Raw genomic sequence first — 128,113 nt, 5'->3', positions numbered from 1 at the left:
TATCTGTTCATCATTCTCAGTGGGTAAATATCAGTCTTCATGTACTCTTTGCAATTGGAGGCTATTTCATGAGGGCTACATAACTGCAGATAACTACATAACTACATACACTGTGAATGTATGTGTGTGGGTAGCCAACTTCTTCAGATGACTGTTTGCATTTCACACATAGCAAGTAACCTTGTTTTGAAACCAAATACCTCAACAGAGACAATGCCTTTCAGTAAAATCATGGCAAAGGGAAAGGGTGTGTGCACTCTGCGATAATGTAACATAAAGCTACCCAGTGCTCACAGAACACCTGTTTCAGCATATCCACTGGCTGACGGCTGGTCAGAAACTAAATTATAACACAAGACACGGTTATTATAGCACATTAACAATTTCTTGACAGGACTCATATTCTGACTGTGGTAGTCAGGCTTAATAGTATAATAGTACTGGCTCGCCAGTCAAAGTTCACTGAATATTGTCAGCTAACCAAAGCAAACTGTGCGTGGTCAGCAAGGGAAAGTGAACTGTGCATAGTCAGCCAGGCAAGGTGAATCGTGCATGGTCAAGCAGTGAAAGTGAACTCCACATGGTCAGCCAGTCAAACTGAATGGCACATAGTTATTATGGCCTGCAAGTTGTGGTTAGATTTAAGACAAGACTGACACTTTTTGTAGTATCACATTCAGGGTCGGTTGTCACAAGCAGACCTTCTGAGAAGGACTACCAGTGAAAAATGACATTCAATTTACTCTGGCCTGTAGGCATGACGTTCCAGGCTGATTTGGGGTTTTTGGCTGTATTCCTCTCCTTCAGGCAGATGCCTGCGTCTCCTCCCCCTTCGGCTCTTTCTCCTCCTGGGACCGGAGCCAAGTTCCCTGTGGAGACAGCAGCCATTTCCTCGGAACAGCCTGGACACATTCCTTGCATTCCGATTGGCTCATTTAAACAACATTCTGGTCTGGGAACACCATGCTGCAAAGACATTCACTGAAACCATAGTCTTAACTGTCATTGCTCTCTCCCTCCCCCTTTCTGTGTCACATTAATGTGCCTTCAGATAAACTGAGAGTAATGGCTGGGATAATGTTTACAGTCATGCCTCGGACACAGTGGGGCTTATTGTTTTCTGGGACTGCAGCTCTGCTCTAAGTTTCAGCCTCTCACACACTCCAAACTTGGCCTATGGATCTTTTATGTCTTGAGCTTTGCAGAATCTCGCCTGGGACAGCCTTTTGGAGGCAAGGGGGCAAGTCAAAATGGTTGTTGTAGAGCCAGACCAGGATCAGACGTCAGCTCTGGGCTGATAACGGTATAGAAAACCTTGGCATTCCATTTTGCTCTAGTTATTCTTATCACTTGCTCTTTTCAGCCACCTTCTGGTCACAAAATGATCTTTTCCCTGACCCAAGAAAAAATAAATTGCTGGTAGCAAAAAATTGTAAAGGGAATTATCAAATTCTGAGCTGGGCCATTTTTTAGCAATGATATTCTTCTTGACTCCAGTAGCAGGCTTGGTTGAGAGGCTTATGGGAACACAACTCACAACACAACAAAAGTTAATAGTATAAGCAGCTCATCATTGGTTGTCAGAGGATTTCATGGTTCATATAATATAGCTGTACTCTTTGGTCCAGTGGCAACAACAACAACAACACACACATACACACACACACACAGAAATGGCCATCAGCTTCAGAAAGGCCAAACAGGAAGTAAACATCACAGCCTCAGCCTCAAGAGGGAATCAGTAAAAGGAAAATTAAGGTGGAGCTGGACAAAGATAGGTATCAGCTCTACACTCCACAGTCAAACACTCTTGTTCCTCACTTTACAAGGCTATCAGGGAGTCTTCACTCTGTACCATAGATGCACACTGATAACCTTGATTCTGAAAGAATGATTTTTTTATCAGAACATTTCTTCTCCAAAGTGACATTCAGCATGTCCTTGTGAGCCTTGCGTCTGTAGTCCTGACTGGCCTGGATGTAAACAGAACTGATCATGAAAGCACAAGTTGCCTGAGGCTTTCCTGATGAGGACTGAGAAACATTAGTGAGGAATGTGTGCAGTGCAAAACAAAGCACTGTTGTAATAAACACACACAGCTTTGAGAATCTGTACATCCAGGAAGAAAGCATGCTGTGACTCAGCACAAACTCTTGTGAAGTTCTTAAGGAAACATGCCATTTGTTAACGACAGTGCACGTCTCAAAGAACAATTGCACACACTTTCAAAGGCGCCCTCAGAATGTTGGTAGTGAGTAGTTAAGTAGTAGTAGTAAAGTAGTGTTTCACAATACAGAATCAATTCTAAGGAATTGATAATATAGAAGTATGAAAAATGCACAATTGAAAAACTGTTACATGATAAGAAATGAAGGGATTCACATTACAGATGCACCTTTAAAATGTTAAAAGTTGATTAAGGGACTTTCAATAACACCAGGAAATTAGTTGCTTTGGTCTGCTGTGCCTTTGTGCTCAGAGCTGGCTGTGGTGCCTGCAGTATGTCTGAGCAGATTTCCAGAAGAACTCTCTCTCAAAATAACTGAGCAGCTAGCCTGCATACCAGACCCTCTTTCCCTCGGGCTAATTCTAATTCAACAGAAAACTGTTCTGCCGCTGGCCAAAATTGGTGACGACAAGCCCCAGATCAAAGGCTGAAGAATGAGTACCTCTGCAGTTTCCTGTTTCTCAGACAGTTGTACCAGCCTGCTGTATTGTTATTGGACTGCACTGGCTCGTTTTTACATCAGGGGAACCCTCTGCACAGCCTATGTCTCCATGGTGATCATGTCCCACCAAAGACGAAGTGGAGGAAATCCAGATCCTCTGTGGACCTGGCTGCCTATCACTCTCTGCTAACAGCATTTACAACCGCAACAACATCAGCTAAGTCCTCTTTCTTCCAATCCAAAATCAATGCCAATATAACTAACCCACGAAAACTTTTCTCCACCTTCTCCACGCTCCTCACCCCCCCTCCTCCTCCCTCCCCCTCCCACCTCTCTGCCAATGATTTCAGGGTCTACTTCGAGGAAAAGGTGACCAGCATCCGGGACTCCTTCTCTCCCTCAACAACACTCTTGACCACCACGGGCAACTCCATCAACCAGCTGTCTTCCTTCACGCCGCTCAAAGACTTGGAAGTACTACAACTCATCACAGACCACCACGCCACAACCTGCCCTCTGGACCCCATCCCCTCTACCCTGCTCCAATCCATATCTGGTGAGATCGCCCCATTTCTTTCCTCATTTATCAACTCCTCACTAACCTCTGGCACTGTCCCCACAGACTTCAAGAAAGCTCTGGTCACACCGCTCCTCAAGAAACCATCTACCGACCCATCCGATGTTACAAACTACCGACCGGTATCTCTTCTCTCATTTCTATCTAAAACCTTGGAACGTGCAGTACTTAACCAACTCTCCCCTTTTCTTCTCAGGAACAACCTCTTAGACCCCCATCAGTCAGGATTCAGAGCTGGACACTCAACAGAAACTGCACTCCTGGCCGTGACAGAGGCTCTCCACACGGCTAGAGCCTCCGGCTCGTCATCTGTCCTCATCCTCCTCGACCTCTCTGCTGCTTTTGATACAGTCAACCACCAGACACTATTATCAAAGCTGTCTGAGATGGGCATCTCTGGAACTGCCCTCTCCTGGTTCACGTCCTACCTGACTGGTAGATCTTCCCAGATCTACCGGAAAGGCTCCACCTCTGCACCCACCCCCCTCACTACAGGAGTTCCACAGGGTTCAGTACTGGGACCCCTACTCTTCTCAATTTATATTAACTCTCTTGGCTCAGTTATCAAATTGCATGGCTTCTCCTATCACTGCTATGCTGACGACATCCAACTCTTTTTCTCTTTCCCTCCCTCTACCCCCCAGGTCAACGAAAGAATCTCTGCATGCCTGGCTGACATCTCCAAATGGATGACATCCCACCACCTGAAGCTGAACCTCAGTAAAACGGATCTCCTCTTCATCCCAGCCGGCCCTTCCCCCCTGCATGACCTTTCCATCACCGTCGATGGCACCACAATACCATCCTCTCAGACAGCAAAGAGCTTGGGCATCACCCTCGACAGTAACCTGGACTTCAAGGAGTACATTGCTCGCACGTCACGGACCTGCCGATTCCTCCTCCACAACATCAGGAGGATTCGCCCGTTCCTAACCACATACGCGACGCAGCTCCTTATCCAGGCCACGGTTCTCCCTCGACTGGACTACTGCAACGCTCTCCTTGCAGGCCTCCCAGCATGCACCACCCACCCTCTCCAGCTCATCCAGAATGCAGCTGCCCGACTGATCTTCAACCTCCCCAAATTCTCCCATGTTACTCCCCTGCTGAAATCCCTCCACTGGCTTCCTGTCGCTGCCAGGATCAGATTCAAGACCCTGACCCTCGCCTTCTCTGCAGTCAACAGGACAGCCCCTGCCTACCTCCAAGAACTCATCCAGCCCTACACACCAGCCCGACCCCTGCGCTCAGCAGCAACTGGACGCCTTGCTCCCTGCATGGTCAAGGCAGGAGGTGCTCGTTCTGCCAGACATCGGCGTTTCGCCTACATCGCTCCCCAGTGGTGGAACGAACTCCCTGTCTCGCTACGGACAGCTTCTTCACCCCAGTCCTTCAGACGGGGCCTGAAGACGCACCTCTTCAGACTCTACCTGGACTGACCCAGCACACAATTGCTGCCCCCCCACCCCCCCACCCCACGAACCCATCAGTGCTGTCGTAAATTGCTGTGCTTTTTAAATTGTGCTTTTAAATTTGTCTCTTGTTGCCGCCTTTACCCTGACGCTCATTGTGCCGTTTGAAGTTGTTGAAGTTTGCCGTTCGAAAGTGTATCGTACTAGTTGCCCTTTAGGCTGTAATTGTACAAATCTGATAGTACTGCATCCTCAAACAGACCTTGCTCTCAGCTGAGAACTGTCTCATTGTGGAACTGTACACATCCTGTCCCCGTACTGTCGCTGTACCTACTGTATGCACTTTTGTAAGTCGCTTTGGATAAAAGCGTCTGCTAAATAAATAAATGTAAATGTAAATGTAAATGCATGTGCTGGTCCTCCAAGGTACAATGCATGCCATTGATCACAATATTGGTACATGGAAACACTACATGTTTAAAAGCAGGCCTTCCAAACAAAAGCGCAATGCAAAACATGCAGGTCCCAGCACACAACTGCAACCCCTGTGTCAGCAAATAACCTGGAGATGGAGCTGGTTTCAAGAACATTATTAAATAAAAACACTATAGTGAAGCCATGGGTTTAAGGACCAAAAGAAGCTTCAATAGTTTGGGGTTGGGCAGACACCAAGGCGACCCTCTAAGAACAGATATTATGTTACATTATTATTGTTGAACTTCATAAAAACAAACAATGGGAAAATGTGTTTCATGTTAATTCCATGGTTGTGTTAAGAAAACAATGGCATCTTTTAACTTCTCATTTCTGATTTAAATACAGAATTTAAGTACAAAAACAGTCAAGTCTACAAACAGATCACCCAATTTCCCAGTCCAACACAGCTGGGAAATGCATATGGTGTGTCTGAAATCACTTAAATGATGAATTACACTAGGGTCCAAAATTATTGGGACACCTGGGCATTTTGTGGTTTTGTGGATGTGTCCATGTAGCTATTAGTTTTATCACTCGAACCTAATTTATGGTGTGGCGAAAACAGTTACATGTTTTGGCAACTATTAACATTTTCAAAACATCTCTTTATGTGGTTGGCACACGATTGCCTGATGACTACCCTTATTTCCAACATGTTAATAATATGTATGACATTAATTCTGCCAAACAAACTGACAATTCCATGACATTAACTTAATTTTAAAAGGTACCTACATACTTATTGAGTGCAGACAAGTGAACAAAAATGACCTTCACTTCAATTAGGCCTGAACGTTGCCCTGCCCCCTAATTGAACACTCATACTGAAGCCTATATAAACCTAACAAGGTTGGAACATGGTCACAGAAGATGAAGCTGAAATTGACATTGACATAAATATGACTTTCCCAATGTCTGATGGAATATGCAGCAAAAATATTGTGGGTGTTCAGAAAAAAAGTGAGTGTCCCAATACTTTTGGACCCCAGTGTATATTATCTTCAACCATCAATTACAAGTGACAACAAAAATAAAGAATAGGACAAAATAGGACATTGAAGCAAACACATCTCCTCAAAAATATATTGGCATGGGGCATTAACGGTTCTGCAAGGCAAAGGATGAATCCGGCAGTGGACAGCAGATTGACTCATCAGCAAATTTAGCTACTTTTAGCTGCTTCCTTAGGACAATCATTCACGTTTTCCTCTTAAATATTTTTTTTTTGCAAATTCTAAACCACAGGTCACTGTTGTACTTGTATCCAGCACTCCAGAAATATTTCACTGAAGTGAAAAATGAAGAGAGAAAATGGAGTTTGACTCCTCTGTGCTAAACCATTGAGGTTCTGAGCTGTTGACATAACGTTAGAACAAATGCAGCAGATGACTTCAGCAAGACCCATAGACTGTTTGATGGCTGTTTTTATTGATAAAGATTTATATTCACTTTTCTATTGTTTGATCAGCACCTTTCACAGCAGGTTAACGTCCACAAGAAGCATGACAAATGGCTCTACTTTGTAGCTGTTAATTTTGCACATGACTGTACAGTTTATGACCTGCAATTGCCAAAAGGCCTTAGTCCCAACAGTACACAGATGCTCTGCATCATACAGTACAGTAGTTAATTCAGCACTGACAATAACAAAATTCTGCTACGTTGTCAGAGGTATAAACATGTAAAACATTATTGTTTTGGGTGCAACTCAAAAACAGGTTTATTTTCATGCACAAATCAAATGTGCAGTTGCAGAGCAAATCCAAATGAGATCCCACTCTCAAATTCCACATCATTCCATGAATGAAGCAGAAGTGAACTGTGGGACACTGGAGGCACAGTCTGAATCGAAATGTCTCAGCTGACGGCATTTGCATGAGTGTGTGCACACAAGACCATGTGGCAGCTGTTTCCATCAGACCACTGCACAACAATGGCATATCAGTGTTACCTCTGCTTTCCGGCTTTCCTCCAGTCTGTCAAGCACCCACTGAAGGAGCCATTCTTTCACAGAAAAAACACAGAACTCTTGTGTGGTAGCGCACACTCCACCTCCTGCCATATGTTCCAGAAGCATCTGGTGGGCTCAATTGCAATAATCTCTTATGGCACAAGTGGACTCATTGGACTTGGCAGCAGTGTAGCATGGTGGTTAAGGAGCCAGACTTGTAACCGAAAGGTTGCCGCTTTGATTCCCCACGGGGCTATTGCTGCTGTACCCTTGGGCAAGGTACTTAACCCAGAACTGCCTCAGTAAATATCCAGCTGTATAAATGGACAACATTGTAAAAACCTGTAATCGATGTAAGTTGCTCTGACTAAGAACGTCTGCTAAATACCAATAATGTAATGTAATGGTCAGAGGAAGGAAATTTAAAAGTGTGACAAATGTGCAACAAATCTGCCATACAGAACTAGAGCTATACACAGGGAGAGGCAATTACTTTGTTCCTCAGTTAGCCCACCCTTCGCAAACGTAATCAGCTGTGTTGTTTGTAGATATTGGATTGCCAATTTATGCATTTTTTGTGCTTGTTCCACTATTAGCTGTCTTGTCATTTTAAAATAATCCACAGAATAGGCTGTCTTTGAAAGTGTTTGGCAGGAGCTCCTCACAAGAAACAAGATGCATTAACATATTCACCCTACAAATGTAAATGAAGATATGATTTTTGATTTTCTAAGTGGTTCTGGGATGGAGACTCTGCCAAATAATTAAAACTTGAAGAGGGGTGTATGATTTGAGCAGCTACAGACTGTGGAGCTGGTAAATAATAGAGAGGGAGAGAAGCAGGCCAACTTAGCTGCCCCACCAGTGAAGTGAAGTGAAGTGAAGTGATAGAGGCTCATGTTTGTGGTTGGACTGGTTCGTTGAATGATGGGGCCCTTTCTGGTCTGCTCTTTACAGATTAACTCCTTAATTAAAACACAGTTGGTTGAAGTGTTTTCTCTTGATGAAATTAAACCTGCGCACTTTGGGTTTAAAGACCTAGTCTTTCGCCACTACACCACAGTTGGCATTTTGTAATTAAAAAATGAGGTTTCTGGGAGATGTTTTTGAAACTCATTAAAAGATATTGTCTACTTACCACAATAGGTTGCACAGCTGGAAGGTATGATTTCCAGTACAGCTAGGTCACATGGTATAGATATCTGTGGCCTAATAATGAACATCACAGATGAGAAATCACACAACGTCTCCCAATAAATACATTTTCAGTTTGTGCTAAGTCAGCTCTAAACTGTGTGCAATATATCCTTCAGAGACAGGCCTCCCTGGTTGTTTCACTGTGTCAGAATGGTAAATGTGTTGCTGGGTGCTGCAGGTGATAATTACCATGGACTAGCTGTGGATTATTAAAACACAGACTTTTTACATATGGACTAAATAGTCAGCATGGCCTGTTCTACATTGAAAATTCTGTTGCTGCCATGTTGAAGCTCCAAGTGTTCTTATTTGAAGTCTTGTTGTGAACACTCCTTAAGAGCTGAGTCTATAACGGCATTGGAACACAGACAGCGCCAGAACCTCCTGTTACTAACTGCAATCCCATAGATGGAGGAAAGAGAATTCAGGGGCTGAATATGTGGTCTTAATATGCTATTACATGATTTTATAAAAATAAAAACCCTCAAATGTCATCAACTGATGTCATTCCATTTTAACTGCTACAAAACAAATTTGACAAGATTAATGACCATTCAACATCATGTTTATCTGGAGTATATTTGCCATTTCTGTATGGTCTAAGCATAAGAGTTGTACCTACATAATGGCTTTTTTTTAAATTATCATTATATGTCATTTTAAGTAAGCTCGTCTGTTTCTTGAAGGAGCAGAGGGACATTTGGTTCTGCATATTTTTGTTGTTAAACTATTTCACAGAACTGTTTCCTATATTTAACACAGCCATGTTGTTATAGAAAATTTGGAGCCTCAAACTGCAGTTAATTTGATATTCCCTTATGGTACCCTGCCTTACTTTATAACCCGTGTTTTAACTTTTCACATACATTTTTTTCCTTTGAAAATCATACCTTCTACAAAGCATTTCACTCAAATGAATTGTGCAATAAGAATTATATTAAAAGGCTTCAAGCCTTTAGTCTCCAACCAGAAGCCTTGCACTTATTTCAGACTATTCTTTTCAAAACTGGGAAAGGATTTCTCCTTTTTATTATCTGATTGCCCAGCAACTCCTTATCCAGCAATCAGCTGGTCTCTCACTTTGAGCCTGCACCTTTCAAAATAAAGGTTTTCACAATGTTTCCCCAGTAAAACTCTGGGGAAACTCTAAAAATCTGATCCATTCAGATTAAAAGTAACTCCAAAATGAAAGATGTTGGTATACATCCAAACACCATACACAAATATTTGCCAAACCCAGTTGGAAAGGTCAACAATGTAGAGTACAGTTTCTGTTGTGTCATTCAGCAACAAAATTAACACCCTGAAATGGATCTTTGGCATGCATCTAACTCAAAGGCAAGGAACTGCATTCACATTTGATCTGTCCATCTGTCTCTATTGTAGATTAATTTGACCTTCTACTTACTATATAGGGACTAGTCTATTCATTGAAAGCTTTTTCTGACGTTCAACAACTTTATTCATTCCAAATGCATATTAATGACAACATGCACTCACAAATAAAAATGTTAAAACAGGTTCTGCAGAATGCATTAGATTACAGTTTTATTTTTCCTCAAAATGATTCAAAGCCAGCCATATTTGGCACACCTGCACAAGTACAAAAAATGTCTTAAAGCTTTCCCTGTCCTATTTTTAGTGATGTTTGCAATGAAAGATGTCTGATAAATGAAGTCCTCTCAGTTGTTGAAAATGTTGAAAATTCATTGGATCTGATGCACCATGTTAATGTGGACAGCAAAGAAGCTCTGCAAATGAATGGAGGGCCTCTCTTAATAAGGACAGAAGGAGAAAGAAAGAAACTTCAGGCACAGGAAACACTGGAACATAGGAAAGAATGACTGCAGATGAGAGGCAAGTTAAATGCTGACGAATAACTTTACACATATCTGGTCTCTTGAAAGCCTAACTACTCCCTGGCACCACCTGCTGTTGAGACATGCTGTGTGGACAGCATTGATGGCTATCTAATCTTCAGAAGTAACTCTGACTGATTTATAGTAGGTGGTAAACAATGATTTAGGGGAGTAGACTTCTTAAGAAATAAAAACTAAATGCCAAAGGCTGTTGAATTAAATAAAGTTTGACATGGGCACAGGCCTGGCGATATGAGGGTGCTTATGGATGTATTGCACCCCTATAAGGACCTCAGTAGACACCCAGTGGTCTCCTTATACCCCAATGTGTACATAGTATTTATGACATTTTGTGCCCCCCCATGGATTGCAATTTGCAATTGCACCCCTTTGTATTTCCCCTGGCACCGGGCCTGCATAGGCAGCCATTTTTGCACTGTGCTTATGACACAGCACTTCTTACACAAATTACAGTCAGGGCACTGCTGAAATCCTCTTCAGCAATTTTCTCAACCTGAATCAATTCAGTAGATGTCCATCAATATTGATGGATAAAATGCACCATGTAAGCTGTAGATGTACATTGAGATGTCTGTTTTAGCAAACAAAGGAATGAAAGCAGAGATATGATCAGTGTAGAAGAGTTTGTTTACCACAACACCACAACAGAAAAGAAAGAAGAAAAGAAATTCACATGGTACCTTCATTTGGTAAATTTTATTTATTCTTCATTAAGTGGGCTTTTATTACATGGTTTGTTTCTTGAGATCCAGGTTCCAGTTAGTAATACTCTCACAAACAAATCTGTCCATTATTCTAACAAACCCATTAACCACATGTTCACTAATGACACAAAACAAAGAAATAATACAAGCCAATTCAAATATGGTTGGGTCAGGGTGCACTATGCATTCCGAAGCACTGCTCCTGGAATTTGAGAACTTCTGCAAAAACTGCAGCAAATATTATTTGCATGCTATAGGGGTAAAAGCATAGTTTTAAATCTTCAACAATGTTACCAATAAAAAATATTTTAAACCCCACAATAAGAACACTAGGGGTCATGAAAGGGAAGATTTACAGATGGAAGCAGCATATACAATATGTGAGCAAGGGCATGGCTTATTGTTTGTAGTATGACAGAGATTTGTAAAAACAAAAGCAAAGACGAACCAGGGCTGCATTACTTGGCAGGAAGCAACTAATCCAGAAACTTTCTAAAATATCTCAGAACTGTGATATATCTCAGCCTAACCAACATGTTATTTTTCCTGTGATATCTTAGTATGGTCATAGCCAAGGCATCTAAATATAAAGTCAAGAAATCCACAATAACTAGAGGAAAATATGCATAAATACTTATTCACAGGAAGAGAAATGTCCAACTGCCAATCATCTGTGATAACTCAGCACCAGGTCAGATCTATGTGAGGGCTCTTCTTTGCTCAAAAAAACAAACAAAAAAAAAACAAGTGTCATTTCTGTTATCTCTTCCTAATGAAGAGACAACCACGTGTTACTACATGCCTCTATCCTTTCAATATAATACTGTTACATATCACAACCAGCCAGCTTTATATTTCTTGTCCATTTCCTTTTATCTGTCCAATGTTAATATATGTCTTTTAAAGTAATGATTTTTTCAAGTGTATATGAATGCTTGATAAAGAAACAAAAAGCAATGAGATGTGTACATATTTTTAAATGGTTATAGTTTTTCCTCTTCATAGATATATTTGAAGTCCTTAGCTTTAATGAGATAGCGTCAGTTGGATGTGCAGCATGAGGATCAGGAAATCAACACGAACATTGCCACAACCTAAGCCAAGACCTGTAAAATGGAACATCACTCAAGTCTGTCAGCCAATGGGATGCATGTTACACAGTACCCCCCGGTGAGTCACTTCCTGTCTATGGTCACAAAAATGTATTATGTGTAAGATTTTTTCAGTGCCGTCGGTCAGTCCAGTGAATCTAACGAGCATTTCATCTGCAGAGTGCAGGGTTACGTCTGATTAAAAACTAATTGGCAGATCACCAAAGCAAATAAAAAATACATTTATAGAAAAATAAACACTCAAAAAGGCAGATTGTCAGTTCTTTGATATAGCATACTTGTACTCCAATAGGCACACGTGAATCAATTACTATGTACATATCCATCATATCCTTCATTCTCAAAAAGGCAAATATTCGAATCAAAACATAAAAACAGTCTACTTATGTACTTTACTGGAATAACATTGGCATTAAATGAAAGTAAAGTAATTGTAGATGACAGAGTAAAATTTATTTTCATCTTTCAACATCCATTTTGTTTCCATTGCCTTTTTTCAGTTCAATTTGTGTCCTTATTTGGGCTCTGTAGAAATCCTGTAGATCCAGCAACATTTGATATACAATAAATAGACACAATATCAAAGCTTTTCTCATTTAGGTTAATGTTTGCTTCTTTTTACTGCAACTAATAAAGATTTTCAGTGTTTGATAACCTGAGGACAGGTGGGCAGACTGGATTCTGGTAAGCCCTGAACAGAAATTAAATCAAATATGCACTGCTCAAATTCTAAACACAAAAATAGCAAAGAGGTTTGTAATACTGAATGGAATGATTCTGAGAAGCCTGGATAAAATGCTTCAAATCATAAAGGTCCTGTGTCTCTTGGCCTGGCCTCCCCTGCATTCCTCATACCCAGTACTGGTTCTTTTTCAAAGCTGGATTGGTTGTCCTACAGTGCTGCAGCAGCTCCGGATCAGGCTCTTTGGAGTCCACATTTGACATAGGGATGTTGTTGGTCGGGTCAGTTTTGCGGAAGGTCTCCTGCTTGACCTCCCCATTTTTGGGCTTTGGGGAAGCGGTTTGAACATTATGCTTCCCTGTCTTGTTCCGCCGCACCAGGTAGTAGGCCACAGCGGCTGCCAGGAAAAGGAGCAGAAGAATGGCCAGGATGGGGATGAGGATGGCCCACAGGTTCCTCTGCATGGAGACCACAGGTTTCCTGTGGGAGCCAAAATCTGTATGTGCAGTGGTTGGGTTAGCCCCCTCGGGCCAGCCCAGATTACCTCTCCATCTTGAGCCTGGTGGTGTAGTGCGAGGAGGACTCTGCCTGCCTGCAGCATCCTTCCTGTCCACCACAGAGCCACTGGAGGGAACTTTGAGGATTTTGGCTCTGTACGTCACGGAAGGGTCGTAGGGGACTGTCCTGAAGGACAGGGTCCCCTCTGCGGGCGGTACTCCGTGTGCCCTCAGGATGAACTTGACCTCTTCCTCCTCAACCTTGTCCCCTGCTCCAGTGTCCCCCGGCACCTGCAGGGCAACATGGCCCTCCTCCACATCTCTTTGGGTGAAGCTCATCACTGGTTGGCCATCTGCTGCTCCTCCTACCCTTACAAACTGGGCTGACCGTGGCTGTGAGACTATGTGGAATGTTGGCACTGCATTTGTCTTGTTAGCCAACAGTGAGGCATCCAGGAGCTTAGTGTCCACAAGGACAGTCGCACCTTGTGGTAGGAGAGGGTCATGTGGAAGGTTCACCAGGGGAGTTACGGTGATGTTCAGGATGGTGGAGATGTTAGCCGCCCTGCTACGGGCCACGATGGCCACAGTGTCCCTCGGGGAGGTAGACTTGACAAATCGGACACTCACCCTGCCCTCCCTGATCTGCTTCTGGGAAAAGGCAGATGTGGGCTGCCGATCCACCATGACAGCAGCATACTCAGGGATATTCGTAATCTTGTAGATGACCTCCTCCTCATTTGGCCCGCCTGTGGTGGCTTTCAGCATGGACTCAGTGATCAGGGTCTCGTCGTCCCCTTGCCTTACGTGGATCTCCTCTGCCTTGGCTAACAACAGGGCCCTGGCCAGTATGCCGATGTGCAGGGTGTGTGACTCTGTCCGGTGTCTGCCATCGGAGACACTGAACTCCATGAACCCGTCGGCCAAGCTCCCATCACTGATGAATGTCACTCGTCCAGCGTTGATGTCCTCTTGGGTGAACTTCTCGATTTGGTCGTTGGACTCTGTGTCCACCAGCAGACCGTTGGCAGGGCCCTTGGTCACAGTAAAGATGATCTCAGCAGGCGTGTTGTCCTGGTCGATAGTGTTGAGGTACTCTTGGGTAAGGACCACGGCAGAGCCCTGCAGGACCTCCAGCAGGAGGTCCACGCTCACCAGCTCTGGTGGGCTGTAGTCACGGCGCCTGATGGAGATGTTGAAGGTCTCCTCCAGGACTACAGCAGCTGGGGATGGGACCTGAGGGCCTCTTACATTGGGCTTGAGGTACACACGAAAGGTGAAACTGTCAGATGAGGCATCTGAATACCGCTGAAGGTATTCCAGGTCACCTTTGTCTAGGTCTTCCTGCAGGAAATAAGGAGATTCCTTGGGCAGGTCTAGGTCACCAAGTACAAGTCTTCCATGAGCTGGGAATTGCTTCACTTCAAACATGACATCCATGAAGGCTTGTTCTGACTCCGCGATGCTGGCCAGGAGGTTGGAGGCATCTAGCCTGGAGCTGTCAATCACCTTCCTCTGATCTCGCACAATGTCAAGACCTGTGGGGAAACACAAAGAACACAGATACACTCACCCTCTGTTTCACTGGACCATGAAGAGATGAGAATTTCAGAGCATGTAATATAATGAGGGCCCTGTATATGTGTTTCTTGAAATAGTTCTCAAGCTGAAATGACTTGTTTGCAAAAGAAATGCTTTTAAGCATTTTCATATGACAGTGACAAATAACTTCATTAAAAATGAACACGTTATCAATATGGTGATTTTCACTTGTGACATTGTATTATTTATACTAGATTTTTCCTCAGCTATTTCATTCAGCTCCTGTAGATAACAAAAGGTGAGGCAAATTCAATTAACTAACTGTGCATTTATCAAAAAGGCGTTTACAGGTCTGGATGTGGTCCTGATACTTGGGAATATAGGGTTTACAATGATCTCCACCCCCAGTTGGAGTCACTTCAAGTTTAAACATAGAGCATGTAGGACACTAATAACAAAGTGCCACTGGTCCATACAATACTGCAAATGGTCATTGTTGATGATTTTTATTCATTCCAGCATTTTCCAATGGGACAGTTTGTTGAGAAACTCAAACGTGCAACAAGCAATAAGCATTGATTGTAATCATCAGTTAACAAGTTGATATATTTTTCCTGTGTGTCAGGAGTACACCCCTGGTTTTTTGAAAATGACGCACCCTGGACCAAACAACAGGACTGAATTTTGTTTTCTCAGAATTATATATTGAATTAGAGTCTTGGTCAGTTTGGTGATCCTGGCAAATGCCTATAGTCTTTTTTGTTCAGTTTAATTCCATCATTGACTGAGCAGCTTCAATGTTTTGCAGTGAAATAAACACTGATGTGTTAGGATTAAAGGTCATTTGTTTTGGGTCACCAGGAGAGGGACACTGAGTTGGGAAGCCATGCAAAACAGCAGACAGGGTTGCTATAATGGGTGATAATACTCCTCAATTTTTTGAAAACCTGTGGCAGGGGCAGACAGGGATATGGGAGTCAATCAGGCAGATGAAGTAAAGGATAAGATGTGGGGAGTGGTAACATGTGGGGGAGGAAATTAAGGGACCTTTCAACTTTTTTAGTTGAACTTTACATTGTACATTGTAGACCTCCTTATATAAACTACACTCGTGTGATGGCATTACAGTCATTTATTTTTCCCATTACTCCCATTGCAATTTCTACTTCAAGCTTGAAAAAGGCTGAATATTGCTAGATGAAACAGGCTGAGTGTGGACAATATTAAGCCAATTAGGCAAAAGTCTGAACATGATGTAGGTGATGTGAATGAAAAGGGTGGTGTAGTATAAGTGGATAAATGTTGAGTGTAGTGTACATTACGTGGTACAGGTGGAAAAGGGTTGAATGTGATATACCGCTGGGCAACTTTAAATTTGAATGAATACACTTATTCTCTATTCTGTTGGAATTTGCTCTGAATAAGTGTCTGCTAAATGCATGTAATGTAATGATATAGATGACATGTTGACAATGAATGTGCACAGTATAGATGAAAGAGGTTGATAATGTTATAAAGTACTGTTTTTCCAGCGTACATCTTGATTTTTACAGAAGCTGTATGTCAGACACTATGAATAAATAAGAAGTGTTGTGTGTGTTCATCCAAAGGAGTGCTGTGTAGTGGTACCTGTGTTTTTCCAGAGCTGGGATGAGCCGTTGCGGTTTTCAGCTAAGAACGAAATGGTAACGGGGAGGGTGTGCTCCTTCGCCTGGGCTGGGCCAGAGGACAGCAGGAGCTCGACAGAGTCCATAACAACCCAAAAAGGCTCCTCAGGTATCTGGTGTTCGTAGAATATAGACCCAGAATCCAGCTGTTCCGACAGAGAAGAGACCAGAGCTTTATCATCTGTGAGGTATGGTGGAGACTGAATGGAATTTTGAAGGAAGGGCGGTTACATGAAAAACATTTGCCTAAATGTTTGTGGTCTTAAGCTGCCGCTCTAAGTCACATGCCCACACTGCTTTCTCTCAGGCTGCAGAGCCACGTCAGACACATGGGAAGGGGGAAAAAGAAGGCAGATGGCAACTCCAATACTGATATTAATCCTTTTCTTCAGGAAATGCACACAAATCTAGTATTATAATCAGAATTTCCTGCTCAAACATGCCATAGATGCTCTGGCTATGTCTGTCATTAGATTCTACCAGCACTTTCTGATTTGTCCATTTTTCCACTCTACTATGTGTTTGATGAGGTTTCTGGCCTGGTTTGTTTGGAGCAGAGGTGACACTTCATGTGGAAATAGCAGTGTACTGTCCATTGTCAGGAGCTTTAAAGCTTTTCTCCTTTTAAATGAGAATATTATGGTACTAAATATTCAATGGGGCCCCCTGGTGACAGGAGTTTGCATAATAGGAGGAGGCCTGTTTAGATCATAAGGAGGATCACTGCTGGTATAGCATATTGCTGGGCTCAGATCAGATGCCCGGTGGGACAGCTGGGAAGACAAATGTAGAGACAAAAAGGGTTGAGACCCTTCTCCCAGTGCATACTCCTCAACATGAGTTGAGGCTTATTCAGACAAACTAGTGCACTGAGCTGTTGCATTGGTATTGTATGTTATAGAATATATGTTCTGGTACAAGTATGATTTCTGCAGAGAGGCTGATCAGACAGACGCTTCATCTGGGAACAAACAGATCCTAAGAAATGTAGTTTTTACCAAAACACTGAAATGAGATTCATCTCAATGATTTTTGAGGGTGCTATGATAAGGTATTTGATTGTGACATTTCTGCCATTTTTCCTGTTAAATGACAGACATCAGAGTAATATGGCTACTAAATATATCATTTAGTATAAAACCTTTTTTTGGTGCCCCCTCCTAATATTCCCTGCAAACTTGACTTCAGACAGTGCCCCTTTGGATGGGCAAAAACAGGCATTTGCACAGCATTTGAGGAGGCTGTGCTTTTGGGCCTCATTGCAACAGCCACTGCTTTTCCAGGATCTCATCCTCAAAAGACAACTGGGATGGTGAACAAGTCTCAACACGCATTGCTTCATGCCTGGAGGAGGGGCAAGGGTAGTGCCTGCTCCCTGAGAACAAATTAGCAGGTACATTAGCTGCTACATTAGGTGTAGCAGTCTCTCAAAAATCATCTGGTTCTGTCACATGGTCCCAAATAACAGAAGCAACCCAGATACTGCAGGATTTTGCGTGCACTTCTTGCCCACTTTTCCTTTTTTGAATGTAGGTCATTAAGAATGGTAACTCTGAGAGATCGAGTGAAGGGGGCACTCTCGATTGTGTGCAAACTCCTGCCATGACAGGGATAAATCATCCTGTTCAGAAAAGGTTTTAGTTTCTAGTTGATGATGACAGCATCTTCACTTCCTCATACAAACACAATTAACTCCAGGAATACCAATACAAAATCCAAATAAAAGTTGACTGTATTTTCTTAAGCTGACTCACCTCTGATTGGCTAAACCTAGAGACTTCCTTAAACTGTTTTTTGTGGTTAAGCGAAATCAGCCTGCCGAAACGAGGAGCTCTCAGCACAGCATATGTTATCTCGTCCCCACCCTCACTGGTCACCGCCTTCAGGATGTCACCTGTGATTGGCCTCCTTGTACCTTTAAAGAAAAGAATATCAATGTCACTGCTTAACTTTCCTTTGCAGGATGCAAAACAAGCACACATTCCCTCGGCAACTACATGAAATGTGCACTCAGCTGACGGTCTTTAGCAGACAGGTCTTTATCTGCTCCTGTCTGTTAAGCTGTGGACACATACACAACTGTTGGGTATAGTGGGTCTATAGTGGGCATGTGTACAAAGTCACAGGAAGACATGCATGTAGTGTGGTTAACGTCCTTCAGAACAGGGGCATGTTCTACCTGCCACCCACACCTCCACAGGAAATGACATGCACCTGGAAACAGCATGAGCTCCTCCTCTGTCTCCATGGAGATGGTAATCCGCCTGGCCGTGACCAGGAAACGGTACAGGGGCGACGTGTGCTCTCCGTCTGTCACCGTGAAAGTGAAACCACCCAATTGGCTGCCTGGAAAGGGTTGCACAGAGATGGGCGTTACATTTTCAGCAAACTTCACTCATGCCTGCTTACATCACTCATGCCTCAGGTACTAACTCTCACATTACATACATGACCCTGTTTATATCCTCATGCACATACCTCACATCTGAGACATCATTCTGAAATGACTCAGATTAAATGCTTCCCTTAATTACATTACAGCATTGACCAATTGGATCTCAACCTGTAATCATGCCAAAACACTAAGCCACGTTGCCACCCAATATTAATAACAATACTACTACTATTATTGCTACCAATAATATTATGTATTCAGCCAAGTCTTGGTTACCATACAGATGCATAAGGCTGAAGCTGACTTGAACGAATGTTTCCATTAGCATGAGTCTGAAAATAAATTCTGATGGATATCTCTCTATAAATATGTGTGAAATTGACTGGTATATTTTAAGAGAGCCTGGTTTAGGACAGATTTCACATTTCACAAGGTCACAACCTTCCAGTTTTGTAGCTCAACATGTCTTTATGAATATTGTGGTCATTAAGCCTGCTTCCATAAGTTTAATGAAAAAAAAACAGTTCTAAATTGGCAGGGTTGTGAATGCTGTCCTACATATAAAATGGTTGCCAATTTAATCAAACATGCCTATTTTAGGCATGTTTAATTGACAGGAAATTTAGTTCAGAGAGCCATGCAGACATGTCCATCCCAAGAGTAAACATTTTTAAAAGTTTACCTTTGTGGGTAAAGACAACATCCCCGCTGTTAATTTGAGCCTGAGTGAAATTTTGAATGCTGTCTCCAGGCGACATTCTGAGGGCTACAATCCCATTGGAAGGCGTCTCTATGGAATAAACCAGCTCCTCGGGAGGGGTGTCGGCATCTTCGGTACTCAACATATGTCCAGTGATTTCAGCATCCTCCCCTGAGAGAACCTGGGGGAGTGGGATAACGGAGGCAAAAATAAGTAATAATGAAATAACAAGGTATCAACAGCAAATAGCAAGTGAAGACTTGAGGATGATGTTGACTTTAACAGTTTCTTTATAGCAGGCTAGCTTGACTTGACTTGACGAAGCACACTGCATTGGTCTCCTAGGACACCCCTTTAATGGACTTCTAATGGCCTCATTGCTGAAAAGGACACTAATTGAAAGAAATGGAGCAGCTCTCTTGAAACACATTCATAAATAGCTTAAATCAGTGGGGAGGAGGGCTCATTGACTATTCATACTAAAGAAAGCATATTCTGTGCATGGCATAAATTTAGGTGATTATTGTTATTTACTGCACATTGTTACATGTTATTATTTAATAATAATATATTGCATGTTATTATTTAATAATACAATACATAGAAAAATAAAGGATAATTTGAGGATGTTTAGAGTAAACTGGGAACCCAAGTTTCCAAAATGATAAATAATACAGGCAGAGAGGCTTGAGACACAGGTGTCTGCTTCCCTCTAGTGGCCACTAACATATAAACACTGTGGGGGGGCCTCTCGGTGTCACCACTAGATGGAGACATAAGCTCAGTGATCTCTAATGAATTTTCACCTGAGAGATATTGGTTGATCTATACTGTGCATAAAGAAAATAAATAAAGGTGTATCCAAACTTTTGACTGGTACTGTACATGTCACTTCTCAATAGCAGAATAGCATTAACTTCCATTAACAACCTGATTATACAGTTGTTGTTTAGTGTAGATAAGGAGACAGATAACCAATGCTAAATTGACTATACACAAATGGCTGGTTTTCTTGAATATACAGTATCAGTCAAAAGTCTGGACATGCGAAAACTATATACATTTTTTTAAGAAAGTGAAACAAATTTTAAGCATTTAAGCATAAGTCTTTAGATCAAAATGTCTTTGAATGCATATTTCCCCTTATCTTGATCAGGTGTATCCAAACATTTCACTGGTACTCTACACACACACACACACACAAACACACACACACACACACGCAGGATCACACATTTTTATCACACAGGATCTACCCAGTGCTGTCAGAGAGAAGCAGCATTCGTTTAATGACATCTGCCAAAAACTTTTGGATAAGAATGTTAAGTTCGTTAACTTCCCCGCCAAGCTCATACTCATGCGACGTGAAGGGACTGCACAGAGCAGAGGATGTACGACCTTTTCTGGACACATTGGGCTAACCCAGTGAGCTAACTAAGCAGACCGTCATCACTTTGGGATAAAAGACTTGTATGCCTTGTAATCTTTCAATGGCCTATTATGACTTGAGAATTGTAATCCGTGTACGCTATTCTGTGCAGTCTGTATGAGCATGCAAGGAAATAACTTAATTTGCGTTAAGGATCATATGTAGGCTATCTTCCGTGATGCCCAATTTCAGCTACTCCATGTGTTTTCTGTTGACATGTTAAGCTATTGTATGTTGCATAGAACTTAGCTTGCTATTTGCCCCTCTTTATTTCTTTGCAACTCCTGGCACTATGTTTAGTGGAACTGAGCCATAAGCATTTTTTTGTGTTAGATATGGGAGTGGGGGGGATGGGGAGAATTTTAGTTTACTTTTTTGATCTCTCTGTGGAGATGACCACTCTTGGCGTCACTGGGCTTAGTAATACCCTTGTGGTTTTTTCTCTGTTATTTGTCCTTGTATTTGTGAGTTGTTTCTTACTATTACTTTCTATGGTTGTTTTTTCTGTTTTTCCGATGTTTCAAGATGGGTTTGTTCTGTTTGTTATTACTGACAGCACTAGACCTATTGGTATTTTTGGCTTGCTTCTGATGATCATGAGTAGTATGTTGTTTTGGAATATTGGATGCATATTTTGCATTGTTACTAATGGGAGAAAAGGCACCCATACGACTATGTCTTTACAGACTTGCATGCACACCAAGGCTATATTTACATTATTGCTATTGCTTTACATATAATAATACACTTCAGATGAGTTTTACCAAAATGGTTACGTGGAACTTAAAGGGAATTAACAGTGTAATTAAGAGGTGTAAAATTTTATCATTGTTTGAAAAGTAAAGGGTGCAGATTGCATTCTTACAGGAGACTCACCTATCTGATCTTGAGCATTTACAATTGAGAAGAGATTGGGTTGGCCAAGTCTTACATTCCTCCTTCAACTCCAGTAGACAAGGAGTAGCAATTCTGTTTCATAAAAGGCTGCCCTTTACAATAGAGAAACATATTGAAGACTCTGAGGGGATATACGTTTTGGTTACGGGATACTTGTATGGAGTACGAATCACTTCGGGTTGCATATATTCCCACAACCCATTTGAGGCATCTTTCTATTCCAAATTATTGCCTATTATTATCGTATAACATATCACATTACATCATTACATTTTTAGCAGGGAACTTTAACTATTGTTTAGATCCATTGCTAGACCAGAAAACACCTAACTAGACACCCATCTAACATGGCAGCAACCACTATGGAACTTTGCAAGGATTTGAATTCATATGATGCTTGGAGGACACTGGGCCCTAAAAGATTATACTTTTTTCTCTTGACCGCATGGCTCATACTCAACAATGAAATATTTCTTTACATCTAGACAGACTTTAGACAGGATTAAAACATGCTCTCTATACACAAAGGCACTCTCAGACCACTGTCTTGTTGGTTTGGAATTTTTACCTCCCTACTACAATCCCTCTTCACGGCATTGACAACTGAACCCTACTCTGCTTAGAAATCCCTCCAGTCTAACATTTTTAGAGGAGCAATGGAAACTCTTTTTTTCCATAAATGATACTCCAGACATATCTGCGTCAACATTATAGAGACTGCAAAAGCTTACTTAAGAGGTGTAGTCATCTCATATACTTCAGCTAAGAGAAAGGCAACAACTGGAACTTGAATGCCAGATATCAGAACTGCAAAAAGAGTTTATTCACTCATTCTCTAAATCTGTCCTAACCAAACTATATGCAGCTTGCTCAACCCTTGATAATCTTTTAACTCAGAAGATAGAAACAGCTATTTTCTCTGCTAAGCATAGACTATTTGAGTCAGCTAACAAACCAGGTAGACTACTGGCTCACCTGGCAAAGGGTAGAACAGATTCTAATGTGATTCCTTCCCTCAAAGACAGCAGGGGGGTGAAACAATTTAAAACTAAACATATGGTCAGAATTATGAAAGATTTTTATCAGAATTTATATTCTTCAGAATGCCGTAATACCACTGAGGATAGACTAAGATTCTTGGACTGTTTAAACCTTCCCACGCTGACAGATGAGAGCAGGGGTATTCTATGCTGCTCTGTTACAGAAGAGGACGTTTTTGAGACTATTGGATCATTACTGGGGGGGTAAGGCTCCGGGCCCCGACAGGCTCTGTCCCTAATTTTATAAGAAAATGGCTAAATCGGTGGTTGGTCCACACCAGAATGTATATTGAGTCATATGAAAAGGGCTGCTTACCACAGACACTCAACCTGGCCAACATATTACTTAATCTAAAAACAAATAAGCCTTCAGATTGTTGCTCCTCATATATGCCAATAAGTTTGATCGGAGTAGACTGTAAGGTGCTATCTAAACTCCTCGCAAGAAGGCTTTTTTTACCTGCTTTAATTACACCCAATCAAATAGGGTTCATTAAGAACAAACATTCTCTCACAAATGTTCAGCGTCATGTCTTGCAGTTTGCTCACTCCACACAAGATAGTACTCTGTGTTTCCCTCGATGCAGCTAAAGCATTTGATAATCTGGGGAGGGGCAAAAGACAGGGCTGCCCCCCCCCCCCCAATTTGGGCTGGCCATTGAACCACTGGCAGAAGCCATAAGATGCCATCGTGATATTTCTGGTGTAAGACTTGGTGGAATTGTCCAGAAGATAGTGCTGTACGCTGATGACACTTTTTTTAACCAAACCAGAGGAGTCAGTTCCAGCTTTTGTCTCCACCATGGACACATTTTGTGGCTTTTCAGACTATAGAATTAACTATGACAAATCTGGGGCTTTACCTCTGGATAACTTTGGTGATAGGAGCGTTTTGAACAATTTTCCTTTCAAATGGGCAGAATCTGGTTTTATTTGGTTATATATATTTATGTGTTAGGGTCTCTGTCAATATAAATAGCCTTTTTAAGCATAACTTCACCCCACTTTTGAACACTATCAAAAGCGATTTAGATAGGTGATTCGATCTCCCACTATCCTGGACTGGTAGAATTAGTTTAATTAAAATGAACATTCTTCCAAGGATCTTGTACCCTATGCAAATGCTCCCTGTGATAATAAAGAGGTCTGTCTTCTCTGACATTAAAAAATCCCCAAATTTATCTGGCATAGGAAAAAAACATGTCTTAAATTTAAGACCCTGCAATTGCCAAAGGGGGGGGCTTGCTTTGCCAAACTTCATGTTTTACCATTGGACATACCACATGCGTATAGTGTCAGGTTGGCTCCAGAGCTTTCTCAGTCCTAAAGGGGAGACTCACAAGTTCACTGGGAGGAAGGGTTACTCCTCTGTTCTGCATCCCCCTACCCAAAACAAAGCATTTCCTCCTGGAGTTGGCAAGAGTATCTTTAAATGCTGGTTTGACAAAGGGATCAGGATTGTTAGTGATCTGTCTGACGGTGACTCATTATTATCCTTTGAGCAACTCTAAGCTAAATATTGCATCCCATCCAGTCATTTTTATGGCTTTCTTCAGGTTAGGCATTTCATAAACAATTTAAAATTTCCTTTGGTCAAGCCGATCGCTTCCCCCATAGATACATTTTTGTTACAGTATCAGAGCAACAAGAACCTCTAATCGCATGTCTATTATAAATTACAGTCCCTTAATTCATTCAGCATAGAAAAAATTAAAGGTATATGGGAGAGAGACCTGGAATCTGAGATGGGGGAGGGGGCATGGTCTGATGCTGTTAAGTCCATAGGGAGAACCTTTTTGTGCAGTAGGCTAACAGAGAGTCAGTATAGGATCCTTCTTAAGCTACAGCGCACACCTCAGTTTCTTAACATTGTTGATCCAAAGATTCCTCCTTTTTATGTCAAATGTAGAAAGGAGGTGGGATCCTACTTTCACTGTTTTTTGCAGTATCCTCTAACATCTGTGTAAGGGGAAAATATATCAGGGGAACTCAGTAAAAATAACAAATGCTGACCTTGTATGTAGTGGGCATCCAAAGCTTGTTTGGCAATCTCCATTTGACCCCCAGGATGGGTGAGGCAGTGTTGTAGAGAAGGCTCAGTAACCTATAGATTTTTTTGTAATCTTCTCTATTGGGAATTGGCCGAAAAGTGTCTAACTGTCAGAGGACTTGTATAATCTGAATTTATACTTTAGAAATGCTGTTCCCAAAAGACTCATGATATATTGCAGTGCTATGTGCTGTCATTTGTTTGTTCTGTGTTTTGAAAAATACAATGAAATATGTTATAAAAAAAACCTCACATATATAAAACTCACTTCACTACTGTTCTTGGTGCTTTTGGATAACATGCAATGATGCAGTGATAATCCCAAAGAATGGGTTTCTGCTTATTTCAGCAGGGAATCACTGTGCATGTGCTCAAAAGCACCTCCAGGGGTAGCTGCAGCCCACACAAAGGTTGGTATGACAATGAGAAGACCCCATTCAGTGAACAGGAGTCTAATCAAAGCCAGCTGTGGCTGAATGAGTCAGAATTTATGGGGATTAGTGACTGTATCACTGTAGTGTTGTTTGCTGTGTCTGATCATCTATAGAGAACTCGTATATCCTGCATTAAATCAAACAGGACAGCAAGTTTTCATGAGAGGGGAAAAGGCCTCTATGAATGTGGTTGCTCCCTAGTCAAGAAACCAAAAACATATGATTATATTATATTTAGTGGGAAAGAGAAAAGGGTTAGAAACGGATGGTTCTTGAGCTCCCCAAAAACTGAATTCTTGCCACTGACAGGGCTTTCCAAAAATATATGTTACCACAGAGATGTGGAACCACAGGCAGGGACAAAGCAGTTGAATCATACACTTGGTTTCCAGTTGTACGTGATGATTATGGTTGCCGCTTTTCAGCCAGTTTCCAGCTCTTGCAGTGAGCTCTTGGCTCCGAGGCCTTTCTGACTATAGATGATTTCCGGTTAAGGGAGCCAGAGGTTTTTGCACCATACCTCCAGCCCAGTGTTGTGGGTCAGCCTTGGTGGCTCGTCATTGACCGGCAGCACGGTGATGCCAATGGTGACCGGCTCACTGGTTCTGCCAATCTCGAAAGCGGACGCAAGAAGAGTAAAGTGGTCCTCTATGGTCTCGCTGCTGTCATGCAGGTAGTAGATGAGCCCTCCTTTCACCTAGAATGCATAGAAAGAGCAAGGAGGTGTCCATGTCATATTTAGTCACAGCAGTGTGGTGTAGAGGTAAGGACAGGGGCTTGTGTTGACCATGGTAGGCCTCTGCTCTTGTACCTTTGGGTGAACAGTGATTCATGGAACACTGCTTATCCGTGTAAAATCTACTTTCAATGCTACAGCCATTTTGAGTGTGCTGAAGATAAATGACCATTTTGTAAAGAGACGCTGACTGAAATACCTGCTTGGCATGGCCAACTAAACACTTTCCCTGGGGTTAATTTTAATAAAACAATCATTCAATCAAAGGTTTTCTTTTTTGACATTGGCCTTGGAGGTATTCATCACACACTAACATGAAGTACCATGTAAAATCAGCCCAGCTGGTTCACATCCCATGAAGTGGACATAATGCCTGTTCTGAACTCTTCCTGGAACCACAGAAGCAATGCCCTTCACTGATGTGTATATGGAGAATCTCTTATATACAAAGAACTACCAGCTCCTCACCTTCAGGACCCAGAATTCCAAATTACATCTGAGCTTGATACACTCAGTCTTTAATTAAGCAACATTTATTCTCTGGTTTCTAGGCCTCTGATCCTGCAGATTTATTTCCCAGTGTGATACTCTGCACAAATTGAGATGAGAACAACACAAAGCACATGCATATCATTTTACATTAACACTGATGGTAGAGATGTTACCTCTATCTGGTAATTACCCGGAACCGGTTTTCAGTTGTTTGTAATGTTTAACAAGCAGGCCAACTAAAATAAAGACAGCACGTTAGTTGCTGACACAATTTTACTTGACACAGAAAAAAGTAGTGCCGCCTTCAATACATATGAAATTTTAACTTTTACTTTAACATTTTAGCTTTGCTAAATCTGCTTATAAAGGAAGAAAAATCAACTGAAAGCTCTGATGTGGTATTTTCAATGTTATTTACATTTATTCATTTAGCAGACGCTTTTATCCAAAGCGACTTAGGTTACAGTTCTTTACAATGTTATCCATTTATACAGCTGGATATTTACTGAGGCAATTGTGGGTTAAGTACCTTGCCCAAGGGTACAGCAGCAGTGTCCCAGCGGGGATCGAAGCTGCAACCTTTCGGTTACGAGTCCTGCTCCTTAACCACTATGCTACACTGCTGCTTATTTAATATAAAACTGATCTCTTTGTCATAGTTAAATGATTTAATGGAAAGCACACATAGGCAATACTTCACCATTAGGTGCAGTTAAGTATATACGAATCAGCCCCAGATGGGAGATCCTTATTAAAAATTCAAGCTGGCCAGTCATCATAAACATCTAAGTTCCCTGTCTCCCATTAGTAGTTCACCGGGTGCGATGGGTGTGCATGCGCACGCAGCAACCGGCGGTGAGAGTTTGGCGTCCTCGTGTTGGTGTTTTATACTTGTTTTAAAGGTTTTTACATGTCCTTTCCTTTCTTAATTCAATTGTTTGAGTGTTGGTATGATTGAGTGCTCCTAGTGCTGCTAATTTAAAATGGATCTTCTTTATCCTGCCGCTTTGTGGATTCTGTTCTATTTACTGATTGCCTGCGATGTCAACGGGGCTGTCTACCGGGGTCAGACGCAGTACACTAGAGATTTGCTGCTGCAATTGAACTGCGAGTTTGGCTTGCGTGACAGATATCACGCTACAGCTACCAAACTTTATTCGGAGAGATTCTCATGAAACCTCTGGAGCAACGAGGGATAAGAAGAGGAAGTGGGGTAAACGAGGAGGCATCAGACTACGTTTGAGGAAACAACGGCTCACCCAGATTCCTCTGCCCTCAGTGATCATGGGAAACGTCCAGTCCCTGAGGAACAAAGTGGACGAACTCCAGGGGTACGTCCGTTTTCAGAAGGACTTCAGAGACTGCTGTGTCTTGGCCTTCACTGAGACATGGCTCACTGAGCATGACCAGGACATCAACCTGTTCATTGATGGTTTCGGAGTGCCATTTTGTCTGGATCAAAAGGCTGAAGTGATGAGGAAAATTCAAGGTGGTGGGGTGGGGTATGTTTATATATTAACAAATGATACTGTAGTTCTGTGACTGTCAGAGAGCACATTTGTTAGCCAGATGTTGAACTTTTATCAGTATTGTTACGTCCTTTCTACCTGCCCTCTGAGTTTTCATAACTTTTTATAACAATAGTGTACATCCACCCGGAGGCAAATGCCGCCTCTGCCTGTAGCACGATCTTCAACGTAGTGCAAAAACTGCAGTCGATTTCACCTGCTGCACCAAACTTGATATTGGGTGATTTTAACCATGTCTCCCTTGAAAAGACACTTAAAAACTTTTACCAATATGTCTCCTGTCCGACTAGGCGGGATAAGACATTAGATCTTTGTTGTGGGACAGTAAAGGATACTTATAAATCACTCCCCCTACCTCCATTGGGCTCTGCGGATCATAACTGTGTGCATTTACTGCCCATATATAAAACAGTTTTAAGGAGAGAGAAAGTGCAGACAAAGGATATAAAGGTCTGGACTGAAGAATCTGTGCTCTGTCTGCAGGAATGTTATGACTGCACGGACTGGGACATGTTTAAACAATCCTGTGGTGATGATTTAGACAAACTTGTTGATGTAACATGCTCATATGTTGCCTTTTGTTGGGACATGATCATTCCCTGTAAGCAAGTTAAAATTTACCCTAATAACAAACCATGGGTGACCAAATCCGTTAAGTCCAGCATACAGAAAAAGAAACTTGTCTTTAAACAGGGAGCAGCCTCTGATCTGCATATAGCTACTAAGGAGCTGAAAATAGAAATCTTGAAAGCAAAACAGAATTAACAAAACAAAACAAAATCTGAACAAGAGAACAAGATGGCTGCATATAACCTTGGCTCAGCCTGGTCTTGCATGAAAACTATTAACAGGCCTTCGGAATCCAAAGAACAGCAGTCAGGCCACCCTGGATGGCTTCAATTCAGATACTGAGTTTTCTAATGCCCTTAATCATTTTTATAATTGTTTTGATACTTTTGCTTTTAGTAATGAACTTCAGGAGTTACAGACTTGAAGATAATCAGCACTTGATGACACACACAGACCAAAAGGATGTGGAAAAGGCCTTCCTCTCAGTAAGAGTAAATAAGAGTCATGGACCTGATAACATCTGTGGTAGTTTACGTAAATCTTGTGCAGAAGAACTGAGTCCTGTATTCGACTACATTTTTAATAAGTCACTACAGGCACAGCTTGTACCTAAGGTTTGGAAGGATGCTCCCTGTTTCTAAATCTATTTTATACAGTTTTTTATCTATTTTTTAAAATCTATTTTTATCCATTTTTATACAGTTGTCCCAAAACTCTTAATGGTTTTAGACCGGTTGTTCTTACGTCAGTTTTAATGAAAATCCTCGAAACACTGGTAAGGTCGGAAATCTTAAGGAAAACTGAGCATGCACTTGATCCCATGCAGTTTGCTTATAGGCCACATAGAGGAGTGGAGGATGCCACAGTCACTTTACATAACTTACTTGTTAAACACTTGGAGGGAAATGGATCTCATGCTAGATTTTGTTGATTTTTCCTCTGCTTTTAACACAGTTCAACCCCATATTTTAACTAGTAGGCTTTTAGAACAATTTGACTTGAGTAACAATCCTGTGGGCTGGATTCTTGACTTTTTAACTAATAGGGCACAAAGAGTGAGGATAAATGGAACTCTGTCTGACATGAAGTCACATCAATTAAGGGTCAGAAAGTGGAATGTGTGCAATCTTATGAATATCTTGGGGCAATTATTGACTCAAAACTGAACTTTGAAGCAAATTGTGAAGCTGTGTGCAAAAAGGGGCACCAGCATTTGTTTTGTTTGAGGAAACTGTCCTATTTTCACATTGACAAAACCATGATGACCTTATTCTATTGTGCTTTTATTGAATTGATTTTATCTTTTTCTTTAGTGTCATGGATTGATAACCTATTTAACCTATTTAAAGAACAGAAATTCTCTGAATCAAATTATTAAATGGTCTAGTAGGCTGATTGGCAAGTCACAGCTTAACCCAGCATCCCTGTACACCAGACAGTTACAGTGGATAACGGGCTCAATCTTCAATGACAACTCCCAGAGTGAATTTCAGCTTCTTCCTTCTGGACAAACGTTTATAGTCCCACAGTGCAGAACAAAGCGGTATAAAAATAGCTTTGTTCCAGCAGCCATTACTCAGATAAACAAGTCGTAGCAACATTGCACAGATGATATAGAAGCAACATTTATTTTATTTTATTTTACTTTTAGTTTAAGTGGTTTAGTGATGATTGGAATTTTGAGCACATTTATTATATTTATTATGTTGTCTACTGTCTGTGTTGTTTGTAAAAAGTGTGTTAAGATGGATGACTCATCTACTGTAAACCAAATCTACCTATGGGTACAAATAAAGTAACCTGAACCTGAACCTGAACAGCATAATGCATATGTCAGTAACATATATTACGGTGTGTGGGAAAAAAACCTCACTCCGTAATAAAAAGAGACAAAATGTTCAGAATGGGAGATGATTTCATTTAGCTTAGATTTTTTCACCATAATCAGATCTCACGGAAGCTTGACTTTCTGCTTCTTGCAACAGGTATGTGATACACAACAGAGTTATTTGGGAAAAACATGCTGGTGAATGTGTGCAGGGGGCTGTGTGCACATACATTATTACAGTAATATATGGGCCAGTTTATTTTGGCTCTTGGCAGTGTGGAATTTGCATCAGTTTTTCCAGTTTAAAAGGGGGCAAAAATGCTAAAATGACAAACTAGATGTTTTAGTACTTCTCATGGAAGAACTAACAAGCTCTGATAAGATGTATGAAACATGCAGGGCACAAAAATGTTTTCCCACATGCAACCACCCTTTCCTTTCGTAGTGTGGATTTCTGTGCTTTGATATAGGACTATATAAATGCCACAAACATACCATTACCATGAATAAATTCATTCTATCCAATCCTTTCCAAGTTGCTTTAAATGCAAACACAATAAACAATAATGTTATCTTCTGACTGACTCCAGGGTAACATGGCAATAGTGCAACATTTAGTTTCATACAGACCTTTATACCCAGAATGTCTGAAGACATAATTTAGCTTTTTATTATTTTGAGAATAATAATTAATATGACAAAAAACATTAAATCTGTCAAAACAACAGTAATGGACTTTTTAGACTGCTTTTGTAATTATTGATCACACTGCTTCGGATCTTCTCTTAACATACATACAGACACACTTTAATTAATTTAGCTGTCCCCAAGCAATGACTCAGTATTGCACAGTGATCCCTAAACGTCAGACACTTGACATTGTTCATGACCACAGAAGAAAGCAATCATTTTGTATGTATTTTGATCATTTAACTTGAGATCATTTGCCTCAATTAGTGATGGAGGAGGAAGGCAAAAGCACTTACATCATCCCAGGTGAAGGCAGTCAGGTCATCCTCGTCGCCATCCATGTAGCGGATGGCACCGTGTTGAGGGGCTTCCTCCACCACAAAGTCGATGTTAGCAGAGCTGTAGAAGGAGTGTGTGATGTTGAGGAGGTCCTGGGTCAGTGCCACACCGCTGCCCTCCCTGACAGTGAAGTTGAGGCCATGGAAAGGGACCTGCCCTGGGACAGTGTCCACAGCAACCTGGATGTCCTCCAGTGTCACAAATCCATTGGTGATGTCCACGGTGAAAGAGTCCCCACCTGGGGTGGGCATGGGAATGAAGAGGATCTGATCATTGTTTATTTCCTCCTGGGAGAAGGAGTGGATGTAGTCCAGAGAGGAGCCGTTGGTCACCTTGACGACATGGCCAAGGCTAGGTGGCCGTTTGATGGTGTACATCATCTCTGAGGGAAGGATGTCAGCCTGTTCCACCTGTTGTGGGTGACAGTGATTTCTGAGAACATTCCCACAAATGTCCTAAACATGATTAATACAGTACATGCTCCAGAGCTTAGAAGGACCTGAAAATGGTTCAATGCAGTAGGAAAACCCAGAGAAAGCTGGACATACCAAGCATCTGTAAATTGGAATTGTAAGAGATGTTGATTTAGTGGTAATGATTATGATGATTATGTTATGATTTCATTAGCTATATAACAGTATCAGTGCTGGGCCTGGATAAGTAATGCTGCAAATAGGGTGGTGATTTTTTGTGTTGACTGCAGAATTGAGTGTCACACAGGTAAACACATTATAAGGCTGAAAATAAAGTGATCCTGTAAACGAAACTGCATTCATTTTAGAGGAAAAAAGAAACTGCACAATGCATACTTACACACAGACAGATTTATAACCACACAAAGTTCAAAGATTTTGAACCAGCTATCTTGTGGTTAGGGTTTCTGGAGCATTGTAGTCCTACAATTTTACATGGTAAGACATGTATCTACCACTCTGTCAGCCAGTGCAATTCCAGTGTATATAGTTATATACAGTATATAGTTTGAGAAGCTCCATGTGTTTGATTATTACATTTAGTCATTTTTATCTACTCTTTATACTAATGTATACAACTATGACCTTTGCAATAAATCCACATAAATGACTTGAGAAGTGCTTGAAGCACATATTTTTACTGTATATAAATCTAACTGGATAATTAGCGTACTTGAAAATTCTGCCTGCAATGCAGTTCCAGATGAGGGGGTTTTCAGTAATTAATCAATAAAACCATATGAATAGGAACAGACCATTTCAAGTGAAATGCACTCATTTTCATATTTCTGGTAAGAATCATATTTTTTGTAGCTTGTGCAATGTGTGAAGTGTTTTCCCCATTTTGCCTTGAGAACAACTGATTAAATGAACAAGAATAAAAGCAGCAGAGATGAACAGTGTGACACTTGATTCTCCATGTAATTTATGCATCTACTTTAGCAGATATTACTGTTGGCAAGTGGTTGAAAAATTCATTCATAATTGCTCCATGACATTCCAATATTCCAATAAACACTGGTTAAGATATGAAACAGATTTATCTGATGAATGCAAATATATAAATGATTGTACTGTGGAACAGAACATCAGTGTAGAAAAAAATTAAATGATAAATTAGGATTTCAACACAAAAAACAAGATAATAAAGAAAGCTTACCCTGAGATGATCCTTGTTGATCACTGTGTTTTCTCCTTCATAAGAGATGATGAGCTTATTGATGATAACCTCTGGCTCTGATGGGTATCCTTCCTTGAATATCTTGATTCTGAATGTACCATAGTCAGAGACACCTTTGGACTGTACTGTGAAACTGAAGGCGTCTTTCAATTCCAGCCCTTGGCCATTGTGCTGATATGACACCACACCTCTTATCAGGTCTTCCTGGGTGAAGGAAGAAGCCTCTATTCCGCTGACGATGATTGTCCCTTCACTAGGGGGCGAAGTCACCTCATATTGAATCTCGCTTGGGTCCCGGATATCAGTGTTAGACTCCACATTGAGTAAGCTAGTGTCCAGGGTCTTGGTGCTGCCAGGGTGGATGATGGCCATAGTGTTGTTCACCACACGGAGGTAGGGCTCGCTGGCTTGAATTTGGAGCAGAGCTGTAGTTTTGTGCAGGCCGTCAGAGACCTGGAGCTGGAACGTCTCACGATCTGCCCCATGGTGGATGAAAAGGACCTTTTTCTCTCTCAGGTCAGCCTGGGTGAATCGGAAGAGGGGAAGAGAACTATCCTGTGCTGCAACAATGTTCCCTGACAAGATTCCTGCGCGCATGTAGACTAGCTGGCTGTCATTGATACCAGAGTCCTCATCCCTGAACAAAATGTCATCTGTGGTCAGCAGGCGCTGCCCGTTACGTACCACATTGAAGACTTTGTCCACAACTCTGACTGGAACGTGATCATTACTAGACTGTATAGAGATTCTGAACACACCACTGATGGACTCCTGCCCCTGGGTCGGATTGTGTCCTCTGGCTTGATTGAAAGCCAAGAATGTGAACTCATCTTCACTAGTCTCTGATCTGTCATGCTTGTAGATCAGTCGGTCCAAAAGCAGGTCCTCATTGCTGAACACTTTAATGGCTCCTTCAAATCTAGGCTGTCCCGGTGGGGAGTCCCGGATAAGATGACCATTTCTAGGACCCTCTGTGACCTTGTACAGAAAATCCATTGAGATTCCAGTTTGAACCCAGAGGTGGTCCTTGTTCAGGACATTCTCTCTGCCTTCCAAAACAACAAGTCTTTCATTAGTCAGAACTGGTATGTCAGCATCGGCTAGGATCTTTATAGGGTAGGTGTAGACCGGGGAGTAATGGTTTCCTGTATGGACTCTGAACTGGAACTGGTCCTCCATATTCCCAGTTCTGCTGACTTTTACTTTATAGTTGAGATGAGAATCCCACAGATCGTGCTGTGTGAAACTGTCTCCCACCATTAGCTCCTTTCCGCGCAACAGCAAAGTACCCAGTGTCGGAGCCTTCATGAGGGTATACTTCACAGATTCTGGATATACATTTTTTCCTCTCACAACAGCCTCAAGTTCTTTTTGTGTTATAGCTTTTTGCTCTTCTCTTCCAACTTCTAGAGGGACCATTGCAGCCATTTTTACCTCAGATGGAATGATCTTAATTATAAAAGTGCCGGGCAGTGTTAACATCCCAAGATACACGTTGAACTGGATGTGTTCAACTGCTATATCTTCACGTTCACTCCAGTCTGTGCTGATGTACCTCAAAACACCTCGCTCTAAGTCAAACTGCTGGAATGACATCACTGGCCTAACCACACCATCACTTGTCAGAATCTGCAGTTCTCCAAACCTCAATGCCTGTGTAACATTATACACAATGACCCCATTCCTCGGAATGGAGGTCACTGCCAGATTCTGGATCCCAATGATGGAACTCTGGCCCTGTGGAAGAAGAAGGCCGGTATTTGTGACAAGGGTCATCTGAGGCGGTGTGGCTATCAGGTTGAAAGTGGTGACCTGCCTGATGGACTGTCCCTCTGACACTTGCAAGACCAGGTGTGCTACTTCTCCACCTCTGTGGACATAGTAAATTATTCCATCTTTCAGCTGTTCACATGTAAACTCATCTATGCTCCTTCCTGGTTGCTGGGCATTTTCAAAATACCCCTCCTCAGCAATAGGTTTGGAGGTGACTATGACTTTCAGTTCATCGCACTGCATGTCAGAATCCACAGTCTTGATCAACGCAGTGCTGAAACGGGTACGCCCATACTTTGTGATTGAGATTTCACTGCCCCTCACTTGAGGAACTTCATTGACAGGTATGACCTCCACTGGAAGGACATACTGATAGGGGTTTTTCAAGCAGTCCGGAAGGTCACTCTGCCCATGAGCGACAACCTCCAACTGTATCTGATCTCCGTACTTCTCATTGCCGTTGTGGAGATACTTGATTTTCTTATTGACCACATCAAGGAGGGTGAACTTTTTGGTCCTCCTGTTGTTGATGTTCATGTCAACCAGTCCATACCAGGGGTTGTTTTGAAGGGTGAAGATGATCTGTGATTGCCTGAGTCCCACCTTGTTCAGATCTATGGTGGGGCTGAGGTGGTTAATGTCAAGAAAAGCCTCCCCACCTTCGGGAACAAACAAGGGCTTCATGTCAAGCAGCTTGGTGATGTTCTGAAGCATTTCTGGCAAGTCATCTGTTGGATGGCAATGCCTTTCGTTGGAGTCGTCAATCTCCTCTCCCTCACATTTCACATGAATGTCTTTGGTCACCAAAACATCCTGCAGGCTTTGCTCCCTATTGTTCACTTTGATCGCTCCTAAACAGCCAATGAATGACTCTGAGGTGATTTCCTCCTCCATGCGAGTCAAAACTCCACTGTCTTGGTGTACTTCCTTCATCTTTGCCTCTACGCCCCCAAAGTACAGGTTCCCTGTGAGATCTAAGCTTTCGAAGACATTCAGAGGCATAGACACAGCATTACTGCCAACGGTCAACTCAATCATACTCTCATTGATTTGAACTTTAATTGTATGCCACTGGTCATCATCTAATTTCACCTCTGAGTTTTTCAGGACATTGAGTCCACTTCCCAGGTCTACCACCCCTTTGAGATGACCTTCTTCCAAGCCCACAGCTACAAAATCGGTTTGGTGCCCAGCATGGAAAACCAGAAGGGCGTCTACAATGGTGGTCTTCATCTGCAGCTCCACAATCCTGGGTGCTGCTGTGCTCCATGTCGGGTAGGAAATGAAGGAGTCAGTGCTGATGAAGCTCATTGCTTCTCCTTCTCCAGCCTCAAATTCTCCACTGCACCCTTCCTTGGTGTTGTGGCATGATATGGGAGCTGATTTGAGGATGTCAAAGCTATGGGATTCGAACCTCACGTTGCTAATGCAGCCTCGCAGCGGAGGAATTGCACCATCCAGGTATAGGGCTGTTGTGGTCCCTGTCCCCCCAAGGAAGAATCCCAGGTCAATGTTGAGGTCATCCTGGGTTTTTGAGAGGGGCAGTTGACTGGTGTAGAGGTCATCAACCAGCAGGATCAGTCTGGAGTCCTCCAGGGTGACTACTACTTTGTGCTCAATGAGATTGTTCAGTAATACACCTAGGGGTGACAATAGCTCCAGCTCACCCGACCCCATATCCATTCGAACCTGGAACACAGACAGAGTGATTGCATCACATTATTTATATTCCTATAGCCAGGTTGACTCACACAACCATTATTTTTACATATTACCCACTTATGTAGTGGGTACTTCATAATGCAAACAAGGTTAAGTACCTTGCTCAACAACAGTTGTGAACTGAACCTGTGGTCTTCCTAATTACCTCCCTGTATTTAAATAAATGGCACCTTTATATTACCCTCAAATAGCACCTTCAATACCTGTCAAGGGTGTGAAAGTGGTTTACAGAGCACCTGGTACGTCTGCCGTAGCCATCACATCCCTGAACCATGCATCAGCTGAGGCAGAGAGGCAAGGATGTGTTCCCGGCACTGCTTTTTTCAAATTTTTGTGGTTGTGACATGGTCACAAGGCTGTGTTTATGCATTCATCCAGACAAAGCCAACTCAGCTTTTTTTGTTTATCCACAATTCAGTGAATGTTTACAACAGCACATCTGATGCTAATTCTTCCTCGCACATAATATGTCAACCAGTTATTCATGGAATTAAAATATCAAGAATCTAAACACAACTTACTCAGTTGCCATTTATTCCTTGAATGTAGTCGTATTCTCATATTTCAAACCTCTGTTTTCCTAACCTGTAGTCTCCCACTCTGAAGCTCCAGGATCAGGTAGTCTTGAACTCCACCTGCCAAGAGGAGAAGACCGCTGCCTCTGCTGGTCTTGAACTGCAGTGACAGGTGGAACCTGGAGACATCTTGGATGGCTTGTATGTCACAGTAGCTGTCCCCAAAATAGGAAACTGCTGACACAATATCAGAACACTGTTTAATTTAGGGAAGATTTTATACACAAGCACAGTCAAAATAAATGCCAGTTTATGTGTTTTATGTTTTTTAAGGCTGCATAGATTCCTTCTTAAGGGGAGCATATACAGTCCATAAAGATGCTTTGGTTAGTCAGATCCAGATCAGATCAGATCAGATCAGATCAGATCCAGGGATTTCTTGTAAAGATTAACTGGCTGTTATTTGCTTCTAAATGGTTATATACCTGTGTTTATAGAACCCTATGTCTTTTACCATCTTTCTGTGTCAAACCCATGGCTGTGAGTGTGTTGGTTCTGGTTTATTGTGTTTATTTTTATATGAACAATTTTTACTTTCACTTTTGCTGCTTTTTGCGTTTTTTTTTTGTCTGTGATGCATCACCCAGCACTGTAACAACTGTATTTAATTTATTTGATAAATGGACCTTTTAATGCACCACATGTGTGCACCAAAGTCATTCTAGTCAGGAAGAACTAGAATTTGACAGCACAGGAATAGAGAAAAAAAATGTTCCCACACTGATACATAAATACTTATGCTGTATGTTCCCCTGGACTCACGTGAAATGATACATGCATGAATTATTCTGGCATTCTCCGCTAAGGGATCCTAAGAAAGGAGCTGAAAATATCTTCGTGGAATTCCCTCTCTCAATATCTCCATCCTTATGGCTTTGACCCTTTTTAGGCCAGCCAGTCCCAAGGAAGCTCCTCTCCAGGATTTCCCAGCCTGTCAGTCTCCCGTTTTCTGCTGTTACGTGGGCCCAACCACCTGTATGGGACAAGGGGTCGCGGGGGTCTTCTGATTGCCAGACACTACAGAAGTTGTTCGGGTCCCGTCAGTGCTCCTAAATTAAACCAAAAACTCTCCAAAGGCCTTTGAGTTCCAAGGTATTGTTTTCAGGGGCTGGAGCCAAGAGATAGGGGTGGGGTAGGGGCTGAATCACAACCACACACTTGCTGCATCAGGGGTCAGAGGTCACAGCGGTGTGATTTTGGGAAATCAGGGGGGATACTGACATGTTTCCAACAGCAGACAATGAGGACGCTTGAGCCCAAGAAGAAGGGGGCCGACCAGCAATTTGACACCAGAAACATTCCGCAGAGGTCAAAGGTGTGCCCCCGTGTCCTTGCAGGCACCCGAAACAGACAAGGAGTCAGGCTCAGGGGTATTTCCAGGTCATGAGCCACACTGAATGAGAGCAGTCACTCCACAGGTTTGCACCCGATGCCACATATCAACAAAAAAAACCAATCGCAATTGACCGCAGCTGAGCACATGTTTGAAATATCTCTGCCGACTCATTTACAGCCTCCTTCAAATGTAGGAACATAACAGAGCTGTGCATTGTTCTTTCTTTGTTTTTGTTTTTGTCACCAAAACAACCAGTCATATTTACCAATATCCTTCTAAAACAAAAGTGCAAAATGTTTAGCTCTGTCATCCTGGAAAATGAGGTGTTACAATGGAACACGACAAACGGGTAGATGATAATCCTGTCTTTGTTACTGTACTCAGACAAGCATATGCAAACAAATACACACACACACACACACACACACACACACACACACACATGTTTGTAACATATTGATTTGATACGTATCAAGGCCAAAACATTGCTTTTATCATTATTCCATGAGTTTGGATCTTGCCACAAGCTAAATCTATAGCTGCTGCCAAGCATGCACATTTTGTGAAGAAAGACATTTGTGATGAACTGTCTCAATTGTAGGCCAAACATTCACAGTAGGATTTAATTAGGTGCATCTCTGTATCTTTCCCCCAGAACCAATATGAAACAATTCCTAGCTGAGCTCCTTGCAAGCGATTCAGATCTATCAGTTAGGTCATGGTGAGTCATAAACTGAAATCGAAAAGGATTCTTTCTTTCCCCCTTCAGGAAGGGTGTAAGTATTGCCTTAGCCATTTGCCAAATTCTGAAAGTCATGATTGCATAGTATTGGTCTCCTCAAATTTGAGAGCTGGCTTAACGTAAGGATTGCTTGTGCAGCACAGAGGTTCATAGTGGAGAAAAAACAGGCAGCAGTTTCCAAAGCTGCACCCGAGAGTTGATTTCACTGCTCTCTGGAGCAGTTTTCACACTGGGCAAAGGTGATCCAGGCATAAGATATCTGCCAACATAGCACTGGCCAGTTTACCGGTATTAAAGAGAAAGCTGTGTGGAAGCTTGTTTACAAGTAAAAAAGGTCAGACCAAAGCCCTCTGAGTAAAACATAACCTGAACAGAAAAAACAAGAACAAAAACAAAATTGTGTAATCTGCTTTTTTTCACAGTTTCCAGGCCGGTTTTCATTGGACGGCTCACAGCAAGAAATGAAGCACAGCCGTGGGCAGGCTTGCCAAATGCTTCTGCCTCCAGATTCTGTGGTTCTTACTGCACTCACTGTTCCACTAAAATCCTTGCAAGGCCCATGTAGGAAGCTGTTTTATAATGGGAGTTACCAGCTACAATGCCCTGCTTTTTGGGAAACTGTTACCTGGGGCTGGGTTTAATTATCTCCCCGTGAAGCCTTGAAATGGAACACATATGTCAAAGAACCCATTGCCTTTTTCTAGCCCCTACATATGAAACACTTTGTACTGAGACACTGTATTTGTATATGGGCTGCTTCCCTCTCTAACAGATGCATAGGACAGGGCAATGGTCAGTAGCCTCTACACCTGATAATCTGAACCAGAATACAGTTTCCAAAGGACACCCATTCAGGAGAAGGCTCTTAATCTAATTCACAGACTCGGGCCACGGCTGCCCACAGCTTCCTGAAATTCCAAGGTGCCTTCAAGCTAGGAGTTACAAGGCTTCGCTGGTTTTTGGTCACCGCGGAAGTTTCCCAGCGATTGCTCAATATCGATGTCTGGTCGGACACATTTACACGTGTTCCGCATTTTTAGTGGAGGTTTCCAGAAGCCGGAACTTGATGTTCCCTTCTTCATGTGCTGCTCAGATGGACTGCCACACCCGGAGAAACACTGACTTATTGTACACCGGCACCGACTGCTGGACTCTGTCCAGCACAGATGGCTATAATTTGATGAGTGGCTGGGGCTGTATTTATAGTGCTCAGAGGAAACTGCATCTCCCTCTTGCTTGTATGCGAATGAATGAATTTCCTCCTTGTTCCTCTTCCTGAAACCCCCCCCCCCCCCCCGCCCCCCTAACTTCTCACCCCCCAACTCCCACCACATCCCTAACTCCTTCCTTCTCATGAATCAAACACCTGAATGTGCCTGGAAAGCTCTCAGAGGAAAAGGAGGCAGTTATGAAAGGTGTGAGAAGTGAGTGGGGTATTCTGGAAGCTTCCCCTGCCCTTGTGACTTGGCTAGAAGGAAATGCAACATGGACTTCACAAAATGCCTTGGGCACTTTCCACACCTCTGCGGGAATCTGAGTCGAGGTTTCAGTCCAGTCTGAACCAGCTGGGCTGTCCCATCTTCCCTGTCTGTTTCACAGCACTGTCACCTGAATGGGGTGTCACAGTTAACCCACAGCCCAATGAATATGGTGGATGCACAGGTAAAGTCAGTTACATAACTTATTAACTTACTTCTGTAGATGTCACAATATGAAACTGTTGCCTCTATGGCATCTGCAACTGATCACATATTTGCTAAACAAACCATCTGCACAGGTGTGTGTAATTATGCTTAATTATCAGTACAGGCTGATTATATAATCAGTTTTCCTTGACAGTACATATGGTGCATAGTTGGGGGTGCCCATGCCAACACATAAATGAAACATACAGAGCATGCCTGTAAGGAAGGTAAAGTCTGAATGATCACTGGTGTGAGAACCTTAACCTAAAATGATCTCATTACATGATCTTCATTACAGCCACTTCTTGATCCTTCTTAGGTGTCTTGAACCCCTTGTGGTTCACATCAAATCCCAAGCATCACAGTTCAGCAGGCATGGAGAAATAGAATATGAACAATACAGTATGAGAATTAGAATACATTTGGAATAACTGTAATTATATGTATTAGCTGATGGATAGCTGTATAGTCCTGGTCTTTAGAAGTGTCCCATCCAATTAAAAACCCACATGGAATATACCTTTTCCATCACCTTAGAGGCATTCCTCTAACCAGACCCAGGCCTTCTGCAGGAAAACAAGAGACACTTTTAACTCTTCTTTGCCCTTACTGTGTGCTGCCCTTCCTCAGAGATTTTCCAAAACTTGGAGGAAGTGGAATAAAATATAGAGTCAACCCTGGTGGGGGCTCTGTGTATAACTGAACCATCTCACCCCCTCTACAGAGAAGGCTCTGTAGAAGGCTCAGCTTTCATGAAAAAGAATCACATAAAGGACTGTATGTATAAAGGTATGAAGTGGAGGCCCACTGGTACAGAAATATATAGCCAGAATCCTATAGGTCATGCATAACACATATAACAAGTGGGATAATTGCTCATGGGCACATATGGTTTACAAGTGCCCTCTGTTATCTGCATACTAGTCAACAACAACAGCATGTCCACACCCAAAATAGAAAAAACAAAACACTTCTTTTTATCTAAAGCCAGCAAAATAATCTTTATTCAGCCCCAACACTAATTCACTTTTCGTCAAATGCTGGAATGCATTTATGCCAGACAAGCGGTATGTTGTAATACATTCCAAAGAGAAGCCTTGTTTTTCTAGCCACTATGTGTGATCCCCATCATAAGATCAAAATCTCCAGATCTTCCATCTTGAACAGGAAGCACAAAGATCAGAATGTTCAGTGGTAAATCACAGGGAGGGGCCACAATCCACACATGCAATGCACTCTTCTTTACAGTTGAGCTCACAGGATTCTACAATCATTTTACATTTCCTTATATCATGTACACAACCACATTAACAGCTGATGGCATTATATAGTACTTTCCAAGGAACTCAGATGCTTTATGAAGAAAAGAGCAATGCTGAACCTGGCTGGTAATACTGCCTGTAGTCTAGATTGTATCCAACAAGTCAAGTCAAGTCTAGTCTCAAAATTGTCTTTAATATGGCTTCAGTTAGGCAGGTGTGACTCGTTAACCAATGACTGGCCTGACACATGAACAAGGCAATGAAAAAATTACAGTTAAACAATGAACCTGTTTAGATGCATTTGGTTCAGTTAAGTTTCAAAGAAGACAATTTTTCAAACTGAAAAAAAAAAACAGCCTGACACACACATCTAAAATTACACAACTAATGGACAAGCAGTTTGGAGAACAGGTTAAGGTTGTCCTTCACATCCCTTCTCAGAAGAAATATATATGCCATCTACAGCATAAGGAAACCTGTGCTTATTTACACATTTATCAGAACGGTGCTGCATTTCCTCCATGAAGTAAAATAAATTCAGAGTGGTAACCTTATTAGAAAACTACTATAAGACTATTTCAGGGGTAAACAATTAACTAGGGAGATCCCTTGGATAATGACATGATCTTGTCAAATTCAGAGAATTGCATTCAAGAAGAGTCTTCTTATGCCTGGATAGCAAGGGCTTCAAGTGATGAAATAAGCATAAATGAAAGCATAAAGTTGAGGATAAATAATATAAAATTAACAGGGTATAAACTAGTGATGCAACGGTACACGGTATTTTGTCGAACCGTTCGGTACGCCCCCTACGGTTCAATACACACACGTGAACCGCGGTAATACGATATGCCTGTCATTTTCCTATAATTTCCAAAACTTGCTTATTGCGCTGCAGACTACAGGCACGTTGTACATTCAGATCCACAGAACATCTCTGGAGCCTGTCAGAATTTCCCTGGAGCCTATCAGCACTCTGTATGCAAATACCAGCTGGAGAAGAGAGAGGAAACTAAAAACAAACATTGTCGTGTACACCGGTGTGATTTGCGGGTTAGCGCGTATGCTAAAATCGGTGCAATTTAGGGATGAAACGGTTGCCGGTAAAATTCCCGACGGTTAGTATTATCAATAAAACTGTGGTTGATTACCACGCTTTGAAAAAACTCACGTTAAATACTGCCTAGCATCAACCAAAGTTAGGCAACGTGGGTTTGTTTTGCGTCAGTGAAAACATGGCGGAAGGCAGTGATAGCGCTCCTGAGATTCTTCAACGGTATAAATTTTCATACCGTTTCATCTCTAGTGCGATTAGAACACTAGATTGGAAAAATTCTAGCTAATTTTATCTTTGCAGGAACAGTGATTTAACGTTAAAATTTATAGCAAATGGTAACTGAAAACAATGAGAAGCTTAATAATGCTAATGAAGACGTAACAAACCATGTAACGTAACAGTCGCGCTACATAGCATAAACATAAGTTACTATGCGAAAGGGTTAAAAGTTCAATAAATGCACGATGTTTCCAAAGTCAATGAGTAGTCGTATTAAATAATCGTGATCTCAATATTGACCAAAATAATTGTGATTATTATTTTTGCCATAATCGAGCAGCCCTACTAGTCAGTCATGCTGCCATTTTTCTGAATGGAAAGTTTTATTTGTCTGTAGGTTAAATAAAGAGTTCATTGTTTAAAGGGTGTTTTTATTTTTTTCTTAAATATAAAGATACTGAAACCGTACCGTTACCGTGACCCAAAAACCATGATACATACCGAACCATGGGCCAACTGTACCATTGCATCCGTGGTATAAACTAGGCAAAACCAAAACATGGTAAAATAACAGACAGTTTCAGAACCCAGAGGTATTTGTTCAGAGTATGATTGTGTACAAACACAGTATGCAAACTTAATGAAAACAAAAAGCATTAGATTAAACATCAGGAGTGATAGTTTTCTGAAGCCCAACTGCCCTTCCAGTTAATCAATCAAAACACTTTTTGGTATTGTAAAGCTTGAGGTGGGCCTTCAGATCTTAAACCACAACAATGTATTGCCTTGAAATTGCTCCTAGAGAACAGATAGCTAGCGAGACTCTCTGACCGAGGGAGGTCAGATAGCCTTTAATTATGAGAACAGGGAACAGATACACTCAGGTCATCACAGTCCCAAATTATGACCCCTAATTCTTTTTAATGTTAGGGACTTGAATTTACATATGGGTACCTACCAAAATAAAAAAAATAAAAAGCAGGCCTGTTATTTGGCAGGCCCAGTTCCCTGTTATTTGTCTACCATCGCTAGAAGAAGAGATCTGAGTGAATTCGAGAGAGGAGTGATCTTTGGGGCACCTTTGGCATGAGCTTCAGTGATGAAGACTGCTCAACTTGCTGATGTTTTATAAGGAACATTGGCTAAGGTGATGTTGGCATAGAAATCTAAGGGAAAGACATGTACAGTATATCATTTAGGGGGAACTATGGTTAAAATGGGCGGCAGTGTAGCATAGTGGTTAAGGAGCAGGACTTGTAATCGAAAGGTTGCCGGTTCGATCCCCGCTGGGACACTGCTGCTGTACCCTTGGGCAAGGTACTTAAGCCACAATTGCCTCAGTAAATATCCAGCTGTATAAATAGATAACCTTGTAAAGATCTGTAACCTATGTAAGTCGCTTTGGATAAACGCATCTGCTAAATGAATAAATGTAAATGTAAAATGGCATACTCTCCAACTGTGAGCTGTTTTGCAAGGATGCAAGGCAAAGCAGACCCACATCTCTGAATCAATTGACTTCCAATATCATTCTGGGGCATGAACAGGCAGTTTCATCAACAAAAGTCCATCTAGAAAGGGATACTGTGATTGGGTTGCAGTTCATAAACTCCTTATTACAGTTAAAAATGCATGTAATGCAAGTAAGGTGATTCAAACAACACAGGTAGTGGTCTATTGAGCAGTGGAAAAACGTTATATGATCAAATGAGCCATCCTTCACCCTGTTCTCAACAAACAGATGAGTGCATGTGTGGTGCACACCGAAAGAAACCTACAGGCCCGAGTCCTTGTTTCCCACGGTGAAGGGTTCTGGTGGCTCTGTTATGGTGTGGGGCACATTCTCCTGGCATGGTGCGGATCCACTCAACTTCTCAGAGGGCATAGTAAACACCAAAAAAAACAAAGCCATTCTGAATGATCACCCTCATCTTACTGTGAAGCATTTCTATTCAGATGGGAGTGGCCTCCTCCAGGATGGCAATGGCCCCATTTACAGTGCATGAGTGGTCACTAATGGATTGATGAGAATGAAAATGATGTAGACCACATGCCATAGCTGTCTCAGTCACCAGATTTGAACACTTATGGGAGATTCTGGACTGGTGCCTGAGACAGTGTTTTGCCCCATCATCAACAAAACACTAAAGCAACAAAACACTAATTTTGAGAGCTGTCCAAATTATTAAGGACTCCACCCATCCCAGTAACTTCCTGTTCAGCTTGCTGAAATCCGGCAAGCGCTTCCGCAGTCTGATGGCCGAAACTGAGAGGCTCAGGAGGAGCTTCTTCCCCCAGCCCATCAGACTCTTCAACACGGACATGCCTGCCACACTAATCTTGAATGCATACTCTGGACTTAAATGATGTGGTACTTTCCAGTTTTAATTCATATTATTCTTATTCTTATTGTACATATTTTTACTTTTTAGTTTTTATTCTTATTGTACATATTTTTTCCTTTTATCTATTTTATCTATTTTTATCTGTGCTCTTTTGCACAGTCTAAGGAGTTGGACCAGTTTTACATTTCACTACAAGTTGTATACTGTTTATAACTGTGTATGTGACAGGTGGTGCTGCAGCTCTCTATTGAGACGGATAAGTTGGTGCTTCCTTTATTTTGGCAGTTACTTGTATAATCAAAGTGTAAATGTTGTGATTGACATAGATCTACAGCAGGGTGCGAAATACGGGGGGTCTTGGGGGGTCTGAGACCCCTTGATTGACACTTGAGACCCCCTGAAAGCCTCAACAGCAAAATTTTGGGGGGTCTCTGAAAAAATCTTTAAAAAATTATTTGTCACCTGCAGTTGTCACTAAAAATGTCTTTTATCCCTTAAAGCCCGACAGACGCAGCCTGCGTCCAAATACACATCCCTTCTTCTCGGTTGAATTGCTCATGAAGCATGTATCGCTAACGATGCTAGTTGCTTGTCTATGCGATGAAGTTTTGGCGAGAAAAATAATTTTGATTTTACATCAAATTTAATCATAGTTACAATCTGCATACAGCTCTGCGTCCATCTCCACACCCATTACTCTTGTTTGAATTACTCATGAACTTGTCATTGCATACATATGGAACACATATCACAAGAAAGAGCGGAACCGGAGCTTTGTAATGATGTTAGTCAATTATTTGTACATACTGAAGTAATCACGTTATGAAGACAGATCAAACTTCTGCAAAGTAATATCTTTACTAATTTCTTCACCCATTTTCACACTCCTGCTAGAACGGTTGAATAAGTCACGAAGTCCCTATCGCTTCACAACGTACTACCGCATATCAAAACAAACAGCAACCCTTTCCGATGATACTAGTTATTTCTCTGCGCGTTTGTCGAGTAATGCAGTTTTTAAATCACATATAAATATAAATCACAATAAATCACATTACATCCCACTTTGTATGAAAAATAAACACAAAATAATGTATTTGCTTTTTTCAAAAGTTGTGGTCAAAAGACATCCACAGGGTGGCATAAAATAAAGCGCATTCTTCATCCAGTGATTCAGTGACAAGACTTCAGTGAATAAAACAATGACATTTATTTCCATTTGGCACTAAGCACATATTTATTTTGAAATAGCTAAGTCATAGATTATCCCATAGAGTATTTGTTGTTTCTCCTAGGAAACTCCTGTAATTTGCATGGCAAACTTTATTATGAATAATCATCATAAGTTTTGTATATTTGTCTGACGTTGCCCAAGTTGCCAGATCATCTATGAAACACAATCTACACACAATCCACACACTACATACAATTATTTATTTATTTATTTATTTACTAACCACAACCCCCCCGCCAAAAAAAACCTCCCGTATTTTAAAACCTAAATGTTGGCAGGTATGGGTAGGGGGAACCCCCTGACTGCCACCGGGTATTTCGCACACTGGTCTACTGGTCTACTGGTACTTATATCTAGCTTGGAGTTCGGTGAAGGGAATGCCCCTACCCACAGGCCAAAGTCATTGACTGCCCATCTGGACATCATACAAACAGAAAAGAAAGAGGGAAGATGGTGTGGATGAGGGATGCATTGATCATGTGGCAAGGAAGTGGTAAGTAGGATTTTTATAGTTGTGGATGGGACTGATTTGTCTGTGTTTGACTAACTGCATAAGAACTGTCTGAAAATTCTCCCCCTGAATCTTCATTTGTAACTTCAGATTAAACATGGGCCAGCAGACTGGAACTTTTTTTTGCCAAGCCTTATATAGGAGGAAAGAGTGCGGAACATCACAGGAACAAAAGACCATCTTTAGCTCCTGTGACCAAATGGACACTTCCTGGTTCATGCTCGGTAGAAGTACTCTAGTTGGTAGATAATGAGTAAACAGCAAACAGCAGGTATGTGTTCTTTTTGATAATGAGAATGCAGTGGATGAAACTTAGGTCTGATGTTTACAATGCTTTACAGCCTTACTGCATAGTACTAAAGGGTTACTCAGTTCTAGCCACATGTAATGATGAATAGGTTTGACGATCAAGTTTCCAGCTCAGTTAAAAACAACCTCCAGCAAACAAACATCGGCATTTCAATCAGGTAGGGGGGACACTTATGTACTGAAAGTAGCAGATAGCTCTGGTAAAGAACCTCAGAGTTGGCATGGAGGGATTTAAGATAGTTGCAACTGACTTGTCTGTTCTGGGCCTGTGTGAGCTGTTAAGTGTTCCTTTGGGACTGGCGGTAGCTGAATGCTGTCTGAGATTCCCCAAAAAAGGCGGGTGTGGTTCTCAGGTGCAGCAGCAGAGGGACTACATTTAGGCACTTCTGACAGCTCTCCTGATTATAATATGTGTTTGACAACAGCTCTAACATGCTTCACCTGTCAAACAAATCTGGGGTAGCTGTTTTTTGTGAAGCTTAATTAGTTGTTCAGTTGATTTTCATAATCCTAAAAGATAGACAACCAAGCAACCCATTACTCCTAATAATTTAAGATGAATAATTATTTGTTGAGGGGGACATACTACCTGAAACTGGATCTTTCTGTCAGCAGAAACACCTTTAAGTTATCAATTCTATTAAGTGGCAGAGGACAAGTTTTGAAGGGCAAATGGCAGAGACCTCTAAAATTTACACCTTCAGAGATGTCAAAACCAGACAATTATTCGCTGAACAACTCAAGTAACACCATCTGAGAGCACACACACATGTACCCCCAAATCCAGGGCTGGGAAACATGGAACTATACCAAACTGCTGTGGCACAACCTGCCCCTCCCCTTTCCATTTCTTTAGCTTGGTGAATGATTTTTCCAGCTGATGAGTAAGCTTTCCCGCAACCTCGCAATCAGCACTCAGATGCAACCCCCGCCACCGCTGCCCCAAATGCCTCGCCCTGTTGTTCCCGCTGGTTTGGGCCACTGCTCACCACCCGCCTGCACCGTCCCGTTCTGATTACTGGGCTGTTTTCATGCAATTGCCATTACTGGTCCCACCCTGCTTGCCTGTGGCCATTCGTGCTGCCAGCCTTCCCCCTCCATTTGGGACAAACTAGCCCCGTACCTAAGGAGGAGGCTAACCCAAACATTGTGGAAAAAACCTGCACCCCCCCACCCCCAACTCCATATGTTCCCTCCATAATTTATTTACCCATTTCCCTTGCTGCAGTCCGCCTGCCTCGTTGTGCACGTTTAGGCAGGATGGTATCAATTATGATGGAAAATCTACAGTGAGCTTTAGACTGAGGGAACAGAGAACTGTTATGCAGCCTTTGAGACAAAACAGGCCTTGTTCCCACCTTTGTACTATTACTGGCATGTCCTTGGCGCAAACGTCGGGGGTGATAACATCATGTTTGATGCACTACCCTAACAATGAGGAGGAACAGAATGGATTGCCAGCTAGGCCTGTTAAACCACCAACAATCCCCCACTTAATTCTAACCTTAAAAATATGGCATGACTAACGCTGAGAAAGTCAAGGTGTGGCTGTCGTAGTACATGAAGTTGTACTAATTTTGTAGACTTACACGGCCATTAGTGATTTGCAACATGAGATGAGAATGAGGTGATTTGATTATAAAAACATTTTTTATTATAAAACCATTGACCAGAAGGATGAGCTTCCTGGCATTAATTAGTGACACCATATATAACTTTGCTCACAGCTGAATATATATCATTATAAACAATGATCCTCGTTGATTTTTAACAGCACTCAGCTCTCACTTTACTTTGATACATAAAGTTATCCTGTAATTAGGCTTTCAAGTCAGGATAGCTGGAAGTGTGTTGTTTGGCTTCTATTTCTTCTTCTTCTTCCATTCCTCTGTCATTTTAATTTTCCTCATTTTCTTCATGTACTGTCAAGGACCAGTTATCAGACATTGACTATGCATGTGTACACTGCTATAAACTGCCAGGCCCCCTGTAAACTGCTAAAGGCCCCACGTTCCTGGCTATACAGAAGGAAAATAGTTACTTTTATGTTGTGTAGCCATTACTAGCCAATCCAGGCAATGTTTTTGTTCTCATCCTTTTGGATGATCAAAAAGTCTAGGTGGCACAGATGGGGAATGCACTTTAGATTGTGCCAATCAGACTGATTTTAGTTTAGGCAGATCAAAAAGGTTTCCTTTGATCTCTGTGAGATATGGAGTTTTCTCTATAATGTACTTGTTACCTCTCAGACAAGTTATTTGAAAGCATGAAGAAGGTTCCCATTGTCACAGTGCATAGATGACATGACATTTTGTCTCAATGAAACCAGTGGACAGTACATCCAGTGGAGTCAAAGACAGGGTTCCTCACATGCAGAGTCCCTGTTATGATATGACAGACTGGATGATAACAACTTTGGTCACTAAATACTGATGAGACAACAATTGTGCTTCTTGGTCCCTGGCAAGTCAATTTTAAGATGACAGTTAATCATAAATGGGCATGCTCTCACATACCTGAGAGAGCTCATTAATATAGACAATCCAGACCCATACCCTCTCAGGCAGAAAGGCTACTGTATGTTCTCTTCCCCTGAACTTCCAAGGTCAATGCTGGTGGCAGGGTTTTTGGCTAAAGGGCACAAAACTATGTTATGGCATTCCTCATTATATGTATTAATCACAGACTTAGTTTTGTAGTCTAGAATAAAAGCTCCTTTTTAGCCTTTTTCATAGACAAACAGCCCCTCCTCCCCATAGTATGGACCATTAGTTTGGTGCATGCAGAACGATGCTGTAAAGCAAGTACATGCCCACTATCAACTGTATAGAGGCCTACATGGAGGTGGGCCTCCCTTTTCATTTTAGTTCTGCCTCCACATCTACTTCAACAGTCTGGATAGTTTTAATATGGATGTAGAGGATACAGCAGCCCCACTTTAGATTAGCACAGAACCCTCACTATACTGTATGCATAAACCACACAATATAGTATACAGTTGAAAGTAATTTTGTTCTGACTTTTGCATTGGTTTTAGTCCATTTTCTCCAGTTTATTTTCAGAATAAGTCTCCATTAAGCTGTTTAAAAAAATCTTGAGATGGTCAAGAAGGTAGTGGGCTTCTATGAAGACATAAGGACATAAAACCACTGAATTATGAGGTTTGCATACGTAGGTATGAAGCGCATGTCTATAAACACAGGTTTACATAAAATGCCGTCATTGCCAAGGCTTTGTTTAGATTGGTGTACACATCCACTCAGCTTGCTGGAGAGCCATAGCAGTTGTTTTGCAAACTCAGGGCAAATGCTACTTTCCTGTCAGCCAGTGATGCATATGTATTGGTAGAGAGAAGAGGTGACATAAATATATGGAAGAGATTATGACCATGAGTGGAGGAAGAAAAATTGAGAGGTGTAGAAATAGAAAATGAAAAATGTCTTTGACACTCTTTGCTGGAGGCCAAGCTGTCCAACATTTTGCAATAGTAAGGATTTTTTGTAAGTATCTAAAATCTGTTGTGCTTATCTTAGCATTCTTCCAGAGGACAGAAGGATATCTCAGTGCTGCTTAGTTGTAATCACATTTTGTTGCTTCCACTGAAAAATGCTACAAATTAAGTGTGTGTGTGTGATGAATTAAAATGGCAAGCACAGAAGTGTGACGTCAAAAATCAAAACAAAAACAATTGTTGTAGACATCTGTTTAGGGCTCAAAATGGACATTTTTGCAACTAATGGTATGATCATTTCAAGATATCCGTCAAATTGTGCTACCAGGCTAACAGCTTCACATGTGTAGTCAGAGCCAATTATAGTATGTGCAAACTTTCAAATAAAACTTATATGTAATATAACATTATGCTAAATTATGATTATTTAAGTTATATTTTGCTACAGAAGCTAAATTTGTTTAGTTAATAAAAATTAACTCTATATGCCAGGAGAACACTCATAAATAAATTTGGTTTCAGCAATGATAATACTTTTAGGAAAGAGCAGATACAATAATATTCTTTAAAAATAAACTACGTCTGTGTCCCACAAACAGTTGTTGACTGTTGAATAATATAGTTACAGTACTTCAGCCTCATTTCAAATCAATCAATAAACAGCAAGCAAAACATATCACCATTTCCACCAGGAGGCAGGACACATAGAGGATCAATAATGGGTATTTTTTGCAATCATGGCACACAGGGAAATTCTCCAACTAGGACATCATCATGACATCAGTGCTTCATTCAGCTGGATCAGCAAGAGGGAGTGTGTGCAGCTGGCTCTGGTCCAAAATAGCTTTATTGACTTTTATTTATTCAACCACATTCCATTAATGGATTCCTAATCAAAGACCATTTTAATTAGCAATTTGGCAGACGTGCTAATGCAGATGTTACAAGGGTGGGAGCAATAGCAGAGAAATAGTACCTAAGTATAAGCACAAAGTAGCAACTGTTTTGGCTTACCAATTATCCTTTGAGTATTAAACCTCACTTTTATGAATGCATGTGTTTTGTTCTAACCTTTAATTCAGTACAAATCCATGTATCCACGACTGTCCCTTTATTCTTTTCATTAAGCAATTTAAATCATGGATTCTTGACCAAGCTTCTCACAAGTACCATATTGCAATTTGAATATTAGGAAGGAAAAAGCTCAAATAACCTTGCTGTGCATGCTGGGGAATGAAGACAGAAAGCAGAAAATGTGAAGGGATCACCTTTCATTTTAAAAGAAAACTTATTAAGTCATAACTTCCCTGTGAATAGATAAATGGTTTAATTTGTTCAATAAAGCCATTAATGGAGACTTCCTTGTTGTTGAGAGGACTTACTGCACTTCTAAAGTAAGGAATAATATGAAAATAGTTGTTCTGGGATTCAATGCCCCTTCAAGGGAAACATATCTCCATCTCAGTACGATGCATGTTTAGCCAAAATATCTTCTTATAGGAGCAACACTATTAAGCTGTTACAAACACAACCTTTATCATCCAACATCACTATCAGACATAAATGCACACACCCATGGTGTGTACCAATAGTCCAACAGGTTTTCACAGGATGTTCTCCACTCTGTTTGTGCAATTACTGTGCTGTAATATAAATCAATCAATTCACAAATGGAACTCAATGTAGGTGAGCAATTCTGAATGCATGTCATTTATGCTCATGACTGTAGTGTTTCCTATGATACTTTTCAATCAAAAGGATGTAACTGTAACATCTGGTTAGCCACTATCTGTGGGCCATTCAGCCTAATAAGTCAGTCTGACCTTTCTTAAATGGGAAGATAATGCAGTCTGTGACACTGCACTGTTTATTAGAAAGACATTTTGTAGTCAAGATGAACATTTTCTTTGTGATTTCATTAAAATGAAAAGAACAGCATCTAATAAAACTTCTAAAATAAAAATGAATTAGGGCCCATGTAACATGAATGAAACATCTACACATGTGCCTAGACTGAATGAATGCTAAATGGTAATGAATGCACAGCCAAATGGCACACAAGGGTTACTTCAATTCAACATGGAAGATCTTTTTAGAATTTAAAATATTCACATTTTGAGAACACACTCTTATACAAATGGTCTCAAAGTTTCTTATAGCTTGGATTCAGGCACCATTTCAGAATCTTAAATACATCAAGCAGAAATGGATTTGGAGCATCTTGTTTAATCTGATTAAATCTCTCGTTCCCTCTGGTTTTGTGGCTCATTTCTGAGTTTAACATTCTACAGAGGTAAGTGTCTCAGTGGATTGAAAAAACCAAACTCTCCTTAAAGTCTCCTTATGCATGTTGAACCCTGCCAGTTCCTGCAGTCAACATCCTGCCAGTTTCCCTTTACCCTTAAATGTAATGTGCTGTTATGAATACAAATGGCTAGCATTCCAGCCATCTCTGCTGGCTTTATATGGAAGCATGGGTGCTAAACCAATTGGTACAAACCCTACTATTAACTGTGGCACTCAATCTAACCACAGTAGTGCTTTTCTCAAAATGTTGTATGGTGAATTTAAGCAAGTGCTACAAATGTCACGTTTTGACACTTGTATGTCTTCAACAAGGACAGGGGTTACTGGCATCAAGGCAAGACAGAGGGAAAGACTTGTAAAAAATCTGATTCTTAGATTTGTTACTATTTATGTCAGAATGGAATCATCCCAGAGGAGAGAGGCAAAAAGCTCCAATGGCTACTGTGAGAACCATGAACATTGTTTAAATAAGGATGCTTACAAATCGTCTTCCTGCATACCTCAGTTGGAGTTTCTTGCCCATAACTAGGCATTCTATATTTATGTGGATGAGCTGTTGCTGAGACAACACACACACACAAAGTTTGCTTGGATCCCGCCACAGCCTTTGGTGCAGAAACAGGACCGTCTACTGCCCCAGGGTTTACATTTACATTTATTCATTTAGCAGACGCTTTTATCCAAAGCGACTTACATAGGTTACAGTTCTGTACAATGTTATCCATTTATACAGCTGGATATATTTACTAAGGCAATCATGGGTTAAGTACCTTGCCCAAGGGTACAGCAGCAGTGTCCCAGCGGGGATCGAACCTGCAACCTTTCAGTTACGAGTCCTGCTCCTTAACCACTATGCCACACTGCCGCCCAAGCTTGAAAGCTTCCTGCTCAAGCTAAACAAACAGCACAAGTAATCAATTTGCGGGTCCTTTTATGTGATTAAAACATGCTGGACGTTCCAGCACAATCTGGTGTGATCAAAGGCATGTGGGCCTGTTTGTCACACTCACAGAAACATTTGAATTTACTGCAACATTAATTAGTCCTTAGCAGAAGAATGGGGTTAAAAAAGCAAACAATGAAGACTCGCTCAGGGCTGTGTAGATGGAAAAGCATTTGATTAATCAGATTGAAGTTGATGATTCACACACAAACACATACAAGCACACTTATAAGTGAATTTTTATATTGCCAGTGAAAATTAAACAGCAAGGAAGGAGTATCTTTATTCTGAAGGATTCATGACTCCAGTGATGCTGCGTGTCATTGTGTGGTGTGTGGGTCTTTTTGTGTAGTAGTGGTGGTCATAAAAACAGTGTGCTCACTATACATTTATCCTTTGTAAACACTGTAAATATTGAGCAATGTAATGAAATGTAAACCACTGAACCACTAAATCTGATAGGATACAATGGATATATTCAGTTGCATTGCTTTGCTGAATTGTCATCACTGCTTCTCAGAGTACTGCTGCATTCTGTTTTGGTCTCCTTTTTTTGGTGATATTCAGACTTTATATATGTCTCTGTGGGAGTGTTTAGCTGTAATGTCGGATCAGATGCATATTGATCAATTCAGGAACAGATTACAGTGGATCTGTCTGGATCTCTGTTGGAAAAAAAACAGGGTGATATTAAGATGTGAGAAACTAGGATGGCTAAACAGTTCAAATCACAGGAATATTGACTGGAAAAATAAGTTGCCTGCCTCTGGGCTGGTTAGATCCAGCACACATTCCAGCATTAGTGTTATTTATTACACAAAAGGATTTCTTTATCCAGGGTAAGACATATGCCTTACAGAAGAGGGTTACAACAAGTCTGTTAAAGGTGGATTTTTCAGTGCAGAGACTACTTCAGATGTTGAAGAGGCAACAGCTCTGCTGGGAATGGATATTAACAGCTCTGAGAGATTATTTTTAATCAGGGGTGTTTACTTTTGGGGTGGGAGTTTGTACAACTAGTACCCTGGCTGTATATCTCTTCAGTGTGCATGGGACTGGTTGATTTCATGCTCTAAGGATAATTGCAGGGGATTGAAATGATTGTTTTCTAGCATGGTAGATTCAGATGACAACCAAGCAGAGGACTTAAACTCAACAATATGATTCCTTTGTGCAATGATAGCAGTAAGATTAAAAAATGTATATTTGTGCCCTATCGAACAACATCAAGGCTCATGTCATAAACAATTCACGAAAGCCTTGCAGAAGCCAAAAACCACAATCCCATATATCATATAGGGTATTTTATTTCAAAATAATATCTGCTGTATATCTTTGATTGATTGCTCTTGTCTTCTCAGCATCTGTTTCATAAGAGCTGAGCATACTGGTTTTAATTGCAGCTAACTGTTATGAGTCCAATGCAGCATTAGACTAATGTCATGAATGGTTAATCCTTGCTTTAAACCCATTATCACATGCAGTGAATTTTCTGTTGTTATGGCTCACAGTGTTGAGAGACACTGAAAAAGATGTTGTCAAACACTGATTTGAAAAGGAGAATGACATTTTAAATTCAGCTGTGTAGAGAAAATGTGCTTTTAACTCTACAAATTCTCTGCTTTCAAATGATTAAATGTGATATATAATAGTTATCCACTTTGTTTGTTTATGTTGGTAGTTTTGATAAGAGTAGGAGTAATCAGCCATTGGTGTTCAGGATAATCTGTTTCGAATAAACTGTAATTAGTAATCTTTCAAAATACAACAATACATAATGACCTAAACAGTCATCAAGAAACATGCAATTTATGTATCGATATGAAGTGGATGCTGTACTAAACTTAATTTCATTGATGATCGACCCTTGAAGACAGAACCATTTAAAACTAAACCTGTTCATGAGTAGGAACTGCTATGTTTCCCCTTCTGCTTAGAACATAGAGAAAAATAGGCACACCAATAGTTGAAAGGGAATAGTTAAAAGGTAGCAGTTTGTGTTTGCCCTTTGAAGTTATGACAAGCTCTTCTGTCAAGAGTCATCAGTTTACCACAAGATATACACCTACCGACAGCTATACTCTGGAGACTGTTTATGTCAAAGTGCATTTGGCCAGTTTTGGAGTTTTTTCAGCTAGTTAACTGTAAAATCAAAAGGCCAGAAACAGGTGAAGGTGGCTTTAGCAAACATGCAGCAACTTTTTAAGTGCTGTGAAACTCTGCTGATACCCCTTCAGAAACTATCAATCTGACTTAATGACAGGCGGGATCACAGTTTTCCCCTCCAACCGCAATCCGACACCACCCCTCTGGTAAGTGCTGTTTAAACTGTGCTGTCTGAGAGGGGGCGGACTGCACCACAGCCACACTCTCGCATTTAATCGCGGGTTTGAAGCCTCCCTGGAGGCAAGGCTACTTCCACGTCTTCAAACACACCCCCCACCATCAACATGCCATGGCTGCCGACCCCCCACGTTGCCGTTGGGATAAATGACCAGACGGCTCTTCTGTGTTGTCGTTCTGGCCACGTTTGGCACCACGTGCAAGCCACCACTGCTGTGTCTAAAATGCGCAGCTGGTCATCTGTAAAGGTGACACAAGTTCCTTAAAATGATCGTCCCACTTCAAAGACATGCAAAGAGGCAGCATCTATCCATGCCTTTCAACAAGAGGAAGAGCATGTATTTATGACCTTTTTTGTGGTACAGAACATACAACAAATGCCAGACAGAGTTATGCCTCTCCAAATTCCTTGGCCCCCTACTCTAATTGCAAAATGCTCATTTTGCATAATTAAATTGATAGTGGAGTCAATTAAGCAGGATGCGGTTAAGACAAACAGAGAGAATCTGACTCCTACCCCAGAACCAAAGAGACTTTGATGAGGCCTAGACAAACAACCATCCCTGTGTTTTCTGCTCTCCAAGGCAATACACACAGGATGGAGCTGGTACCACGTCTTTGTGAAGAAGCATCGTGGCAGACACCATGTGCCAGGCTTTGAGGTGGTTTCCCAGCAATGGGGCGACAGTTCTTTTTTTACATTTATGGAGTAGAGGGCAAACCCAGCCCCAGACAGGAGGGGCCATAGGGCCAGATTTGTCAGGCCGTGGGGGAAAATGGGAATTTAAATAGAAATCGGGCCCACAAAAAAGGAAAAAAAAGAAACTCATTTTTTTTCTGCATGCTGCTGTTAAAGGAGCCTTTGTCCCGGCAACATTTGGTGCTCTCTTTAGGCCAAACAATGTTCTGCTCTGCCAAGCCGGCAATGAGCGCAGCTGGAAAGAACGAGTCGACCGCTAGAAAAAGCAAATGCGGCGGTGGAAAAAGAGGAGGACCCTTTTTTTTTTATAAATGAAATTAGATGTAGTGGGTGAGAGATCTTTCCAGAAGCCAGCTCACTGGATTTCTCCAGTCTGTTTTGGCTCGCTATCAGGGGCGTTGGTCTTGTCTTTGGAGCCTGGAGCTTCACTGAGCTACCCATTGCTGCCGCATTACTTTGTACAAGTTTAATTTATTGCGTTTATTTTTAACGGTATAAGTCATCTGAGACAGAAAGTTACAGAGCCATCAGCAGCTATTTCCAATGAAGACCTCAGCTTAGACATACACATCCTCTGGGACAAGCCTTGCCCGGGATCCTAGAAGTTCCTTTAAGATGCCAGTAAGATTTTAAATAGAGACAAGTTTGATCAATCAAAATTTTGATTAAAAAAATTAAAGGTTGAGGAAAGATCCTGCAATTTTGCAGGTGATATTTTGTGTTAAAGATCTTTTAAGATCAATTAAGATCATTTAAGACACTGACAAGGTCTTGTCACAAGACATCTATCAGGCCTGTAAATGAATACTATTAGATGCTCATATAACTAAACAATTTCGTCCAACGTATTTAAAGAGGATGCACTGAAATATCACTTTCCTTTCACCTTAGCAGTCAGAAGACCTGAAATATGTTGGGAATTTGTAACATGACTTCCTATCTGGTATGGTGCATAACGGAGCCAGGTCCTGTTGTTTTTCTCTCACTGACAGCTGTGGTTGGGGAAACCAGTCAGCCACATTCCAAAGCACCATATAACGCCTTAGTAGGGCAGTCTTCAACTGAAGACCATTTGTGCGGGGGGGGGGAATTGGGTCATCCAGACAGCAGTGAACCACCAAAAGTAAGAGTAAGATGTTAATGGATCTGATACTCCTCGTAAGTGTATTGTGATTAGACTAAAGATGGCGGACTCAAACACATTACTCTCACTGGAACATGGAGTTTCCATGCATTGCATTTGCAAAACATATAACATCATTGCAGTTATGTCATGCTAGAAGAACATTTTGAACATTTCATTAATTCTAGACTTTCTTAAAATTTCATATTAGTTATTTGTGAAAATAAGACTAAATAAGTGTAATAATTCTTAAATTTCCAATTAAGCCTAAAAAGCACTGGTGATCAGAGTGCTTTTTGGGCCATTACATGCTTTATATGCAAGGCTTTCGGGTGTCATTTTAAAATGCCTAGTATGAAAAATGACATACAGATTTATTTCTGTAACCTGACACACCTGGCTGTCATTTGGTAAACCACTGTTCTAATATAAACATTCACTCAGGTGTGACCCCATGACCTCAATCTCTTTGGAAAACATTTCTGTTGTTGCTTGGCTGTGTTTTGCAATCACAATTGTTTGGTTAACCTGTATAATTGAAGAGGAACACATGCAGATCATTGTTGGCAGTTATCATCAACAGCCTCAGCTGTTTGGGCAGAATTATGGAACCAGACACATCACAAAAAACCCAGTTTCATATATCTTTTAGGTAACTGCCCAGAGAAACTAATTATTGCATGTTTGTAAAATCCATGTTTAATACTACATACTCCAAAGTTGCCTAGCTCCTACAAGTGTAGGTCTAGCTTGGCTCAATTGTAACACTCATAGTTAATATTGCTGATAGAGTACATTTGCTTGTGTCATATAGGTACAATGGTTCTGGAGCATTTAATGTATGTTGCTATTATGACCTTGTAAGTTGCATCAAGTCCCCCTGTGCTTGAAACAGTGATGTAGTACTTGAGTCCAGGACTCGGACTCGAGTCCGACTCGAGCCCTAATTTTAAGGACTTGTGATTTGACTCGGACTTGAGTACCGTTGACTTGGACTTGAACTCGGACTCGTGCATTAACTGCATTCGGACTCGTAAATCATAAATGAGTCCTCAGATTTTTATTTTATTTTTATTTTATGTAATATGCCATAATAATTTGGCATAAGATAATATCTACATTAAGTTCAACATTAATGTAGGTTAATGTAAATTGTATTGATTTCACTGTAAGTTGCTTTGGACAAAAAACTGCTAAAAACTAGGATATAAACATGTTATCGAGGTTGCTAATTTAGCTATCAGGTAACCAGAGAAGAAGTGCTATGCAAAGGCTAGCGCTAAATTTGTTTGACATGCTTATGTTTTTGAAATACATTGGTTACAATAAAGCACATTAGAGTGTTGTGATTGTGAGAGTGTTATGCTTTTGAAATGTAACAAGAACATGTATGCTTCGAGATGCATAAAATGGGTTTTAAAGACTGCATGTGTTTAAAAAGCTGACAGCTATGTCATTTGGATTGGACTTGACTTGGACTTGACTCGGATCAATAGTGGACTCAACTTGGACTCGACTCAGATTTTTCTTTAATGACTTGGACTTGGCTCGGACTCGAACACTGGGGACTCGAGACTGGACTCGGACTTGACGTTTGGTGACTCGACTACAACACTGGCTTGAAAGCTTCTTACTATACTGTATGGTGCAAAATAAAATGGGTGAGCATAAACACAGATGAAAGCGGGGTAGTTTTCTGTGAACTAGAGGGATGAAGAGCCCCTTCCTGTTGTGTTTAGGACCCAGACAATCACTGACTCATTTGCATGTCTTTTAGTTGAAGTGTCCAGTCTCTGCTCTGCTCTGAGATTTACAGCCAACATGTTTTTCCACAGGCTTTAAGGGGGGGGGGGGGGCTGTCTGTGTACTATTGATGCCTGGGTTTGACCAGGGTGCTAAATCTCTGCTCAGCTGGAAAAGACTCAAAAGCTAAAACCTTCCACAGGGCAGTCCTGAAATGCCACAGGCCACATATTGTTAAACAATCAAAACAGTATGAGAGCAGTTTAAAGGGTTTCATGAATTCATGCAGCTCAACAGCTTTGTAAGAGCCTTTGATTTAGTGCATGCTTAAGACTGTATGTTGAACTAAAATGTTTCCCTGATGTTCACTTTCAAATACTTACTAAATTGATGATAATGTCCCTTGTTTAGGATAAAGTTGAGTCTGAGTACTGAAATGGCATTTTATATAAACAACAGAGTGTGATCTACTGAAAGCATGTGAATAGTGCAGATATATGAGAAGAAAATTACATACATTCCATTTTATCTGCGTCACACCAAAGAGTCTCCAAACACGTCCCAAAATTTCACTAAATCTATTGCAAGTGGTTTTCAGAGCAACAAAAAAGGTTCCAAGAGTCTGAAAAGCTGCCAGTTATACTGTTAAAAAGGAGAGGATTCAGAGCCACCTGACTGTGTCAGTTTATTTTCTGGAGTGGGTGTTGAATGTTTGACAAAAAGGCTAATGACCAGCAGTGCAAATCAGGTCAGTTCTTTAGTTGCAGTTTAGCTCTCGCTTGGGCTGTTCAGTGATGTAAGCACAACCCCAGATGGGTGTTGCTGTGCACAATCTGCTACTGTGGGGTCAGCCTGCCCTCTGACATCCTGGGAATGAAAGCGCTGGGGTGCGCTTCCTCTGGCTATTTAAAGCCTTCATGATTTGGGGATGACGACATGACTCTGCCTGCCAACAATACAGTCTGTGTGAACCCCCCTTTGAGAAGTACCCCCACCCCCTACCCCCTTTGACTGGTTCCACTCCCTGCACCCCTTGCTGCTATATTTACCCATACAAATCTATTTGAGTCTGTCTTCTGCCAGAGCCTGGGCCTTTCTAAGCCTCCTACACTCCCATGCAAATTACCCAGAACCCCTTTGACTTGATGAAGGATTTGGGGGGGGGGGGGGGGGCTTGGGGGACGACAAAAAAGTTAGTTCAACCACTTACTCGTATCTTGCACTTCCTGATTAGCAAATCTATCCGGTGCAAAACAGCACAAAAGGAATGAGTCACCCACGTGGTGTTCACATTCAGATTGCCTCTGGGACAAAATAGTTTGACAAAAAGCATAGACCATAGAGACTTGCAAACATGTGCTCCCTTGGTCCAGGTTTACTGTTGCTGACAAGTGCATGTGGAGGCTCATTTCCAGCCTGTGTTGACTTTGGTAAAGGGGAATAGAACTCTTAGGTGGTCTGCCTCCACAGAGGGGAAAATATTCCACAATGAGAAGATTTGTATGATGTCCCACAAACCTCTTCTGCTGCCAGATGACTCACAGCTTTCAAATTATGATTGTGGCACTTGGTACTGCAACGGTGAACATTGTGGCTTGTCATAACTCTGAAGTTATTACAGTAAGAAATATTGGGGAAAAAGATGAACCACAACAAAGGTGAAAAACCCAGCAGTAGCCAGTTAATAATGTTGCATTGGTGTTGATTGAACATTATGCAATAGCTGGGTCACGTATCTAAGGGTCTCTGGAAATGGATTTTAAGTTCACTGAAGCTACCTGGTTACATGAAAGTGCACTACTCTCATCTAAGATTCCAGATTTGGGTATGTGTGATCTTATAATCCATGCGAATGAGCATGTTGATCTTTTTAGCTACTCAAAGTGTGGTTGCTAGGCTCATCCTCTTTGGTGACCGAATATAAAAAAAACAACATGGTACATAAAATGTCTTTCCATACATAGACATTGTCTTTCCATATTCTGAGATTCTTTTACACACAAAACCATTTATCTAAAAAGTACTGTGCATTCACAAACTGCTTATTGCATGACAGAAGAACATCCCTTCCCATCCTTTTGTGCTTTCTCACAAAAATGCTGTAAACTCCAATTAAAATACTGCTGTTCAAACCACATTAAAAGACCAGAGAGAGACGCTCTCAGATTCTCCAAATGCTTTCAGCAATAGTCACTGCAACAGCAATTAGATGTAAAAACACAAGAAGCTGTTTTCTCACTTTGTCAACATAATCTGGCTAGTGGATACCAAAGAAATTATTCATGGACCATTAACATAGTGGAGCACTGCTAATTTGTACCAAAAGGGTAATGTGAAGATTCTCTTTGGAGGGTAGGTGAGTGAACTTGACAAACTATTATTCTTGTTCTCATTGTGTATGGGATCATTTCAGGCTGTGCATGAAGGCATTTCAGTCCTTGACACCCTGCAGCGCTGACCCTCTGAGCAGTGAGTTCATGGAATTTGAAATGGATTGTGCACACGTTTTAACACAGCACAATCCTCAGGGCAGGGCAGAATCACCATTACAATCACAAGAGATGTGGTGCTCTCATCTGAATTTAAACTCTACCAATCCTACCAACCTGTATCTGAGAGAGAAACAGAGAAACAGGCTCCTCTGAGGTGTCAGATTCACAAGATGACTCACATGAATGTCCTTATACTTGTTTCCTGTCTGAGATGAGGCCCACAGCAGCGAGTTGGAAAACTCCCACTTGGTTGGGCCTGCCCTAGAGGCTCACAGCTTGTGACTAGCTCAGCACCAGAGACTCTTATAGGAAGTTTCCAGAATTCTGGGGGGACTCTATGCAGTCACGTAGGTTGGGGGGAATGCAGACACCAGCCATGACCCATAAGTATGAGGCATTGTAGGAAAGATTAGGCAGGTTCACATCAATGCCTGCCAAGAGGCTGGCTGAATCTGTAAGCCAGTGGCATTGCAGATGCTTTGGACCCTGCCAATGAAGCACTTTATTATGTTGCGGGACAGAATATTGACTGCTGTCATCTCATGAGACCATCCATTGAACAGAAGAAGTTAGAAACCTCTACCTGTTCACCTCGGGTCACAGTCATTCAAGGTCATGAATATCAAAGACCAGCTTAAACTCACCACCTCAGAAACAAATGCAGAATGAGGGGAAAGAGACTCATTCCTCATTAGAGTGGAAAATGGATTGAAAATTGATTACTCTGTTTTGCTGTTGAATATTACAAGGTAATAATTCCCATATGCTTACCAAGCATATGTGTTCCCCCTGAAACAGCACTGTTTCAGCAGGAACACATACTTGCAGTATCAGTTTCATCCAGCAGGGGACATAGAACCTCCCATTAGATAGCTATATAAAGGGCAAAGGCTATGGCAACAGTGAATAGCAATGAAGGTGACTTTACATACACTCAAGGTAAGAGAACACCAGCTTCACTCTATGCCAACGTGGTCTGTGAGATGAATGATTTATAAGGCTGGGAGTCTGCAGCCACACACAGGCATGCAGCATCTTTGCTGTCATAAGACAGCATCATTTAGCATGAGCTACTGGTGAGTCAATGGAGCTACTGGTTAAGCATGGAGACACCCGCTGCAAAAACCTGCTATTTGTTTACCCTGTTGCTGTGGCGACACAAAGCACCAAGTGAGGATGACAACTAGGTCTCTTACTCTGTCTTCAGATACATGTCCAACCAGAAGCACTGTGAATCAAATCGAAGGAGCTCTGTGGGACAAGTGATTCCCTAAAGCAACTGTAGACTGTATTACATGCCATTGCAGGCTAGTGAAATAACTGTGGATGAGATTGTACTGGTAAATAACCACCCCTGACATGCTGGACTTCACTGGGATACTGTGCCACAGTTGTTTGACAGAACCACTCATTTAGAAGTGTTTACTTATGCACACATGACTAAAGGTTTGCCTCTACTGGAGCAGGCTTACTCACTTGGCACAGAGAATCGACTAGACCTGTGGACTCACATTCTGAATGAATAAATGGCTTTTTAATGAAGGTTCTGCTAAGTGGACTGCTACGTGGCAGAGCTCTTTAACGTGGTTAAAGAGCTTGTACATTGGAAGGACTGCAGGTTCAAATCCAGGGCGGGGAACTGCCTTTGTACCTTTAAGCAAGGTGCTTGACCTCAATTGCTTTGCAATTTACTTAATGCAATGTGCCACGTGAAAAGCTGGATATCCGCTATGCAAACAGACAATGATGAAAAGTAAAATGTTTTCCCTGCTTTAACCAGAGGTCCAAGGGAGGGAGGTCTGGTGCATTCTGGACAGTTTAGGAAGTCTTATCCATACTGGCAGTTTTGCCCTCTCCATGTAGAAGGATAGGAGACTTGGGCACAGAGTCTCAGCCAGTTATAAGGCGCTCACCACCCTAAAGCCAGCAGTACAAAACTTTGTAACCTGAACAAGGCTGCAGGTTCCAGGTGGGGAACTACTCCTGAGCCCTAGAGCAAAAGGCAATTGTCCCACAAAACATAATGCTTTATTAATGAAAAAAAGGAAATATATTATATTCTGTCATGGTTTGGTGGTGCATTGGACCTTGTGGACAGAATGACACCTGAAGAGTTTCTGAATTTCATAAAATGCAGTACTATACTATAATACACAGATTCACAATTTCTAAGGAGGATGAATAACCTGGGTCCTCTGCATTTGAATCTTTGATTATGATTAATAATGAAAATGTTTCCTCATGTTACACTGCACATCATAATTGTACTGACTTGACTATGCAGCCAGGGTCAGTCTCTTATGTTGCCATACAAAACTCCTCTTGTAACAGCACATTAAAGTGGCCCAGAAGCAGTATTACAGCAAGGCATAAGCTCCACTCTCACTGCTTAATTCACAGGGATAAGAGACTTTTAGCACCTGTCTGAAGTTAATTAGGGAACCGCTCTTGATGTGATTTCTTTTTTGTCTGAGATCAGAGGCCCTTGACAGATCATCTGCACAGTGGCAAAAAATTTGCAAAATTTCCCAAAATGACACTCTCAAGGTAGCCCAGCAAAACCTGACATAAAAGACATTCTGTAATTACTCCCTTTTTCTCTCCTCTTTCTCTGGGGGAAAATGGATCACCTGCTTCCAATTTTCCACTCAGCAACGCAAGAGCTGTTCTGTCATACCCCTGATATGCTTTGAGGCTCCCACATATAAGTGCCATTATTGGGTCTGCATCCGAATCACCCACCTGGTCGTGTTCATACATGTGGGATAGTGAGGTGTCTGGGGAACACCATCCACCACCCTACCCGTAACATCACCTGACCCCACCTGAAACACAACTTACCTTGGAGGGGGTCCAGGATGCAGGATCCCTGGGCCATCTCGTTTCACCACTTAAAACCTAATGCGTTGTGCTGATCGCTGCTGAGCTTGTGGCTTTGCACAAAAGCAACATTGCACTTGGCTGTTGCTTTTGCTGGCATTCATGGCCGGCACTTGTTTCCCTGATGCATCCCATCCGAGCAGGGGAAGGGGGCTGTGTGGTGTGCTGTTCTGAGTCTTGTGCCATTGGAGCTTGAATGCAGATGGCAAGGACCTAGGCTGGACTTCACGCATGAAGATTGCCACGGTGTATTTGAACTTGTGTGCTTCGCAAAGATTCTGTTTTACGGGTTTACAAGTTGAAGCCGACGCAGGCATGAATGACGCAAATGGATCCTGTTAAGCAGATCTCTAGAGATATAAATGACCCTGTGTGTGCGACTGCACAGCTGTGAAACCCCCCCAACACCCCCAACACACACAGAGAGGGGTGCATGTTTTCTTCTGAAAAGTTTTAGTTCACTTACCTCCGTGACTGAGCCAGGGTAGGGTCAACAGAGGTACCAGGGCAAACGCAACAGAAAGCAGGGACCTCATGCTTGCAGGTTAGTCCAGCTATCACTCTCCATTCAAAGCACTGCCCTCTGGTCTGGATCTGAAAGGCACTACAGCTGGTTCTCATGAAAGAGGCTGGATAAGGAAGCCAAAAAGAGAGACGCCCCATTCCCACTCTCCGCCCCCCCCCCCCCCCCCCAAAAACCCTCCCCTTGCATGCTTCAAACACCGAGACACCCGCCGTGGAAAAAAGGAAGCAGGGACAACCCTCTCCCTCTCTCTCTTTCTCTACCTCTTTCCCTCCCTCCCTCTTTCCCTTTCTCTCAAATTACAGAGTCTGGATGCTCAAACTTTGAAGGGCTCTTTTTGTTTCTCTCACAGTAATGAGAGTGCCCTCTAAAGGACTGCAGGCTCAAATCTGAGAATGACAATCAGCCACTTTTAATTAATATGGAATTTCTACCCATTGTTTTGTTCCCTACATTTGATTTTGGTAAAATGTAGATCCATGTTCTGCAATGTGGCTGCCCTCTTCATTTGGTGACATCTACAACATTTTTTGCCTCAAGGACAACAAAATAAGATCAAAAGTACATAAACAGCAGGATAAGAAAGTAAAAATTATGATATATTTGGCCCAAAAAGACAAAAATTGCTAATATTGAGTGGTTGTAATATACTTGTAAAGAACACGCTGCAGTGACATGCACTGCAAAAACCAGATGAGACCACTCAGAAGAGAGTCCTCATGGCAAAATTTCTGAAGGCACAAACCCCTTTCATCCCATCCCACAAATTTGACAAATATGATGAGTGGCATTCAAAGGGCTTTTCTCCTTGATGCAAAAGAAATAGACCCCTTTCAGAAAGCATGTTCCATTAAAGAATGCAAGTTGCATGCATCTGAATATTGTTCCCATACATTCTGTGTATGGGGCCCAAAATATGTTCTTGGTAATTGGCGATGGGCCAAGATTGAAAGCCTTGTGACTCAGTGACCTCCTCCTCCACATGGGGAATATCTGTCAGCAAGTCCCAGTTGGGACTGAATCTCTCCGGTCCCATCCCCGCCCCCTGCTTTCTACACCCCATCTCCTTAGAGGCCCCGGTGAAATCTTGTAAATGATTACCTTTCACAAGCCTGTTCAGGTGAGGGAGCTCCTCTCCTCAAACAAAATCACATCTCTGTGTTCTGACTCTGGATGGCTCTATGCCTGCTCCCAGAGATCTACAACTGTAGACTGTAAATTTGTCATTCTAATGGTGTTTCCATTGCATAAAAACAATACAGGTTTCCAGATAATGAGAAAAGACATTCGGATTACTTTTATGTATATTTTGAGGAAAATCCTGTTAATTTACAAAAAATGTTGTACACAACATATATTGATGGTCTCTACCCATCAATGTGTACATATTGAGAGTTGGTAAGGTGGGGTACTGTTCCTTGTTGGATGCAAGGAGCACAGGCTTTAACAGTAAAAGCCTCAAGTCCTTATTGTGCATCAGACTTCAGAATGAATTAGAATGATGGGATTTCATATCTTCTTTTCCCACTCTTTTTCATTGGAGAAATGTACAGTAAATCCAGCTCATTACCTCTACTTCAACCACCATCTGCCCATGATAAAAGTAGTTATATATCAAATGTAAACCCTCTGTTCTCAAAAGACAGAATATTTTTTAAGGTGTCACTTTTGATAAAAAAAAGGTCTGGAAGCCACTGTTATAACTATCCAGATGAGTTACTGACCTGCTGGAAACCTTAAGAAAGCCACAATCAGTTGAACTCATTTAAGGTCTGTACCACCAGTAATTCAGGAATAATTAACATCACAGAACTGGTTGATCAATTGCTGATTGATTAGAATGTATTACTTTAAAGGAAAAAACATATTAAATCATTCATACACACAGACAACATTTCTAAATTAAGTATCTAATGATTGAAAAATGCAAAATGATGAATCTAATTTTAAATGAACTGATTGCTTTAGTACAGCAGATAAAATATTGATAGGGAGTTTTCTCTGGCCTGTGTGAAACCTTGACTGCCAAAACATGATGAAGTGACAGTCCTAATACAAAAAATTCTTCATGGAAATGTTTTTTTTTCCAGTAACAATGATTAAATTCTTTATAAAGACAGGATTGTTAAAAAAATGTCAAGTGTATGCAAATGCATGCATATATAGAGTGCAGCAACCATGAAACAATAATTCCAAGCAAAATGAACATATAATGTGATGTGTGTGATGGCAATAAACTGTGAGACAAATCTTTACAAGAGGGATGGAACACAAAGCAACAGTGTGGAGCGGATGTTTAGGAAACAGATTCTTCAAGGCAGCCAGATGGTCTGAACAGGGGAACTAGGAAAATATGGTTGCAGTAAGAACTTTATTCCAGTGTCCGTCCATCTCCTCAAACACTCATGATCCCTCTGAGTCCAGAAATAATGTTTATCTACATAATATTTCTGTTGTTGGTGTGCGTTGGTGTCTGTGTCTGCATTTTTAATATTGTGACCTGGAGGACGTATAGTAAAGGTCTTGGCTCTGGGGTACTCGACTTCGCCACCTGGGGACTTTCATCCCAATAAGTGCTTTCAATTTAGACCCCTAAAACCTTGCGCTGAGACAAGAGGGTTCTCACCTGCAGGTAGGGCTGGGTGGTATAGCCGTACCGGTATATCAAATAGCTATTTTTAGCACAATAACGGCTATGCCTGTATGCGGGGTTAGGTTTCTTCCCATATTGTTTTTGCTTTTGTCATACCTGATGCAGGAGCACACCTCCAGTTTTCCGAGGCCATGTGAAATGCTTCTGGGGGAAAAACGCCACTCGTATCCAGTGACGGCAGGTGAACTGGAAACAGGGGAAGCCCGAACACTACCTTTGAATCTATCATTACTCTCATCCTGTTCCCCTTTATCCTCCTCGATTAACAATAAAACAAATAATTCACAGAATAATCGACACCAATTGCATAATTAGAATAAATGATTATGCTCGCTAAACACCGCAGATTGTCTGTAGTTTGTGTGTTTGAGAAAGCTACAATGTGAGATTGTTTAATTAACAAGGACGGCATTTATTGATTTAAATTACGTTAAATGCTCATGGCACATCACAGCTTTTGTGAGGTCTGTGTTCTAAATGATATTGTTCATTGCACTCAACCTAACCTAAAGTTTATTCTCAGTAATTTAAATCAATTTAACTAAATTTAGCTTCGCTTTGTAATTTGAATTTTGTAACACAAGAAAGCTATAATGTGAAACATTTGAGAGAAAGCTTTGGGATTACTTGCCGCTTAATTATTCATATAATTCAATTATTCAATTATTCAAATTGCCATCGTTGTTGATACTAGGGCCACAAGTTTGCTCCATAGTGCTGGTCTAGATTCTGTCCTTACAAACACGTAGGATCAAACTGGTCACAGCTCTACTACAGCATATGGATGGTAAGGTATGACCCATGACAAGAATTAATTTGGAAAAAAAAAATCATTTTAATTAATTAATTTATTAATTTATAATTTATACACATCTTACTAAAATGAACTTGTTCCATTTGGCATGTTAAACTGATACACCTATTGTTCCCCAATAACTTCACAACTGCATGCTTATTTACACCCTCACCCCCATTTTGAAATGAGTCACACATTTCTCTGATGACATTATACTGTAATTCCTTTTTATCTGCAACTGTGTAGTGTTTATCATACGCAACCCTCTATTGCACGCTGCCTGTCAACCCCTTATCTCCAACATGATGCCATTGGATTTATCGTCAGAGGACATGGACTAATCCTTAGGTGTTAAATTCACCTTGAGAAAAAAATTAAAGGCAGTGCAAAAACAGTGCAATGTCTTTTCTGAGAGGTGGGCTCTCTTTCAGCAATAACAAGCTTAACAAAAAAGACCAGCATCTAGTACATCAGCACCGACAGCTTTTAAAATGTTGGATTTACTAAGCTTCTGTTGACTGTCAGGGTTTTCTGTTAATCTGTTGCAAGATGTTAAAAACCCCAAAACAAAAGAAAACAACAACAACAAACACACACACACACACACACACACACATCTGAAATCAGGCTGTTTTCTGGTAACAGCCTGGAAACAGCATAATTGGGGTATTGATCTCAAAAGTCTGGATTTTCCCAGGTGTCAAAGATGAATGAAGTGCAAAAAAAGTGGCGTGCTGTTTAGGCACAAAAGATGTTGATGTTAACCCTGCACCACAGAACCAACTTGCTGCATTTAACAAGGAGGTCAGAAAAGAGAAAGAGGGTCCTTTTTCCCCAAACAAACATTTTAGAGGAGAATATTCAGACAATCCCTATGCAGTTAACCAAGCCTAGACAAACTGCTCCTATCCATGACTAAAAATCCCACTCACAAATTCCTTTCTGCATCAGCTGTTCACAGCTTCCCACCTCCACCCCATCGTTTCCCTGTTTATGAGATGGGAGATGGGTCAACAACCTTGGCCCATGGCCAGGTGCAATCTGTGACACTCTAAGCCTGATATCAGTAATCTTATACCCACATCAACAGCAACCTTTACACTGTGATTGCATGGAAAGTTATATCTACTGAATGCACACTTGGGTGGGGTGACCTGCTGTGCCTCTGAAAGCAGCTCTGGACCTGCGTACAGAAAAGAGAGAGGGAATCCCAGGGCAATTTCTCATGCAGATTAAGTCAAATATTGTTTGGGTGTGAAAACAAACAGCAGCTCAAATCAGCTCTCATGGCAGATGAAATATCAAGTCAGGGAATTTACTCTGGCCTCCTGTGTGAAACTGAGAGAGTTGAGATATATTGGGAACCAGGAATGTCTGACAGTATTTGAAATATTCTGAAACCGTGGCTTCTTAGTTGTAAAGAAGCTGTAAATACAGGTTAGATTGCTGACACCAGCACCACGTGACTTTCACAAAAAAATGTTTTAAAGTATAACATTTTTATCAGTCATAAAATGCAGCAATGTTACTGTCCCAGCATTACAAACTAGTTCCAGCCTGAATCAATTGTAATGATACCGCCTACCCTACAGATTTGGAGGTTTTCTTCTCAAGATATCTGGCCATGCTCAGTTCATTAAGACTCAGAACAATGTGGTATACCAAGTTAGACAAAAAATTCAAATTGGCTTCATGATCTAAAATGGTGAAATGAATTATATTAGTGTAATTACAGTTCTTCTTTCTGTCTTTTGCCATTTGTTGGGGACAGAATTGCATGCATTTTGTTTGTTAATATGGTATCTGGCTTAGGAAAACACACACACACACAGACGCATACACACAGTACACACAGGTGGATACCTAGCATCCTCTCTGTGTGGTGGAAATAGACAAGGGGAAAATGGCCAAAGGTATTGCTCAGAAATGTATTCCTAATGTTTACTGCCCCCTTATGGGAATCTGAAAACACACCTTATCTATCCTTCACCCTTTCTACTGACTAGAGTCTTGAAAGCATTTCATACTCATTAGACTCAGAAGTAGTACTTGAAAAAATACATTTGCATGATGAGAAAAATGTTACAAATTTGTAGATTATTCAGTATTAGAAATACACTGACAATACTTGACCCAAGAAGATTAGGAATTCACTTGCGTCCTTGCTCTTTCAATGTCAATTTTTTCCACTGTTGCATCTACAGTCCAGGAGATGTTCAACATGTAAGCGTCACCCGGGAATCTCAAACGGAAGAGCTCAATATACTATAAACAAAGCAGATATGAAGGATAAACAGGCGCCATTTCTCCCATCATTCTCACTGCTGAGAGAGGGGCAGAGAAAGAGGTGGGGTAGAGTAAGCCTGGGAAAGAGACTCAAAGGGAAGTGTCCCAGAGACAGAGTCCGTGGGCTTGCATGCCGATGGGGTGAAAGGTTGTTAGCCCAGCCTGTGAGTCACCATGGAGCTAATTGGCTGTTGTCCCATGGTCACCAAAGTCACCAGATCTCTCCCATCACCTCTGTCCTGTGCTGTTTATTACCAATGGCTGACAACTGCCTCAGTGCTGTCTGTAAAGTGACTCTGCTTGAGGCACAAGAGGAAAGCTTCAGGGAACAGGCAAAGCATGAATGAAACACTGGGACATACACATATACATTCAACTATACAATTATACTGGAAATTTTACCTACCTGAATTTAAGAAACACAGTACGTATGCATGAACTGTATGGGACACATACAATAGTTTATGTTCCTCTGTCATCTAGCTCAGTGTTGACATTGCACTGAAGTTTAGCCAATGTGCCTTGATAATTGTACTCAAGGAAAGTTTAGGAAAAAAAAGATGCAGGTTTTGTGACACATTGCATTGTGGTACTGACATTACATAATGGGACTGATGGGCATGTCAGTGCAGTGGTGCTCCCTTTTAAAATGGTTTGGTTACTTCCTGGTGCTCGCTGCATTATGTCCTTTTGTTACTCATCTCTTTCATTTTTTCTGTCTGCTCCATTTTCCTGTGCTAATTGCTGCCACAGCTCTTTGTACGTTTTAGATCAGACACATCAATGAAAATTTTCTCAGAGCAAGGAAGGTGTTCATTGCTATGGTGGTAATGATTTAGGAATTTGGCACAGCCTTAGTGGGATGGGGGTGCAGTAATCATGTGTGGCGGCAGGCTAACCTGCCTCTTTGGGAGTGAACAATTGGTTAATGGTTGTACCTGGGATAGACAGATTGATCAGGTGCAGGTGATTAACTTGCAAAACTGAGAGCAGTGTGTGTGGTCTCTCTCTTTTCGCCTGGGGTGAGACGGTGGCAGCGTGTTTGTCGGGATCGGGAGGGGGTCGTTCGTAGCTGTTAGAGCTACCGGCGATGAAGCTAGTTAGCGGGGGGCAGACGTTCCAGTGGTAGGAGGGGAGGAAAGAGCCTCCTTTAGTTAGATAGGGCTGGGGGATAGGTACGGCCACCTCTCTACAAACCATTCCGGGCAACTACACTGAGCCGGCAAGATGGCTTCTGTAGTAAATGAACATTTTGCACTACACCGGAAAAACTTGTTTTGCTGGGGAGTCGGACAGCGCCACTAGTGTAGACCCCGGGGGAGAGTCTTGTTAGTTGTGTTTTGTTTCTGTTTGTTGCGTTTTGTATTATAATGATATGCTTGGCTCGGGGTGGGGTTAGAAAGGAGGATGGAAGTAGATCTTAGATCTGGGTTGCGTGTCTCTGGTGTTGGCTCCACCCGCAGGTGCATTATGTCATTTCCTGTTTCTGAGATTTTGCTGCCTTCACCTTGTCCTGTGTCCTCTCTCTGTAACATAACAGATCTACCCTGAGTTCCAGCCATCACAGGACCCTGGAGCTCAGATCTAGAAGATCGTGCATTAAATCATTTTATATGGATTTCAAGGGATGTTAACAACACTCAGGCCCTGGCAAGGAGAGAGATTCCTCTGAAGACCTGTTTGCTAGCCATCTTTTTATGTAATCCTTGCTATAACCACAATTAACTACTTCAAATGGACTCTTAGTTTTTTGTTTTGACTGATAGGGATTTATTATTTGGCACAATTTTAATTGTTTGTCTGTGGATGTTTTTGTTAGACCATGAAGAATAGCAATCTGGAAGTGAACAACAAACAACCGTGGCAACCGTGATTGCCTAGATTGAAGAGGTTTAGTGGAATAAATTTAGTATGTGTGTTCACTGTGAGCTGCAAGATACTACAGTGTATTCAATGGATCATGGGGCCAACACAATCATTTAAATCATGCATGTTCATCCCAAGTTCCTATACTCACTCAACAGGAGTTCCCCAGGGATCTTTGCTTGGCCCCATTCTGTTCTTCCTTTACACTAAATCACTTGGAACTGCTCTTTCTGCCAACAGCTTTCCCTACCACTGGTATGCTGATGACACTTAATTAATTTTCTCTTTCCCCCTCTAACTCACAGAATACATTACCACATGCTTATCAGAGATCTTTTCCTGTATGTTGAATCCCTGAAATAAGCACTCTCCGGGATAGACCTTACTGGCTAAACCCTGAGATTTCTAAACTGTCTTAATATCTTGGAACAATTTGATATTGTTCCTCTCCAAGACTCTGAGGAATCTTAATGGTAAGGTTTCTTTCACACAGAAGATCACTTTAGCAACTCCATTCCACATGTTCTTCCTCAAAATTTATAGAAATACTCTGCTCCCTCTCTTCCCAGTGCAGGATTTGCATTTTCTAATGGCAGGTTTTCCTGGATGAGACAGTTTTTGAAGCATAATTGTTGCTCTTGAATTAATATGCAAAGAAGATACTACCAGGGGCTATTATTCCAATGCATTATGAGATGATTTAATATAATAACTTACTTTTGTCAGAATAAGAAATAATATAAAAAAGAAGAAAATAACCATTTCAGATTAGCCATGAAAAACATTGTGTCCACATGTAAGGCTTATTTTCTATAAAGCCAAACCAATATGCATACAAAACCTAAAAATCAACAGATACAAAACAACTTCTGTCACACATAAGGCTCACAAAGAAGAGAACTTTCACTAACAGTGAAAAAACACTGCCAAAATCTTAATACTTCATTCTGTTTCCTTCTTCTGAGCTCACATCTCACTTCTTCTGTGAGGTCACAGAGATTTCTGTTTGTCAGAGATCAACACTCATCAACATTCCAATCACAACACAGACCTCTGGATGCAGTCTGCGCTGGGCGCTAAACAAAATAAACTGCACACGCCTGCGGGAACAATCTTTTTTTTAATAGCTGCACCCTAGGTTTCAATAAACACATTAATGGACTACACACTTTTGATGCATGTTCTCACTGCAACTGCTGGAGACGCCTACCCTGTGAGCCGTAGATGACTGATTGAATGGAATGCTCTTCCCTATAACAGGTGAACTGAGTGTCACCCTTTTTCCACTCCCATTGCTGAGTTGTACTGCATGCCTTGAGTCACATCAGGCTGCTTGCACTGGCATCGTGCTACACAGTAGCTTGCTTATATAATGCACTTTCTGATCCTCAAGGGCAGGGGGAAGGTAATCACAGGCCCCTTTCTTGCTCTCAAAAAAGCAGGGAGACAGGAGACAGATGGGCAGAGTTGCAATTGTCTGCAATCATTTGAAAGAGAATCAGAGGATAATTATTCCCCTAACCCTTTCTGCAGGACTGCCAAGATCTGGCAAAGCCCTGAAAGATTTTTTGGTTTGGGGAGTTGAAACAGACAGATTGTTATTTCTTCGCTGAGTGTAGTTGAAAATACATTCCCACCTCCCCCCTCTCTCCAAGCCTCTGTATTCAAGGTATCATTGCCTTTTCCATTCAAGCTGACCAGTAAATGCTTCCTCCAGAGCTGGGGTCCCTAGCTCACCTAAGTAAAACATATTTGCTGGAGTGCATTCTGAGAAGTCTCATAAAATATCCATTGGGGTGGGGCTGGGGTGGGTCTGGGGGGGGGGGGGGGGGGGGGGGATTTTGCCTCCTAGTTTCTGATCGTGGGACACATCCCATGAAACGTGCTCAGTAAATGTTCTGCTTCAATGTAGTTATCCTTTTACTCCTCCGCAGGAACATTTTACTGTTAAAAGCAATCTTGAAAAACTGTCCAAGAACATGCGTTATACAGCAATGTCTGGCTTACACAAACATAGCTAATAACATCATTAGATTGACAAAGAGCTTCCACCAGAGCTTTTCCGACTAGGAAATAAAGTGATGTCAAACCCTAGTTTGCCAGAGAGTCCAACACAAGGGAGTAGTCATATGTGCATAACTTTGCATGAATCAACATGGCTGTGCAGCCTCCCTGCCCTTAAAATGGAAGCATTTAAAATAAAAACGTGAGTGTGAATCTAAGCTGTTTGTAACATTAAAACATGGAACACAAAAATTGACCCCCATCAATTGGAATCACCAAAAAAAAAAAAACTGCTGAGGTACAGAAGAAAGTAATCCAGCGCTGACACCAAAACTTTTTAAATGCATTGGACGCCAACATGATCTGCATCGCCAGAGAACATCTTGTCACAGAGCATTACCTTGGATAGTTGGGCCGGTTTAATTGCATGTATTCCGCTCTATTTAGCCATATGAATGCCGCATGTGTCCTTGCCAAGAGGTGAAGTTTCCAAGCTAATTATCATACATTGTGTTTGCAGGTGTCATTCTGAGACACATAATAATGGCATTTTTCTATAAATGTTATTAATTCATTTTGCTGTGCTACAGCTACTACAGTACAGAAGACACTTGGAATTGCATGGGTCTTTGCAATTGCCCTTTTTACTCAAACATGTTTTCATTAGTGTTCCTTTAATGTTTGACTTTTGGCAGGTATTACAGTTTCATGATTGATTAAATAAAGTATCTGTTGACTGACAAATGCTGACTGTGTCCTTGGAAAATAGTGTCCAAATGATACTTCTTCACAGCAATAGCTACCACCATAGCCAAGCTAATTATTAAAAATACATTTTTAGAAGAAAGTAAACAAAAACTGACACAGAGATACAGGTGTTATCTGCACCAAAAATCAGTATGTTCCTCATTGATCTCTAGCCAATGAGAGGCCAGTAAAAGTATCTTTACAGAGTATTTGACTAATATGGCCCTGATTTCACAATTTTTTATGTAGGTTTCCTCTCCCTGGGTAAGCCAGTGCACACACCAATATCATTTATCCACAGCTTGGCCTTCTAACCAGAAAGTTCTCCTTTCACGGTTTTTTTTTGGGGGGGGGGGGGGGCATTCTATTGGACCTTTGAGCAAGGTTCTTAATAGCTTCAGTAAATACTCAGCTGTAGAAAAGGACAGCGTGTGAAATGTGATCTGTGTGAGTCACTCTGTGTAAGGCTGTGCTGTACTCCAATAAATAATAGACAGCGACAGACCACAAATAAGTAGATATGCGAGATGCAGGCAATAAGTATGTGAGGAGAGTGTGTGTGCTACGGTTGTCTTGCATTTCCATTTCCATAAGGAAAAGATTTTCTTCCAGGGGAAAATACTACCGTGTGCTAAAGCGCTGGCATGCTGGGAACAGGAGCAATGACTCATCACGAAAATGGATTTGGGGGATGTAGACGATGGGCAGGCAGCTGTGGTGATCCATCCCCAGTGGGTGGTGCTGTTGCTCAACTTTGGGCCTGTTGGGTTCACGTTTCCGGTGTTTGGGCTCACTTCATCTGCAATCAGGTTGTGAAGAGTTTAAATGCTTATGTGACAAAGATGGCTCTAGTGGTTGACTTTACTTTTTCATTGAATGACTGTCCTACCAATGTCGTTTTATTCCCCTCACTGTAATGATGATTGTTGTAATCTCTCAACAGTGTCTCATTTCTGTGGATATTTAATTTGCATGATAATGAAGGGCCGTGCACTCAATGGAGCAGCCATTATATTTCACACATTATTGTTTACTCTGAAAGGGCGCTTGCATGGCACCACTGAAATGCAAATTGCACTACAGAGCTGAGACAGCACACTGATCTGGAATCATTTCCTGAATGTTTATCTCCAGCTGAGGGAACTGGGTTCTCAATCGAAGTAACCCACACTGCATGGTTCGTTGATATTGACCTGATAACTCATGGATATGACAACAAAATGCCCAATGTGTTCAGATGTACCATAAACACGCCTGCATAATGTGCAGTAATTACAGAATATGTGCAGGCTGTCAATGGCAAAATGTCATTTGAATAGAGGAGTATGGTGTATGGTCACAGTGTATTCAGCAATTAAACCCTGTAATACTTTCCTTGCTCAATGATAAGACAATAGCATTGATTTGGTCCAGAAAAAAGAAGCCTAAAGGAAAATGGAAAAAAATACATTGATTTTGCTGGAGGCCATGGAGTCCTAACCTAAAAGCAAAGGAAACTTCTTTCCTGCTCCTCTGAACAGAGAAGAAGAAAAGAACCAAAAAATTCACCCTTATCTCCCTCTCACATTAATGACTTTTTGAGATTTTAAACTTTGGCACAAAGATGAAAAAAAGCGCTTGTGTTCACACAGGCTAAATCTTCAGTGACGTTCCATGCTTGTTGTCCCTGGGGTTTCATATCTGCAGCTTCTCTTTGTTTGTCCCCTTCGCTCTCCCCAATGAAGCATATCCCACATGGTGTGAGCTGCGGTCAGCTGCACGGAGCTCACGAGAAGATATCGTGCTGGTGTGAATGTGTGCGGGCTGCTTCCCTGGATGCCCCCTTTAGCATCTGTGATTGTGTTCTGCTTTCTGTGCAACCGTCGTGCCTCTTAGCCTCGTGTTGACTATTATAGTGCACCTCCTTTGAGGATGGCCCAGTGCAGCCTATTTAATAGTAATTACAGCTCTGCCTGGGTTTTGGGGAGGTGGTGTTACAGGTTTAATGAGGGAGGGGGTAGAGCTGGGGGGTGTTGAGTGGTTTATAAGGTAATTAATTAATCATGCATAATTTATTGAATGTGCATAATTAATCTGTGAAATCTCAAAATGAATTGAAAAAAAGTTTATAAACTTTTTCAAATATCTAGTGATGGGAAAGTAATGCCTCATTAACTTTGTAATAGATGGAGCTACTACACATCAGTCACTCAATCAAGACTAACTCTTAATCAAAGACTTTGTTGTGCTCACAGGCACACTGTTTTGTTTAAATGTGTCCACTGGTAGCTTCACCTGTTTTGGGGTTCATAAAACCTCACTCTCGTTTCATCCGTAACAAGCAATGGTGGAGTGTGAGATCTGCAAAGATCAATATGCCAGCTGCTGTCAGAGCTGCTGACTACAAATCCTTGTGGCTGTCAAAAATTTTTGAACTGAAGAAGCACTTCAGTCACACAGATGCAGCTCACATTATAATGGCCATGGAAGGCTGTAATCCTAGATCTTTTCCCCTTGAAATGTATTGGATTTGATTAATGACTGGACTGGGTTTAGCTACATTGTTTAAGTACATGATGTAGGTGTTCTACTGTATCATAACCAAATCACAGGAGGGTGCACTTGGTTATAGTCATGCGGTCAGAATGCAAGGGGATCATTTGAAACTGGGGCACATTAGACAGCCTATGAACCTGTTGGGGATGGTCTAGATATATCAGAGACAGAGCAATTACAATGCTCAGCTGCCATGGCATGTAGAGGTCACAGAGAATCCTTCACAGTCAACCTTGTGCCAGATGCGACAATCCTTTGGTCTGACAGCGGAGAGTAAACAGCAAAGCATTCAGTTTGCATGCCTACACAGTCTTGTGAATGTTGTTAACACTAATTATTTATGTAGCAGGTGTGCCCACCCAGACTTTACTGGACTTACAGTATGTTTTACGTGTAAATTATTTATTTTCATTATTTATTGTATATTGTATTTATATTTATATTTATTTATTGAGGTAAAGGTCTGTGCTTAAGGCAATGGCAGCTCTTGCACATAGGATATAAGACTGAAAGCTAATATTGTGTACATGTCTAGTAGCCTATGCACGGCACCACATGTGCAGTGTGAATGTATAAAGGGGATGGGATAAGTATCAGGGCCAATGACTAACTTTGAACTTACTGCACTTCCATGGCTCATGCTGACAAAGAGAGGTAGTGACATAACCAGCCGGATCCATCTTTCAAGTGTCAGATTTCTTGTGTCGCCCAGTGTATAATTACAGTCAGAAAAAGAACAACAGGCACTTAATCTTACTTTAGTCTGGAAACGAGGGAGATAAACACTCTGGAAACATTTCTGCACATTCATCTCTGTCAGACTGAAAAAAAAAAAAAAAACTATCAAAACTCCCCCACCAAAACATTTCACTAAAAAATAGTGCAAGATTAGCAACATCAATCCAGTGACACCCTACCCCTCTGCAGTGCTCCTAGCAGCTCAAAGGAAAGCAAGCTGTGACACATTCCCTCGTGAAATGCGACAGCTTCTTTGATGACAGAACACTTTAAAAATGGGGGGCCGCAGTATTGAAAGGAGCGGGGTGAGTGAAGGTGAAGGGGATGGGGGGGGGGTTTCAAGCTCGCACCATTCGCCACAGGCCTGGCTGCGACAAGCCATCGTGATGCAGCGAGCAGCGGGTAGCAGGGTGGTGAGGCGCTGCAATGAACCGCCCAGCCGAGTGGGACCGTGAGCCTTGGGGGAGACAAACAGACACACTCCGTAATTGACCACTATGTGGAGAAAAGCATGGATAATCCCATTTATCGGTGAATAACAGGATTTCTCCATTAGACAGTTCAGTGGTGGGGACGCATGCAGGAGGATGAAAGAAGAAGAAAAAAACCCCTGCTAGGTGTTACTGATGTCCATGCATCCAATGGACACCTTTCTACAGAAATGCACTTATAATAAAATGTGAAGTGTAACTTCATAAATCTGTCATAAAGCATACATAATGCCTTCATGAGCATGGTATTACCACTTTGTAAAAAGCTGTAAGGACAATTGGTCTGTTAGGACTGATAGTGATATACTGCACCATGTTTTCATGTGGATGGGTTCAATGTTTTACATAACATGCACTGTAGCACTGTATATTTGCTAGACAAACTAGATTTTGTCATTTCATATAGATATTTAATTGTATTTTTTCATATTTGTAACAAAATAATTGCAAAGAAGCTGGTTTAATGTGGACCTTATCCCATCAGCAGCTCAGATCTCTATTTATTTTGCTCCTGCTGATTTCTGAGCAGCAGATACACTAAACCTGAATATATAACTTGAATTCCTTTGGTGTGTGTATGGAACATCTGTGAACAGTAAGCCTTGTATGTCTGTTTTTAGGAACAGAGGAAGCACTTTATTTTATAGATTTCTTTTGAATAGTAGAATTCAAATGAATAACCTTACATCCACAGTGAGTCAATATTGCAAGTCAATATTGATTTTCTGGTTGGCACTTTCTATAAAGGCAGAAACTGAATATGGCTGTGGAGTATAGAGTTTGGAGATTTTGACTTGAATCAAAGGCCGATGGCATTATACACTAAAATCACACTGGAAATTGTTCAGACACTCGGTTATCAATTGTGGGGGAAACCACATGCAGAAATGACCTTTTAAACAAAACTAAAATAGCAAATGTTTCATTGGTTGTTACATATACACTACTCACAAAAAGTTAGGGATATTTGGCTTTCGGGTGAAATTTCAGGATAAACCTAAAATGCACTATAACCTTTACAGGTGAACTTAATTTGACCTTCTCTAAACCTTTGAATGCACATGTCCAACTGTTCAATGTTTCAGTACTTTTTGCACAACTTGCTGTTCTCTAACAAGGAGCTGAACGGCAAAATTCACAACAGGTGTTTGATCCATGAATCGACCAATAAATTTCCTGGTTCAATTAGAATTGGTATTTAAACAGTCCTCTACATCATGCTGTTCACATTTTGACATCATGAGACCAAGACGACACGTAACAATTGATCAACAGTACCGCGCCATTGCGAGGCTTCAAACAGGATGTTCTCAGAGGGAAGCGGCCACTAAGCTTAGAGTGTCACAGAGTGTCATCAGCAGGTTGCAACAGAGATACAGAGAGACTGGAAGAGTCACAGAAAGGCATAGAAGTGGACGTCCTTTGGCCACATCCCACACTGATGTCCACTTCATTGTGAACAGTGCCCTGCGGAACTGGATGATGAATGCCACTCAACTCCAGGCACATTTAAGGGAGGTAAGAGGCACCCAAGTGTCATGTCAGACCATTTGAAAACGTTTACATCAGCGTGGTCTGCGTGCTAGACGACCTGCAAGGGTACCTGACCATACCACCAGGCACAGGCGTCATCGTCTTGCATGGGCCAGGGAGCATTTACGCTGGACGAGGGACCAGTGGGCCTCAGTGCTGTTCTCTGATGAAAGTCAATTCACGTTGAGCAGAAATGATGGCCGCCAACGATGTTGGAGACGTCAAGAAGAGCGCTATGCCAGCCACTGTTGTCACCAGACGAGCCTTTGGTGGTGGTGGTGTTACAGTGTGGGCAGGTGTGTCTAGTCAATACAGAACTGCCCTACACTTTGTGAATGGTACAGTGACAAGCCCATACTACCTGAATAACATCATTAATGCAGTCATTGTGCCCCTGCATGAACAACACAGGCCTAATTTCATCTTCATGGACGACAATGCTCCAGCTCATCGAGGTCGCATCATTAGGGAACGGCTGCTGGAGACTGGGATACCTCAAATGGAGTGGCCTGTACTTTCTCCAGACCTGAATCCCATAGAAAACCTATGGGATCAGCTGAGTTGCCGTGTAGAGGCTCGTAACTCTGTACCCCAGAACCTCAATGACCTGAGGGCCGCCCTTCAAGAAGAGTGGGATGCCATGCCTCAGCAGACAATAAGTCGACTTGTGAACAGCATGAGACGTTGTTGTCAAGCTGTAATTGATGCCCAAGGGCACATGACAAGTTATTGAGACATTGACATTTTTTGTTGTGGTATACCCGCCACTGTTGTGGGCTTTTGTTTCAATAAATTGTTTGAGATGAGGAAATCACCATTGCATGCTTCTACTTAAATGCCCTACTTTCATGATATAATATCACTGTAGCGTGAACATTTTCCATAAATTTCACCCGAAAGACAAATATCCCTAACTTTTTGTGAGTAGTGTATGTTTCAGTTTCAGTCAGTAATTCACAGTAATTCGTTGATATAAAGTCTGTAATTCAAAGCCTTCATTCACTCTCCAGGACCCTCCCTTCAGGTCACATTCTTAAAGACAAACAAGTGTGTGCAGATAATAATTTTGTGAAACGTCTTTCACTCAACATATATTGGGTGAAGTCACAACTTTAAATAAACAGAATGAGATGCAACACTACTAGGGTTAATCTGCCATGTAGGGTTGAATATATTAAAAAACATCTAAACAAAGACAAATGGCCTCTAGAAAATATAACAGTGCAGGAATCAAAATTCGCCTGTAGTGAGACATTTCATTGCATGTAAACTATGTGTAGAATCAGAGATGTATTGAAAAGGGTTTTGTAGGGGTAAGAGGATGGGACTTAGACAAGAAAGATGACAAGAAAACTAAGCAATTATAAGCTTTTCAGACCTATAAAAGCAGGCGGAATTGGATGGCATTTTTCATAATCTGATCAATTAGTTGGATTAACTTGTGCCTTGTCTCACCGGGTACCATTGTACCAATTAAAGAAGACTGAAGAATAAGGACATTTTATATTTTTGGGCATTAAAACATGATGAGAATACATACCTTCCGAAAACCATAGCTTCAGAATTATTTTGAGATGCAAATACATTAAAATATATTAGTGCACAGCATAAATATACCGCAATATAACAAAACAGCAATAATTTACATTTTTTTCAAAATATTGATTGAGCTAAAATTACATACTCTCTAAAATATATTCTCAATATGCTATATTGTATGGGTAAGAATGGAATTCTCACCCAAATTTAAAGCTCATTAACACAATACAAACTAAGGTCGTTTCACACTGATTCTTACTTGCATTCTTGTTTTCCTAAGATGTGCTATTTGGCCTTGAGTTTGACAAACAACCACAACCATGTTGATAGCTGTGGATCTAGACTTTGGAACTTGAGGACTAGTAGGTATAACAAGTTTGCTGTGTGTGAGTAAGAGTGTGTGTGTGAGAGAGAGAGAGAGAGAGAGAGAGAGAGAGAGAGAGAGAGAGAGAGAGAGAGAGTATGTGTGTTGAATGCTGCTGCCTTGTTCTTGTTGCAGCAAGGCCATTTAATACAAAGCTCAGCTGTGAGCATTTCCATTGGCTTGCCCCCAACATTTTAATGAGCCAACCTGACTCAAGTTAGGCCCACTGTATTTCTATTCAAAACAGGAGCATGTTCAGATGTTGGTGAAATCCATATTAGTACTCGCTTCACACTGAAAAACATAGTGGGAGTCACAGTACTGTGTTTATCTTGTCATCTGCTACCTTATTAAAATGGAAACTGTATTTTTGATTGCATGGGTTGTTTGTCCTCATGTCATTTGGCTCCATGTAGCACTGGTGCTTTCTGTCCTTCTGGATAAGGTGGTTTCTCCGTTTCTCCACAAGTCAACTCTGGAGAAGGTGTAGAAACCAAGGACATAGTACACAGAGGCACAAGGGACACTCAGAAAGGTGCAGGCTGTGGAAACTATGCTCAGGTACACTGACATGTGAATATGTCAACAATTATGGACTTGCTCTTTGATTTGAAATTGAAATGCTCAGAGGAACTTTCAATTATCCAGCCGCTCTTTGGAAACACAGCCTGGAGAACACTGGTGGTGGTCTGTGTGTGTGTGTGTCGGGGGGGGGGGGGGGGTTCTAAAGTTTGCATTAAGAATGCTTGCACCTCAATCAATGGGAAAGAGGGTTTTGCTCCAGACTAGGATTGAGGCAATAAAGGGTTGGGGGGGGGGGTTCAAAATAAGATATGCCCTTGTAAACATGGCTAATGTCTTCCCTGCGGTCATGGTCAGCTGGGTGCGCTTGGATTAGTGTGAGTGGCACCTGTTGTCTTGGTATCAAAGCCATTGTGAAATGAATAAAGGCTGGGATAGGCAGGTGAAGCCTTTTGATTTAGAGTGGGTACACTGAGCACTGGGAGGCAGGAGGCTGCGTGTGGATGTACAGCAAGCAAGAAAAAGTAAAAAAATGGATCTTTCATAGAACTAACAAAAGGGGCCTGACGCCTGATTACTGCCTGAATGGTGATCGAAACCGAGGAAGATTCCAGATTGCTGAAGAATGAGGAGACCATATGGTAGTATCTTATTCCTGCAGGGGCCAGGAGTCTGAGACGGGGGATAGTGTTTCTCCAAACACCCTGGAGCAGTAATTAGGAATACAAACCTAACAGGTCACAGTGTACAGTTTTGGAGGAAACGCATGTTGGGTAACCAGAAGAACAAACAGTCTGCCTTGTCCTCTTCTGACACATTCCGGATATTTCCTCTTGTGTTTGCCACTGCTATCACCATCATTATCACTGTCATTAAATTTTAGCACCTCACATTCCCCTCAAGCACATGCTTGCACACACACGCATTATATGATGAGCTTTATGAGTGTGTGAATAGTGTTTGTGGAGCTACCTCCTTCCTGACAGTGGAACTCAAACTCTGCCAGACCGCATACTGTCACCAGTAGCCTGATAGACAGGGGACTGCTTCAGGCATGAACTCTGTATTTCCTATGAAATTCTTTAACAGCTGAGTGTGAGAGAAGCTGCTAATTGGTCCTTGTCCTGCGCTGTCCAATCCTTGGTCCCACTCAAGTATTCTAAGGGTGTACTCACACTAGGCAATCCGTACCATGCCCGAGCACGTTTGACCCCCAAAGTCCAGTTTGTTTGACTGTGCGATCGCTCCTCTTCAAGCGGGCCCAGGCACGGTTCAGTTGGACTCAGGCACGGTATGCATCAGTGTGATCGCTAACCATGCCCAAGCATGGAACTCGAACAAGACGTCAATGATGAGCCGGCCCGTTTAACAAATATATCCGTTATAGCAACAGTTAGCTGGATATCTGTTCGTTACTTGCCCAGTCGTAATAATTCCTTTAAACCATCATTTGATTAGCCAGCTGACTTCCTTAAATAAAACAAGCTGGCTACCTCCAAAATTCCATTGGTTAGTTCTGTAGATCTATACATAAAAATAACTCTGATAAAATATCTCATCAATAAGGTGAGAACCAGACCCATTATTAACCCAAATATTCTCGAATGAATTGAAAAGTGTACTATCCAAGCAGTAATAGAAGATGCTTGTTGTTGTAATGATGACAGTAGCATACACACAAGTAGTAGCCCTCACTGGTTCACATTAGCTAACATAATTGTGATTAGGCTACTGTAATCTGACACAAAATATTAATCTGTCCCTTAGCATAATGACTGAAACGTCAGCTGCCTCCGTAAAAATCGTCTTATACATGCAGCACGATTAAATGAAAATCGCTGCGTTGCATAATCGATAAATCTATAAGGCATGTGAGAGGGCCGTGTGTCACTCCAAATGAGCCACAAAGTAAGTACAATCATGAACTCCAATGTGCTGTGCGAAACCGCTTTTCTTCAACACAAAAAGTTTGGATCATGATGATATTCTTGGGCCCTGAACATTAAGTGCAATATGAGCGCAGGCCAGCGGGGGAGTGGGGAGGGGGGACAATTGTGCTCGGGCACAGTACAAGGCAACTGGTCTAGTGTGAGTACGCCTTAAAAAAGGTTCTATCCAAGAATCATTCGAATGTCCTTCTGATAGCCATCATTAATCATTGTAAAAAAATCATGATCTCTAGCTTTTCTCTCCTGTTCCAGTCTTCATAGAAGGGCAGAAGTGTATACTCAGCCTACAGATAACAAGACAACACAGTCATTACATCCCATTCCATGTTTGTACTTCCATTAGTCATAAGCCATAACACTTCCAGATATACTAATGCTTCCAAACACTCATAGAGGAATAATTTATTTTTAAAATACCTAAGGCAAAAAGAACACTCTCTGAAAGAGGGTCACATTTTCAACCCAATAAGCACTTTGAGGTTTCTAAGCTTTACAAGATAAATCAAATTTAAGACATCTAGTAAAATGAACACTGTCATATGCCTGCACCTTATTTCAACAACAGACTGTCTATTTATGGTGTTTGGTGGGACAGAGGACAAGAATAGATTCTAACGTCCATGTCAATCTGGCAGTAATAATGTTGTGGCCAGCACAGATGTCAAGTGGTTTATATGGCAGCTGAGGTTTTTTTCCCCACCGGCCCTCGCACTACATTTAGGGGCATCCTTAAAAGAACCATTGATTCCAATCTATACGTGCTGCTTTGATGATGGTGGGCATTAAAGCCATGATAACTTTGATTCTGTGCTCCTGGGCCTTGATTGATTAGATCTGTCAATCAGGCATTTTGCCTGCTTCTGCAGGGGTGGGGGGTGGGGTGCTACCTTACAGATCTAACAACAGGAATTTGCTCCCTTCCCAACCCTGTGTCCACTTATATCTCTCCATGAGAATAAAAAGCAAATATTCTCTGCTTAATGGAATCCTCATTGCCTGTGATCTTATAAGGGTTTAATTTCAACTGAAGGTTAGTTACCATGTGCAACAGAATTACCAAGCATGTCTCATTGCTTATGCTCCATGTGGAATATACTGAAGTCTAAAGTAATCGGAAAACTTTCCTTTCAGCATAATGTTATTAGCATGACTGTGTACGGATTCATGAAACAATAATGAAAACAACATTGCTTTGCTTCCTTACACTTGTTTTAATATTCCTCCCCTAAAACTGTAATGAACTAAATATAATCATTATATAAAATATAATGATTAGCTAATCCTGATTAAATAAATGCAGTATTATTTTTTATTTGCATAGCAGATGCCTTGTGTAGGGTGAGCAGTTTATATACAGAAGAAATACAGTCACTCAGTGGTAACATAACCTGAGACTGAAACTAATACCATGTTGTGACAGGCCTAGCTGTCTTACAGTGTGGTCAAGTCTGCAGTGACAGAATGCAGCCTCTGTTTTGTTTGTTCTAAGTTTCCAAGTAACGTTTGATGGAGCTGTTCTTTTTCTTCTCATTAGTCATATTCACTGCAGGTTATTAAAACAACAGTTGCTATCTCTGCATCATTGTCTCGTAAATGAACTGCCTGCCTCAGTTCCATACTGCACCTACATTGAGTGGGCCTGCACTAAATATTTTCATATCATACATTTTCAGATCTGAAATTCAACAGCGTGAACATGCTGATTTTTTTTTTTACATGTTTTTAGTATACACTAACTAGATGGACCTATTAATGGGCAGAGTGGAGTAGTGGTTACAGGCTAAGGCTTGACATGTAATAACAGGGTAAAATCTCAGGAGAAGCCTGCTCTTTGTTATCTTAAGTATAGTGTATGACCCAGATTGTGTTGTTAAATATCCCTCTTTACAAAAAGACAGATCATAAACAGATGGTGATTTAGTTCCAGACTCCAGTCACCTCAGGCTGCACCTCCCACAGTCACAGCCCCAGGGTTGCCAAATGAGTCTTGGTGACAGGGGTGGACCCTGACTGTAGCGAGATAAGACCTTGCCCCCGTCAGGCAGAGATGGCCAATGGGGGCAGGGATGGATGACTAGTCAGGGCACACGTTGGAGTGACAGACCTGATCCATCACTCCCACTTGTCACAGGCAGGTAAGGGGACTGTGAGCTCCAAAGTTGGGATGAGGGTGGGTTGGGGGGCAGTAAACAAGTTGCCGGGTGCTTCTTTCTCATGCTTGGTGTCAATCAGTTAGTCAATCAATTATTTCACAAGCCTCCTTCTGTGCGGTTGTCATGGAGTCATGACAATGGGTAATTGATGTTTCGTGACAACTCCTCTTCTGTCATCCTGTCCACTTGCAGCTCATCAAGGAGATGGGGACAACACCAGGTTCGCCGAGCTACCAAACACGATCCCAAAGCTCACTTCCTGGGAGAATTGCTTCAAAACATACAAAAAAAAAATTAGAAGCATGCAAGCAGTTAATAAAATATTCTGTTACTTACACTAATTGTATTTCCAAAGTGTTAGCACATGGAGCATTTTAAACCGGTATGGAGACAGTGTAATTTTTACCGCTGCAGACATGTTGCAGTTGGAGTAGTTAACTGGAAAGCCTTATAGTTAAAAGCATGTTACTTTTGGAGATACTGCTTGTGCGGTGCAGTACATACGCTCATTTGAACATTTGTACTGGTCTCTTGCGGTGCTGACATGCATTGGGTTATGCAAAACCTGCATTGTTACTGTGTGCAAAAAACTGCAACTTCAGCCAGGAGTAGTCACAGAAGAGTTGGTGCAGTGGTTTTGTTCACTTGTTTAGTTCTTTGGTGGAGCACTGCTGTTTAAGAGAAGGTGAGAAGGTGTTTAAGCCAAAAAGAACTGTGTAAATGGACATCATGTAAACATCAATGTACATCCATGTAACATCAATGTAAACAAATTTGAAGTACTTATGGTAACAGCATCTGCTAAGCAAAATGTAATGTAATGGCTCCACGTTATGTTAACACACATTACCGCCATCTCTGTCTATGCAGGGAACAATTCATCAGCAAGTTCAACTAGGAACAGAACACAATTCACTGTCTGCAGAGAGACACTCTCATCCATTACCTGTGCTTATGAACATGGTGTGAGTTGGCTTATAGCCATGGCTGGCAGATGAACAATTTTAAAAGGGAAGGGAATGAATCAACAGGAAGGTAAACAATATCAGGGGTGGGGGGTCGGGGTGAGGTGAGGGGGGCAGGGAAGAAAAGGAAAGATCGCATAACCAGGGTTGGGAGGGTTACTTTTAATATGCATTCCACTACAGATTACAGAATACTTGCCCTAAAATGTAATTTGTAACATATTCTGTCAGATTATTCAAGGTAAATCATGTAATCTAAAATTTTCTAATAATTATCTAATAATCTAATCTAATAATTTTTATAAGTATGTAAGTAAAGTGTGAATGTGGCATATCATAACTTGGACATCTCACGAACTATGTCCAAGTGATGTCAAAATCTAAATAGCTAAACTTGAGAGATTTTTTTTTACTGCAATATATAAAATACAGTCTGTATTTTTAAATTATGATAACATTTCACATGAAAAAAAAACATTTAAAGCATTCTATGAAAGTTTTATAAGGACGTGCACCAGTAGTATAATTCTCATTACCGATATGCTTTATGATGAAGGAAAAAGACTAATTAAAAGGTCTATTTTATTGAACTTTTCACATTTAGACAAACAGGTGCATGAAATGAACACAACAATACATTAAAAGTAGGTTTCAAAAATAGTGGCACGAGCCACCCAAAATACATTGTGGGTGAGAAAGGAGTAGCTGAACAATTTAATTTATAATATGCGTAGTGTAAAATTGTGGAAGCAATCAACAGTTTTGAACATGTGAAATTTCACTTGTTTTGTCACAGTATCTACTTGTTAGCTAGTTAGCTTTAATACTTTACCTACTAGCCTACTAGTTGAATAGCTAATCCAGTGCAGCCACACTATGTAAGATAGCTGGCTAGCGATCAATATTATCTTAAATAATGAAAAAGAGAACTTACTTCAAGATGCTTCTTCAGGTTGACTCTTTTGAAGCTGATAGCAGTTTGGTTGCTGGCAAACACAGCTTGCATTGTACTGTTATGTTGCGACCTTTGCCAAATTTGAAAGTAAAATGGTCCTGATATTTCCATGACATAAATGCGTTGCGCTGGTTGCTTTCTGTCTCACTCACCATTCTACTGTCTTCTTTTTTTTTCACAAGGGGCATATGGGAGATAGACAACCGGGAGTTGCCTATCATTGGATAGATTTTCCAACTGAATAAACATTAAATAAAAAAAAGAAATTAAATGAAAAAAATCCAATGTAATCCCTTCAGTAATCTAAATATTTTTAAAATGTAAAAAACTGTACAAAACTGTAATTTGATTACCATCAAATTAAGTGGTAACTGTAACGGAATACTCATATTGTGTATCTTAAATGTGTAACACTGTTACATGTATTCTGTTACTCCCCAACCCTGTGCATAGCCTTTTAGGGATTTCAAGAGGCTGAGATTCACCAAGATTCAATGATGCTGAATGATCTGGACAGCTTGAGCAAACTAAGAGCAGACCTAGTTTTTTCACCCTACACCCAAGATAATTCCCTGCCTTGAAGGACATGGCACATTTCTGTTTGCTGTTAAGATCATTGCGAGCTCAACAATAAGTGGCCAAGGGTACTGAACATCTTGCCATCTGGAAGAGTGTCTGAGTTCATTACATGCTATCACTAGTTCATTACTTGTACATTATTTTCTCCCCTTGTTTTTTTCTCCCTTTTTTCTTCCTTCAAGGTGGTATCATGCACCCAAGCAATGAGAAGACCACATTATTGCTGTATTATCCTGGTGTATGCAGTAAGAGTCACCCTTATCTAACCATGTTTTATTGTAAATGTGAAGAAATACTAACAGGCATTGAGGACTGTGGAAAGAATTTGCGGAAATGCAACTGAGGGAGCTGTGACCTTGCACTGAGCTAACGATCAACAGGCCCAATTTAAGAAACACCGCACATGCTGTGATAAGCAGTGCCACCCTGTCCATCCTCAAAGGCACTCATTTCAGTTCTGTTAAACAATGCTGTCACAGCCGCATGTGACTAGTCCTCTGTTGTCCCAAGACCGCACGTGGCAGGATTGAATCACCATACTTTCAATAGCATGCAAATGCCAGATAGATAAAACTTCAAATCCAAATGCTAAACTCCTCTGCTCAAAGCATGTAACCTCATGTTACTTCAGAGAGGTATAGGCCCTCTTTTTACAACCAATGCAAGCAAGTGGTAACATGGCTTTTATCATTCATTCCTACTCTCTGAGAAAGGCTTTCCTCCAGATGCTCCACCAGAATTAAACGTACACAAAGTAATACCCCGTAGCTGACAGAATCAAAATATGCCTCTCCCTGGAGGCTGTGAAACCAGGCGCGGGTTAATCAATCCTCTGCATGTATTTTTGCATAGGTCTAATAAGACTGTCTTTTCATGCCTGATTCACAACCACAAGGGTTCCGAGCTAAGACGAAGCACGGGGCAGTATGGCTTTGTTGTTTATTACCACGCCTGCGGGCAATTAGGAATATTTATTATCTTATTTTCCTTGTGCTTTGGACCAAAATAAAAAAAATATCTGGATTCTGTAAAGAAAGGAGCATATGGCCATTGCTCAGGGTGTGCGACTGTCCACGCAAATTAAATCTATTAAATCTATATCTATCTATTATCAATTCTATTAAATTTCAAATGGTATCCAAATAAAACAGTTTTATTGTATGCTACATCATGGCCAATGGGTCTTATCTCACACAAGTGACCTTTTCATATACTGTATATATATAATTTTCTCTTGTTCCAGTTACCTGCACTTAAATACATTTATATGAAGCATATTGTGTCCACTCTTCTTAATATAACTTCATTGCACTTAAAAAATCTTTCATTGGGGTAACATTTCAACAGATTAAAAAAAATGAAAAAAATTTGTGATTAATTACGATTAAATTTTTTAATCGCTTGACAGCCCTATATATATACATTAACATTAACGTTAATTAACATCAACATTAACGCTTGTTCGCGATTAATCATGAAACTTTAACACGTTAATGTTTTAACACAAATTAATCATATTATCAAGTTTGACTGCAACTTCCTTCCGTAATTCCAGCGCGGATATTTACCTGGCTGAATTACTGAAAGGTGTGGCAAATGCAGATGTGCTGAATGGCAAATTTCATTTTAACCCTTTCGCATGTAACTTATTTGTTATGTTATGTAGCGCGTGTGTTACCTTATATGGTTCGTTATGTTTTCTTTTGCGTTATTAAGTTTCTTATAGATTTCAGTTTGCATTTGCTATATTTTTAGAGTTAAATCGCTGTTTCCTCAAAGCTAAAATTAGCTAGAATTTCTCCAAACTAGTGTTCTAATCACACCAGTTTTAGCATATGCACTAAACGGCTAATCACACCGGTGTGACCGTACGCGTGAAAGGGTTAAAACGAAATTTGCCCTTCAGCACATCTGTGTTTGCCATATGTGTATATATATATATATATATATATATATATATATATATATATATATATATATATATATATATATATATATATATATGTATACACACACACACACACACAGTGCGTTCAGAAAGTATTCACACACCTTCACTTTTTCACATTTTGGAATGTTGCAGCCTCATGCTAAAATTGTTTAATTTTGAGATGTTACTACACCTTGGTTGGAGTCTACCTGTGGTAAATTCCATTGATTGGACATGATTTGGAAAGGCACACACCTGTCTTTCTAAGGTGTCTCAGCTGACAATGCATATCAGAGCATGAGGTCAAAGGAACTGCCTGCAGAGCTCAGAGACAGGATTGTATCGAGGCACAGATTTGAGGAAGGCTACAAAAAATTTCTGCTGCATTGACGGTTCCCAAGTGCACAGTGGCCTTAAATGGAAGAAGTTTGGAACAACTAGGACTATTTCTAAAGCTGGCTGCCTGGCCAAACTGAGCAATTGGAGGAGAAGGGCCTTGGTAAGAGAGGTGACCAAGAACCGGATGGTCACTCTGGCTGAGCTCCAGAGATCCTGTGTGGAGATGGGAGAAACTTCCAGAAGGACAACCATCACTGGAACACTGCACCATTCTGGGTCTTATGGCAGAGTGGCCAGACAGAAGCCTCTCCTCAGTAAAAGATACATGAAAGCCCGCTTGGAGTTTGCAAAAAAGCACCTAAAGGACACCTAAAAGACTGTGAGAAACAGGATTCTCTGGTCTCTTGGTATGGTGGTGGCAGCATCATGTTATGGGGGTGTTTTTCAGTGGCAGGGACTGGGAAACTGGTCAGGGTTGAGGGAAAGCTGAACAGAGCAAATTACAGAGATATCCTTCATGAAAACATGCTCCAGAGCACTCAGGTCCTCAGACTGGGCTGAAGGTAGACCTTCTAACAGGGCAATGGCCCTAAGTGCACAGCCAAGACAATGCAAGAGTGGCTTAGGGACAACTCTGTGAATGTCCTTGAGTGACCCTGCCAGAGCCTGGACTTGAACCCAATTGAACATCTCTGGAGAGACCTGAAAATAGCTGTCCACCGAGGGTCCCCATCCAACCTGAGAGAGGTTGAGAGGATCTGCAGAGAAGAATGGCAGAAAATCCCCAAATCCAGGTGTGTAAAGCTTGTCGCATCATATCCAGGAAGACTCGAGGCTGTAATCACTGCCAAAGGTGCTTCAACTAAGTACTGAGTTAAGGGTCTGAATACTTATGTCAATAAGTTCAATGATATTTCAATTTTTTATTTTTAATAAATTTGCAAAAATTTCAAAAATCCTGTTTTTGCTTTGTCATTATTGGGTATTGAGTGTAGATTGCTGAGGAAAAAAATGAATTTAAACAATTTCAGCATAAGGCTGCAACATAAAAAGATGTGAAAAATGTGAAGGGGTCTGAATACTTTCTGAATGCACTGTGTGTGTGTATATATATATATATACATATATATATATATATATATAAGAGAGAGCTTTTTTGATTGTAGGTGAAAAGAAAAGCTCCCAGTAAGTTAAGTGCCAAGGTAGGAACATATAATATATGTTATATAATATATATGTATATATTCTACATGCTGTATGGCACACATGCATGTGAATTAAAAATGGTGGTCTTTACTTCTGTGTCTGCCACATTTGGTGAAAGAAAGAAAACTTTTAAAGAAGCAAACAACAATTACAGCAATGAAAATAAGGAACTTTTTTGCTCTCCTCTCCTTCCTGAAAACGAAGAAGAAGAAGAAGAAGAAGAAGAAGTGTTGTTTGATTAGCCTTGTGTAATGAATGCTGCATATAATTTCCGAATGCCTGATTGCTCCCCTTAAAGACTAACATGAACAATATGAAATCTCTATGGTGAGGTTCTGCTTTTGTTAGCCGGCAGCAACAGCAGGTCTGCCCCCATCCTCAGCAATACACTGACACTGACACAGAACCTTCGCCCATCAAAACACCCTGCCTGACTCATGCCGTCTCTTTTATCTGTTCTCCCAGGGGCTGTTGATAGAACCGGATGCCACTTCATGTGGTGCAGTACATATCATAAGAAGTAGCAACAGAAAAAAACAGCCAAAAGGTGTTAGAATTATTTCAAGGAAATGAAATTGTCAGTTCTTCATTTCTTTCTCTAAGCATTTTCCTTGAGCCACAAGCAAAATTGAGATGATATGTACAAGAATTGAAATGATTAAAAAAGAACAAAAAATGTACTGTCCCTTTATTTATTCTTGCTTTCACCCCACATTCTCCTTCTTTTTGAGTGAACAAAGAAATCAGGCCCACCAATTCAATTTTGTCTCTCAGCGTCTCCCGCATATCTCTTACATGGAGAGAGCAGCGCATGCACAGAACGGGGACAGAAATCTTGTTGCTCTGATCTCCTCTTCTTTTATAAGCCTCTCACATGACAGAAATGCTGCCAAATGCAATCACCAACACGTGATTTCTGAGGCCTCCCCATGAGAAAACTCCGCCTAGCAGCTCATTCTTATCACCCTGTTGCGTTGACAGTACTACCTGATGTAGTGGGTAGATGCTTTTTTTTCTCTCCTCCCATTTGTATGTGCCCCTTTTAGTTTTCTTTTGTTATTCCCCACCCTTGTCCCTGCCTTCATTTTGTTTGTATTTACACTGTGTACCCAAGTCTGTTCTGGCACTACTGTTGCACCATTGTTAACCATAAACCATATTGTTGTGACATTGCAAAAAAAATCTATTAGAAAAGACACTAAAACAAATTGGGCTGATTATAAATGTGGCCACAGCTTAGTGTAAAATACATTACTGTTGGCAAATAAGTGAAGGAAACCTAACTCTGACTGAACTTACATTTCACATGAAGGTGCCCGGTAGTACAATCTTGGATTGACCAATGCCTTTTGAGCACTTTGAGCAGTTACCAAGCTCATTTTGTCTTCCTTTTTCTTTTCTCTTATTCCCAGCAGTCTCTTCTGAATTCCCAATTACCAACAGGGGTGTCAGCAACCCCTTGCAGGTGCGTGAACACATACAATTTTTCAGCTGGTTTTATTTTTATTTTATTTAACATAGGATTCACAAGATCATGGCATGTAAAAGTCATGTAAAACGCTGTGCTGTCTTTGTGCGGGGAGCGAGGAATCAAATAATGAGATTTTTGAAGAAAAAAGCGAGGTGCTCGCTGGAAACAAACAAAAAACCTGCCATTTCCCAAGAACAAAAGAAGAGGAGAGATGCTGGAAATGAAAAAGAAATCTGATATGTGCGCTCCCCGTGACCTTGACGCCACCCTGAGGGCATTCCCATTCAACCTTGGAGATGCGAGCTCAAGGGGTCTTCACTCGATGTGACTTATGTGGGTGTGCGATCGATGTTGTGATCTCTCCTCCTAAATCAGCAATAACGTAACTCTCCCTCAGGAACATTGGGGGTTGTTTCCTCTCTTAACTTCCCACTGCAGATTATAGTTTTCGTAGAAATGAGCTCCTCATCATCTGAGAGAGAAGACTGGCCTGGGTCAGAGGGCAAAGGCAGACAGGGGGTATCACAGTGTCCGAAGGAACTCATGACCACAGTCACACTGTGCATGTCTGCAGCTTGGAACAGCCCAGAATAAATCCAGGTCAAACAGTGAGCACTTTGCCATGTTTTAGAAGAAAATCAGTTCTGCTGCGGTTGTTGGCAGGGCTGTAAATTGTGCATGGAGAGGCGGCCCACGGAGAAGGGAGAAAGCAGGAAGAGAATGGTGGGGGTTTGTATGTGGGGGTAGGGACTGGAGCATTTGAATTCATTTTGTGACAAAACTGACTGACTTTTGTGCAATTGCAAGATGAAAACTAGATTTGTGTGCATTTCCTAAAGAAAATGCGATGTGGGGTTGCCTGTTTGCATTATTGAGCATATGTGCTATTCTTGTTGCTGTGTGCTGTCTTCCACCCCCTCCCTCTGAGTCTGGCGCTGTGAGCTCCCTGAGACAAAGGAATGTGTAGTGTACACATGACTTAGAGCGGAAGCTGAACTCGATGACTATTTCGGCTAATAATTCAAAAACCTTATTTTTCAAACGTGGAAGTGGAGTCCTTCTGCTGTTCGGTCCCATACTTTTGAATGGGGGTAATTTTTTTTGCAATTTTTTGAAATATCATTTAAATTATAAAAGTATAAAATTATAAAAGTACAAGCACACACATTTGCCAGGTTTGGGTATACACTGGCTGAAATTTTATATGTACTGAACCAGTTTTAGTAAAGTTTTTCTTTTCGTTTTTTGGGGTTTTGGCTGTGTGATTGTGTTGTCTTGTGGTGTTTGTGGGGGCAGAGTGGACCACGGGCCTTCCTGGCGACGGTTCCTGAGACGGAGCGACACGGGCCGGGACTGTTACAAGCTGGGGAAAGGGGAAGACGGCGGGCGAAGAGACAGCGGCCTCGGACCCCCCTAATGCTGGGCGTGAGACGGGGAGTGGATACCCTGTTGTCATAAGGAACGTCCACACCCCAGGGAGGCATTGGGGTGTGTGTGACCGGTAGGGTGGTAGGGGGAGGGCGGGGTCTTGCTGCCGTTCCCCTTCCTACAGTACGACGTCGTGGAGCTCCAGACCCAGCGATGCGGCATCGACAAGGAGGAGCTGACAACCGGGGACTACAGCACCCAGCAGCTGGGAGGCCAGACGGTGAGAACAAGAGCGTTCCCTCCGCCTCTGTTTTCTTTTCTTTGGTTTTTTATTTTGGGATGTAGTAAGGCCCGGCAGAGAGGCGTGGGCCAAGCTACATCCCCTTGTTATTGTATTTTTTTGTTGTGTGCCTGTGTGTGAGTGTGTGCATGAGGGCTTGCCCCGGTGGTGTAACCCCCCTTCCCCCCTTCCACCCCCCAAAGCGGGGTCGTCCGCAGGAAGGGCCAGAGTGGGGACACCCGGAGTGGTTAATCGCACGCGTGGGTGTGGGTGAAGACCCGAGTGGTCCGAGTGGTGTGTGTGGTGTACTGTGCTGTGTGGGGGTTGCCCAGTACTACGGGTCATCTCCGGGCTGGGATGGAGGAATCCCGGGGGTGAGAGCAGGTTGGGGAGGGGAGCGAACCAGGCCGGGGGGGAAATAGTGAGAGTCTTATCATCCCTGCTTGTATGTGTTTTTAAATTTTATGTTACCTTTTACATACTCTGTCCTGGCGTCCTTTGTGGTGGGTGGATCCAAAAAGGGTAAAGAACCAGTTGGGGTTCAGGGGCGAGCTAACGCCGCTCCTGACAATAACACTCGAATAATTTATTATGAAGTCATAACGAAATTCTAGAACAGCAGGTGTGCATGAGCTGAAATAAGTGACACTGGGAGGCAGTTGGCAATATTCTATTGCTTACATGCAAAAGGGTTCATATTGTTATTGGAGTTGCTGTCTGCCTTTCTCTCTCTAACTGTATAAATGTGGGCATTCATGTGTATGTGTGTGAGGAGGTGTCCAACGCTTTTTTATCCATTTGTCTTTTGGTCCGCTCCCCCATCCCCTCTTCCATTGTGTCTGACACGCTGAAGTGCGTGACTAATCAGGGTCATAACTCATGAACTGTTCATTTCATAGATGAAGACATTGTAAGAATCTACACAATTTTTCCTACATTGCAATGTATAATTTATGCTTCTATAGCCATAATTCAAAGAGATATGGTTGTGTAAAAAAACTTACTAAAATCTCTTACCCATTCTTTATTAGCAGCTATGCACACCTGTGCCTGATTGGTTACTTGGCAACATTCCAAAACAAACTGTCACTTGACACCAGCTATATCTGACTGCAGCAATTTGAATATCTACTGTGAAATATGGTCAGAGTGAGGGGATACAAAAGTCTGAAAAAAGGCACATATCTCAAAAACCATACATCACAGCTCTTAAGTGAAGACATTGTGAGAATCTGCACAAGTGTACCTCTGTTGTGATGTATAATTTATGCATGCAGAATTCGCAGAGATATGGCAGTTTTAGAAATTTGTAACAGAAGAGTGTATTGGGTAAAATTAGAGCCATTTTTTTAAATATCATTAAAACTATAAAACTATGAATTTATAAAAATAGAATCATACCAATGATGAATGAACCGCATGATTTGGCATTGGTTCGGTGTCTGTAGAGTGAACGGTTTAGGTGCAGTTAGAGCTAGAAGAAGAATAAATACTACTACTATTACTACTACTAATAATAATAATAATAACTGCATTTGTATGCATTTTCTGAAGAAAATGTGGTGTGGTTTCTATGTGCATTATTGAGTATACGCGCTATTGAAGTTGCCATGTTCCGTTTTCCTCCCCTCTCTGTGTCTGACACTATGAGCTCCCTTTGACAAAGGAATGTGTTTACATGACTTAGTCGTCGAGTTCATTCTTCACTCTATTTCGGCTCATAATTCAAAAACCGTTCATCACAGTGCTGAACCGAAGGCATTGTAAGAATCTGCACAGGCATAGCTTTGTTTTGATTTTTGATTTTTGATGTAATTTATGCATGTACAGTATTTGCGGAGTACAGGCAGTTTATATAGTTTGTAACAAAACTATGGCCTTTGGCCCACACTCTAAAATCCTATCTTTTTGAATGGGGGTAAAATTAGAGCTTCTTTGAATTTATAAAAACAGAAGCACACCAATGGTGAATGAACCGGTTGATTTGGCATTGGTTTGGGGTCTGTAGAGCCAACGGTTTAGGTGCCGTTAGAGCTAGAAGAAGAATAAATAATAATAATAGTAATAATAATAATGATAATAGCAATAATAATAAGGGACACAAGAACAGTAGTGTGCTTGCCCTTCACACAACCACACCAACCATTTGTATGCATTTTCTGAAGAAAATGGGATGTGTGGTTGCCTTTGTGCATTATTGAACATATGTGCTATTTGAGTTGCCATGTGCCATCTCCCTCCCCTCTCCCTCTGTATGAAAGGAATGTGTAGACATGACTGTCAGGGCTCCCGCCCCCTGGCTGTTGTGTTTTTGTTTTTCCCTGTCCATGTGCCTTTGTTTTCCTTGTGTTCTAGCCCTGCCCCGCTCTCCGCGCTGTCTCCGCCCACCTGATTGTCTCCACCCGCCTGCCAGCACACCTGCTTCCCATCTCCTAATCAGCCCAGCCCTATATCTACCCTGCTTGTCTCTGTGTTGTTTGCCAGATCGTTTCAGTGTTTCTGCCTGTCTCGTTTCCCGCCTGTTTACCCTGTTTGGATTTTGCTGGTTTTTGCCTCGCCTGTTCCTCGACTTCGTTTTTGCCTGCCCTTCTGTCCTGATTGCCTGATCTGCCTGCCTTCTAGGTTTGACCCTGCCTGTTTCTGTTTTTGATCCCTGTTTTGCCCTTGGACTGCTTACCTGGTATTTTGACCCTGCCTGTTTTTGGACTGCCTGCTTGTTTGAGGATTCTGCTAATAAACACCTGTAATTGGAGCACTCGTGGTCCGTGTCTGAGTCCGTGCCTGAGTCCTGACAGTACGATCTGGCCGGTATGGACTCAGCGGACCTTCCCCAGATGAAGGTGGCATTGGAGCTGCAAGGTGCGTTGCTGGGGAGCCATCAGAGCCAGCTGGAAGCCATCAGCAGTTCCCTGGAGAGCTTCGCTACCAACATGGCTACTGTCACTGCTCAGCTACAGCAGCTGCAGCTGAGCCAGGAGAACTGCCCCGCACCTCCCGCAGCAGCCTCCTCGTCTGTCACACCTGTACCATTGAGCTGGGAACCCCAATTGCCACCCCCTGAATCGTATGCAGGGGATCCAGGAACCTGCAGATCGTTCCTCTCCCAGTGCTCCCTTGTGTTTGAGCTCCAGTCCTCCACGTTTCCCACAGACCGGGTGAAGATCGCATATGTCATCACCCTGCTAACAGGCCATGCCAGGGAGTGGGGCACCGCGGTCTGGGATGCCCGCGCTCCTTTCTGTCACTCATTCGGAGCCTTCGCCGAGGAGATGAAGAGGGTGTTTGACCGCTCCAGGCACGGTCACGAGGCCGCCAGGGAGATGCTGCTGATCCGCCAGGGGCGCCGGTCGGTCTCCGATCTCGCCATTGATTTCCGCACCCTGGCCGCCACTAGTGGGTGGAATATGGAGGCGCAATACGACGCTTTCCTCCACAGTCTTTCGGAGCCCATCAAGGATGAGCTGGCCACTCGGGAGCTGCCAGCTAGCTTTGACGCCTTGGTGGACCTGGCCATCCGAGTTGATCAGCGCCTGTTGCAGCGACGCCGGGAGAGAGGGGCCAGTGGACCGCTCAGCCTCACCCGAGAACATCCGCCCGCGCCGGCCGCATGGAACCCTGCACGTCCGCCACCTGCCTCCCCAGAGCCGATGCGGGTTGTCCGCACTTGTCTGTCTTCCGCCGAGCGTCAGAGGAGGATCAGCACCCGATCCTGCCTGTACTGCGGACAGCCAGGTCACTTCATCGCAACCTGCCCAGCAAAAGACCAGAACTCACCCACAGCCAGAGGGTTACAGGTGAGCGTCACCCCCTTACACCAGTCCCTTGAAGGCCGTCCTCTGTTCTCGGCCACGCTGCTCATCGGGGGTCAGCCTCACGCAGTCTCCGTCCTGATTGACTCAGGAGCCGACGGGAGCTTCATCGATGCCAACCTGGCGGCCCGGCTGAAACTGCCCCGTGTCCCGCTGCACTCGCCACTGGAAGCCCACGCCATCACTGGGGCCCCGCTGGTCCGGATCACCCACGCCACTCCTCCGGTGAGTTTCCTCGTCTCTGGTAACCATCGCGAGGAGATCGTGTTGCATATTATTAACACCCCACAAGCCTCCATGGTCCTGGGTCACCCCTGGCTAGCCCAGCACAACCCCCACATTGATTGGGTGGGCAATACGATCCTGGGCTGGAGCCCGTACTGCCACTCCCACTGCCTTCGGGATGCCTTGGTTCCTGTATCGCCGGTCTCTCCTGCCCCCGAGGACTTCCCAGACCTGTCGGCGGTGCCTCCTGAATACCTGGACCTGAAACCTGCGTTCAGCAAGTCCCGCGCCCCGTCGCTACCTCCGCACCATCCATACGACTGTGCCATCGACCTCCTGCCCGGCTCGTCACCTCCGAGGGGGCGTCTGTACTCCCTGTCACCCCCGGAGACCGAGGCCATGAACCGGTACATCCGGGAGTCCCTTGCTGCAGGCATCATCCGTCCATCCTCCTCACCCGCAGGGGCTGGGTTCTTCTTCGTGGGTAAGAAGGACTGCTCCCTCCGTCCCTGTATTGATTATCGGGGCCTCAACGCCATAACAGTTAAGAACCGCTACCCCCTGCCGCTTCTGTCCTCTGCGTTTGAGTCGTTACAGGGGGCCACTGTCTTCACCAAACTGGACCTCTGCAACGCTTACCACCTGGTCCGGATTCGTGAGGGAGATGAGTGGAAGACGGCTTTCAACACTCCATCTGGGCACTATGAATATCTGGTCATGCTGTTCGGTTTGACTAATGCCCCGGCTGTCTTCCAGGCCCTGGTCAACGACATCCTCCGAGACCTGCTCAACCGGTTTGTGTTTGTCTATCTGGATGACATCCTCATCTTCTCATGCTCCCTGCCTGAACACATCCAGCACGTCCGTCGCGTTCTCCAGCGCCTGCTGGAGAACCACCTGTACGTCAAGGCGGAGAAGTGCGAATTCCATCAAAGCACTATCTCCTTCCTGGGCTTTGTCGTCACGGCAGGGAGCACCCAGATGGACCGGCAGAAAGTCCGAGCGGTGGAGGAGTGGTCTCGTCCCACCTCCCGCCGGGAGTTGCAGCGCTTCCTTGGATTCGCCAACTTCTACCGCTGCTTCATCCGGGATTACAGCACGGTAGCAGCTCCCCTCACCGCTCTGACATCTGTCAACAAGGCCTTCTCCTGGTCCCCGGCAGCCGAAGAGGCCTTCCGTGACCTGAAAACCCGCTTCACCTCTGCGCCTATCCTGACTCAGCCAGACCCTGCCCGGCAGTTCGTTGTGCCGTCCTGTCACAGCGCTCGGCCACTGACAGCAAACTCCACCCCTGCGCTTACTTCTCCCATCGCCTTTCGCCTACTGAGCGCAATTATGACATCGGCGACCGGGAGCTGCTAGCTGTCAAGCTGGCGCTGGAGGAGTGGAGGCACTGGCTGGAGGGGGCGAGCATGCCGTTCTTGGTGTGGACCGACCATAAGAACTTGAAATACCTCAGGTCGGCCAAACGACTGAACCCTAGACCAGCCCGCTGGTCCTTGTTCTTCTCCCGGTTTAATTTCACCTTGTCCTACCGCCCGGGAACCAAGAACGGTAAGCCGGATGCCCTCTCTCGCCAGTTCGTGCCCGCCGGGGACACCCAGGAGCCCAGCACCATCCTGCCCACGCGATGCGTTGTCGCAGCGGCGCGCTGGGACATCGAGACGACCGTCCGCACCGCCCTCCAGGCCGAGCCGGGCCCGAGCTCCTGCCCCCCTAACCGTCTTTTTGTTCCCCAGTCTGTTCGTTCCCAGGTCCTGCAGTGGGGGCACTCATCCAGACTCTCCTGCCATCCCGGTGCCCGTCGCACGGTGGCATTCATCCGCCAGCGGTTCTGGTGGCCCACCATGGAGGACGATGTCCGGAACTTCGTCACCGCCTGCTCGGTCTGTGCCCAGAACAAGACGTCCAACCAACCGCCCGCCGGCCTGCTGCAACCCCTACCTGTTCCCAGACGACCCTGGTCCCACATAGCCCTGGACTTTGTCACCGGCCTGCCCCTGTCTGATGGTAACACCACCATCCTTACCATTGTGGATCAGTTTTCTAAGTCAGTACATTTCATACCGCTGCCCAAGTTACCCTCCGCCAAGGAGACTGCCCAGCTACTCATACATCATGTGTTCCGGCTGCATGGTCTGCCCATCGACGTGGTGTCCGACCGGGGGCCGCAGTTTACCTCTCATTTTTGGAGGGCGTTTTGCAGGCTACTGGGTGCCACCGTCAACCTGTCGTCCGGTTTCCATCCCCAGTCCAACGGCCAGACCGAGCGGGCGAACCAGCAGTTGGAGACGGTGCTGCGATGCCTGACGTCCCAGGAACCGTCAGCGTGGAGCCAGCACCTTCCCTGGGTGGAGTATGCCGTTAACTCCTTGCCCTCTGCATCTACAGGGCTTTCCCCGTTCCAGTGTTGTGTGGGTTACCAACCTCCCCTGTTCCCGGCCCAGGAGGAGGAAGTCGGCGTACCCTCAGCGGCGGCATTTATCCGACACTGCCGCCGCACCTGGAGACGCGCTCGGCACACGCTGCTGCGCTCTGTGGCTCAGGCTAAACGGTTTGCCGACCGCCACCGCTCCAAGGCCCCTCGCTATCGCCAGGGTCAGCGAGTGTGGCTCTCCACCCGGGACCTGCCCCTTAAGGTGGACTCCCGCAAACTGGCTCCCCGCTTCATTGGTCCCTTTCCCATCGCTAAGGTGATCAGCCCCGCAGCGGTCCGGCTGAAACTCCCGCTCTCTCTTCGCCGCATCCACCTTCCACGTCTCCAGGATCAAGCCCGTCGTCCGCAGCCCTCTCTGCCCAGCTCCCCGGACTCCTCCGCCTCCCCGCCTGATCGGTGGAGCCCAAGCCTACACTGTACGCCGTCTGCTGGGGGTTCGGTGTCGAGGGCGCGGTCTCCAGTACCTGGTGGACTGGGAGGGCTACGGACCCGAGGAGAGATGCTGGGTCCCGGCCAGGGACATCCTGGACCCCGCCTTGATCCGGGACTTCCACCGCCGGAACCCAGGCTCGCCTGCTGTGACGCCTGGTGGCGTCCGTAGGGGGGGGGGGGGGGGGGGGGTACTGTCAGGGCCCTATATCTACCCTGCTTGTCTCTGTGTTGTTTGCCAGATCGTTTCAGTGTTTCTGCCTGTCTCGTTTCCCGCCTGTTTACCCTGTTTGGATTTTGCTCGTTTTTGCCTGCCCTTCTGTCCTGATTGCCTGATCTGCCTGCCTTCTAGGTTTGACCCTGCCTGTTTTTGGACTGCCTGCTTGTTTGAGGATTCTGCTAATAAACGCCTGTAATTGGAGCACTCGTGGTCTGCGTCTGAGTCCGTGCCTGAGTCCTGACAATGACTTAGAGTGGAGAGTAAACTCAGCAACTATTTTGGCTCATAATTATAAACCGTTCATCACAGCACTTAATGGTTAGAATCTGAACAAGTTATCCTCTGTTTTGATGTATAACTTTTGTGAGTAGCGCAAAATTTGCAGAGATAATGCTGTTTAAAAAATGTATTTTCAAACATAGATGTTATGTCCTGATCTGTTGTACTGTTTTTGGTTTTTGGCTCTAGGCTGCTGTATTTTGTTTGTGTTCCCCTATACGGGTGGAGGTGAGGAGGCATCATCGTTGCTGGGAAACCTGACCGGAGGATGCGGTAGGGAAGGATGCACCAACGACCGTAGCAGAAGAAGAAGGATGCATCAACAACCGTAGCAGAGGAACTGATCTGGAGGATGCACATGTAACGGAGTGCCTGTACCTTTAAGCAGAAGCAACAGCGGCAGTGCGGTGTCGCATCAACTGACGTCACGGTATGCGACACTAGTCATGCTAATTGTTTGCCGTGGGATTCCTTTAAAAGCCCGGCACTGCTGCAGCCAGGTAGGCGATTTGAATTCTGTTCGATTTGGCATTTTGCGTCTTATGCTCCAGTCGCTATCGTTGTTGAGCAGTAGTTGGGTGCCCACGTCTCAACCGTGAAGGTATGTTGGTCAACGCTTGCTTGACGCTGTGATTTTATGTATGCCAGATTCGGGTTGCTAACTTCTGCCTTTGTTTTAGGGCCAAACACTTGGAATATTGCCCTTATCGTGAGTCGCAGTGTGCCGTATTTGGGGTACCACTCAATCGGTGGGTGCGTGTCCTTGTTTAAGTTACCGGTACGTAGCCATTCTGTGTTTTAGAATTATCGTCAGCGATTCTTAACCTGCTTGTCTAAACTACTGCTATCTGCTTTACTTAGGCTGCTTTGCTGTGTTGCGGTGTCAGCACAGTTCACCCCTCTTCGTCTTTGGCCGTGGTGGGTCGCTTACCGGAAGTGCACAAGATCAAGGCCGCATTTTGGTCACCGGCTGCTGTTTTGTCATCAATAACTCGTTTCGTTTTATGACTCTTATTTAGCGAATGCTCTATCGCGGCGGCACCGTACGAGGGTGGCCGGAGCATCTGCGTGGTAACGTGTGATCGTGTGTGTTGGTGTGGGGTGCATGCTCGTGCGTGTGTGTGTGCATATGGAAATCGGGTATGGGGTTTCCTGGTGGGTAGCATGAGGAATGATCTACTGTGATATTGTATTGTAAACATAATCTTCTTTGTTAGCTGTCTTGGTTGTTGTTGTTGTTGTTGTTGTTGTTGTTGTTGTTTTTCTGTTGTTTATTTTCGGGTTGGGTGTCTGGCGTCTGATGCTAGGCCCCACCTGTGACTAGTCTGCCCTCCTGGGCCCGTGTGTTTCACCTTGACTTTTCACACATTCCAGGATTGGTTAAGGCACCTTGTTGTGCCCGTTGGGGAAGTGTTATGTGTTGTGATTTGTACTGGTGTTATTACCTGTGGCCATAATTGCTATTTGGTTAGCCCTGTGGGCTCAGACCTAACTGGTGGGGCCCTTTTCTGATGTTGTCTTATTATTGTCTTTCTTTTCTTTCCTGGCAGGACTGGGGACATCCAGTAGGGGGGCTTGACACCTGGTGGTGGGTATTTGTGTCTTTGCTCCACCATCATTTGCAGTGTAGTGTCACCGGGGTGTGCAGTGCAGTGTGTGTGTGTGTGTAGCCACGTGTGGTCCTTCTGACCCTCCTTCCAGACAAGGTCTCCCTCTGGTAAGCTCCGCTCCTGTTCATCCTAGTTTATTTTGTGTCTTCGGTATCCGCTATCGGTACGATATTCCTCTGTGTCTAACTGGGTGTTTAGCCCCACTAATGACAGTGTAACCATCAGACCAATCAAAATAAAGAGTGTATACAATTTTAATAGAACCCTGTCTCTGCTTCATCCTTGCACGAACCTGTGTGCCTTGGTGTGGATTATACAGGAAGCTGGTTGTATTTGGTAACCGGTGGTTAGTTCCTACCAGGCTTATTTCCTACATAGAGATCAGACCTCCAGTAGGTGGCGTAGTCGACACAAAGCTCTAATCATTGCCCCGGCTCCTCTACACATGTTTTCATCATGAAGTGTAAATCACATCCTGCATTGATCAAACAAAATTTGTTTGCTATTATTCCTCACTTTTCCCTCACCTTTCCTTTTTACTTTTTCCTCACCTTTTCACTGTTTGCTGCTGATTTTTTTGCTCTGGTGTCTTTGGGTTTTATGGAATAAGCATCCCTACAGGACTTTAATGGACCATTTCCTCAGCCCCACCAACCCGCTCAACATCGAGAGGAGTGAACGTCCTTGGCTTTTATTGCACCCTCTCGTCCTTATCACATTACTCCCTGATCAGCCCGATGGCTACCTGGGGGCAGCGGGTGTTGGCTGGTATAAGGGGAATCATACCATTTTTCCCGATGCAGGACCAATGCTTTTGTTTTGAGATATGACTGTTTGTTGCCAAAAACATACAATAGAAAACCTGAAAAAGGCTAATTAACTATATTAGATAAATCCGGAGAGGACCTATGGCACACAAGTAGGTTTCACCCCCCTGGGCTGAATGGGGATACATGGAGCTTCTTGCATATCAGTCTTTAGGCATGCAATCTCTGCAACCATGCCCTCATTAATGGAGTTGCATCAGATCCTTCATACCGGGGTAATTTTGCATTTTTAAATAGATTTTAAAAATGCAAAATGCCTAATGAAAACTGTTGTCTTTTGTTGGGCACAATCATTGTCTTTGGATGCTCTTTGAAGCCACAAGGCAGAACCGGCTTCATTCAAAAACTCATTTTGCTTTTGCATTTTTAGATTTATTTAATTTTATAAGTTTTGCTTCTGAGATAGGTACAGAGATAAAACTGTCACAATGCACACCCCCCCCCCCCCCCCAAAAAAAAGAGATTTGTTCCATATGAATGGCCTACTGATATGGTTTATGTGTGCTAAACTTATTGCAAAGTGAAGTGCATGATTCTGAATGATTAAGGCCATAAGAAACAAAAACAAAATTGCTTCTATTCAGTGAAATTCATACAGAAATGTAAGACAGGCTTATTCCTTCTTATTAGAGGTAATCAATGCCCTGCCATCAGCACGATGCCTTATAAATCTTACTGTCTGCAGTTATTGACTCCCCATTTCCTGGGATGTGGTGGAGTGCATTCCCAGCGAGTGTGATATATAACAGTGCTCAGGTCTTCGGGACAGCTCTGAATAAGATTATTGCTCTCCCCACCCGGCTTGTGTAATGACTCTGTGGACTTGGTTGCAGGGATAGAAGTGTCTGGATTTCACTTTAAAGCATGGCGGCTGAGGCTTGATGTATGACGTGGGCTCTCCTGCACTTGGAGTAGGGGATGCAAAAATAAGTGCTTAGAGAATTAATGATCAATGCTTTTTAATTCTGCTGGGCTCTGAGCTCCATGCATCTCATTATGACTGTCTTTTAGGTCTCCATCTAGGCAACTTCAGAAAAACATAATGTCAGGTATGTTTGGCACTCTAGTCCATAGGTGGTGATACAGTATGTTGGGCTGATGTATAGTCAATGATATTAAAATGACATAGCAGGCATTGAGTCAGCCTTTATTTTAAACTGATATTTCAGTCAAAGACAGAAGTAAAGGGCAAAAAAGAAACCACATACACTATAAATAAAGTCACCAAATATTTTGACATTCCCTTAATGTATATAACACCTTCATTAAGATGTAGGCTATGCTGTAGTGGTAACAACATACTGTATTGATATTGTTGTAGAATTTGTGTGACAGATGAAAATGTAATGATTTTTTTCACCACCCTGGTTATGAGTAAAAAAGTGTTATGTGTTAAATGTGGTAAGAAAAAAAGAGAACTGTGGACTTCCTGCTATGTCATGTATCAGTATTGGCAAATGCAGACAGATGTTCTGGTGTGACAACAGCCACGGTCAAGTAGTAACACTAACAGAATACAGAACTAGTATCTCACTATGTTACATTAGATTTGATCAGACTGATTAGATATTGGTTTGATCAGATATCAATATATATCACTATAGGTCCAAAGATAAACTCATGTTTGCTGTTGGACACTGTTGTGTATGCTGTTTCCTAGCATTGTAGTAAGGTTATTATTCTTTTAGCAAGCCATGTCTATGTGATATGATCCATCCCACTGGTATTTACAAAACATTTTAGTACGTCAAAGACTGTGGTTTCATTTACTTGGAGCTAAAGATACACTCCAATATTTACAACCCTGAAATCATGGGAATAATCATTGGGAATAATCTCACTGGCCAGCTATGGCAGGACTACAAGGTCTTTTTCCAGCTCCAACAGTAACTGTCCTGCTGACTTCTGCTCAGCCGGCCAATCATATTAAGGCACATGCGGTAGGTGGGCAGAGTCTGCATGCTCCCTGTAGCTGTCTGTCTGTTTGCACAGCAGAAAAAAATACAGAGGAGGACAGCCCATCTGAAAAGTGACATATCTTCACCTTTTTAAAAAGACGGCTGCCAGGAGGCTACAGCAGCAGGAGTGGGGGAAACAAACAAAATTAAAAAAGTGACAAACATGTCTACCTGCCAGTGACCTCCTCATAAACTCGATCGCCCCCATCAGCTGTACGCCGACACCTTGAAGGTGATGGGGGCCCAGCACAAAGCAGTGCAGCTGACCTCCTCATGTAATGGAGAGGGTGCTTTTTTGTTTTAATTTCTCTCTCAGCCTGCTGAGTACTGTCATAGAGATAAACGTGGTGGAGGAATAAGTGGGGAGAGACTCTTGCAACTCCTGCAGCTAACTATGCACCAATGCCAGCCCTGGCAGAGAGGCAGGCTGTGCAAATTAATTCTGATTGGCTGGTCAGTGTGCCCTATCAATATTCCAAACAACCATTAAAAACATAACACCTGGGCAGATAATGATCAAGACTGCACTCCATAACAAGTGCTTTGAAAATGACAGGCGGTGACAGATGCGGTGGTACAAGGGAGAGACATTGGATGCCGAGTGACAAGCCAAATCCAGAGCGACAGAAGCTCCTCTTTTTTCAAATCCACCCCGCACCCTGTGTTTCCTCAGAATGCCCCTCAATGCAAGCTCACATGCTGAGGATATGAGGATTGATTTATAAGGTTGCTTTAAACATGTCAAACAAGCAATCTAACAAGCCATCAGACATTTCTGCTGCCTGCTTGGGTTTCAAGGGGATGTTTTCCGATAGTGCAGTTGATTCTCATTTTGTTGGTTGATATGTCAGGAGTGACACAGTGCCCAAACAGTTCGCCCTCCTAGGGATCCGCCCGCCACACGAATGCCAGGACAAGGTGAGTAGGATAGCAACTCTTTATTTGTTTTCTAATTAAAAACACAAATTCAACACAATTCATAAAATTTGAGACGCCGCTATCCCTCTCCCAGCGAAGCCCTTCCCCCCATCCTTCTATCCACCCCTGTTTGCCCTCCCCGGCTACAAACAGGCAGGAACACTACCCAACCGCACACACCAAAAAAAAAAAAAAAAAGGAATCCCTACACACACACACACACTTCGCCTCACTGCAAACACCCGTGATCTGGCGTCCCCGCCCACCTGGACGCCGGGAGAGAGAGGACTACTCAATTTCACCACCAAGGGGGAAGTGCTGCCGCTGCGGGGGAGGCTCCTCACACGCACGCACACGCACGCACACCACACAAGACGTACATACGAAAACGAAAGTATAAGGGGGGACGTAGCTCAGCCCGCGCCACACTGCCGGGCTTCGCCTACGTCCCAAAAAAACAAAAAAAATTAAATAAACTCCAGACAAGGCCCCCGCGTCACTGGGGGCTGGCGGCTCCGGCGGCGACCCACGTCTTCTCCCCGGTAGTAACTCCGCCGGCTCCGCGGGATCGCACTGAGGGAGACACAGAACAGCAGCCGGTCAGCCCTCCCTCTCCACCCCGTGCTGGTGACCCACGCACTCTCTCGAGGTTCCGCGGTGCCACCTCCCTTCCAGCTAGGGGATCCACCTCCCCAGCACGCACTTCCACGGGGTGGGGGTTCTCTTCGACCCCGGCTGCGTCCGGAACCAAGCGATGTTTTCCCCGCTCCCTCAGGGATTCACCGCTGGAGCCCCTTCGGTCGCCGCTCTTCTGAACCGCCTAAGACGCACAAACACACTCGCACATCCAGCACACCAAAGCAAAAACCCGAAAGAAATTAAACAAAGCAAACTCAAAACCCGCTCTGGGTCGCGACTCCCAGAGCTCAAAGAAAAAAAACAGCAAACCAAAATAACAAACCCTAAACTTAGCCGTGCCGGCACGTTCAAAAGAAAAGAAAAAAATCAAAAAAACCTGGCTCCACGCTAAAACCCCGTGTGGCAACCTCCGTCAGCGTCTCTGGCGTGCTACTCCCACTCACCTGCCTAAATAGTCCCGGCAAAATCGCTTACAGACAGGCAACAGGTGCGGAGCACACACCAGGCAGCGAACACCGTCAATTGCCAATTATTCAATCCCGAGCCCCCTCGCTCTCCCAGGGAGTGCAGCGCGATCATGTCAGGAGGAACTCCTGACAGATATGCTTGTGGACCATTGATGAGATGAATCAGGAAGGATGGGTGCATGTGTTTCACTGCATCTGAGTAACACAGCTGCGAGGTCTGCAGATGGAACACCAGCTGTTGTATGCAGGTTTCATCATTTTATACATAAAGCTTGCTCCTTACCTACTTTCTTGCAATGGGATCATATCAAAAGCTTCCTCTAACATCCAGGGAAGGATACAATGAATGACAGGGGGACAAGGTTGCAACAATAGGTCTGTATTCATTCAGTTATGTTGCCAGTTCCAACTTATGTGATCTACTGTGGAAGTTATTATTATTAAATTGTTTTCATTGATTTTCAAAAGGTTCACACAACCATGGACACACAAAGAATGCACAAACAAAAAGTGCTCCCTTAAAGAAAAGGAGAAAAAAAGGGGGGGGGGGGGTGTATGGGGTGGGGGCTGGGAGAACAGATTTTAGGGGGATATTTCAATCATTTAGGGTCAAACTCACACTCAAAGTACTGTAGAAAATGTCGTCACACCTTAAAAAACGTTTGGGTTGAGCCTTGAATTGACTGTTTCAACTTTTCTAGTTTGAGATGTCTCAACACCTTCTCCACCCACTGCTTGTGTGTTGGGGGCAGTGCTTTTTCCATTTTTGGTGGATCAGTCTTCTAGCTAAAAGTGTGGAGAAGGCAATAGCTTCTGCCTGAGTTGCAGATACACTATTGTCCACCAGTAGCACCCCAAATAGTGCAGTCAGTGGATTTGGGTTGATATTGCGGGTGTAAGATAAAGTATCAAAGATGGCTGGCCAAAACTGAGTTAGCATGGGACATGCCAAGAACATGTGTCCAAGGGTAGCAAGAGCTTGATGGCATCTAGGACAGCTTGGGTCTATTTAGAAAAAAAAAAAAATCCTGGCCAGTTTTTCTATGGAAAGATGAAATTGGTGCAGTACTTTCAATTGTAATAAACCATACCTAATGCACACAGAGGAGGAATGTATGTATCAATAGCCTTTCAATATCCCAAATCCTCCTCCCGCTATGCTCTTAGATGGAAGAAGGGAAGGAGAGGCTACTCTTTGGATGGTATCATACAGTCTAGACGCCATGCCTCCAGCTTGGGGATCTAAATTTAAGCACTCTTAAAAGCTGTTATCCTTGAAAAAGTCAGATAAACATTTCACTCCCTTTCTGGACCATCTCTGGAATGTTGGATCAATGAGTGAAAGAGGGAAAAGGGGGTTGGCAGCAATGGGTATCATAATCAGGGTCTTTTTACACATAAAATGTAACATAAACTGGGCCCCTATCCTGAGCAAACCAGCTACTACTGAATTACTATTGTGATACTGTTTCTTAGGGGGACACGAGAACACAAGAGGGAGGTGAGAGACACTGGAGAGCTACAGTATTGTTCCATGAGAGACCAGGACGGAGAACTGTCCTCATGTAGATCTGCTACCCAAAATATTAACTTTATTAACTATATTAACTAAATATTAATATTACGTGGATATTAGATGCCCAATAATAAAACATGTAATTTGGAAGCCCTAACCCTCCCTCCTCCTTCTGTCTTTCTAAATACTCTTTTCTGATTCGGAGTATGTTCTTGTTCCATATAAATGTAGATGTATGTTTATTAAGCTCCTTAAAATGATTTAGGGATAAAGATAGTCTGAAATAGAAACAGGAATCTTGGCATGATGGCCATTTTTACTGAATTGATTCTGCTTGCTAATGATACAGAAACAATAGTGTTGAAACAATAGTGTTGACCACTGTGACATGTCTTCCTTGGTTCTATTAAGTGCTACTTTGAACTTGCTCTTAAATAAATCAATGTATTTAGAGATTACATTCACACCTAAATAGGTGAATTGATCATGTACTTTGGAAGTTATGAACGAAACTGGGATATGACTTGGCCTTGAGCGGGAAATGGAATGATATTAGAATTACTAATGAATGAAATTCCCCGCTGCATTATTGCTGTATTGCACCAAACTGCTTGAAAAGTGCTTTTTGACTAAAGCATGAGAAATGATTAATGTATACTTCAAAGGAACATTAATATTAGCAATCGTGGAAATCAAATGAATATGAGTTTCTGTAGTTTATTACTTAATGGCACTTATAGTTCTGTGGGCTGAATTTTCAGATGAGCTGGGATAGGTTATTCAGTCTTGACCTAAATGATTGCAGTATTGAATTTGCAGTACTGAAATTTATTCAGAACAAATGAACATGAAAAGGTTCGGGAATCAAAGTGAATGAACCAATCTATTGGCGGAGATGTGGCGTGACTCTAGGTGCACTGCAAACCCGAGGCTTGTCTGAAATGCAGTGAAATGTGACCCTAAATCACTCAGCCTCATCTGCAGTGCACCAGCCTGGAGCATGCCAGCCTGCTCTTTACTGCACTCCTGGCATTTCTTTATTTGTCCCACAATATCGGCCGACAGTGTGCTTTGATCCCCCCTGTAAAAAAGATTAGGAAGGGCGTGCTGTCACTCCAAAAGCAGAGAGGGAAGGCCTTCAGGGATGGCGCTGGGAATTACATCCATGAAAAAGTGTAATTAGAAAGGTTCATGAAGAGTTCATGAGCAATGTAACAGGCTTTGCTTGGCTAACGTGTGGATCCCCTGTCTATGATGAACATGAATAAAAAGCCCCAGCTATATGTTCCAGGTACTGTGCTATGCCAATAGATTCTTTACAGTGTCTGGAACAGCAGGTTATTCCTACCTAGAAATAAGAAATTAAGAATTATATGCAATTTTTCAGACACTTTTATGTCAGAATGCAGTTATGAGATGCACTTGATTATGGCACAAGATTATAACCTGTCCTTTATAGAACAAAATACTGTAGCATGAGTGACAAGGAGCTGCAGGTGTTCCTGTTCTATAGCATCCAAAAAAACCACCAACTGCAATTCTCTAATGCAATCTTTTCTCGCTGGCCTCCCTGCAAGCATCTCCAGCAGAAGCCAGTACAGATGACAAAAATCCATCTCTGTAGCTATCTGGGTATTTGAACTGTGCCCTAATTCAAGACCAGTGCACAGGAGTGAATGATACATCCAAAAGAATGTGCTCAAGGCAATTTTCTTTAATCATACCAAATACACAAGTCACACAAGATCTGCATTTAGAGTTAAACAACCTACATGGTATGTAAATGTAAATGAGGTCAAATGACAGAAACAGGTTTAAAGGAATATTTGTAATTTCCCATCTCTGACTTTACTCCTACGCACATTTTGTGGTGTAACAATCGCTGGATGGCCGCAAGATGAAATTAATCATCAGATCAACCCCGGTTAATTCTGTATTACCACACGAATAAAGTACATTCTCCCAGCTGGGGCCATTTCAGCTGAGCCACGACTGAATGAGTGTGTGCTTACTGTAAAAGAAGATACCCACAGTCCTCATTCCCTCTCTCCAGACCCCAGACAGTTGTTATGGGGACACAATTTATTACAGAAAAAAATACATATTTAATGAATGTGGCTTCTTGTGTCATTAACTTTTGCCTTAATCATTCTTATTCTTCTCTCTGATGACAAGTCAAACACTACCTTTCATTAATACCCATGCCTGCCTAGCAAACATGACAGACTCTTTTTGCAGTTGGTTTTTGCTTTCCTGCTCTATTTAATTTGGGGCTTAAATGACTTAGTGCAGCATGCTAGTGCATCAACAAAGGCCCTTGTGTGTGCAAGCATATCATTTGGACTGACAACAAGAGCACAGCAAATGCATTATGTTCTAGTCAGCCCCCCATAAATAATATTTAATCCTGACCTCTGTGGGGGAAAATATGTTGTAGCTTCTGGTTGCCTTCTCAGATCAGAATCAGATGACCAACCCCATCTTCCCTGTCACTTCCAAAAAATAGTCAACTGTCTGTGACGAGTACAAAAGGGGGGGGGGGGGGGGCGGAATTTACAAGTATGACCAGGGAGGTACCAACTACGCCACCTTAGGACATGCTAGACACACAAGTTCGCTCACTGAGAGAGGACAGAGACGTGTTTCCAAAATACAACACACTTTTATTTGTTCGTGCTATGGTACAAGGTTAAAATTTTACTTTATTAAAAGAGTACATTAAAATGCCAATGCGGAGAGGGCCTCGGTCAGCCACGGGGAGGCAGACTACAGTAGTGTGTATCCAGAAGTGAAATACTCACGCCAGTGCTTCAAAGAGAAAAAAAACAGGTGTACCTTCTGTGAATTCCAGTGCAACCTAGAAGCAAACCATGCAGTGACGGGACCTCACCACGGAGTGCCTAGCCTCCCCCCCAGGAGAACCTCAGCACCTACTCAAAGGAAAGAAACAAAAACCAAATCAAGAACAAACCCAACATAATACAACTCAAACAAAAACTCCAAAAAGCCAATCAGCTCACAGCTCCGTGTTTGCGGGAGTTGCCATTTCATAAGGTCAAGAATGTTGTTGGGGGGGGGGGGGGGGTACACACAAAGTCCGACCCAGCTAACCAAGGTAGTTATCGTTACCCCTTTTTTTCTTTAGGTGCCGACAGTTGCGATCACCAGTACCGAAATGCTAGCTGCGCCGATGAAAGAGTTCTCCCCCCCACGCACTCGCTGCGACACGGAGGAGACGAGCTGCCGAGCACACCGGCTTAACCAATAAGCACAACCAACACAAAACATCCCCACAGGCACATATACGAAAATGGGGAAAAATCATACGAACAAACGCAAACAAAACAATACACCAACCAACCCACAAAGGCAGTTTGTTTAAAGGACACAGTCTAATAGCAGCGAACACTAAAACAAGGGCAATATTCAGGGCATGAAAACTAACGAAAGGCAAAGCAGCAGTGGCAGTCTTCCTGTTAAGACAACAACATCACTTACACAGGAGGTAAAAACGGGAGGCGCCAAACAACTCATGGTACTGCTGCTCTAACGGCTACCTGTTGAACCAACTCATAAAATGAGTTGGTTCAACCTGGCCTATATATACCTGCCTTGTGTGGCAAGTTAATTGTTTGCATGGCTAACTTCCGCAGCAGCATAGCAGGGGGCGTGATCGCAAACAAGCACTACGGTGGCTGCAATGGTCATTCCATTCTACCGGTTACATGTGCAAAAGCTTATGAGAAGGAGGCCTCTGGTTTAAGACCCAGGCATGCTGGTGTAGGACAGGTTAACCGAGGAATAGCTGCTGTGGATGAAACGCAAGCAGCAGGAAAAGCAGGAGCTTCAATGCACCATAGGGAGGATCAATCGAGAGGTGTGGAAGATGAAGAGCCACACATGTGTAGGGCTGCAGTTCTATGACAACCACGAGGAGTGGAAGCAAACTGAGGACATGGGAAGAAGGTTGGTACACCACTTCAAGAACACAGACACAACCAACCTGCCCGCCATATTAACTCCCGGTCAAGACAGAAGGGAAAACTGCTGTGGAATGAATTAAGCTAATTAAGGAAGAGAAATGCCAACACAGCCAGAAATGGGAGGATATATAATGTTGGCTTTCACTGTAACAAAAGGTGCAGATATTTTCCCCTCTGTACAGTCATAGTTTTCCCTTTTGTGCAGCTGGTTGGCTGCAGCCCCTCATGCCAATCCCTTCCTGCATGCCTTTCCCCTGATCTCATTTCTGCTCGGGCCCATGTGGCTTTGGATGGCCATTGCTGTCGTTGGTGGGCATGTGACATGCCTGCCTCCATTGAGGAGGGATCAATCTTTCATTAACTGCTACGCCACATGTGGAAACCACAAAAGGTCAGTGAGCCACGAATTGGGGGGGGTTATTAATGGCGGCATGAACGGAACACAAAGGCCATGCGGGATGCACCGCGTGCTGCTGGGCTTCACCCAGGAATAGCCCACTCCCGGATGCGGCTGCTGCGTTCCCTTTCTCACTCTCCCTGTGGCACGTTCCACCTTCTACCTTCCCCTGCTGGTCCCCCCCAACTCCTGACCACTCCTGCACGTGAGCACTTGCCTGTTCCGTGGCCAAGTGCATGTATGTCCTCAGGACTCCAAGCCAAACTTGCCACCATACAGAGAGAATTAATCACTGTCACCTGCTGTGTGCACATCTCCATTAATCTTTCCTGTCACTGAGTCCAACAATCAAGGTTGAAGATTCACTGATTTATGTCCTGCAGCATTTGGTTGAGCTGATGCACTGTACCCACTCTCCCAGCATCCCTCCCTGTCCTGACCTCTCACATAACAGTAAATGCCAATATTTCCTCACCTGCAATCTGTAGGAAATAAGGGACAATAAAAAAAACCACGAGTAATCTCCTTTTATCCATTATTGTTTGATTCTTACTCCTCTATATATGTCAGCTGGGGAAAGGCGATTTACCTGGCCTTTCAAACAGAGCCAGGCCTCCTATTTTTGGTGCAGTAATAAAATAAATGCCAGCCTTGATGCTAGCACACACATTCCCCCCTCCCCCTCTACCCCCCACTGCACTGATTATGGTGTCACACAGCACTTCTGTGGAACTTTATAATCACTTTCTTTCCATATGCGTCTGGCTGGTACCTCATTGTCTGCTCAGTCCTGCATGTTCTGTACTGTATTTTGTATGACATTGTATGACATCTGTATTTATGAATGTCCTCTTAGTAAGCAGTTTTGATGAAAAATTAAAGATAGTGATTTATATAGATTTTTCAGAGAGATAAATAGGATTATTCAAGCACATATAGTATATAATTTGTAAGTGCATAAAAATTGAGTTGTTTCATGAAATAACAATAGACAATTCTTACTACCACTACTGTTGCTAATACATTATTAACACTATTACTCCTCCTACTCCTTGTTCTCTTCCTACTACAAAATTACTCATACTCCTCCTGCTACTATTAGTAATTACTATCATACTCATGCTACTACTACAAAACTCCTTTGACTCCTATTACTTCCACTGTTACTTCAGTACTCATCCTACTACAATATTACTCCCCCTCCTCCTATTATTATTAAGTTAATTAATAGATTAATAAATCATTTCAAACAGGCTTCAGCAGTATGTGGTCTTCACTGAAATTGATGCAGCTACACAAAAGGTACGACCAAGAACAGCCTTTAGGGACTTCTACAGAGCAAAAAAATCTGAAGGAGGAGGCCTCCTGTCTGGTCTATAGCAACAGGGAGGGGGCAGAAGATAGCACCTCCCCCTTTGCAGGGCTGTGAGTGAGTTCTGGAGGGGGGCAGGTGAGTGAAATGGAGAGTCGAAAGAACATGTGGAAGTGGCGCATAGTAAGGTCACATTTGCGCCTCTTGGCTGTTAGAAGAACACAGAAAAAAGGGAAAAAAGCACCCATTAAAATTAACGGTTTGCAGATTGTAGGTCCTTTATGCCAAGGCCCTTTCTTTAAAAAATAAAAAACATGCCACCACGTCATTAGTGGTCAAGGTTTACAAACAGCAAACAAAAGTTTCTGTGCAAAAAGTGAAACCCATTCAAGGTGATTAGATGTGCCAAGCCTTTAGAATCTGGTTTTGTGTGGCCTGTGGACATGGCATGTACAGGCTATACACATCTATAGAGTTTACTGGTGCTTATCTTTCAAATACATGGCTACTGATACCTGAATATCTGGAATCATCTGAAGACCTAATTACAGAAATGTGTTGATTATGGCTCAGTAAATTAGAGGGTGTAGTTTACCGTTTACAAAGCTTATCTCCAACCTTTCTGGGAAGGGACTGCTACCCAGAAACAGACGTCAACCACTCCCAAACCAGCACAATGGACTCTACAGAATAAGTACTGAATTTTATGTGTATTCATATTGCAGACATTTTTATACAGGTTAACACACAAATTAGAGGTACGAGAGTACATATAAAAGGCTGTTTGAACAGAGGTGCACACAGAAAATGTCACATCATGTTTAAACAACAGCATCAATGCCACAGCACTCTAGTAAAGACTGATACAGTGCTACCATAACCACTGACACAGAGCTCCATTAACCCATGACACATCTACAATAACCACTGACACAGAGCACCAGTAACCACTGACACAAAGCTACCATAATTACTGGCACAGTGCTACCATAGCCACTGACACAGGGCTCCAGTAACCACTGACACAGAGCTACCGTAATTACTGGCACAGTGCTACCATAACCACTGACACAGAGCTACCATAATTACTGATACAGTGCTACCGTAACCACTGAAACAGTCATAACTCTCTCTCTTCTGTTCTTATTTTCCTAGATCTATCAGCTGCCTTTGACACGATCAACCACCAGATCCTCCTGTCTGAGCTGTTGGCCCTGGGAATCACTGGAATGGCCCTGGTATGGTTCTGCTCAGTGTGCAAAATACCTGGCGGTAATCGGGGGGTCCCCCCTACCCACACCTGCCAACATTTAGGTTTCAAAATACGGGAGGTTTTTTTTGGAGGGGGGGTTGTAGATAGTAAATAAATAAGTAAATAAATAATGTGTGTGGATTGTGTGTGTAGACTGTGTTTCATAGACGATCTGGCAACTTGCGTAACGTCAGACAAACATACAAAATTTATGAATCCATGTTTATATCAAGGAAAAAAAAAGATTGTGTCTTATGAAATTATGTTTTTACATGTATCTCACCATAAAATGCTGGCAGTAGAGATATCTTTTCATAATTGTGTAGGGTTGATTGTCTGGAATCTGACAATGTCCAAAAACTTGCTGCTGCGTACAACTTAACTATATAGGTTGCTTACCTATTTAAGTTATTTCACTTCTGACATAAAATAAACTCCTTAATGCTTGAGTTGCTATGACAAGGAAAGGAGTACTGTGCTTTTCAAAAAATATTATTGATAATGTAAACTAAACAATAATACCTACTAATGATTAGATAATAATAGGCTAATTGGGCAAACTGAGCTTTAACTGGAGTGATAACGCTGCTATTGCTCTTATAGCAACAAGCCTTTTATTTTGCAACAAAGCAAACCAGAAAGGAACACTTAACACTGACACAGCAGGAGCAAAGTACATCATTGACAGACAGTTACATTCACGGTAGGCTAAGCAATAGTCCATCGTCCTAAGGCATGCTGGGAAGCGCCGCCCACTTACCCCCAACACGTTACAATAATATTATAATATTATTAATAATATTATATTATTACTTCCCTCCCTATTATAATATTATATTCTTTATTCCATGTTACAGTGACATACCTCGAAATGCAAGGGCAGCATCTCACAGACCTGCCTCTTCTCAGTACTTGCTCCACACTGGTGAAATGAGCTTCCTGCTGAGATTGTAGAACACTCTCATCTGTTCAAGCTTTATCTCCAGTCTACCTTCCTCTGTATCCTATCCATCCCTATTTTCTATTCAAAAAAGCACTCTACACTAGTTTAGCACTTAACTCAGTATTTCACTGATTTCTTGCAGTACTTTTTGATAACTATTCTTAGCATTGTGATGCACGTATTTGGAAGTCACTCTGGGTAAGAGGGTCTGCTAAATGACGTAATGTAATTTCAGGTAATGCTACCATAACCACTGATGCCGGCCTCCAGTAACCACTGACAGGGCTACCATAACTACTAACAAAGTGCTCCAGTAATCCATGAAAAAGCACTCCAATAACCAGAGGCACAGAACTCTATTAAGCTGACATACAGAACTATGATATCCAGTGAGGCAGTGCTCCAACAACCGGTGGCACAGCACTCCACTAACCAATGCTGCAGTTAATAGAATTACATGAAATGAAATAAAGACTAGGACTAAATAAAGTATTGCAATAATCACAATGTCAGTAGTGTAACTAGCATGTCAACAAATACGTAGTTGAATACCCCTGAAGTGCTATACAATAAAGCAAGACTAGGGTTCTACTTGCATTTATTATTTATAATAAATAATAGTGAGTCCCATCAAATCCACTTAGGATCTGGCTACCTGTGTCTCTGTGGTCAAACGTGAACAGAAACTTGGTCAAAACAGAACTCCAATCTTCTTGTCATCAATACATAATGTGTGCATTAAAAATAAAGTGCAGGAATACTGCATGCCACTCATTAACACATGTTTGACTTAAATCAAGCCCAAGGGTCTGGAGACCTTACACCTGCCATGTAATACTTCACTAGTGTTTCTGTATCCTTGGACTGGGAAAACATGCTCTCCGGGGTCCATTTCTGAAAGGTCACACTGTTCACAGTGTTGGATGTGTTGGAGATATTTCACACCGCAAGATGAACATAACTACAATGTGGCAGAATGGCCACAGGATAATACAGAGGCAGGTGCATTGTCCCGTGATCTGGAAAGAGTGGGACAAGCACTGATGATACATGTAAGGGTCCACCCCCAACATTGGATATAACCAAGTGTTGCTGCATAAAAAATTAAAAGCTTTGTGTCTTGATTATGTGATGCTTAACTGGTGTTTTGGTTATTGTAGTTCAGAAAAATAGACCATAATCATAAAACAATTAGATAAGAAGACTGCAGCATGACCCTAATTATTGACAATTAAAGAACTATGAAAATGTGAAAATATGTGAAAATAACAGTTGCCCAATAGAGTGTACCTTTAAATTGATCAAAATTTCCACCTCAGTAAAAAAAACACACACACACACAAAAAGTACAAAACCACAATAGCCATGCAAATATGATGTTTTGACATAGAGCCCTGGGTAGTGCTGTGACCTACTGTTTAGATCACAGGAAAGCTAAACAAAGCCAAGGAGTGCATTAAGGGTAATTAGTCTGTGATGATAACTAAGCTTTGTTGTTTCCTTGGTTTCCTCTTTGCTGGTGGCAGTTCAGAAATTGGAAGCCGTGCTGACAAGCTTTGCACAACGTATAACAAGGAACCTCTTATTAAATCCATCAGCTACTATGCCTGTTACCAGAACAGATCTTGGACACATGCCACATGTGGTCCTTCTCCCGGAGCTGAATGGCTGAAAGTCGCTGAAAGTGGTGCTGTTCCCTTAACTGAACAGGGGGATATGTGGGATTTTTTTATACTTGCATATCCTGATAAGATTTCTCATCACAGATGTGTGTTAAATTATAGAAAATGAAGAAACCCTCACTCAAGTGGCAAGTGCCATAGTTTTTACTGAATCCAGCTGACTAAGATTGGATTTTACAACATTACTCTGGGGATAGTTTTGTCACTACAGTTATAAACAAGATGAATGACGTAACAGTAGTCTCACTTTAGACAGAGTGGAATTTCACAAGACCTTCATTTAGTATGCATAACACCTTTCTGAGCAAGGCATTACCACTTTGCAAAGCGTTTATAAGCTAATATTTTTTTTGCTTTCTATGATGGCCATCACTGAGCATGGTTTGAAGCCAGAGTCACCTGTGAAAATTAAGTAGCAAATGCACTTCTAACTGTGCTCCAAAAAGGTTCCACTGTTAGTGTCACGTAGGTCAGTGTTTCAAACCTTCAAACTTTTGGATGCAAAAGGAAGGGAAGGGTTAAAACAATCCCCTGTGGTATACACTTGTCTTTATGGACCATAGTCAGTAAAATGCACACTTTTTTTTTCCTCTCTACCCTTAAAAATGAACCCACTGCATCTGAGTATCTTTCTCATGGCTGTGAAGCTCCTATTGCATTTCAGTACTCCATACATGTCCTATGGAATGTTTTGGTCAAGCCTCTTGTGGTCAGGCTGGGTAAGTCTTCCCTTAATCTTATCACTCTCTGAGCACTGCGGTTCAATTCCGATTGGTGGAGAGACCTCAGGTTGAGACGGTGATCTTGCCAAATGGTCTGTTTGAGAAGTGGTCACAAAAATGATGCTGTAAGATGCTGTTTTTGTAAGCAAGGACAAGATAACAAGATAACAGTGATAACAATCAGAGGTGGAAATGTCTCTGGTTGTGCTTTGGAGCACTATGTGGCTGTGGAATCATTTTCTGACTTATATCTTAATGTTGCCATTAGAGAACCCCAGTGACACTGCTGTGAGGGTTTAGTTTAACATTTCCCCTTCTCCTGAGAAGACAGGAACCAAAGTCTCTGCCTCTCTGGGGACAGTATTTATAGATGCAAACTAATGTGTCCTTGGGGGAGATGGGAGGAGGTGGGTTACAGTAGCATCTGGCTCCAGACTGGCCTAATAAAGATGGCTACTTTGTCCCTGTGGATCAATTTGGCCTCCTCCTCGACAGAATGAGAGCAATAAAAAACAAGGCAAAAAAAGGGGGAAAAAACACCACACTAACACATAAAAGGAACAGCTCATTCTGCATAAACACCAGGCCTCAAATCAAATCACCACCCCAGGAAACTGCTCATGTAATGTTTTCAGCAGCCTCATCGCTGTGAAAATGAGCCAGCCCCTCTCTCTTGGTCTCTCTCTATCTCTCTTTCCATGTCCCTCCCTTTACATTTGACTCTACCTCTCTCTCTCCCTCCCTCTCATTCTGTGTTCTGGCTGTATGGGTGGGAAGGGATTAGATGACCAGAGGATTCGCAGTATTCAATGAAATCATGTATTAGGAAAATAATGTTTCACTTTGGTTTGCTTGTGCCTCTTGTCCATACCTCTCAAGCCCTCAAACTACCTGTAGTGTATTGCAACAAACAGGAACAGTGGGACCCTCTGCACATACATGCATACCTTGACATGTTTCATTAATGGAAATCATCACAAGACAGGGTGGTTTGTATATAGATTAGATCAATCTGTTTTATTAATTCTTTTTTCATTCTGTGTCACTGCACCCATCACATAAACAGAATTTCTACTGTCTGACACAGGCTCTTTGTGCCACCTTATTCCTCATGCCTGCATGTCGCTGCTGCAGTCCCTCCTCCTTGTGACACCCCTCACCCCTTAATGCCACTCTGACACTCCCCGTTACGACCTGTCCCTCCGTTCTGTCTGCTCCCTGCCACATTAAACATAGAGAAAGACATTGACAGCCGGTGACCTTCACTTGCGCTCTGCTCCGGGCCCTGATCCCGAGCGACGTCGCCCTAATGAATTTAAATGCCACTGCTGTTTCATTGTCCGTGTCTGCACTGCATGGTGGTATGGGGTGGAGATTGAGGCAAAGGTGGTGTTGGAGGCAGTGCAGGCATCTGGGCAGCTCTGAGGAGAGTGTCGAATCGTGCCGTTGAGGTTCTGACCTTAACTCTCCAGCTGCACTCCCTCTGTTTCAGAAGGTCAACACATTTATCAAGACTATAAGTCAGTTTCATAATTGAATTGCGTACCTATGCACAAAACGGTAATTTCTACCAAGGTTTTCCATACCAGCTCATTTTACTAATATTGATGAATAAAAGCAAAAATAACAACAACAACAGCACACATGTGCATAACATTGCAGAGTAATTAATAAAATGTGATAAAATAAAAAGCATTGATTTTATTCTGTTTATTTTAACAAACCCAGTGCATCTGGCTGAAATCATATGTTACTTTCAGCTAACCAGTCTAAGCTGTGTCCACGTTTATGTCATGCCCTCCCAGCAAGCCTAGTTATTGTATTTGTGTGGAAACACTCAAATGGAAAATTGGTATCAAACTATTATTTTTAAAAAAGAAAGTCATAATCATTCAAAAATACAATGCCTTTAATTACCATTAAGAGAAAAGCATTTACATCATAATAAATTCAATGTAAAGCCTCACAACAATCTACAACATTAGATGAAATCATAGCAGGGTTTATGTGGCACGAAACAATGTCCCACTGGAGCAACGTTAAGTTAACTTGTGTCTTAGTAACCTTAGTGACCAACAAAGGTCTGTTACCTTACACTGATATGCAGTCAAACCTCACGCTCAGAGCTGATCACATTTAAAAAAACTGATGACACTGCACAAATATTTTTGACAAAGTATTTTTATACAGATAAAGACTTTGAGCGTCACATTAGACTGCACTAGAAAGGGTTCCACTAGATGGCCTCGTAGTGCTTCAGGAATCCAGGCCTGTGCCACTAGGCAAATGATAAATAAGTGTGTGAAAAAAGGAAAAAAAATCAACCTCCCATGGTCTCCTCTGTAAATGCAAGCCACTGTAATTGGCAGTGAAAGAACAATCTGATATTTTCCTCTCAGTGGGTATAACGAGATTTAAAATATCAGATTGTGGAAAAACCCACAAAATTGGATTGAGTGCATGTGCAGCCCTTAGCTGGCCCCTGTGCAAGGTTCCAGATTATTTTTTTCTGGCTATAATAAGAGACTGGACATTTTCGCAATAGGGTGTGATCGGCTTGCATGGCATGTTGCCTGCTCTACAGTGAAACAGGGACTTCTGAAGGTTCTGAGGATTTCATTTAGCCAGGAACCCAGTGCCAGCTCTGAGTCCTGCACTGCCCCCTATTGTTGGGTGACCAGGAGATCCAATAAACTCCTTACACTGGTGACCAGAAGATCCACTAGCTTCCTTACATTGCCAACCAGGAAATCCGCTTGCTTCCTTACATTGCCCACCAAGAGATTGCTAACTTCCTTAAAATGAGCAGGAAATCTTCTAACCTTGTTACACTGACCTGGAGACTGTCTTAAAACCTTACACGGGCAAAAGAAGAGATCCGGTAAAAACATTACACTGGCCACGAGATCTGATAACCTCTTTACACTGGCTAAGAGATCCACTTACATTGTAAATAACTTACACTGACATTCAGGTTCATAGCTGATTGATCATTGATCTAATTGAACTAAAAAGGCTGACATGCATTGTGGGCCAGAATTCAAAGACACATGATCATAAAGTTTCAGAGAGGAGAGGAATATGGGGTCAGGAAAAGGAGCCAGAAAATTGCAGCAATGCCTCACAAGCCTGGCCTAGCAGGACAATAGCAGGAGGTCCATGACAGTCTGTCGTGTAATGACCTGAATGTGGCCACACAGGCAGAGAAGTATCTTCTGACAGTATTATCTACTCTGTGTGTGTGTGTGTGTGTGTGTGTGTGTAACTCCGTGAGGAGGTGGTGGCTGGGGAAGCTGCTCTTTTTGATGCGACAGAACTCTACATTAGCATCACTCTCCCCTGTTTACGCCACAGGCCTCAGATCAACAGTTTGAATGACACTGGACTTCCCAACAGAAGGCTAAAAGCATACACACTGGCCCCAGGTTGCTTTTAAACCAATGTTGCATGATTTTTTATTCATCTTTTTTTTAGCGCATGAATACAGAGGGGGCTTATCATCCTCTCAAGTGACAGACTAGACCAACTCAGTGTCTGAAAGCAATGCCTGATTTCTGCAGGCTAAAAACGTGAAACATCTGCCCAACATCTTATCTGTTGGCTGCTCAATTATCTGTTTTCTTTACTGCCTGAAGCTAAATACTGAGCTGGAGGTGGTCAGAGGAAAATTGCCAGCGCTGACGGTCTCAGAAACACCCAAATCACGCATGGCATCTGTCTCTGGTGCTGACCGCAATGCCCCAAATCATTAATTGTCCTGTGTATGCAATCATCATCTCTCTGAGGTAGATGAAAGGACAACTCACACGTACACAATCATTACCTGTGTGATTCCATAATTTACAGTATCTCTTAAAAAAAACAAACACACACATAAAGAAAAAAAAGTATGTTTTTCCCCATTTGCCATATAGGGAATGCAATATCACAGCCAGAAATAGCAGTATCTTAGTAAAGACTGTGGTATTCCCACACAATTCCTCAAACCGATGAAGCAAAGGGCATTGATTTTGACAAATTTATGCAAGGCCCACACTTCGCAAACAATGAAACAAATGTAATATGGGAACTGCGTGAACTCAGCTCACACAGAATTTTTATAGACTATTAAAATGAAGCACCTACCAAACCATTTATTCAACATAAATTGCTGTGCATGTTAGAAGTGTTTACCACAATAGTTCAAATGCAGTGTCCCTGGCTTCCTGTAGATGTTAACTGCGAGTCATTTAATACTGACAAAGGTCATTCAGAATCATTGAAACTGCAGTAACCATGTCAATGCTCTCTACAGAAACAGACTTGCCTTTGTATACATTATATTCTTATTATGTAATACAGATAATTAATTGTATAACTAATCTCATATTGCCTGGCAATGTATACATTTATATGACATAATAAAAGCGATTTAATGTCTTGTTTTAATATGCTGTCAAAAATAAATACATTGTCCTAAGTAATAAATTCACTTTCCGTAAATAATGTATTGAGGAGGTTTTTCTTATGTTCTTAACTGTATCATTCATTTTTGTTTAATTTGTAGTCCTTTAAGCACATTTACCTAAATCAGGGTTGCATTTCATGCTTATTTCAGACTTGACCCCAGAATTCAACTGGGGTCAAACATGGACAAACCAAAGTTAAGACTATTGAGAAATGTCATATTGTGCAATTGTGTAAAAATGTAATATAATTTTCAGTGGTGTGAAATTCCTTGGTTGCCTGAAGACACCTGTTGTGACAGAGCAACTCCACAAACCATTGGAAGGTAGCTTTAGCCTTGCCACAGATC

At 42.4% G+C, this 128,113-nt stretch overlaps 1 protein-coding gene across 1 annotated transcript; it reads right to left on the bottom strand.

Moving 5' to 3' along the window:
• Positions 1 to 12,473: 12,473 nt before the first annotated feature.
• On the bottom strand, positions 12,474 to 66,437 carry cspg4 (chondroitin sulfate proteoglycan 4). The gene is made up of 10 exons (XM_036534677.1): positions 66,368 to 66,437; positions 37,230 to 37,393; positions 33,129 to 36,611; positions 31,454 to 31,906; positions 25,833 to 26,009; positions 19,445 to 19,643; positions 18,582 to 18,713; positions 18,122 to 18,282; positions 16,330 to 16,513; positions 12,474 to 14,696 (listed from the first exon to the last, which is right to left on the bottom strand). Exons 1-10 carry the CDS (start codon positions 66,435 to 66,437, stop codon positions 12,829 to 12,831), a joined length of 6,891 nt encoding a protein of 2,296 aa, XP_036390570.1. The 3' UTR covers positions 12,474 to 12,828.
• Positions 66,438 to 128,113: the final 61,676 nt, after the last annotated feature.

The sequence above is a fragment of the Megalops cyprinoides genome, chromosome 8 (genome assembly GCF_013368585.1).
Source record: "Megalops cyprinoides isolate fMegCyp1 chromosome 8, fMegCyp1.pri, whole genome shotgun sequence".
Lineage (NCBI taxonomy): Eukaryota > Metazoa > Chordata > Actinopteri > Elopiformes > Megalopidae > Megalops > Megalops cyprinoides.
Note: the sequence above shows the minus strand (reverse complement) of the source record. Positions and strands in the feature narration are given on the sequence as shown.

Coding starts and splice junctions, on each gene's coding strand:
- cspg4 (XM_036534677.1), bottom strand. CDS start 66,437: ATGAGGTCCCTGCTTTCTGTTGCGTTTGCCCTGGTACCTCTGTTGACC. Junction 36,612..37,229: donor TTCAGAGTGGGAGACTACAG/GTTAGGAAAACA, acceptor TCTGTGTTCCAG/GTTCGAATGGATATGGGGTC. Junction 18,714..19,444: donor TGTTGTCTTTACCCACAAAG/GTAAACTTTTAA, acceptor AACCCTTTCCAG/GCAGCCAATTGGGTGGTTTC.